This window comes from Zeugodacus cucurbitae, chromosome 5, assembly GCF_028554725.1.
Source record: "Zeugodacus cucurbitae isolate PBARC_wt_2022May chromosome 5, idZeuCucr1.2, whole genome shotgun sequence".
Classification (NCBI taxonomy): Eukaryota; Metazoa; Arthropoda; class Insecta; order Diptera; family Tephritidae; genus Zeugodacus; species Zeugodacus cucurbitae.
Genome location: NC_071670.1, coordinates 18,343,483 through 18,480,000, shown reverse-complemented (window position 1 = coordinate 18,480,000; position 136,518 = coordinate 18,343,483). Strand labels below are relative to the sequence as shown.

At 34.6% G+C, this 136,518-nt stretch overlaps 19 protein-coding genes and 1 pseudogene across 38 annotated transcripts in view; 10 read left to right on the top strand and 10 right to left on the bottom strand.

Moving 5' to 3' along the window:
* LOC105218954 (serine-rich adhesin for platelets) overlaps positions 1-8,843 on the top strand; it is a 75,139-nt gene extending 66,296 nt beyond the window's left edge. For 5 of the 6 annotated variants that reach the window (XM_054230557.1, XM_011194846.3, XM_054230556.1 and 2 more), the window contains 7 exons: positions 1-1,261; positions 1,325-1,963; positions 2,028-2,154; positions 2,582-2,821; positions 2,914-3,323; positions 3,536-3,702; positions 3,884-8,843. The exon at positions 1-1,261 is cut by the window's left edge and continues 1,882 nt beyond it. In XM_054230557.1, the coding sequence (XP_054086532.1) occupies positions 1-1,261; positions 1,325-1,963; positions 2,028-2,154; positions 2,582-2,821; positions 2,914-3,323; positions 3,536-3,702; positions 3,884-6,698 (5,659 nt within the window). In that variant the 3' untranslated portion in view covers positions 6,699-8,843. The remainder of the gene's footprint in view (positions 1,262-1,324; positions 1,964-2,027; positions 2,155-2,581; positions 2,822-2,913; positions 3,324-3,535; positions 3,703-3,883) is intronic. The other variant, XM_054230558.1, reaches the window with a different exon arrangement.
* Positions 8,844-26,563: 17,720 nt separating this feature from the next.
* Pbprp5_1 (general odorant-binding protein 28a) lies at positions 26,564-27,438 on the top strand. Its single transcript, XM_011194845.3, has 3 exons — positions 26,564-26,817; positions 26,882-26,970; positions 27,053-27,438. The coding sequence occupies exons 1-3, from the start codon at positions 26,679-26,681 to the stop codon at positions 27,266-27,268; spliced, it is 444 nt and encodes a 147-aa protein (XP_011193147.1). The 5' UTR covers positions 26,564-26,678; the 3' UTR covers positions 27,269-27,438.
* Positions 27,439-33,150: 5,712 nt separating this feature from the next.
* On the top strand, positions 33,151-33,968 carry LOC105218950 (DNA-directed RNA polymerases I, II, and III subunit RPABC1). The gene has a single exon (XM_011194838.3). It carries the CDS (start codon positions 33,271-33,273, stop codon positions 33,901-33,903), a length of 633 nt encoding a protein of 210 aa, XP_011193140.1. The 5' UTR covers positions 33,151-33,270; the 3' UTR covers positions 33,904-33,968.
* Positions 33,969-33,972: 4 nt separating this feature from the next.
* LOC105218951 (zinc finger protein 260) lies at positions 33,973-36,511 on the bottom strand. 6 transcript variants are annotated; one of them, XM_011194839.3, is made up of 6 exons: positions 36,077-36,511; positions 35,903-36,025; positions 35,731-35,823; positions 35,515-35,607; positions 35,130-35,462; positions 33,973-35,076 (listed from the first exon to the last, which is right to left on the bottom strand). In XM_011194839.3, the coding sequence occupies exons 1-6, from the start codon at positions 36,329-36,331 to the stop codon at positions 34,096-34,098; spliced, it is 1,878 nt and encodes a 625-aa protein (XP_011193141.3). In that variant the 5' UTR covers positions 36,332-36,511; the 3' UTR covers positions 33,973-34,095. The 6 variants fall into 6 exon arrangements, with proteins under 6 accessions (XP_011193141.3, XP_054088195.1, XP_054088196.1 ...); XM_054232223.1 differs by having other exon boundaries at positions 34,872-35,076; positions 35,210-35,462; XM_054232220.1 differs by lacking the exon at positions 35,515-35,607.
* Positions 36,512-37,364: 853 nt separating this feature from the next.
* LOC105218952 (zinc finger protein 37 homolog) lies at positions 37,365-42,663 on the top strand. 2 transcript variants are annotated; one of them, XM_011194843.3, is made up of 5 exons: positions 37,365-37,835; positions 37,895-38,035; positions 38,152-38,496; positions 38,771-38,890; positions 41,571-42,663. In XM_011194843.3, exons 1-5 carry the CDS (start codon positions 37,575-37,577, stop codon positions 42,546-42,548), a joined length of 1,845 nt encoding a protein of 614 aa, XP_011193145.1. In that variant the 5' UTR covers positions 37,365-37,574; the 3' UTR covers positions 42,549-42,663. The 2 variants fall into 2 exon arrangements, with proteins under 2 accessions (XP_011193145.1, XP_011193146.1); XM_011194844.3 differs by lacking the exon at positions 41,571-42,663 and adding an exon at positions 39,468-41,011.
* Positions 42,664-42,794: 131 nt separating this feature from the next.
* Positions 42,795-45,825, bottom strand: LOC128922283 (zinc finger protein 37-like). Its single transcript, XM_054232216.1, has 4 exons — positions 45,413-45,825; positions 45,211-45,351; positions 44,674-45,153; positions 42,795-44,479 (listed from the first exon to the last, which is right to left on the bottom strand). The coding sequence occupies exons 1-4, from the start codon at positions 45,692-45,694 to the stop codon at positions 43,427-43,429; spliced, it is 1,956 nt and encodes a 651-aa protein (XP_054088191.1). The 5' UTR covers positions 45,695-45,825; the 3' UTR covers positions 42,795-43,426.
* A 537-nt stretch (positions 45,826-46,362) lies between these two features.
* On the top strand, positions 46,363-48,165 carry LOC105218948 (putative nuclease HARBI1). Its single transcript, XM_011194836.3, has 3 exons — positions 46,363-46,588; positions 46,646-46,880; positions 46,945-48,165. The coding sequence occupies exons 1-3, from the start codon at positions 46,562-46,564 to the stop codon at positions 47,862-47,864; spliced, it is 1,182 nt and encodes a 393-aa protein (XP_011193138.1). The 5' UTR covers positions 46,363-46,561; the 3' UTR covers positions 47,865-48,165.
* A 506-nt stretch (positions 48,166-48,671) lies between these two features.
* On the bottom strand, positions 48,672-57,172 carry LOC105218947 (uncharacterized). 2 transcript variants are annotated; one of them, XM_011194835.3, is made up of 8 exons: positions 56,828-57,172; positions 56,627-56,764; positions 56,193-56,567; positions 55,639-56,100; positions 55,030-55,512; positions 54,455-54,877; positions 52,916-53,341; positions 48,672-49,703 (listed from the first exon to the last, which is right to left on the bottom strand). In XM_011194835.3, exons 1-8 carry the CDS (start codon positions 57,077-57,079, stop codon positions 48,765-48,767), a joined length of 3,498 nt encoding a protein of 1,165 aa, XP_011193137.2. In that variant the 5' UTR covers positions 57,080-57,172; the 3' UTR covers positions 48,672-48,764. The 2 variants fall into 2 exon arrangements, with proteins under 2 accessions (XP_011193137.2, XP_011193136.2); XM_011194834.3 differs by lacking the exon at positions 48,672-49,703 and adding an exon at positions 50,741-51,947.
* On the top strand, positions 57,147-58,700 carry LOC128921971 (uncharacterized; annotated as a pseudogene).
* A 10,501-nt stretch (positions 58,701-69,201) lies between these two features.
* Positions 69,202-71,869, bottom strand: LOC128922284 (zinc finger protein 431-like). Of its 2 annotated transcripts, none has more exons than XM_054232226.1 (2): positions 71,812-71,869; positions 69,202-70,466 (listed from the first exon to the last, which is right to left on the bottom strand). In XM_054232226.1, exon 2 carries the CDS (start codon positions 70,404-70,406, stop codon positions 69,450-69,452), a length of 957 nt encoding a protein of 318 aa, XP_054088201.1. In that variant the 5' UTR covers positions 70,407-70,466; positions 71,812-71,869; the 3' UTR covers positions 69,202-69,449. The 2 variants fall into 2 exon arrangements, with proteins under 2 accessions (XP_054088201.1, XP_054088200.1); XM_054232225.1 differs by lacking the exon at positions 71,812-71,869 and adding an exon at positions 70,553-70,686.
* On the bottom strand, positions 70,816-92,143 carry LOC105218945 (uncharacterized). Its single transcript, XM_011194829.3, has 14 exons — positions 91,069-92,143; positions 89,272-89,496; positions 89,053-89,184; positions 88,917-88,991; positions 88,536-88,856; positions 80,998-81,135; positions 80,859-80,936; positions 80,478-80,798; positions 77,963-78,976; positions 73,328-73,756; positions 73,051-73,197; positions 72,916-72,987; positions 72,537-72,860; positions 70,816-71,811 (listed from the first exon to the last, which is right to left on the bottom strand). Exons 1-14 carry the CDS (start codon positions 91,123-91,125, stop codon positions 70,816-70,818), a joined length of 4,329 nt encoding a protein of 1,442 aa, XP_011193131.2. The 5' UTR covers positions 91,126-92,143.
* Positions 92,144-96,247: 4,104 nt separating this feature from the next.
* Positions 96,248-99,474, bottom strand: LOC105218942 (uncharacterized). Its single transcript, XM_011194824.3, has 5 exons — positions 99,026-99,474; positions 97,993-98,970; positions 97,143-97,921; positions 96,421-97,090; positions 96,248-96,363 (listed from the first exon to the last, which is right to left on the bottom strand). Exons 1-5 carry the CDS (start codon positions 99,293-99,295, stop codon positions 96,289-96,291), a joined length of 2,772 nt encoding a protein of 923 aa, XP_011193126.2. The 5' UTR covers positions 99,296-99,474; the 3' UTR covers positions 96,248-96,288.
* Positions 99,475-99,623: 149 nt separating this feature from the next.
* Positions 99,624-100,680, top strand: LOC114804808 (uncharacterized). Its single transcript, XM_029044676.2, has 4 exons — positions 99,624-99,750; positions 100,040-100,132; positions 100,192-100,257; positions 100,347-100,680. Exons 2-4 carry the CDS (start codon positions 100,103-100,105, stop codon positions 100,536-100,538), a joined length of 288 nt encoding a protein of 95 aa, XP_028900509.1. The 5' UTR covers positions 99,624-99,750; positions 100,040-100,102; the 3' UTR covers positions 100,539-100,680.
* Positions 100,681-100,813: 133 nt separating this feature from the next.
* LOC105218943 (nucleic acid dioxygenase ALKBH1) lies at positions 100,814-102,262 on the bottom strand. The gene is made up of 4 exons (XM_011194826.3): positions 102,245-102,262; positions 102,029-102,170; positions 101,426-101,961; positions 100,814-101,373 (listed from the first exon to the last, which is right to left on the bottom strand). The coding sequence occupies exons 2-4, from the start codon at positions 102,128-102,130 to the stop codon at positions 100,917-100,919; spliced, it is 1,095 nt and encodes a 364-aa protein (XP_011193128.1). The 5' UTR covers positions 102,131-102,170; positions 102,245-102,262; the 3' UTR covers positions 100,814-100,916.
* A 444-nt stretch (positions 102,263-102,706) lies between these two features.
* LOC105218944 (KH domain-containing, RNA-binding, signal transduction-associated protein 3) lies at positions 102,707-106,121 on the bottom strand. Of its 2 annotated transcripts, none has more exons than XM_029044674.2 (6): positions 105,864-106,121; positions 105,682-105,803; positions 105,257-105,600; positions 105,117-105,200; positions 104,726-104,805; positions 102,707-103,068 (listed from the first exon to the last, which is right to left on the bottom strand). In XM_029044674.2, exons 1-6 carry the CDS (start codon positions 106,021-106,023, stop codon positions 103,043-103,045), a joined length of 816 nt encoding a protein of 271 aa, XP_028900507.1. In that variant the 5' UTR covers positions 106,024-106,121; the 3' UTR covers positions 102,707-103,042. The 2 variants fall into 2 exon arrangements, with proteins under 2 accessions (XP_028900507.1, XP_011193130.1); XM_011194828.3 differs by lacking the exon at positions 102,707-103,068 and adding an exon at positions 103,852-104,474 and having other exon boundaries at positions 105,864-106,118.
* A 1,451-nt stretch (positions 106,122-107,572) lies between these two features.
* On the top strand, positions 107,573-108,366 carry LOC105218941 (nuclear nucleic acid-binding protein C1D). Its single transcript, XM_011194822.3, has 2 exons — positions 107,573-107,923; positions 107,983-108,366. The coding sequence occupies exons 1-2, from the start codon at positions 107,699-107,701 to the stop codon at positions 108,208-108,210; spliced, it is 453 nt and encodes a 150-aa protein (XP_011193124.2). The 5' UTR covers positions 107,573-107,698; the 3' UTR covers positions 108,211-108,366.
* Positions 108,367-110,444: 2,078 nt separating this feature from the next.
* LOC105218940 (glyceraldehyde-3-phosphate dehydrogenase) lies at positions 110,445-111,876 on the bottom strand. Its single transcript, XM_011194821.3, has one exon. It carries the CDS (start codon positions 111,867-111,869, stop codon positions 110,871-110,873), a length of 999 nt encoding a protein of 332 aa, XP_011193123.1. The 5' UTR covers positions 111,870-111,876; the 3' UTR covers positions 110,445-110,870.
* Positions 111,770-126,614, bottom strand: LOC105218938 (leucine-rich repeat flightless-interacting protein 2). 6 transcript variants are annotated; one of them, XM_011194819.3, is made up of 7 exons: positions 126,458-126,614; positions 125,398-125,531; positions 117,871-118,170; positions 117,441-117,804; positions 117,212-117,367; positions 116,963-117,147; positions 111,770-115,352 (listed from the first exon to the last, which is right to left on the bottom strand). In XM_011194819.3, exons 2-7 carry the CDS (start codon positions 125,482-125,484, stop codon positions 115,242-115,244), a joined length of 1,203 nt encoding a protein of 400 aa, XP_011193121.1. In that variant the 5' UTR covers positions 125,485-125,531; positions 126,458-126,614; the 3' UTR covers positions 111,770-115,241. The 6 variants fall into 6 exon arrangements, with proteins under 6 accessions (XP_011193121.1, XP_011193122.1, XP_011193120.2 ...); XM_011194820.3 differs by having other exon boundaries at positions 126,376-126,509; XM_011194818.3 differs by lacking the exons at positions 125,398-125,531; positions 126,458-126,614 and adding an exon at positions 121,666-123,298.
* A 397-nt stretch (positions 126,615-127,011) lies between these two features.
* On the top strand, positions 127,012-131,319 carry LOC105218937 (probable ATP-dependent RNA helicase DDX46). The gene is made up of 5 exons (XM_011194817.3): positions 127,012-127,299; positions 127,352-127,627; positions 127,686-128,781; positions 129,106-130,106; positions 130,172-131,319. Exons 1-5 carry the CDS (start codon positions 127,280-127,282, stop codon positions 131,190-131,192), a joined length of 3,414 nt encoding a protein of 1,137 aa, XP_011193119.2. The 5' UTR covers positions 127,012-127,279; the 3' UTR covers positions 131,193-131,319.
* Positions 131,320-132,714: 1,395 nt separating this feature from the next.
* Positions 132,715-136,014, top strand: LOC105218936 (dystrophin). The gene is made up of 9 exons (XM_011194816.3): positions 132,715-133,030; positions 133,086-133,305; positions 133,363-133,612; positions 133,679-133,966; positions 134,034-134,247; positions 134,433-134,526; positions 134,669-134,786; positions 134,855-134,990; positions 135,075-136,014. The coding sequence occupies exons 1-9, from the start codon at positions 132,826-132,828 to the stop codon at positions 135,452-135,454; spliced, it is 1,905 nt and encodes a 634-aa protein (XP_011193118.2). The 5' UTR covers positions 132,715-132,825; the 3' UTR covers positions 135,455-136,014.
* Positions 136,015-136,518: the final 504 nt, after the last annotated feature.

The window sequence follows — 136,518 nt, the reverse complement described above, 5'->3', positions numbered from 1 at the left end:
TGAAATTAGTGTTAAACAGTTCTATAAGAAACCAAAATTCTTGGAAAATAATTTGGGAATCGAAGAAGATCCCAAATTAGGTGAAATTGTGCAGAAAGTGAGTACAGAAAAGGAAAAGGAACAAACCGTAGTCGAAGACAAGGAGGATGTAATGCATTCTGTTGAAAGTGAGGAAATATTGCTATCATCCATGGGTAAAATAGCTTCTGATGAGAGTGATGCAATATCGGTTGAAAGCGATGAAATGAAAGAGGGTGACCTACATGTTGAAGACATTACCAATGATAAGAAAAATGCATTCAATGATGATGCTAATAGTTTGAGTACGGAAATTTTGTCGCCGCTAATAATCGAGGAGGATGGTGATGCTGAAGTTTTAGATGAAGAGGTTGAAATAAAGGAATCTGCAAACAGTGAAATAAATGAAAGTATAATTAATTCTGTTGAAAAAGACGTCAAAAAATCTACAAACGAAATAGATGCTGAAGATGACGTCACAATGGAAGAGAGCGAGACCATATCCATGGATAACAATGCTTCAGTTCAAGAAGATATAATGGAAGTTTTGCACGTTGATGAAGATATGGAAAATGACACTGAAAATTTGGAAAATAAAACCGGTTTAAGTGTCTTAGATGAAAATGTTAAAGAAGTGAATGAAAAGACTAAAACTGCATGTGATAGTATACAAGCCAAGCTTAAAATTGAAAATGAAAATAAAACCTTAACAAAAAATGAAGTCATCGAGGATGAAAATGATATAAAAATAAAATGCTTAATTGAAGATGAAAGTGTTGATCCAAAATTTCCAGAAGACAAGCTTATCACAATGGATGTTGAAGGTGATGAATGTATAGATCTGGCAGAAGCTATGGATGAAGTTAATTCAGATGAAGAAGATGAGACAAAATTATGTATTGATATGCAGGAATCAAAGAGTCCAACTGCTGATATGGAGATTATTGAAAATATAGAGGACGATGAGGTTGTCGCCAAAATTGATGCAGAACTGAAGAAGTACGATGATTTAGAGAAGATTAAGATTCATGAAAAAGTTGCAAACGCCGATTTGGTTATCGCTGATAAAGATAACGTTTTAAAAGTTATCAAATTGTCCGAACCCTTAGTTGCCATTAAATCGGGTTGGACACTCAAAGACGTATTGGAAAATGTTAAAAAAACTGAAATTTCTGAAAAAATTGACACAGCACCGATTGCAGAGGTGACTACACTAGTAGCTGCAGACAATTTGGAAATTAAGGTATGTAAATATTATTTCTTTATTAATTTTTCAACTCATTTGCTATTTGTTTGCTATTTTTAGGAAACTAATAACTCTGAAGCTGCAGATAAAGTCACACCAGTTTCTTCGACAAACAATTCGCCTACCAAGCAAACAGCTGATCATAAAGAGGACGATGCTACATCCGTCAAATCAGGTCAGTCCACTGATGGCGGCTCCTGGGTGACACTTGAATTGGAGCACGATGAAGAAACCTTACGTCAGAAAGAACAACATTTGCAGAATTTAGGGCTCTTAACACACGAAGCCGCCGAAAAGCGTCGCCAAGAATTTATACAAAGTTCTGCCGCTGCTGAAGCTACACGTGCACAACAACAACACTCGAGCGGTAATGGCAGTAAACGCAATGGCAAGTCAGCGAATGCGGCGTTGACGCATGAATACACTGGCACGCTAAAGACCGTTATTAAAATAAACCGTAATACAAGTGGTGGAAGTCATACATCGACCACGGGCGGTAGTAATGGACGCAAGAGTAATGGTAATGGCACAGCATTGGCTGGCAGTTCTACATCGAAGGATGCGTCGAATGGCACTGTGCGTAGACAATCACTAAAGATTACATTCCAAAAGGGACGTGGACGTGGTCAAGGCAATACTGATCGTGCCGCTGATCAGCACAGCAATGGAGAGGACGCCTACTATACTATACAAAATGAGGTACAATTTGAGAAAAAATTTTTGTTTGTGAAGTTGACAGATTTTAAATCTTTTCTATTTCCAGAACGAAGGTGGGCAAAAAGCTGGCAACGCCGGTCCTACGGCGGACCATTCAAATGTTCAAACGCATGGTAGAAAATCATACAATCGATCTAACACTACTAGTCATTCTACAAATACCGCTACCATTGGTGTGTGTTTATAAATTAACCCAAATGCAAAACGCTTTTGCCGTAGCTCAAATTAATCAAACCTACTTTTGTTCGTAATTTTTTCCTATTATTATAAATATTAACCAGTCTTTATTATGATAATGTAAAAGTAGCAATATCCTTCTTGCTTTCAAAACTATGCACATACTTACGAGCAGAACTTAATATTTATATTTGAATGGTGTATGTACATCTTTTTTCATTTTCAATAATATTACTTATGTTTATTATCTACAGTATTTTATTTATGCTTATTTCAAATCTACACTTGCTTAAGTAATTTGTATATTTTTATTTCCATATAACTTGAGCTTGGTTTGCAATTGCTTGTTATATTTATTTCAATTAACTTAACTAAAGTGCATACATTTACATATTATCTTTAACAAATATTATAATTAAATAGATTCGTCACATTCGGAGGGTTATGACATAGCGCATCACAATACCATTGCAAGCGCTTCACATAAAAAGGACGAAAAAGAAGAAATACTCATACCAGAAAAAGCATCATCATTCAAATTTCATCCAGGTCGACTTTGTGATGACCAGTGCTTCTACTGTAGCGGTAAATTTGGTCTATATGATACACCCTGCCATGTGGGCCAAATCAAATCAGCTGAGCGGCAGCAGAAGATACTTGCAAGTAAGTTCAAGTTTAAGCTAAAACAGAAATAATATCACTAAAGTATATTTTTATAATTTTCACCTTTGAACCTTATTTCATTACCAAAACAGATGAAGAGAAACTAACAGTGGATAGTTGTTTGTGTGATGCTTGCTTCCGTCATGTGGACAGACGTGCAAATGTTCCCTCCTACAAGAAACGCATGTCTGTAACGGGACAAGTTGATAACGCTGCCACCTCAGCCGGCGCTGATGGAATCGACAATGCAACATTGGATGCCGAAGATGATCTCAGATCTCATAAATGTTTAATGCCAGATTGTACCAACCCAACGGCACACTCTCTGCGCCGTAAATGCATACGGAAGAGTGTGAAAAAGTTCTTACTAAACTTTGATATGCCCACCGGTTCGACTTGTGTATGGCTCTGTCAGGCGCATTACGATACTGTCATACAATGTTCGGGATGTGTATTGTGTAAACGACGTTTGGGCAAAAATCATATGTATCACATAACGTCGGTAAGCTCTAACTTCTATTATAATAAAAAAATCGGTCAAAATTTAGAAAAAGTGCGAAATTAAGTTAAGGATATTCTTTGGTATAATTCGAATAACCGTGCTAAAAATCAGTGATATTGAAATTTGGCATAGTTTTGACATATTTCTAAGCAATTTATTATTCAAAACATTATATTCGATCATACTATTTATTGTTACTTATTTATTTTTAGGACACTGATCGTCTGGAAAAAGCTCTTTCCGAGATGGGCATTCCAGTACAATTGGGCATTGGCACGGCTGTCTGCAAACTATGCCGTTATTTTGCAAATTTGTTAATGAAACCGCCAGATAGCACCAAATCACAAAAGGCAGAATTTGTCAAAAATTATCGTAAACGGTAAGTAACAATATTATCAGAAAGTAGCTCAAAGTTTAATAATTGATGATGCAAATAGCAATTTATATTTTTACAGTAACTGTGTAACTGTGGTTAAAATTAAATTGCTTAGTTAACATAACCTCAAATATTCGTGTACATTCATAAAGTTAATACAATTACTTACATTTCATGCTTTTAGGCTTCTACAATTTCACAATATTCACGACGGCAGTAACGATGCTTCAGAGGCGGATGATGAAGACGCTAATATCACCAATATAATGAGTGAGGCTGATAAATCTACCATGAGTAACAATAAAACGCCTCAAAAAGCGGATAAGACCGACACGTCCATAGTGCTTGAGGAGACCCCGGTCAAGAATTTACCCTCACCCGCTGATTCTAATGGTTCTTCAATTGAATGCTTGGGTGAGGCAATGCCTATGGAAATCAGTACCAGTGAGAATAACGACACTGCAAAGACACAACAAAAGCATATACTGCATGCGAGCGATATGCTCACCGACTACGATCCACCAACTACATTATCGACCGATTCCAATTCTTCTAGCGCACCAATGTCACCAACAAACAGCTGCGCTTCCGGAAAACAGCAAATGTCAAAGCTCAAGGCCATTTTGCAGAGCAGCAGTGGTAGCGCTAATGCCGGAAAAACAGCGTCGACGTCAGCAAACGCCGGTGCTGCAAGTGATATATCGAATGTATTGCGTGCAAATCCCAACATTTCCATGCGTGAACTCTTTCCCGGCGAAGAGGATCTCGGTCTGCATTTCAAAGTGCCTTTCGGCAGCAGCGCAAGTCAGCGCACGCCAGAAGGCTGGACACGTGTACAAACGTTTTTACAATACGATGAGGCAACACGACGTTTGTGGGAGGAGCTACAAAAGCCCTACGGCAATCAAAGTTCTTTCCTACGCCATCTCATACTCTTGGAGAAGTACTATCGCAATGGCGATCTGGTGCTTTCGCCAAACGCTTCTTCCAATGCTAGTGTTTACACACAGACGGTGCGCCAGCGACTCTCCTCGTACGATCAGGGGCACTGTGGTGGATTGTTAAGCGCTAAACCCAGCCCGTCCACCAGCAAGCGTAGCAGCACCGACATTCCCACTGTAGAAATCAATGAAGACGATGATGAACCGCAGCGTGTTGGTTCGAATGAAAGTAAAGGCCAAAAGTTGGATGTGGAGACTCCCAATGCAATGCGTGCTAAACGCGCACGCAGTGATTCTGTAGACAAACTAACTAAACAGTTAAACTCCAATGCTGTGACAATAACGGCGCGTTCGAAACCTCAGTCCCAATCAAGTGGTGATCCTTCGCCACAGAAGTCACTGCTGAAGGAGAAATCGAATGACAACAGTGCAATGCCCTCGACCACCTTAACTGTTTTGAGTGGCAACAGCGCCAGCGGTGCGGTCAGTGGTGGCAGCAACAGCGTTGCTAGCAGTAATACGTCCGGCAATAGTCGCAGTATTTTGAAAACAAATCTGCTTGGCATTAATAAAGCTGTTGAAATTTTGCCAATATCAGCGTCAAGCAACGCTCCCAGCACTAATGCAACAACGAGCGCTGGCAAAGCGCATGGCAGCACTGAAACTAAACAGCAAAAGATACTCGATTTAGCAAATAAGCTTTTGGACAATCGCAACGAGGCGGAGAAAACGAAAAACAGTGCGGGTGCTTCTTTATTAACATCACCGCCCGAATTAGTAAGTTTACAAAGGCGCTCTGTCGGTGCTGCCGCTGGCAGCAGTGGCTCAACAAGCGCCACTAGTACCGTGACAGCGCCCCCCACAAGTATTGCAAGTGTGTCTTCACTCACTGCCAGTCTTATCAATAACAAGCGTACTCCGGCTACTGCAAAGCCTGGCGCCGGTACTGCAAGTGAAAGTGGCGCGGCGTCGCATCGCCCGCCACCACCTAACGTGGTTATACTGCCCGATACGTTGACAGTCCGCGAGCGTCAACAGCGCAGCTGGCGCCCGACGCTTATGCCTGTAGAGGAGAATTTGCATTTAATCGACAAGGGTGGTCCGCTGTACCAGACTGCGGACGGTCGACGGCTGCCGGCGCTGGTGCAAGTACTTTCCGGTGGCAAACCGTTCCTCATCTCCATATTCGATTACAACCGTATGTGCATTTTGAGGCGTGAGAAATTGTTACGCGATCAGATGTTAAAGACTGGCAAGAATCCGCACGATGTCAAGCAACAGCATCAACAGCAACAGCAGCAGCAACAACACCAACAACAACATCAGCAACAACATCAGCAACCAACGAAAGTAGCAACGGCACCGAATCTGCAAGTGACAAACTTTAACAAACATGCCGCCAAACAACAACAACAACATCATTTACAACAACAACATCAGCAGCAACAGCAAGCGGCACAGCAACAATTGATGCAACTACAAATGATGCAATTGCAGAAACAACATGCGCTAAAAGCTCCCGGCCGCTATCCAACAATCGCTCCCAAACCCACCGCCACCGCTACACACAACGGTGGTAACGGCGCACCAACTTCACACGCAGCTGTCACCAACGTTAGCGTACCGAATTCAAATGCCAGCGTTTTCTCCTCACCCATAATGCCCCTGCTGACCAATGCCTTCTCAAATCCGAATTCAAATCCACTAGCAGTTGCTGCTGCTGCCGCCGCTGCCACAGCCAAGCTCAATAACAATGCCTGGATTTGGAATTTCCCGGAATCAACGCATATGCTGAACGGCGGCAATATGGTGGGTGCACAAGCTGCAGCCAAATTGCCGCAATTATTACACAAGGGCCCACAAATTGGCGGTGGTGTTGGCAACGTCACAGCAACTATGACATCCAAACAACAACAACAACAACAGCAGCAACAACACCAAATGCTGATTGACAACACATTGATGTCGAAAATACCGAAAACCCTCACTGTTATACCACAACACAAACTAATGGGCAACAGCGGCAACGCGACGGCCAACATGAGCCACAAAGAGTGATGACAACTTAATTGTTACGCGAGTGTGAAGGGCAGAAGAGAGCGACGGCAACGTCGTCTATACGGCGCTTGGTTGAGTAGTTGAACGTTGCAGTGACAGGCGACAATCGCGTAAGTTAGCATTAAACAGTTCAACTTGCAGCTAAAAAGTTGCTAACGGTCATACAGGGGTGCGAATAAGAAAGAAATACCGTATTTTTGCGGTTCAAGCTAAGCGGTTATCTGCATTGTTAGCTGGCTGGTGTATCTTTTTAAAAGTGAGTTGCATTAAATATCCGTGGTCATATCTAGCAGTTGAAAAAAGTGTATTTACAAAAAAATTTTAATGTTAGAGTGCTTAAATTAAATTTGACAAAAAATTTGCCTTAAAAACTTGGTCCAACCAGCAATATGTTGTTTAACGCTAAAACACCAACAACTACCACTTAAAATATCACGCATAATAACGGTTTCTGATTTATTGCAACACACTAATAAACAATAATTGACTGCTCTAACATGCAATTAAGATGCCAAATTGACAATCATCAATTATGAAATATTATGCCGATCTGCCAGTACACTATCTCAATTAAGCTTAGCTCCGAATTTTGTTCTATTATGTGTCTGATATGGCCAATAAATGTGCGTTGTTAGTAATTTGTTTGCTGAGAGTGTAAATATATAACAGAATTATTGTTAAACATACCGCATATGCAAGAAACTGTGTTGAAAATTGATAAACAATTGTTGAATATGTAGCGCTCAAACAATTGCACCCGTTCTACACAGTCACTAGCCTTACGTTTGTTTGCCAGCTAACACAATGTATTACGTTGTGTCAAATCTTGCGAAACTGCATATTAGACGATATTTTGCCGCAACAAATGCATGCGGCTATTTATCAGGGAGATTTTAACAATGTATAACAATTACATATTACATTAATCAACTAACTGTAATCTTATCGCCAATATGAAACCAAATTATTTACACGCCTAAACATAAGTACTATTTTGCGATATGAAACCATAAACCTACACACATGTATCATACAATTAAAACGTAATATTATCGTAGTGATAGAGCTATATTTATTAATAATATAAAAAAAAAACAATTCTAAAATAAGTACATTTAAAAATATATACATACAAATATATATATATTTTATTAGCGGCAAGTAAATGCAACCCTTTTAGGCAATAATTACAACAAAAAAAAAACAAAATTAATTCAGTAGTATGTAAAAGCAAAGCGTACATAACGCGCATGTAATGAAATCTAACCTCAAAATTGCCCTTACAGAATTATAACTTTAGACTAGTTAATAAATACAAAATACAAAACACAAAACTTTTATGAAAATGTTAAGGAAAACAGTGCCTAAAATACCGACAAAAATGCAAACGAAACAACAACAAAAAGAAGATGTAGAGTAGATGTAGTTGAAGCAAAAACATCACATGCAAAAATTCTGCAGGAATTAATGTTTAAATTTATTGTATCAAACAATAAAATTGATATTTATGTGCATAAACATTGAAAATGGTAGTAAGAAAATCACTTGAAGAGCAAGTGATAAACGTTGAATAAAGTAATGCCAATATGAAATGTAACTACGAGTTATTACAAAACATTCATTTATTGAAATTTGATTAATATTAATGAAAACAAAAGATTGTTGTTTATTATATACATACATACAAATATATAAAAATTATATACATACATATATGCGTAAACATTAAATTGAAAAATTTGCAAAAACAAGCACTCATAAATATATTTACATGAAAAATAATTACTGTTACGCAATGAAATGAAATGAATTTTACGGCAAATGAATTGCGAATTACATACACATCCATTTGCAAATATTATACTTTAATTGTATACTCTGTTTATTTGTTAATTAGTTTAAGCTAGACTACCACATACCTATTTACAATGCATATATGCACATCCATATATACATGTATGCATATATATGTATATATATATGCATATATGTGTGTGTGTGTGCAACTTAGTCGATAAGTTCCATATTAAATTATTTAATTTGACTTTGTTTAGTTTAATCATGTAATCTGCATATAATTACTCATACTTCAAATATTAAAAAAAATATATATATTTTAACAGCAGCATCAACTATTTACGTTTACTACAAGTAACGCTAACAATGTTAAGAAAACATAAACTTGTTACTGGTATGTAAAATACTTATAAGTTTCCTATAGCATTGTTTCTTTTTTGTCTGCTCATACATTTACTATTTATAATTACAGACATAAATACATATTTACATATGCACTATGTATGCATACGTATGCTGCGTGCTGTAATCACGTCAAGACGTTACGTATGCCGCAGTCTATTATGCAATTTCTTTATGCCCTTAGTATAGTAATAATTTTAATGAAATATCGTTTCCATGCTTTTACTTAAGTTTGAAAGGCAATCACATACATACATATATCCTGGAAATGTAATAAAATAATATCTAATATACATATATATGAACTCCTTATTTCTCCAAAAAAAATGATGGCATGTGTTTCATTTTCTTTGTTTTTGGTTAGCACAAGTTCAATCGAGAGCGTAAGTATTTTGAACTCGAAAAGCGTTCAGTAGATTCTAGAAAATTTCATTTTCTCAGCAATCAGCTGTATGTAACCCAAACTGTCAATATTATCTAAGAAATGTAATCGCTTCAATCGAGATGTCCATTCAATTCGTTCTGCTTCAACTACAACAAAATCGAAAAAGTGAGGAAAGAACCCTGTGTTGAATCGTCCTTTAGCATTTTTATAGCAAAGTTTCTCAAAACCTCTTACACCTTTCCAAAGAACTTTTATTGATGTTGAACTTGTATAAAAAGCTTTAATATTTTTATCTCAAAAAATCCAGTACAGTTCGTTAGAGAGATGCTTGCCAAGAACACTATCAAAACTCCCTTGGATTTCTACATGTACAGTACCTGGCCATCGAATTACGAACAATTACTAATTACAAAAAACTACGGTTACAATAATTGCCAGCCTATAACTATAAAATAGGCAAGCTTATTTGAATACTATACCGTTAATTATACAGTAGAAATATAGGCAAAGGATGCCACCCAGGTTGTAATTTTGTAACTTTCACCATAAATTAAAAACATTGTCAAAAAAATTCGTTCGTAATTCGATGGCCAGCAGCTGTATATGTATGTTTATATCATACGCAAAAGTTTAATATAAAATATTGAATATAAAAAATTAAATTATTAAACAATACAGTATTACACATGTACTCCATATAAAAAGTTACTCATACGCCCTGTATAACGGTAATATGATGGCGCACAAGTACAAGTGATTGTATTTTTGTTTTTAATTTTTAAATGATTAAATATTTATAAAATTTATTATAAAAAGGGTAATTATAAAGATGGTAAATTAAAATATTCAACTTATAGAATGACCTTTGCAAACTATAAATTTATTAACGCACGTGAAATGTTATGGTACATCAAATCAATTATGTATAAAATGCAATTGTAAAGCTGTTCCAGGGATGCTGGATTTTTCAAATTGTATGAGAGTCTTCTTAATTGAATTTCTGTAGTAGTTTATATTAGTTGCAATAAATGAGAGAGATTATTGAAAAAGAGAGAGAGAGTACTCTGCAGGGAGTTAAAATCATCAAAAAAATAGTTTCATACACGAAAAAGTAAACCATAATTTTTTTAATAAAAATAGAGCGGTATTATGGATATAGGGAAGTGATTGAAAAAAATAATCTAATGTATAAGTGAGTGATAATATGAGTTACCTAAACTTCAATAATACCTGAATAATCAATTGCTAAGCAAACCAATCGTTTAATAGAAGTTTGAATATAATTATTTTTTTTAGTATTCTTGAGACGATATGTGGGTTTCATATGTTGGAAACAAGGAATTTTTACAAATTTTTTTAAATATACAGTGGAACTGCTCTAACTCGAATCACCATAATCCACAAAAAAACTTCGAGTTAAATAGACTTCGAGTTATAGAAATTTTCAATAAAACATACATTTTTCAAAAAGCTGTAAAATATACATAGATATATACATAGTTTTAATTATATACTTCGCATAACGCTTTTTTAAATACGTGAAAACATGTATTCTGTAATTTTGTTTGTTGCACTTTGCTTTTGTTTGGCTCTTGAGAACTGTATCCCATGCTTTTGTTACATGATTTATGCAATCCTTAAGTGTAATATAATATTTTTTGTTCGCCTCCGTACGATATTGAGGGACTCTTTTAAAATTCTGCTTTGATAGTAAAATTTTAAATTTACTTATTATGCCCTGTTCGAAAAGTTCGATTTATGAAAGGAAATTTATATGAAAGTTGCCTTCTATTGCCACTTTAAGAGTTCGAGTTATAGAAATTCGAGTTATGGAAGTTCCACTGTATTTCTTTTAAACAAATCAGCATATCAAATATGCTTATTTAAACAAAAAAACCAAAAATATTTCGATAGCACATAGATAAATCGAGTTAATGAACGAAAGAAAAAAATTAAAAATTTAATTTTTTACTGAATTTTAAAGACAAAACTCACTTTTTTTTAAATTTCGCCCTATATTGGATCGGAAAAGTGATTGTTCTAAAAATAAAAATCGTCCATTAACTAGATAATGTTATTTCAACGATGTGTGCAAAATTTGAACAAAATCGCTTCATAACTTTTTGTGAAATCCTGTCCACTGACTTAAAAAATTGAGTTTTGAAATAAATGCGTATGTTTTCAATTGAATTTGACGTGGCGTGATGAGTGGAACTTCAAAAAGGCTTTTCTCTTAGAATTTTACTAGGACCGAGTTGACATTTTTTGGATAATATTTTAAACATATTGTGCTATTTAATAAAAAAAAATTTAAATTTTGAATTCACCGAAACACTGGAAAAACTATCGATGAACGTAATTCGGATATCTATATACTATCGTAAGATCAATCTACAAAATGTCTCATACAAAACTTTACAAAGCGAATGTTCGAATGGGGAACGACAAACTCGAATCGAATCCAAATTTAGAAATTTTATTTTCAATAGTACTAAATGATGCTATTTTTTTACACTATGCATTTAGTTTTCAAATCCTCTCTCTCGATGAATCAAACCAATGTCGTGAATATCTATAGCCTCTTAAGGTAGTTGAGAGAGAAGTGTTGCTATCTCCATCTCACATGGAAATATGTAAATGTTGACAGTCAGAGAATAGCGCAGAATAAACCTTTTTGTGAGAAAATATAAACGCTATCATATATTCTGTGTAGCATAAAAATTCACTGCTGAGAGTGTTTCACTTTTCCGCTACACAGTTCTCGGAGAGCTAAATTACCCACCAGGACTAAAAGGATTACGTGAGAGAGTGCATGTACCTTTCACACACCCTTCTTGAAAAATATAGAATGCATTATTTTTGGTTGTAATTTTAACTTTATTTATTTGGTTGATAAATTTGATTTGATATTCATGACATAAATATGTAAATGCGTAAATGTATAATTATCTGAAAAGAAAATTCCAAATTCTTCTCAAATACCTGCGTATGTTGCGTAAAGTTAAATATTTATAATAAAAATTGACAAAGAACAACATTTTAGCGCTTATTTCAGTCGAGAAATCTTGAAGGTATTTGTTTTTGTAATTAAAACACGTCGGTGCAACAGCAATTTATTAACAATATTTTGATCAGTGCCTCTATCTATTGTTCATTAAACTTTTGTTTTATCCGTACCACCGCTGTTGTGGAAACCAGAGATAATAGAATTTAGCTCTTTGAGTGTGAGCGAAATACTGATCTTATTTTCTTTCGATGGCTATATTTATATACATTCTCTTATATTTTATTTACTTACACAACATATGTCCTTGTGCTTATCCTGTGATAGGTCTTTAAATATGTTGTATGTATGTGTATGTAAGAGATTAACATATGTATGTTCCTGGGTTTGTAATTTTTAACTGCCTGTTGACTCTTATGCTACGATGCAACCTTTATAGAAGGCAGATAGTTCACATTATATATACGTGCATACATATGCATAAGTATATGTGGATGTTTCGTTGCTCTCTAAGAGACTCAGGTGCCTCTTTTCTAGGTGTGCTCAATTCTATGTATTCATTTCGGTAACACGTTATTGTTTGGAATTAAATTTCCCCGTTTTGCTTGGGTTTATGAAATGTTTCAATTCAAAAATATTATTTGTAATGCAAAAACATATATCATGAAATTAATCGAGGGTTTGAAAATAATACAATAAATGATTTGGTGCATGTTAGTAGCATTTTGTTTTCAAGTGTTTTCCTTCTTATCAATAATCACATTGAAATATATATTTTGACATTACAACTTCACTTTGAGAGAAATCGAACACAATTATTAAATTAGATCATTTACAAAGATAGATAAAAACAAGTAAAAACGTTAACTTCGGCTGTACCGAAGCTAATATACCCTTCACAGGTACCTTGCTTTTAGTAACTATGTGTTTAAGCAAATCTAAAGACGTAAGAAAAAGTAAGTAAAAACAAGCATTTGATTTCGATCTTTCAGTTTGTACGGCAGCTATATGCTATAGTTAACCGATCTGAACAATTTCTTCGGATATTATATTATTACCTTAAGCAGTAATCCATGTCAAATTTGGTGAAGATACCACGTCAAATGCGAAAATTTTCCATACAAGCCATTAATTCCGATCGTTCGGTTTATATGGCAGCTATATGCTATAGTGAACCGATCTGAACAATTTTTTCGGAGATTAAATTATTTCTATGAACAATAACTCACACCTAATTTCGTGAAGATATGTAGTAAAATGCGGAAGTTTTCCACACAAGCCCTTGATTCCGATCGTTCAGTTTATATGGCAGCTATATGATATAGTGGTCCAATATCGGCAATTCCGACAAATGAGCAGCTTCTTGAAGAGAAAATAACATCTGCAAAATTTCAAAACGATATCTTAAAAACTGAAGGACTAGTTCGTATATATACAGACAGACAGACGGACATGGCTAAATCGACTCAGTTCAACATATTGATCATTTATATATATACTTTATACGGCCTCCGACGCTTCCTTCTGAGTGTTACAAACTTCGTGACAAACTTGATATACCCTGTTCAGGGTATAACAATGGTTATGTTGAGAACACAGATTATCAGCTGATATGCCAAAATTATCACTATATAAAATTCGAAACTCTGCGGCATATGTACCAGTATGTATGTTCTCACCAACTAACTAACTAATCTACTTATGTATGTATGTATTAAGTCTAATGTTCCTTCAATCGCTGTCTACCTATGCTCTATCGTAACCAAGCTGTTTTTACTGCAACGCAACATGTTGCACACCGTACACACATCAACTAACCTTTGCAATAATAAAATGAAGAGGAGAGATTTAAGGGTTTAGGTGGGTTTCGGAGGCTAAAAACAACGGCATTTTTACATTTTTTTTTTAATATGTGCAATCATATATTTCATTTAAACAATTCAGTTTATCAAAGATAAATGGACAGCGCCAGTAGCTGTACACTCTTATAGAAGATTGTACCTTCTCTATTTAGCTCTGCAGCTCGTATTATTTTCTCCAGCATCAGGTTAAAGAAATCACACGAGATTGAGTCACCTTGTCTGAAACCTCGTTTGGTATCGAACGGCTCGGAGAGGTCCTTCCCGATCCTGGCGGAGCTTTTGGTGTTGCTCAACGTCAGCTTACACAGCCGTATAAGTTTTGCGGGGATACCAATTTCAGACATAGCGGCAAAGAGGCAGCTCCTTTTCGTGCTATCCAAAGCAGCTTTAAAATCGACGAAAAGGTGGTGTGTATATGACCCTCTTGTCACGGGCGCATGGTGAATATCTGGTCAGTTGTGGATTTTCCAGGTCAGAAAGCCACACTGATAAGGCCAGTTTGTTGACGGTGGGCTTTAGTCTTTCACACAGTACGATCGATAGAACCTTATACGCGATATTTAGGAGGTATTGCCAAACAAATAAAGTGCTGATCCATATGTCTTGATATATATATATTTAAAGATCCAGATGCATATGGACACAACTTTAAAGGGAGAAAAATAGCTCATTCGGATCATGAAATTGTTTGGATTGTCTTCAATTCTACTAAGACGGCATGTAAGATCAGGGATTTAGATGGAGCAAACGCAAGCCGTTCCGCCAATAATCAAGATAGATGGACCAATGGATTTTAATCATGTTTTCATTTAATGACGGACCGAATATATGACGTTTTTGCAAACAAAGGGAGCAGTTCACATGACTAAAAATATTATTAATTTTTCCTAATAAGTCTAATATTTACAATCACTAAAAACAAAAGTTCAAAGTAAGCTATTATTCTTCCAAAAATTAATTACTTTAAGTGAGTCTATTCTAATGGCCAAGAATATTTTGCCCTATTTTAAACTGCTCTAAGAAAATGTTTGAAAAACAAAACAATGTTATTTTTTTTTAAAGTTAATTGAATACTATCCTTGAAATATCATTGAATAACCAAGACTTTTGAATACCAAATGTTATTGCGACTTTTGAATACCAAATTGCGACAATATTAATAGCTCCCCTTTAAGTAAATGCTCGTATAATATCTTATTTTATATTGTTTCACATAAAAGTAATTTTAACCTAAAAAATGCTTATTTCCTCAAAGATTATTACAATTGTACCTAGTATACAATGATTAAATACTAACAACAACTCAATTCTAATAAGTTAAAAATAATAATTAAAAGCTAAATGTTAAAGGAATCCATTTGCTGGTACAGTTGCCTTGCTAAGTTTGAACGTCTCTTACGTTTCAGTCGGTTTTCTCGTTCAGCAGTTCCGATGAGTCTGGATGCCTCTTCATTTACATCAATCTACATTTACATCTTCATTTACACCAAGATCACGGTGAAAGTCAGCAGACCTAACATACCAAGGAGCATTAACTATACTTCTTAGTACCTTATTTTGGAAGCGCTGAATGCAGGCAATATAGTTTTGATTTGAGAAATCCCATATTTGAGCTCGATAGGCCCTAATTGGCTTTAGTACTTGATTATATATAAACAGATTGTTTTCGATTGAAATCGTGGATCTCCTACCGACTAGATGGTATAACTTAGCAAATTTTAAATCAAACTCACACCTTTTTTTCTTGACATGCTCTTTCCTGCGAAGCTTAGCATATAGGGTGATTCCTAGGTACTTAGCATTAATGTGATGTGGTATAGGAGTACCATTTATATAAATGGGATGGTATGTTGTTTTTTTAAGTAAAGTATACGTGCATTGATTTGGAATCGTTATATTTAATGCGCCACTTGGAAGCCCATTTAGTAATTGCAGTGACTGCTGTTTGCACTCGAAGGGTAGATACTAAGGTTGACTCTGCTGCTGCTAACAGGGCTGTGTCATCCGCCAATATCGCTGTCACCAAACTTGAGTAAGTGGGGATATCACTGGTATAAGGTGTTTTCAATCTATTATTGATTTCAGCCTCTTTATGAGAACATTTTTGAAGCCTTTCGATAGAGCTGGCAGCAGCGATATTGGACTTTAAGATGTGACATCATGTAGCGTTTTACCCGGCTTAGGTATCATAATAACTTCATATACTTTCCAAAACGATGGTACATATCTTAAGTATAATGCACTGTTTACAATGTTTACAATTTTTGTTATACAATTCTTTGATAGATTATTTCTCTGGTTATTAAATCAAACCCAGGAGCTTTTTTGAGCATTGCGTTCCTGATAGGACTTTTAATTTCTTTACTAGTAACTGGAGAAATGTTGACGTGTGGATCCAACCAACTATTATCACAGTTTAGCTCATGTCCATCGTTCGGTGTAAATATGTCTCTCAAATGATTTGCAAATAGTGAGTGAGCTTTTTGCGAATTCGTTTTGGCCCATTCAGTTTCTATTAATTTTATTGGTGCGACATGTTTTATTTATTTAATAATCGGCCCATTCCCGTTTTCGTTGTCGTTTAATAGTCGTTTCTAAGTCGTCGTCGTTCTTATCGTCGTTTCGTTCCTAAATTGGTATTCTTGAAGTATATCGTAACGCCTAACAAAACTTATCGAAATTTGCCTACATATTTTATATAGTATACTTTAAGGAGCTCTTTTCCCATATACAAATTTCTTTCTTATGTAACGAGACACATTTTTAAAGCAGTCCTTAATGGATTTTATGCTATTTTCTATTGACTCTAAACAACATTATCACTGTAATTATTGTACTTACGTCCAACAATGTTAGTCTTCCATCTTTATTTGATTTTTTAAAAGAAGTAGTGGTGACATCTGCGTCCTCCAAACTTTCTTCTAAAATATGTTATACTTCCAGCGTCTCATGCTCCTTGCTTCTGGCTAATCCGACTACTCTGCCTAGTGGTCCTGCCAAAGGAGACATGGGTATCTGTTTATTAACTTCTCGTCTTGTTGGAGTATTATTTTTTCTTCGTTTTGAATTTTAAACCTTTTCATATCTTAAATATACTCTTAGATATAAAAATGCCATTTTATTAATGCCAACAATATCCGACGCGAGTTGGCGGTGGAATGGATTTAGTTTTTTTTTTAGAAAAAAAAAATATCGTATCCCTCCCAAAAAAATCGAAATTTAAAGGATTTATATATCCTTGAAAAATACAGGATATTTTTTCATTTCAGAAATTAAAATTTCAAACTGTTTCCGATTTGGAATTTTCATCTTCACTTCAAATATTCCTTCAAACAACCGCGTTGTTTCTATGTCGCTCACAATTATATATATATATTTGGCGTAGGAACCGCTTTAAGCGATTATAGCCGAATCCACCAGAGCGCGCCACTCATTCCTCCTTTTTGCTTTTTGGCGCCAACTGGAAACACCAAGTGAAGCCAGGTCACTTTGCACTTGGTCTTTCCACCGGAGTGGAGGTCGTCCTCTTCCGCGGCTTCCTCCAGCGGGTACTGCATCGAATACTTTCAAAGCTGGAGTGTTTTCTTCCATCCGTACAACATGACCTAGCCAGCGTAGCCGCTATCTTTTTATTCGCTGAACTATGTCAATGTCGTCGTATAAATCGTACAGCTCATCGTTCCATCGTCTGCGGTATTCGCCGTTGCCAATGTTTAGAGGACCATAAATCTTGCGCAAAACCTTTCTCTCGAAAACCCCAAGAGTCGTCTCATCGGATGTTGTCATCGTCCACGCTTCAGCGCCATACATCAGGACGGGAATAATGAGCGTGGGAGCCAAGACGCGAGTGCGCTGACTGTTTGTTTGATGACAGGAGATATTTCGTCTTGTCCTCATTCACCACCAGACCCATGCGCTTCGCTTCTTTATCTAGTCTGGAAAACGCAGAACAAACGGCGCGGTTGTTGCTTCCGATGATATCAATATCATCGGCATACGCCAGGAGCTGTACACTCTTGTAGAAGATTGTACCCTCTCTATTTAGTTCTGCAGCTCGTATTATTTTTTCCAGCAATAGATTGAAGAAGTCGCACGATAGTGAGTCACCCTGCCTGAAGCCTCGTTTGGTATCGAACGGCTCGGAGAGGTCCTTCCCGATCCTGACGGAGCTTTTGGTGTTGCTCAACGTCAGCTTACATAGCCGTATTATTTTTGCAGGGATACCAAATTCAGACATAAAGTCAGCTCCTTTTCGTGCTATCGAATGCAGCTTTAAAATCGATAAAAAGATGGTGAGTATCGATTCTTCTCTCTCGGGTCTTTTCCAAGATTTGGCGCATGGTGAATATCTGGTCCATTGTGGATTTTCCAGGTCTAAAGCCACACTGATAAGGTCCAATCAGTTCGTTGACGGTGGGCTTTAGTCTTTCACACAATACGCTCGACAAAACCTTATATGCGATATTGAGGAGACTTATACCACGGTAGTTGACGCAGATTGTGGGGTCTCCCTTCTTATGGATTGGGCAGAGCACACTAAGATTCCAATCGTCAGGCATGCTTTCTTCCGACCATATTCTACAAAGAAGCTGATGCATGCACCTTATCAGTTCTTCGCCGCCGTATTTGAATAGCTCGGCCGGTAATCCATCGGCCCCCGCCGCTTTGTTGTTCTTCAAGCGGGTAATTGCTATTCGAATTTGTTCATGGTCGGGTAATGGAACATCTATTCCATCGTCATCGATTGGGGAATCGGGTTCGCCATCTCCTGGTGTTGTACTTTCACTGCCATTGAGCAGGTCGGAGAAGTGTTCCCTCCATAATCCCATTGTGCTCTGGACATCCGTTACCAGATTACCTTCTCGGTCCCTACATGATAATGCTCCGGTCTTGAAACCTTCTGTTAATCGCCTCATCTTTTCATAAAATTTTTGAGCATTACCCATGTCGGCCAGCTTTTCAAGCTTTTCATACTCACGCATTTCGGCCTCTTTCTTTTTACGTCTGCAAATGCGTCTCGCTTCCCTCTTCAGTTCTCGATATCTATCCCACCCCGAACGTGTTGTGGTCGATCGCAACGTTGCGAGGTAGGCAGTCTGTTTTCTCTCCACTGCGGAACAACCGCTCACAATTATAGCAACGACAAAAAACGACTGTTTCTATGTCGTTTCAAATTGGGGAGTCTCAATTTATTTTCGATATCGTCGTTAAAGCCAACAGGAATGCCAAATAGGCGTTCTTAAGTCGTTTTAAAACGATAACGACAACGGGAATAGGGGCGAATATTGCAGCTTTCCAGAGCGAATAATCGGTAGTTTTGTCAGTGAGTTTGGACAAATACGTTTTGAAGGAATAGTTTTTAAGCTGTCTAATTTTTGTTCTTAGTTCCGCTGTACATCTATTAAGCTCTGTTTTGAGAGCAGACGACCTAGTTTGCTGCCATCTTCGTCGAAGTTTGCGTTTTTTATGGATACCATCTAAGATGTATTTTGGGAGTTTGTTTCCACTTAGATTCACGCGAATATTCGGTGTACTGTTCCACGCAGCATTTTGAATTACTTTTGTGAAAGATTCAACTTCACAATCTAAGTCGGCATTTGTCGATATGCGCTTTAGCTTAAAATCGACTTTATTCAGTATAGTCTTAAATTTATACCAATCAGTATGTTTATTAGATAAAGAATACGTGCCGGACGAAATTACTGGTTTTCACATAAAGTTAGTAACACTGGCGAATGAGCAGAGCTTAAATCTGAGCTATCTTCAATACGTAAATTTAAATTTTCGATACTTTGTTGATGACAAAATAGTCAAGAAGATCTGGTAATTTCCTACTATCTGCAGGCCAATAAGTGGGTCCCCATGTCGAAATTACATTGCATCCAATAACTTGTATAGCTTTCAGAAGTTCGACTTTTGGTTGTAGTTAAACGAGATCCCCAATGAGTATGTTTTGCATTAAAGTCACCACCCATGATCCCTTCCCTTTCCTCATATTTTTTTAAACTCGTATAAGTATCAGTTTTGATATTATGCCTTAGCGGACGATATAAAGCAATTAAGTATAATGACTGACTGATGAATGGTTCGTAAAATGTGTTTCGGACATACATCAATATTTCTGTCGTTTAGAATAACTTCCAATTCATATTTACTTTTGGAAAGACCATTGGCGTTCCATATCATTATTTTCAAAGAGTTACTGTTCATCAATAAATTGTATATGGTATTCAAGAGCGCTGAGCCACTGATCTATGGACTTAAATAATTTTTCTTGTTCGTTTAGTTTATCCAGAATTTGAGATAACGCCATTTACGCAAATGTAAGCTTTGAAGTTGATGGGAGGGGTCTTACTTCCTTCCTTCCTTTGTCTGCAACGGAGTTTTTCAACTGAGCATTGACATTCTGCTCAACTGTATTACCATTATTTTTATACTCTCGCAACAAATGTTGCTAAAGAGAGTATTATAGTTTTGTTCACATAACGGTTGTTTGTAACACTTAAAACTAAAAGAGTTAGATATAGAATCATATATACCAAAGTGATCAGGATGACGAGTAGATTTGAAATCCGGATGTCTGTCCGTCCGTCCGTCTGTCCGTCCGTCCGTCTGTCCGTCTGTCCGTCTGTGCAAGCTGTAACTTGAGTAAAAATTAAGATATCTTGACGAAACTTGGCACAAATATTCCTTGGCATCATAAGAAGATCAAGTTCGAAAATGGGCAGAATCGGACCATTGCCACGCCCACAAAATGGCAAAAACCAAAAACACATAAAGTGTCATAACTAAGCCATAAATGAAGATATAAAAGTAAAATTTGGAATAAAGGATCGCACTAGGAAGGGGCATATTTGGATGTAATTTTTTTGGGAAAGTGGGCGTGGCACCGCCCACAAATCGGTTATTTGTTTTTAACTCGCAAACTAATAAAGCTTTATAAACCAAACTTTCTGCAGTCGGGTCTCTTACATACCCCACCACACACCATGAAAATAGTTGAAATCGGATAATAACCACGCCCACCTCCCATACAAAGGTTAGGTTGAAAATTACTAAAAGTGGGTTAACTAACTAACGAAAAACGTCAGAAACACTAAATTTTGCAGAAGAAATAGCAGAAGGGAGCTGTACTCAGATTTTTTTATAAAATAGAAAATGGGCGTGGCATCGCCCACTTATGGGTCAAAAACCATACCTCAGGAACTACTCGACCGATTCGAATGAAATTCGGTATATAATATTTTCTTGACACCCTGATAACACGGTCAAAAAATGGTTCACAACCACTACTACTTTCCTTATAACTCAATTTTAAAATCCATCTTATTCCTTCACTTTATAATGTAAACATAAGGAACCAATGAAGATAACGGAATAAAACTTTACACAAATAGTGCATATCATCTCTGGCTTCACTTGTGAAAAAATTGTCGAGAACGGACCATAACTTTTCAAGGCCCCAGATATCGAACATATTGAACTCAGCGCCTAAGGATAAATTTTAACCGAAAATATGGGTAAATCTCTCAGATATCTCAATTTAATTAAGAGGAAATTGTTTTCTTCTAATAGTTCCTCTCTGTTCCAAAAATTATTATAATCGGGTCATAAGATTTCCATATACCTCATTGTAGGTTTTTCAAAAGTATCTTCTCCCAGCTCCCATATACCTAATTATAGGTTTTTCAAAAATACGGTGAGCTTTATTCCGCATATATGTTTGTATTGGTTAAATTTCTTCAATAAATTGTGAGGGTATAAAATGTTCGGTTGCACCCGAACTTAGCCTTTCCTTACTTGTTGTCTCTAATTTTTTGCGGTTCTTTTGCGACACAACCACGGTAGCTTGCAGGATGAGAATCGGCGCAGTTGCAACATTTGGCAGGATCTTTTTCGGCTTTGGTGCATTCAGTTGTAAGATGTTTGCCTCCACATTTCACACATCTCGATGGCTTACCGCAGAAGTTTTTTGTATGTCCAAAAGCTTGACAGTTTTTGCACTGAGGGATGAATTTAGAAGTTTTGATACGCTCATTCATTTATACGCATTTGAATATTTACCATTTGTTTTTATCAATAAATATCGATTTGGCATCCAGCCTTGGTACACCACGTCGTATGATGCATGCCAACCGAAAATGAAAGTGCATAAATACAAGAATGAAAGTGCTCAGTCTACATGCACTTTTCCCATTCCAAAAAGGGAAAATCATTACAGCAACATGTGAGTATATAAATTCGAAGTGTCTTTTTGATAATATTTGATTTATATAGCAATTTAAATAAGTATGGAAGGGCTAAGTTCGGATGTAACTGAACATTTGATACTCTCGCAATTTATTTATTTAATTTTATTAATATAACACACAATTTGACTCACATATTCGGCGATTCTGGCGGTAAACTATTCTGATCTACTTCAAAACAAAACATTTCATTGGGAAGTTATGAACCGAATTTCATTTAAATTGGTGGAGTTGTATCGGACTTATGGTTTTAGACACATAAGTGAGCGGAGCCACGCCCATTTAAAATTGTGTATACTAATTTGAGTGCAGCCCTTCTGTACAATCTTAATAATGAAATTTAAGATTTCTGGTGGCTTTTCTTACTGAATTAAAGTATTTTTAGTAGTTTTCAACATAGTCACAGACGGACGGAAGGACAGACAGACATCCGGATTTTAACTCTACTCTTCACCCTCATCACTTTGGTATATATAACCATATATCTAACTCGTTTAGTTTTAGGACTTACAAACAACCGTTATTTGAACAAAACTATAATATTCTCTTTAGCAACTTTGTTGCGAGAGTATAAAAATTTAAGCAGGTGGCCACCCTCCTTAGGTAGCATTTTTTACTGAAAGTTTTACTGCTCTTTAGTCTTATTGAACCATATTGAACAAAAGCAAAAATGAACTGAGGGTAATCAGACACATTGTTTCCACTCTTCAATTGTAATAAACCCGAATTTTTGAGTCGATATATCACAATTGATGAAACGTCGGCCCACAATTTTATTCTGGAACCAATTGATAGTCATCCAGAGCGTTAAAAGACGTAACAACTTATATATTGGTACGCTAATTGAACAAAATTTTTCTATTGTCCTGAAAATTTTGCAACCAAGAAAAAGAAGAAGAACGTGTTGTTTCAACTACATATACAATGTACTGTGTTCAAAGTATATAGTATATATAATTTTTCCTATACGCTGCATATTTATATAGTATTCCGGCAAATTATGACGATGCTATCAGTCTTATTACTCCTGCTGCATAATTATAAGGTCATGGTAAAAATGCGATCTTGTTCTTTGTTAAATGATCTAAAGTAAGACTTTTCTCCAGTACGAACCAATCCGAACAGTGTATAGTCTACCGACGGTTTGATACGTTTATATTAAATATCATTTAATTCTTCTTTGGTGTGTAATTTGGTGATTAAAGTGTAATTTCCGATTGTATTTAAGATTTCTTTTGTGATGAGTAAAGGGTAAAGTAAACTTTGGAAGTAGGCATCTCGCTTCAATTATCTTTCCACTCTTCAATCTGATAATCCATAACTTGAATTCGTAAATTGGCAATAGAAGCCAAATTTCATACAAATTATTTTCCGTAACTCGCAAGTCTCTCTAACTCAATGTTTTTTTGTGGATTGTAGTGATACGAGTTAGGGTATATGTATTGTATACTAGTATATTGTACTATATGTATACATACTATGTATTTAACATGTAACATAGAATTTTTCAAAAAGCAAGTGAAAAGTTTGTAGTTTTATTTATTGCAGTTTGCTGTTGTATTGTTCTTTACGTCTGGTATCCCATGCCTTTGTTACATGATTTATGCAATATCAGTTTAGTTTAATATTATATGTTTTGTTCGCCTCCATGTGATATAGGGACTCTTATAAAATTCTGCCTCGATAATAAACTTTTTAATTTATATGCCCTAGTCGAAAAGTTCGAGTTATGAAGAACTTCGGTTTAAGGAAGTTTGAGTTATGTAAGGAAATTTGATTTCTAAACGCTATTGCCAATAAACATGTCTGTAAAACTATTCGTTTATATTAAAATTTTCTTTAATGAATATACAAAAATATCGAAAATAATTTCTAAATAAAACAAAACCGCAATTGAACATAACAAATATGTATATTTTCCTAAAAAAATATGGAAATTGAATATGTTATTTAAGTTTTTATACTCTCGCAACAAAAGTTGCTTAAGAGAGTATTATAGTTTTGTTCACATAACGGTTGTTTGTAACACCCAAAACTAAACGAGTTAGACATTGGGTTATATATACCAAAGTGATCAGGGTGAAGAGTGGAGTTCAAATCCGAATGTCTGTCTGTCCGTCCGTCCGTCTGTGCAAGCTGTAACTTGAGTAAAAATTAAGATATCTTGATGAAACTTGGCACCATAGGAAGGTTGCTTTCGAAAATGAGCAAAATCGGACCACTGCCACGCCCACAAAATGCCGAAAACTGAAAACACATAAAGTGCCATAACTAAGCCATAAATAAAGCTATGGAAATAAAATTTGGTATGAAGGATCCCACTATGAAGGGGAATATTTGGATGTAATTTTTTTGGGGAAGTGGGCGTGGCCCAGCCCCCAAATAGGTTTTTTGTACATATCTCGCAAACCAATAAAGCTATATAAACCAAACTTTCTGTAGTCGTTTTTTAGTCACTTCCTAATACAGTCCAAAAATTAAAGAAATCGGATAATAACCACGCCCACCTCCCATACAAAGTTTAGGTTGAAAATTACTAAAAGTATGTTAACTCACTAACGAAAAAGGTCAGAAACACTAAATTGCACATAAGAAATGGCAGATGGAAGCTGCACTCAGATTTTTTTACAAAATGAAAAATGGGCGTGGCGTCGCCCACTTATAGGTCAAAAACCATATCTCAGGAACTACTCGACCGATTTCAATGAAACTTGGTTTGTAATAGTTTCCTTGCATCCCAAAGATATCTTGTGAAAATAGGCCAAAACGCTTTACAACCACGCCTACTTTCTATATACCAGACCTTTGAAGACGATCTGAATCGTTTACTTTACAATATATAAAGTAAGCACTAGTGAAGATATCGATGCAGAACTTTGCACATTCTATAAATCGCCGAAATCGGACCATAGCTTTTTAAGGCCCCATATATCGAACACGAGGACCTCGATGCTTCTAACCTAATATTATGGTTTCCAACTTTCAATGGACTTTATACAATATATATGACGAATATGTTGGTCAAATTGTGTATTATTAATATAAATAAAGTTAAATAAATAAATTGCGAGAGTATTAAATGTTCGGTTACACCCGAACTTAGCCCTTTCTTACTTGTTAATTTTCTTTTTAATTTGAAAAATTAAAATTAGTCTCTTTTATTCCGCACTCACTAACACTAGACTATGGAGGTATTTATTATTGAACTACTTTTAGACGTATCTCGATATTACAGAGAAATAAAAAAATATGTAATTTTAAAAATTATGCTGTGGTGTATTGTATATTAAACAAGCATTAATGTTTAATATACCATTTTTTATACTTTATTAAACATTTATAAAAATTTTAACATTTTAATTATATGTTACATTTATTTTTTTTTATTTTAATTTTATATTAATTTATTTTATATTATTAATTTTTTTTTTATTTTTTTTTTGTTTCAATTTACGTTATTTATTTATTTAAAAGTTACTTGTTGTTACTATTAATTTGTTTTACAATTCTCCATTCATTCATTAAGTCATTAAAACGTTCATTTGATAATTTTGTCGAAAAATCACCGCTCGCACGTGTCTACGTATATTTGTAACTGGTAAGTGCATATATATTTATGTATCAAAGTACAGACAATTTCTTTTTTTTTTTGCTATAGAATATTTAATGCTTTGTGATTTTTAGAAAACTCTGCACTATTACTCAAGCAAACGTACGTGTAATTGAAATATGCATATACATACATATGTATCTATGTATGTATGTATGTTATCTATGTATTCGTGCAACGTCAACCCTCTACACAATTTTGCCACACAATAGACTGTGAAACAATTAGCGAGTCGATAGAGTCCAATATGTTTGTGTAGACGACAATATCTTTGTTGTACCGGTAACTTATAATTTCACAGCTGAGAGATTTAATTTCAACAACGAATAATTATAATAGATAGTCAATACTGGTATTAAATAAAACAAATCGAAAAACCAAAAACAAATACATACATTTGTATGTTTAATGGAGTTCCAACAAGTTAACAGTAATAATACTTACTCGGTACTTAATATACTCACATACACCCATACTTCAATGTGCATATGTAGATATGCAAAATGGGTACAATTGTTTGTATGTGAACAACTGGGATTCCCTTGTATAAATAGCAACTGCAACTCTAAATAAGCAGCAATACAACTTTCGTAACCATCCAGTTCAAATAAGCGCGATTTCAACTCATTTCCATTTTATTTCCGAAATATTTACCTCACTACTCAAGGGAAATGGCCAAATTCATTCTTATCGCTGCTTTGTGCATTTTGAGCGCCGCTGTCACCAAAGCCGCTTTCAACAAAGAGGAGGCCATCAAGACCTTTATGACCAGAGCGGAGGAGTGCCGCGGCGAAGTGGGCGCCGCCGACTGTGAGTACTCGAGTTTCTAGTCGTTTATAAACAAAAATTATATGTCCTATTGTTTAAACCGCAGCTGACATTCAGGACTTGATCGCAAAGGTGCCAGCGGCCGGCAAGGAAGGCAAATGCTTACGCTCCTGTCTGATGAAAAAATATGGCGCGGTAAGAATTTGTTTTTGTTAAAAAAAAAAAATAATAATTAATAAAAAAAAAACAATATTTATTTTGCATATTTATATGGCAGATGGATGGCAATGGCAAGTTTGTCAAGTCGGTTGCCGACGAGCATGCGCAAACCTACACTGACGGCGATGCGGACAAATTGAAGATAGCTCGTGAAATCATCGACGCTTGCGCCGATATTGCAGTGCCAGCTGATCATTGCGAGGCAACTGAAGTTTACGGCAAATGCTTCATGGAGCAAGCGAAGGCGCACGGTATTGAAAAATTTGAATTTTAAATAATCACCGTCAAGTATTGAAGACACCACGGAAGCAATTCTTTATTCGATCACCGACCTATTTATGTTTTAGTTGTTAAAATACTTTTAGATATGTGTACATGTGTGTATTTTGTGCTTATTTAATTTAATTTTCGTTTATTAAAGCAATTCAATACTCTGTAAAAGAACATGTTTGATTTTTATTGAAATAGTTTTTACAATAATATTATGGCCATCAAGTAAATGAAATAATTCTCAAATACCTCTTTCATTTGATACTCATCCCCAAAAATAATTAGAACTTACGCCGCCAGTTACAAAATGTCAAAAATATTTTGGCATAGACCTTCTAGTCTGAAAATCTTCATCGTTGCTAAACTTTATTCCTGAAAAATTTATTTGCAGTCCAACAACTTCATCCAGACTTCGGTAGCCCTATACTGCTGAAGATGAGCTATTGGAAAAAGGTAGGGTCTCGCGCCGAAAGTGGTTTTATGGCACATAAGAGGGCACATTCGCTAAGCAACTGGAGAATAAAAAGTGGCTCTCATTGGAATCAGCGGTGCGCTAAGGACTGACTACACCAACAATGGGACTAAATGCCATATTACATGTCGCACCTGTGCATATTTCCGGCAGAGAGAGGTGTGTTCACGCCGACAACAGAGCGACAATACTAGCATTGAAATTGATGGCAGTACGCTCTAGGCTAGTTAAGGAGTGTCTAATATCTTTATCAATAGATTTTAGCTATCTTGCTATCAGACTCGTGTGTTTGCCCGGTCACCGCAGAATCGTTGGTAACTGTAAAGTGGACAAGCTTGCAAAAGAGGCTACCCTAGTAACATTGACGTCGGAATGGGAGCTTGTTGGCAGTCCGTGGTCCACTTGCGCAAGAGCGCTGGGTATACAGACATCGCATGAGCTCCTTTTAGACAGCTTTGGAGCGTAACAGGTCTTCTGAACTGTTTTCTCTTAGCAAGGTCCATCTCGGACCTACTGGTGTGCTTACTGAACATTGTTCAATAGATACGCATACGATGATACTTGGGATCCTGGTTGAGATCCTGACAGATGCATGTTGCCAAAGGATTTATTCAATTAGATTGGAGCTAACGTTCATGGAACACGTACAAAACATCTTTTGGGGATGGGTATATGTATGTATGTACGAAATGTAATAAAATTGTATGTAGTGTGGCAAGATTCCTTTTTTTATCGTTTTTTAGTCACTCGAAATGCTGTATTACACGAATTAATTGTCCAACAGCTCTGAATTTTGTATACATATGAGGCTTTAGAAGGTATTTGTACTTTAAATTTTAGTGGCGCCTTCCCATGCGAAAGTATAAATGGAGAGACCGATAAAAGATTAATCCGACTACTAAGTTTTTTATTACAATTTGACATTGCCTGCGAAAGGTCGACTAGAAACTATAAAACTTGTTTATTTTATTACATACATATACTGGATTTAATTATACTCTCGCAACATAGTTGCTAAAGAGAGTATTATAGTTTTGTTCACATAACGGTTGTTTGTAACACCCAAAACTAAACGAGTTAGATATAGGGTTATATATACCAAAGTGATTAGGGTGAAGAGTGGAGTTCAAACCGGATATCTGTCTGTCCGTTCGTCCGTCCGTCTGTGCAAGCTGTAACTTGAGTAAAAATTGAGATATCTTGATGAAACTTGGAACACTTGTTTCTTGGCACCATAGGAAGGTTGCTTTCGAAGATGAGCAAAATCGGACAACTGCCACGCCCACAAAATGGCGAAAACCTAAAACACATAAAGTGTCATAACAAAGCCATAAATGAAGCTATGGAAATAAAATTAGGTACAAAGGATTGTTCTAGGAAGGGGCATATTTGGATGTAATTTTTTTGGGAAAGTGGGCATGGCCCCGCCCCTTACTAATTTTTTTTTTACATATCTCGTAAACTACTTAAGCTATATCAACGAAATTCTCAGGAGTCGTTTTTTTCAGGTATTTCCTTATATAGTCCTAAAATGGAGTATATCGTATTATAACCACGTCCACCTCCCATTCAATGATTATGTGTTGAAAACTTCTAAAAAATGCTTTAATTCAGTAAGGGAAAACACCATAAAACTTAAATTTCATTATAAAGAAGGTACAGAAGAGCTCCACCCAAATTCGTATACAAAATTTTAAGTGGGTGTGGCTCCGCCCACTTATGGGTCAAAAACCATATCTCCGAAACTACTCGACCAATATCAATGAAATTTGGTTTGTAACATTTTCCTTGCATCTCAATGATATATTGTGAAATTAGGCCAAATCGGTTCACAACCACGCCTACTTCTTATATACCAGTACTTTACTTTACAATATATATATTTGGTTTGTAATATTTTCCTTGCATCTCAATGATATGTTGTGAAATTAGGCCAAATCGGTTCACAACCACGCCTACTTCTTATATACCAGTACTTTACTTTACAATATATATAGTTAGCATTAGTGAAGATATCGGAACAGAACTTTGCATAAATACTGCATTTATAGTGTGGCAGCCCATTTCTAAAAATCGGACCATAGGTTTTCAAGACCCCATATATCGAACATGAGGACCTCGGTGCTTCTAACCTAATATTAGGGATTCAAACTTTCAATGGACTTAATACTTTACACATGACGAATATGTGGGTCAAATTGTTTTTTATCTTAATAAATTTAAATAAATCAATTGCAAATTGCCTTCCTTACTTGTTTTTACTTATTTTTGAATGACGCGACAAATATGAACTTTAGACATCCAGGTTTATTACACTTCTTCCATGCTAATACTAAAATGTAATTATTCTGATTAGAATCTTAATTGGCCAGCGTGCCGCGCTGAATGACTGGTCGGAAATAAAACTGGTTAAACACTCACATCGTCTGTTCTTTATTTTATTCTCACATTGTTTTATGTTGTTTTACTTTCTTAAGTTATAATATAAAAAATGTTTTGTAATTATATGCAACATTTCAAAAAAAAAAAAACGTTGAACGTAGACCATTAAAATTGAAAAAAAAATTAAATAACTATAATAACTATAAATAGGTTTACTATCTCCTTCAGAATAGAGTAAGAGAAATTTTAAACAGATGTTATTGAGAGTATTTTTTATTTTCCTAGATTAATAAACTCATAGGGCATTCAACTATTGCAGTGATAATTTCCTGATAAGCGCTCATTAATGAAGAAATTTGTAAACTAAAAGAGAGTTAATGTAGGTCAAGAGAAAGAATACGATCTACTTCAATGTGAATCAACTTTGCCCGCTTATGTCAAGCGGAGCTACTGCTCAATGAAATTGATCCGACTTCAAAGTACGTTCCGAAATAAAAGCTTTTGCAATGCGAAATTTATTCAACCAGAACTGCTGAAGATAACGTCATTAAGAGGTTAGATGGGTTTCAAACTTTGAAAAAACCTGTCTTATTAAGTAGTGCAATATGTTTGAAATATTATCCAAAAATATTAAATCAATCCGAGTAAAATTCTAAGAGATGAATGTATGAATTTTCAAGTCGGTGGAAACGATATCTCTAAAAATTGAAGCGATTTTGACACATCTTTGAAATAACATTATTTTTATATTTTTATATTAAAACTATTTAGCCAATACACAGTGGCTCCGCCCATAGGCCAAAAATCAAAAAATCTATCTCACGATTTTTTTACAAAATGTCTACAGATGTCCTCTTAGTTGTCCAAACTTCCTATTTGCAAACCGGGTTTTCCTAAAAATCGATCGGTACATTCTAAAAATAGAGTGAAATGCATGAAAACCTATATTTTTTTAAAGCACATCAAAATTTTTTTGAAAAATTTCGCAGCAACAACGAACTTCAATGTTCAGGTAAACGAATCAAGATTATTTTTATCGCCTATTTCTTTACCTTTTTTGTGCGTCTTCAATTTGTTTGCATAAAGTTTTAATTGCGTTCCCCCTTTAATTATATTTTATATTGTATTTAGCAAAGTCTTAAGGTAACAAAAGTGTTAAAGTTGGGTGCGGAAAATTGTGGATGTATTCGTCAAAAAACTAATCCCCTATGAATTAACTATCTTTAAGTTCAAACTCATTAATTGGGCTAAGAAAGCTTGGGAAGTGTAGTAGTGAGAAGTATTTTTGCGCTTCATTGCCATATAATGGCAATTAATGTTCTATGTGAGCTATATGACCTAGTAGTCCGATGGGGCCAATTTTTTTACTATATATTTAAAATAATTTATTTTTCCAGATTTTTGGTGAAAATTTGATAGCGATATCTCAACGGGAAATATTTATGACAAAGCGCCTTCATACAAGCCGAGCCACTGTACAATATATGCCTAAAATTTGGCCAAAACAGTGAGTTTTTTTGTTAAAAATATATGAAAAATTCAAATTTTAATACTTTCTTTTTTCCTTCTTTCAAAAACGATATTTATCCATGCATTCAAATTTGTATACAAAATTTTAAATGGGCATGGTTCCGCCCACTTATGGGACAAAAACCATAAATCCGAAACTACTGGACCAATTTCAATGAAACTCGGTTCGTAATATTTTCCTGGCATTCCAATGGTATGTTATGAAAATAGGCCAAATCGGTTCACTAATACTGCATTTATAGTGTGGCATAGCCCTTGGCCGCAATCGGATCATAAGTTTTCAAGGCCCAATATATCGAACATGAGGACCTCAGTGCTTCTAATAAATTGTTTACCGAAAATATAGGTAAGTCTCTCAGAATTTTCTTCTTATAATATGTCTCCGTCCAAAAATGAATGTCATAACTTCCTAATACCTAATAGTATGGATTTCAAACTTTTTACTTCATATGCGGAATATGGGGTTCAAATTGTGTGTTATATTAATAAAATTAAATAAATAAATTGTGAGAGTATAAAATGTTCTGTTACACCCGAAGTTAGCCCTTCCTTACTTGTCTTTAATAAATTATACTTTATTATAAGTAAGTAGTATTAAAGCATTTTTAAAATTGTTGTATTGTTATTTTTGGCCTACTTTCCAAATAATACTGTAACGAAAATGGCACCAGAACAAACTAGAATTAACTATCGAAATCGATAACTTGCCAGATGTATCTAGACATCGATACTCGTAGTTGCCAGAATGTTCGAGTGCCGATGTATCGCTTACAATCGACTATATAAGGGCTGCCGGACTGGCAGCAAGACACAGTTCTGATAAGAGAGTTGTCGAGTGAGGACAATTCTAAGGAGAGAGTTGTCGAGCAAAGTGTAAACAAGTTATAAGTTAGAGTTATAAAGTAGAGTATTGAGTACTAAAGTGTTAAGTTATAAGGAAATAGAAATAAAGATTAGTGTATAGCCATTAATGTGTGACTTTTATTTGACAATCCAGTGAACGAACTCAAGGTAGAGTTTTGGAGTAAACGACAGATTTTGGAAATCCGTTACAATACAATATTTAATTTCATCTGCCTACCACTTTACAATGTATAAATATAGAATAACTTCGTTGGACCAAAATAGTACCTTTAAGGTGTGGAACCTCTATCTAAAAAGAGTCTAAATGAAATCATAATTTAATAAGCAAAAAAGATAAAAATGGGTCGATACTTCCCCTAACTATACCTAATGAAAGATGTCTCATGCAAGAAAAGAAACTATTTAAGTATTTTAAATTATTAGAAAATGGTTCACCGACCAATTAACAAAAATTTTGATTTTATTATGAATGTGTGTTATGGATATTTTACTATAAATGTTTAACAAATATCTTTTAAAACAATTATAATAAATTTGTTGTAAAAATATTACCTATAAAAAATATCGATAAAATTAAATTATAATATCGATTAAATATTCAGTCTCGTCTTGAAATGCAGTTGGCAATTCTGCAAAGATTGCTGTCAAAGTGACAAACATTTCCATTTATTTCACATTCACATTTTAAATCAAATCGCATTGTGCTTGCTCCGTCAATAGTTTTATTTAATTTTTGTGTGTTTAATTAAAGTTAAAATATGGATGATGAAGCAGAGACTTACAAGCTTTGGCGCATTCGCAAAACAATAATGCAACTTAGTCACGACCGTGGATATCTAGTAACACAAGATGAATTGGATCAAACATTGGAACAGTTTAAAGAAATGTTTGGCGATAAACCCAGCGAAAAGCGGCCAGCACGTTCTGACCTTATAGTTTTAGTGGCGCATAATGATGATCCAACTGATCAGATGTTTGTTTTCTTCCCGGACGAACCGAAAATTGGCATAAAAACTATCAAAACATATTGTACAAGAATGCAAGAAGAGAATATACATCGTGCTATCGTAGTAGTTCAAGCAGGCATGACACCATCGGCCAAACAATCTCTAGTGGATATGGCGCCCAAATATATTCTAGAACAATTCCTTGAATCCGAACTTTTAATCAATATTACCGAACATGAACTGGTACCGGAGCATGTTGTAATGACACCCGAAGAAAAACAAGAGCTACTGGCACGTTACAAACTGAAAGAAAACATGTTAATGAGAATTCAAGCGGGAGACCCTGTTGCGCGTTACTTTGGACTTAAACGTGGACAAGTTGTTAAAATTATACGTTCATCGGAAACAGCTGGTCGTTATATATCTTACCGACTTGTATGCTGAGATCTAGTTTTGAATTAAGATGTAGAATTAAAAATAAATTTGATATAAACTATATATAAAAACGATTGTGTGGTTTGTTTATAATTGCGTTCAAATTTTCTTATTTTATTTATCGCACTCTAAAATCTAATGTATTTCCTTGCATTTTATTTCCATTATTAAGGTTACATTAAAATTCTCACTTAACTATTGTCAACTATTTATAGATTTTTCAGATTTTCTTACGTTAGCTAATGATGTTCCATGCGATTTCATATGCCCGCTAAGACCTGCATATTGGGCAAAACGCTTCGTGCAAATTTTGCAAACAAATTTTTTTTCTTTATCATGAATATATTTGTGCTGTCGTAATTGTTTATCACTTGGAAATCCTTTGTTGCATATATTACAAATTTTATCTCGAACTTTTACGTGTACATGCAAGTGCTCTCTTAATAAACCTTTTGTGTAGAAAGGTTTGTCACAAAACTCGCAACTGTATCGAGGACGGTTTTGATGGCGTTGCATGTGCGTACTAAATAAAGATGCGGTTCGTAGACTCTTCCCACATATATCACAAAAGTATGGTTTCTCACCTGTGTGGGAGCGAATATGTATTTTTAAATCGCTGGATGTTGCACAAGATTTATTACAAATTTCACAATTATGTGTGTAATCATGTACATGTCTACGCAAGTGTACGGTTAAATTAGCAACACACTTAAATTCATGATCACATATATGACATTTGTATGGTAAAGAACCATCGTGCGCCGATAGATGTATCTTAAATTGCCCTAAACTAGAAAGTATTTCGCCACATATTGAGCATTCATATGGCGCCACATTTACTTCGATGAAAGCTATGTGATCAGAGTATGAGTATGGCGATTTATAAACAGTTTTATTTCGTTTACATCTTAATTTTTGGTTCTTTTCGTTGGAACAGATTTTTCTCAATTTTGCTATTTCGCTTTCTAAATCCTTTTGTGTCATAGAAAATCCAGTTTTCAAATTAAAATCTCGGTGTATGCATTCTAACGCATCACGACGTCGATTATTAAACCTATATGTAATGTCACTTTCATCCCAAAGGCATGGATACTTTCTATAAATTTCTGCTAAAGCGATATATTGCCCATCAGTTAACAATGGCGGTGCCAAAGTTGGCTTTTTGATTTCTACAGTTTGGGTCTGGAAAAAAAATAATATAACAATCTAATTCCATTTTACAAAACTTTACATACTTTGTGGGGATATTTCTGTAAACTTGGTCTTTGTTTTAAAAATGATTTAAGATCTGTAAGCCAAGCCGGTGTGTACTCACGTCCTTTCTTTTCATAAATTCTTCTACGTATAAGTTCAGTATGAAGTTGAAACCGAAATTTCGCTATTAATTTCTGAATATTTTTCCATTCATCTGGCATATCTACATGTGAGGCTATATTTTTTAAAATCATCTCCTTTTCTTTTTTTGTTGGTTGTCTAAGTTTTTTATTCCATAACTCTGGGTGATCTGCATAACTTGAAAATATTGCTTGCATCTTAATATTATGGAATAACTTTTCAAGATCAACAGTCTGTAAAGAAATATTTATTATTTATTTTTACTTTATAAGCACGAATACACACTTGTTCACCCCTAGACATTTTTGCATTAGTAACTTTTTCAGGTGTGTTTTCTTTATAATCGATATCAAAGGTTTCCACAAAAATATTGTTATCCTATAAATATATTATTATTATTTTATTGTGGTGATAGAAAATAAAAACCAAATAATTGTGAGGAACACTACCATGATGACGGTGTTTTGTACTTAGACACTAAAGAATTAATGCAATACACACCTGTTCATCGATACGGATTTCTGCATTAGCAACTTTTCCAGAAGCATAATCTAAATGGTTTATATCAACGGATTCCACAATAATATTGTTATCCTAGAAAGTTAAAATTTGTTTATTATCACTTTTTTTCTCAATGTAATATTAGGTCTTTATATCTTATCATTTTATTTACATCACTGTAAACGTCTCCACATTCTTTTGGAATAACCACTTTTCGACTGTTTTTATCTTCAGATTGTAATTCAATTTCAACTCTCTCGAATCCTTTTAAATTACAATAATTTTCGTCTTCGCCCTATAAAACAGGATTAAACCAACAATTTGTAAACATACATACATAATTTACCTCCAAGTCCATTTTATCAGCCAGCTCGTCGATTTCATCAGGTTTTGCAAAAGAATCTTGATCGAATTCCTTTATATTTTTCTTATTGAATTTAGAAAGATGATCTTCGTACATATGATGTATAAATTTATCCAAATGTAGAAATGTATATTCACAAAATGTGCAATTTAGAAAGAATTGTTTTTCATTATGGCCTGATAATAGAGCAGTTATTTCTCCACATTTCATTTCCTCATTTTCATAATCCATAGCCATTAAAGTAAAGCTAAGTAAATTAGCACTCAACTCACTGTATTTGCATAAATGATATTTATATTAAGAGCCTTGAAATAAAATAATATTTTGAAATTATCTGTGTAATTATTCAATTAAAAATTCATTCACAAAATTTGTAAACAAACACCATGAACATGCTATGCAGTGTTGCCGTTCTTACATCCATTCATTACAACTATCATAATGTATGGGATATAATAAAAAAAAATTAGACAACTAGTAGTAAGTGTACCTTGAAATAACTCAAATTTGTTTTATTTTTGGTTTTTGTCAGTAAAATGAGTAAGTAAATTGGTAGAAAAGTTAAATTAAATACGTTACATATTTGTAAAAATTAGGTGTAAATTTTTAAAATTTGTCCTTTGAGTCGTTTTTACCATTGTGAATAGTCTTCATATGTAAAACAAAATTTGACAGCACACAGCAAGCGGCGATAGAACTTTGATGTTGCTTTCACGTTTAACATTTTTGACATGCGAGCAGCGCCCAAAGACAGCGAGCAGAGAAGTAAACAATCAATTACTGCTAAAGTTACCCAGTTCAATTCAACTGGTACAACCGCCGCTTGGATATGTGCTACCAAATTTAGTTTTACACCATTCACAATGGTAAAAACAATATTGCAACAGTATTGTGAATGCTTAACAGGGACATTTTGGTACAGGTTTTATGACAAGTGTTGCTTATTTGTTTAAATTTCTTGATAGTTTGTTCGTTCGATTCTCTCCAACACTTTGCCAATTGAAGACAGCTGTTATAGATTAAAATTATAAAGTGTATCGAAAATAGTTTTTTGTATTAAGAGTAGAAACTGAAAATATTGGCGAAGGTTCTGATATATATATATTTACAAATAATAATTTGTAAATTAACTAATAATAAAATAGGAATCGAATATATCCAACAAATTGAATCGTCTTACAAATTAAGCTAGGCAAATTAAAAGCAACCCTGAAAATAAGTTACAGTAGTTGAAAAACGTGCTTGCATCAACATTGTTAAGCTGTTGATTTCGCTGGTATACATTCGGCATGCTGTTGCACTTTCGGAATCGATTTATTTAAATATCTATCGAGTAATTTTCATAATAACCATATCTATATGGTGTTTACAATTGTTTTTTCAAAAATATTTGTTTACAATTCGGTCTAAGTTTACTATTTTGAATAAATAGGTGTAAAGTTTATATACAAATTTTGAATCGTAATTTAAATAAGGAAACATGGAGATTGAGAGAGATAATGCTAAAATTCAATGCACTGATTTCAAAAAATGCGGAGAAATAGCCACATTGCTGTCGATTGGAAAACCTGAGTTTTTTCTGAATTGCGGTTTTTGTGAATATACTTTTCTTCAATTAGATAATTTTATCCGACATATGTATGAAGACCATCAAAACGAATTCCCAGATTGTGAACTGAAACAGGAATTAGCAGAAATGGTTGAGGAAAAATATAGCTCGGATACCGAAGAAATTGAAGATGTAAGCTTTATATTGTTAAATTGCAAATACAAATCAATTAACAAATTCATTATTTTCAGCATAATAGTGTCAACGATTTCATGTTAAAAGGATTTGAGAAAGTAGAAATTGAAGTGGACACATCGGAAGAGCACATTTCAATCGATATTGGAGAGAACTTTAAAAAGGAATATTGGGATGAAGAGGATGAAGAGGATCTAGTAAGTTTTGGTACATATTTTTTATAACAAAAACAAAACAACTTTAGAGTTTTTAAGTTATTATATATTCCCACAGTTCATTGAAGGATTAATGTTTTGTATTCACCTGTTCACAGCTTGAAAATACTTTACCAGCAAGCGCACAAGAGGAGTGTCTAAAAGAAGATAAGAAAAAAATTACGGAAACCCAAAAATATAAAAACGAACTATTAGACGATGAGTTGTATAGTGAGGACACCCTTGATGACTTTACGATTACTGAGAGAATTACCAAAGTAGAAATCGAATCGACAAGTATTCGCAGGCGAAATGAAAAGAGAAAGAAAAATACCTCAAAAGATGGTAGAATGAGTGAAGAAACTGCTACTGACTCCGACATTCCAGAAGAAAATGAAAATTTGTCTTACATTGAAGAAAATAGACATATTCCTAAAAAGAGGCTTAAGTTAGAAGAAAAAGAGGTAAGATTACAAAATTATATTAATAACGTTTTCAGAACAAAATTTATCTTATTCTATATTGTCATTTTCATAAAAAAACTGAATTTTATGTTTTTATTTACATATTTTACGTATTTCAATCACACATCTTAAAACTTTTACAATGATCAGTATGAATTCATTTGCAATCCAATCGGAATTAAAATCTGATATTAATTTATGTTCAAAATACCAATAATTTCACACTTAAACTTAGATAAATTTACTCATCTTCTATTCATTTCTTTAATAACAGCTGGCTAATAATTCTGATGAATTTGATGATTCTAACGTGGGGAAAATATCAGAAGAAAATGAAGTTTCAGATTCTGGACATAGCGAAAATAAAAAGAAAGGAAGTCTATATGAAGCTCAAGTAAGTTTACTTATTTTTATTATAAATATTATTTATTAGCATAGTATAGGGTCTTGAGTATATTTAATTTAAAAATTAATAATAATTTGTGTATATTTTCAAAATTTATAAGGAAAATTCAAAATATGAACCTATGTAAAGTTTTACTTATTGCTTGTCTCAGGCTAAGATTTCTCGACATTTACGAATTTTTGTAAATTTTGCCAATTCTTTATAGCCTAAAAAAGAGGTGGAGATTATTCCGTCGTTTATAATGCTAGCAGTTACTTTAAATGTAATCCGAAAAGATGTTTAGCCATATTTTTAGATTCCACAATAATATGTTATTATATACACAATTACGTAATCTATAGTTGACTCCAATAAAATTATATGGCTTAGAAGCTTTGAATTATTGTTGAAGTACACATATGGCTATATATAACTACAAAAAATGTTTACTATTTAATAAAGATATATATATATATATATATATATATATATATTTGTGCATATAGGCTAAGTTTTTTGATTAAAGATTATGTTATGTAATATTCCAAAATGTATATTGGTAATTGTTACAAATGGTTTCTTTCAGACGAAAACAATACTGAAGCCTACAAAAGTAGCAATACCAAATATCATTTTAAATGATAAGCAATGCAAAGCTTTAGCTGATATTTACAAGACTCATGCTTGCCTTTGGGATGAAAAGGACATCACATATCGGTTTTGCAATAGGCGTGAAGAAGCGCTAAAATCTATACTTGAGAAATGCAATGAAACATTTGGTTTAAGCTTGACACAAAATGAATTGGAACGTGAAATTGTAAGAATGCGCAAAATAACTTCGATAGAAAAGAGACAAAAAATTCTTTCGAAAAGAAAAAACATTAAATTCAAACCGCTATTCTGTACATATTATAAGCACATTGAATATCTTGAGGTGGATGTGTCACCTTTCGAATGTACAATATGTGAAACATTGTTACCTGGTTTGGGTAAGCTTAAAGTGCATGTAGCATCTCATGATGGTTCGCTGCCATTTAAATGCCATCTCTGCGGGCATGGCTTTCAGCTGGCAAGTAATCTCACAATACATTTGCGTAGGCACGTACAAGACTACATATACGTTTGTGAAATTTGCAACAAGTCTTACGCCACAACCACAGATTTAAAAATACATATGCGAACACACACAGGCGAAAGGCCATATGTCTGCTCAATTTGTGGCCAAAGTCGTACAACTGCATCTCACCTATTTTTACACACTTTGCGACACCAGAATCGACGACGCCACCAGTGCAAGATCTGTTCAAAGGCTTTTATCTCAAAGGGAACTTTAAAAGATCACATGTTGGTGCATTCACAAGTCCGTGATAATATTTGCGATATATGCCAAAAAGGATTTAAAACGAAAAAACATCTTTATCAACATAAATTAATTCATTCTGCAGAAAAGAAATATGAGTGTAAATTTTGCGGCAAACGCTTTGCCCAATCGGCTGGTCTTAAAGGGCATATGAAAACGCATGGTACAAAGCTCTCAGCGACGTAACGTGGCATTCTATCCTATCGTTTGAAATACAAATATGTTTACAGCTTAACATAGTACGTTTATAAATTATTATTTCCAAAATAATAGTAAAAATATCGAAATCATAAGAAAGGCATTTCAATTTATGTAAACTCTTCTAGTGTTGTTTGATATATATGTTTTGCTTGAGTGGTGTGCAAATTGACAATATGAATTTGTTATTTTAATAAATGAAATTTAGTTCTAATAAAATAAACTTTACTCATTCACTTAAACTTAAGCTTTATATAATATAATATTCTATTTAAAATAATAGAATAACCATTGAATTTATAAAAAAAAATACTAATTACACAAATGCTATTTATAACAAAATATTATTTAGCTCAGTAGTATTTTTATATCTACGTATTGGTTGTATCGTATTTTAGTTGAAGTAAGATATATCCATATACAATTACATTTAGTGACTCAGGAAGATGTGTCAACAATATTTATTGGAATTTGAGAGTGCTATAAAAATTAGAGAAATTTCTCTCGAGTGTTGTTGATTATAAACGATTGTTATGATAAAACATTAATAAATTAACAAAGTAAAGGAATAATGCAATTAAAACTTTATTTTATTTATGGTTCGCTGAGTCATGAATATACGACGCTTTCTTTATTCCTAGTAATTTTATAGTCCGAGCATCCACCTCCGAGTACAACAACTATTTGAAGCCGGCTTTAAATTTGTAGGTCTCCCTATTTGTAAAGGAAAATGTGGTAATTAAAAAGTCAGTAAGAAATAAAGAAAAGAGAAAGCACTTTAACTATTCGCTTCAACATAATACTTTAAAAAGCATTTTCACTTTGTTCCAACCCTGCGAAATAACACTTTTCTGGGCCTACCGTTGGGCGACCTCGACGACAACTAGATTTATACTTTCCGTTTCAACACGGCTGGATAATCGCTAAAACAACAACAACTATTACTTTTAAGTACTTTGAGAGTTCTTACGCATTGTTCACAATAATTCTTTTTGTCCTTTCAACTGAATTATATTTCAAGTACCATATAGTTAAATACTGCATTTCTAATATTTGTGTGACTATAATATGACGTCACCGATTTTAATGCATACTATATGAAATACAATATAAATTTTTTTTTTATTTCAGCCCCAAACAAAGCCAGCGATTATGACGATAACAACAGATAATCAACTAGAAGATGAACACTACCAACTTTTGGCTACAATTTTGGAGGCGAATACTTGTCTGTGGAATGAAGAGGACATCGCATATCGGTTTAAGAATAGACGTGAGGAAGCATTACAAGGTGTACGCGAGAACTTCAATGAAAAATCTGGCCTAAACATGAGCATAAATGATTTGGAAAGTGAAATCGTACGGTTGCGAAAATCTTGCTCGATAGAAAAGAAACAAAAATTGTTTTGCAAAAGAAACAACTTAACATTTAGACCAAACTGTGCGTATTTTAAGCACATAGAATATCTGGAGGTTGATGTGCCACCTTTCGAATGCACAGTATGTGGCAAGTTATTGTCGGGTTTGGGTCAATACAAAGTGCATGTAGCATCTCATGATGGTTCGCTGCCATTTAAATGTCATCTCTGTGGACATGGCTTTCAGCTGGCATCTAATTTAACCGTGCACTTGCGGAGACACGTTCATGATTACACTTACACTTGTAAGGTGTGCAACAAACCCTGTGCCACGACTACTGAATTGAAAATCCATATGCGCTCACACACCGGAGAGAAACCATTTGTTTGTTATATTTGTGGACAAAAAGCTCGAACATCTTCACAACTTTTAGTGCATACGCTGCGTCACCAGAATCGACCACGTCACAAGTGCAAATTGTGTCCAAAAACTTTTTACGAAACTGGTACATTAAACGAACACATGAGTGTTCATAGAAATATCAGAGACAAAATATGCGAAACATGCGATAAAGGTTTCACTACTAATAAGCAATTACGCCAGCATCAGCTCATCCATAATGCCGTGAAGAAATATGCATGCAAACTTTGTGGAAAACGGTTTGCCCAATATGCGGGCCTTAGTGGCCATATGAAAACGCACGGCACAAAATTGTCTGCGAATGTTGTCGAAAATGTTTTATTTGATTAAACTGTGCTTCTGTTCTTAATCTTAAACTTTGTTAAATATGTATAAGTATTTATGTTAGATTTTTCAAAAACAACGTAAAATAATTAAAATCGTCCAAATATATCGAAACCTTTCTTTACAATTATTGTTTTTAATTGGAGTTATCTCGACAAAATCCCAGACAATCGGCGCAACTGAAACGACTCTGTTTAGTGATAATATATGAGTCATATTTTTCTCCGGTTAACTGGTGAAGTAGTTATTGTGATACCTAAATTGTGTGATTATTAGACAATTTATTTGAACATCTATTGAGAAGCTTTTGCAGATTTCCGTCTATATTCCGCAGCAATTTGTAACTTAATATTATACTCTCGCAACAAAGTTGCTAAAGAGAATATTATAGTTTTGTTCACATAACGGTTGTGTGTAACACCGATTATTTCAGAATTTCTATTCGATGGTGAATCCCAAATCCCAAAAAAAATCGAGTTAGAGAAACTTTGAGTTATGGAAGGTAATTCCTATGAAATTTGACTTCTATTGCCAATTTAAGAGTTCGATTTATGGAGAACTTCGAGTTATGGAAGTTTGACTGTATAATTAAAAAAGTACCTGCGAATGCATAAAAAGTTTATTTTTTCGCAGAGAAATTACATGCCTTTGTATTTTGTGAAAATAAAATGCTTACAAATAATTCTTAAATTAATTTTTTTAGAAAAAAACTATTCATACTTTCAATTAGCAAAACGCAAATTTTTGTTAACAAAATGTGAATGCTTAACAGTTTTGAAACAATATTTTCAATGTATGCCTGAATTATAGCTTATATTTCTTATGTATCGATTACATACTATTCTTTATGCACATGGGGCAGATAATCTAATAACTTTTTAGAATTATACATCATTAAGTCCGTACGTATCTTGACTCTTCGTACTGCCCGAATTTTCACCGAAGAAAACTTCTGAAAATTCATTTAATTCCTCTGGAGTTTTTTTCGCTGTTAACTTTGTGCCATGTGACTTCATATGCCCACTAAGGCCAGCATATTGGGCAAAGCGTTTTCCACAAATTTTACACAAGTATTTCTTTTCAGCGTCATGTATACGTTTGTGTTGTCGTAACTGCATGGGACTTTTGAATCCTTTGTTGCATATATCGCATATTTGGTCTCTTGTAGCTCGATGAACGGCCATGTGTTCTCTATATAAGCCTTTAGTGTAGAAACCTTTTGCGCATACTTCACACCTGTGACGCGGTCGGTTTTCATGACGTCGCATATGTGTATTGAACTTTGATGCTGTTTGGAATTTATTACCACATATGTCACAAACATAGGGTCTTTCACCGGTATGAAAACGCATGTGCACTTTTAATTCTGTGGTCGTTGCACAGGGCTTATTACATATTTGACAACTATAAGTGTAATCATGCACATGCCTTCGTAAATGTACAGTTAAATTTGTGGCTAACTTAAAACCATGTCCGCAAATATGACATTTAAATGGCAGCGAACCATCATGAGACGCTAAATGTACTTTGAATAGACCCGAACCGTTAAGTACTTTTCCACATATTGTACATTCAAATGGATTGACATCCACTTCAAGGAATGTAATGTGTTCGTAATAAGGACATATTGGCTTATACTCTATGTTCTTTTGTTTGCACATTATCTTTTCTTTCTTTTCAATGGAGCATGTTTTTCGTAACCGTAGAATTTCTCTTTCCAATTCCTGCTTTTCTATATCAAAACCAGTTTCACTCTTAAATTCATCATGAACAGCCTTTGAAGCTTCGCGACGTCGGTTACTGAATCGATACGCTATGTCATTTTCATCCCAAAGGCTAGGATATCTCTGGTATATTTTAGCAAGTGTAATAAATTGATCGTCATTCAAAAGGGTTTCTGGAGGTGGCGTCTTCTTGGTCATTTCTCTAAGATGAAGCTGCAAAAAGAAACAAGGTTTAAAAGTATTGCGAATACGCAGGTTTCTTACTTAATTGTAATTATCACTACTTGACACTTATACAACTTTATAATTTATAAAACTATGTTCTTTTGAAAGCAACATAAACACTATTATTAAATGTACGTTCCGTCTCATCCTTTCACATAGTCTGTTAACATATATTTCCTTACCTCTGATCTTTCTAAAGCTCTCCTTTCAAGATACTCCTTACGCTTTTCGTTGTCCAACAAAAATGCCATTGCATCAAAATAGTAAAGAGTTGATTTCTCAAAGGCCGATATTCGTTTTGATTCTCGTCGAAAAGTTGTACGCAATCTAAAGATCTTTTGCCTTACGTCATCTTTTGTAGCATTTGGATATTTTTCTTTATACTTTGCAAGTAAGATTTCATATTGTTGGCTGCGTACCAATCGGTCAGTATAATCTTCGCATTTTGAGTCCCACAGTGCTCTACATGAATGATATACTTCTATAAGTTCTATAATAAAGTTTCGTTTTTCTTCACAATTATTAGTTTTCATTTTTGTATTGTTCTCGTGCGTCTTGGTATCGCTTTCTTCGAAATTATAAGTTTCTTCATAATCTAATTCACTGCTAGTTTCATATTCATGCTCTGACATCTCACGACATTCATTAGTTTCAAAGTTATCCTATAATAAAGAATTTAAAAATTAATTTGTATCCCCCAAACATTAAATAGGTCTTACATTTTCCATACTGTCTTCGCTAATGAATTCTTTTGGAACTATTTCTTCTTTGATGTCAATAGAGCGCTTAATATCGGTTGTGTCCAGTTCTATTTCAACTCTCTCAAAGTCTCTCATATTATATTCATTTTCATCCGCATCCTGTAAAACAAACGTTCGTTTTTCATTTATCTCAATTTATATGTATACTTATGTCAGTTACCTCTGAATTTCTAGCCGAATTCATACTTGTTTCCAAGTCTTCGATTTCTTCATCGTAGTGATCAATTTCATTTTCCTCTTCCTCTAGTTTTGGTTGATTTATTTCGACTAAGTGATCTTCACAGATGTGTTGCATGAAATTCTCCAGTTGCAAAAAGGAATAATCACAAAATTCGCAGTTTAAGAAAAATTCTTTCTTTCCCACTGACAGCATTGTAGTTATTTCTCCACATTTCTTTAGTTTACTACATTCAATTATTTGCTTTTCAAAACCCAACGCCATTATGCACTTTTGATCCAACTTTTAAATACAATAGTGTCCAATATTTCTTATCCTACTATTTCTAAATAAAAACACGGATGTTATTATCATCCAAATCAAAACTCTTTGCTAGGAATATGAATAATAAATCGAATATATGCAACTATCGATATTTTTTAAGGCACACATGTAGAGCCATTTGTGTGACACATTTCGTCCAAAAGAGCTCGTGCAATCTATTACAATTTGAGCGATGCGCTCATGCGCTAAAATATCCTCTTAATCATACGCAAATTGCTGCACCATTTGTCTTTGGTGGGGAAATAATTAAATCTGCGCAGAAACAAAATGTTACCGCTTCATTTCTAGCTGCGTCCATGCCTTGCGTTTATTGAATCAATGTTTTTTATAGAAAGTTAAAAATATTTAACGAATATATTTGTATTGTACTTTTTGAAAATTATTTGTCCTTTGAGCCATTTTAGCCATTGTGAATTATCTAAATATATACAACAAAACTTGGTAGCACTAAGCAAGCGGCGGTAGAATTTTTATTGAGGTATCGGCTTACTTCCTTGTACAAATTCAATTGCATAACTTTATAAAATTTTTGACAAACGAGCAGCGCTCAAAGATAGCAAGCAAAGAAATTGTCAATGAAATAGCTCATCTCATAAGAACATGTGTATTCAACTCAACTGTCAAAAGTTCGCATTCGCGAGCTATGTAGTTTCTGCTTAACTATTCAAACGGTCTGGCAGCACTGAAAAAGCACAGTCGATAATTGTATCACTAGGTCGCACTGGATTCCTTGGCAGTTCAGAAACATAAACAAAACATTTTAAAAACAAATACAGGTAGAATACAGTTTTATATTAAAAAACGAAAATGGACGACAATGAGCGCGCTAATTTGGTAAGAAAGTATTTTTAATCAAAAATGTTGTGTTTATACTAATAAATTACCGTGAAGGTTTCTCGATATTTAAAACTTGAGGAAGAACTCATGATCGGAAGTGCTGGTATACTGTCATTTTTAGAAAATTTGCCATCTAGCTCCAGTTCGGAATCTTCATCAAGCTCTGAGGAATCGGAACGAGAGGAAACCAGCAAATGCCAAAACTTTTGCGAAGTCATTGAAGGCTATGACGAAACCGAATTCAAATCGCATATGGGATTGCGGCGTTCAACCGTGGAATTTTTGATTGGTATGTATGAAAATATAGTATTATTTTATTTAGAGTTACAATTATTTATATATTTTATTTTCAGAGGAATATGCAAAGAGCATTGAGCCCAAAACAAATACTGGTGGAAGGGAAACTGTACCACCAAGAAAAAAGGTGTATACTTATATTTGGTACATAAGTAATACCAACACATTTCGTGAACTTGCTTATTTATTTGGTGTTTCTTCTTCAACTGCTTGGGCTATAGTAGGCGGCGTATCAAGTTGGCTTATAAATATGGGCCAAGAGTACATAAAATGGCCGCAAGGTACAGACGCAATTGCGACAAAATGCAAATTTGAGACAAGATGTGGTTCTCCTGATGTAATCGGTTGCATAGACTGCACTCATATCCACATAAAAGCTCCTAAAGAAAATAAAGAAAATTATTTCAATAGAAACCATACATATAGCATAGTGCTTCAAGCAGTAGTGGATGCTGATAAAAAATTTACAGATGTAACTTGTGGCGAACCTGGTTCTCTTCATGACAGTGCAGTTCTTCTTAGATCGGGTCTTTTTGCAAGAGCTCAATCAGATTCAGAAAACATATTTCCAAATAATGCTTTTCTTTTGGGTGATTCAGCCTACCCTGCAACTAGTTGGTTAGTGCCACCTTTTAAGGATTATGGAAACTTGACTGCATCACAACGAAATTTCAACAAATTACACTCTTCTACACGAATAGTTGTAGAAGAGGCTTTTGGTTTATTAAAATCTAGATTTAGAAGATTGTTACATTTTAGCGAACAAACAAATATTTGTTTTGTGGTGAATATAATTGTTAGTGCTTGTGTTTTACATAATATATGCATAACTCTTGATGATTTAAACGTTGAAATTTACCAAGATGAAGATTTAGAAAATAGTTTACAAGATGAGTGTAATGAAGTCCATCCACAAACGAATAGTAATAGGCGAGATGAATTATTTCAATATTTGCAACAACAAAACTTAATATAGAGACATACATTTTACGAAATTTAAATAAAACCAAAGTGCATTATAATAATTTTACATAAAAGAAATATAAAAGCCAGGCATAAATACTTATGAATTTCATTTATATAAAACTATCAGTTATTTTTTTTTTAGTAATCAGTATTTAACACGACTCAGACTAGGAAACTTAGAACTCGATCAAATGAACCATTGTTGCTATTCGTTTTGGTCAGAAGTTTCGTCTAAAAATTAAAATATATTACTGCTAATAAAATGCTTAAAATAATAATGTTAATATTGGTATTACCATTACCATTTTAAATTTTCGTCCATTTCGAAATTTGTACAAAATGGGTAGCATATCGGCGAATGTCCACATTTCTTTGCAGACCATGTCAGCTGCGAAACAAATAAAAAGTATAGATTTCGTTCTTAGCTTAGCATTCATCATACTTTAGTGAAGAAGAATAGGGTTAAATTTTTTCATTCGCAATAATTTAACTTATAATCTTAAATTTTGGGCGATATATTCTGGAGCTGAGTGGGAAATTGATTAAAATGGCATAAACAAATACAGATAGAACACGTAAATCAGATATTTATCTATAGTAGATCAGGATCTATAGTTGTACTGATTTCAACTTTACAATTTTGTTTTGACAGAGAGGAGGTCTTAAGTCTAACCGAGCAGAGCTTAACTTAGTTATATTGCAAAAAAATGTATAAATAATCAACATTTATCATACATAATCATCAAATTAAGCACACTAGTGGGTTTCTATATTTTCCAGCAGAAGAAATACTCGCCCCAGTAATTAAACAACGTAATGATATTTCCAAGTTATTCGAACTTCAACCTACTAATTGAAGAGTTAAATTTTTATTTTAATGCAAATTCAGTCAATATGTTTTATTTGAAATTTAAGTTTCCGAAGCGTTTGTTGTTATTTTTGAGCCATGTGTTTTCATATGTCCACTGAGGCCGGCATATTGCGCAAAACGTTTTTCACAAATTTTGCACGAGTACTTCTTCTCGGCGTTATGGATCAGCTGATGCTGGTGTAGTTGTTTGTTGCTGGTGAAACCTTTATTGCATATCGCGCATATTTTATCTCTGATATTCCGGTGGATACTCATGTGTTCGTATAGTGAGCCAGTTTCGTAGAAGGTTTTGGGGCATAATTTACACTTGTGACGTGGTCGTTTCTGGTGTCGCAGTCTATGTGTTAAAAGATGGGATGATGTTCGTGTTCTGTAACCACAAAAATCACAAACGAATGGTTTCTCATCGGTGTGAGAACGCATGTGAATCTTCACTTCCGAAGTTGTTGCGCAGGGTTTATTGCATACGCCACAACTGAAGGTGTAGTCATGTACATGTCTGCGCAAGTGCACTGCTAAATTACACGCCAGCTGAAAACCATGCCCACAGATATCACATTTGAATGGCAGTGAGCCATCGTGTGTGGCAAAATGCACTTTAAAGGCATCTGGACCAAGTAGTATTTTTCGGCATATTGAGCATTCGAAAGGTGCAACATCTTTTTCGAGAAATTCTATATATTCGGAGTAGGCAAATTTTGGTCGATATTGTGACTTTTTCCTTGTGGCAATTAGTTTTCGATTCTTTTCGAAGGAACACGTTTTTCGTAGTCTTGTAACTTGTTTTTCTAATTCAGTTTGCGTCAAATTTAACCCAGTTTCATTGTTAAATTTTTCGCATACTAATTGTATAGCCTCCTCGCGCCTATTTTTGAATCTATATGTGATGTCCTTTTCATCCCAAAGGCACGTGTGCTCTTTGTAAATTTCAGCCAATATTATGAATTTCTCATCATCTAAAGCAACATTTGGTGTAGCCTGAAATCGTGACAAAAATAGCTGTTACTAAAAACCAATGGTCGAGTGAATGACGAATTGAGTGGATACCAGGAATTTAAGCATAAGAGAGCATATCATTTGTTAATTGTTTTGATTTGATAAAGTCAGTCCTTTACTATATATATTTACTCTCAGTCTTAGTAATCTGGACGTAGTAAGATCTTTTAGTATTTAGAATTTAAGCTAAGCAAAAAAGAGGTCTTGTGGAAGTACATTTTGAATGTCAAATTGTCAGCCCCCTAAAATAATGCCTTAAACTTGTTAGTTGCAACGACTCCTATAAAAAGTAACGAAATTAAAAAAAACCAAGTTGCTGTGTAGTTAGAACAATAAGTATGAAATTGGAAACCCACGATCAAGAGATCATTGGTCGGTCTCATTTCATTGATTGTGATGTATAGCCATTACATGGACAAGTCGATATCCTGAGCAGAATAAATACATAATTATTATTTCTTAGTTTGGAAAATTATGTTGTTGGAATAATGCCAAATGTTGAATAGCTCTATCTAAAGATATTGTCTTATTCTTTAGAAGAAATTAATTAATTTCTTTAAATATAATACGATTACACTTTATTTTTTGTACTGAATATACAGTTGAAATGCTATAACTCGAAGATCTTTTGAATTTACAATTTTGCAATAGCGTTTAGAAATCAAATTTTCTTCCATAACTCAAACTTCCTTAACTCGAAGTTCTCCATATCTCGAACTCTTGAATTGGCAATAGAAATGAAATTCTTTACAAATTTCTTCCCATAAATCGAACTTTTCGACAATAGAATATGAATTTATAGTAATAATATTTAATCAAAAAACTATATATTAAAACTATTAACCGTTACAGTTCTTAGAGACATATATGTATATACATACATACATATTTTAAAAGCAATGCTTTTACAAAAATGAAATAAATAGTGCGCCTCCATCTTTATTAAAGTTTCATATTTATTTTATCTAAAAATGCTAATATTAAATTAATAATTTTTTTTATTTAATTATTTTACATATAAACAATTTAGTTGCAATATAAATTTTTAATTCAGTTGCATTGACCACAAACAAAATGACTAATCCTAGGTATAAAAGACATTCAACTCCTAATATGTTTAAGCAAATATTTACTAGAAATTCAAAAGTTCTTTTATCATATAATTGAGTACTAAGCTTTCTCAAACGATTACTGTTTATTAACTGAACATTTAAAATTATATATTATATAAATTAACACTTCTTACGGCATGTCAGTGTTTTTCGTGGTGAGTTCCGTGAGTGTTGTGCCATGTGATTTCACATGCCCGCTAAGGCCAGCATATTGTGCAAAACGTTTGCCACAAATTCTACACACATATTTCTTTTCAGCGGCATGGATCTCTTTGTGTTGCCGCAGATGTTTTGTGCTTTTGAATGCTTTATTGCATATTGGACATATTTTGTCACGCACTTTTTGATGCACACACTTTATATGTTCTTCTCGTACAATTTTCTTATAGAACGCTTTATCGCAATGATCACATTTGAATTGCGGCTTGTCATCATGGCAATGCATGTGTGTACTGAATTGTGATGAGTTACGATAACTTTTGCCACAAATCTCACAAATAAATGGCTTTTCGCCCGTGTGACAACGCATATGCGCTTTTAAATCTGTTGTTGTGGGGAGCTGCTTATTGCAAATCTCACAACTATATGTGTAATCTTGTACGTGTCGCCGTAAATGAACCGTAAAATTTGTAGACGCCTGAAAACCGCGTTCGCATATAGGACATTTGAATGGAGCGGAACCGTCATGTGATGCCAAATGTATTTTATGTTTATCTAAACTTAATTCTATTTTTTCACATATCGGACATATAAAAGGGACCACATTGACCTCGAGAAATGCAAGATGTTCGTAATACACACATGTTGGTTTATAAATGATATTTTCTTGTTTACACAATAATCTCTGCTTCTTTTCATGACTACATATTTTGCGCAGTCGCGCAATTTCCTTTCTCAATTCATTTTGTGTGAGATTTTGTCCGCATCGATTATTGAATTCTTCGTGAAGAGCATCTAACGTTTCTTGGCGCCTATTATTGAATCTAAATGCTATATCTGTTTCATCCCAAAGACTTGGAAATCCTTTATACATATCAGCAAGTATCACGCATTGTGCAGCATTTAATTTGCTTTTTGGTGGAGTGAATTTAATTGTGTTCCGTTTTCGTTCCATCTGTAACAAAAGGGCATATGTATATAATTTTAGAAACGGCAACACTATAAGAGCCCATACAGAAATAATGTTCAGTGTCTGTTCTCTCTCCAATGTTCAGTATATGTTTGTACAGACGGTTACAGACGAGTGGACTGAGAGAAGAATCAACATCTCATTCTCTTATCCAGATTTGACGAACTTCCATACAGTATACAAATTATTTGACTTTATTGGTTTACTAAACATTAAGATATTCTAAATAAAATCTGTAAATATTATAAATAATATTTTTTGAACTAAGAGCTATAACGGTTATCATCTTTTAAATAAACACGTAAGGAAGGACTAAGTTTGGATGAAACCGAACATTTTAAACTCTAGAAATCGACTAGAATAACGAACATCCTTAAATGTATGCTAAATTATATCCAAGATTATACACTCACTTAATTTTGCTAAGTAATATCACATATTAAGCGATATACACGGGCTTTACACATCAAATTTGACAATCCTAATATACTGTATATGGGAGGTAGAGGAAGTAATAACCCGATTTTACCCATGTATGGAACAGAGGCGTAATATTAGAAAAAAATGGTATTTCTGAATTTCTATAAAATATCTGAGATAAATTTATACATTACATTTTCGTTAAAAAATTTAGGTCATCACTTTCGGTTGCTAACAAACCTAATAAGTTCAAAGCATTTCATTTATAAATGTGTGTATCTGAAGCCACAACTAGCAGTTTTGCGATTACAATGGTGTTTTAATTGTTTAGCTGTCCCGTGTGATTTGTCCCGAAACATAGCCTACAACGTCATAGTAATTTTTATGTATTATATTAAGTGATATTAGACCAATTTTTAATAAATAATATTGAAATAGTTTAAATGATTAGTTAGCTAAATTCAATTCTATTTAAAAACACATGAAAGCGCTCGGTCAACTACTAGTAAAAAATATTTTAAAAATAAACTTACCGTAACTTTCTGTACTTTTTCTAACGTCCTATTGGTACGTAAAAAGCTCAACGCATCAAAATAGTATCGATTTGATGAACCATTTGTACCAACACGTTTCAATTCCGTGTAATAATTGGTTCGGAGGCTATTTATTTTGCTCCTAACGTCTTTTTCTTCCGCATTTGGATACATTTCCCGGTATTTTGTTAGCAAAATTTCATATTGCTTCCTTTTCAACTCTCGATCGTGATATTGTTTATCTTTCTTTTTCCATAGTGCGGGAAGAGTGCGATACAGCTCGATCAATTCCAAGATGAATTTCTTTTCAATTGGATCTTGTGTGTCTTCATCAGTGTACAGTAAGATGTCTGTCTGATGTACAAATGACACAGAATCATCTTCCGAGTCGTTAATCTCATCCGATGAATCATCTACCAGGGCTGCCTATTATTTTTTTTGAGTTAGAAAACAAAGAATTTGTAAAATTATTTATTATATTAGAGTTAAAAAGTTAGGTGGGTTTAAAATTTTTAAAATTTGAAAAAAAAATTTATTGCCTTATTTAATAGTTTAATATGTTTAAAATATCATCCAAAAATAGCATGTCAATCCGAGTAATTTTCTAAGAGATATACCCTTTGGATGTTCCGCCTATCATACCACGTCAGTGAATGGAAAACTTTAAACGCCTTTATCTCAAAACACAAATTTCCAAGCGGTTGACACGATAACTCAAAAAGTTATGAAGCGATTTTGTTCAAATTTTGCATACATCTTTGGAATAACATCTAGTAACATCTAGTTAATGAACGAAGGATTTTTTTATATTGTTATTATAACTATTTTATGCGAACCAATATACGGCGAAATTTTTGTGAAAAAGTGAGTTTTTTTGGTTAAAACACTGTCAAAAATTCAAATTTCCGAAATATGAACCAAAAATGAGTTATGATGTCCACCGCAAGACCTTTTTTTGGACCCGTCATGGGAGATGAGCTACCAACGGCTGAGTTTTAGAAATTATTAAATGAACTTACACTAAATACTGTTTAAACATGTATATTTGATACGCTGAATTGTTTAAATGAAATATTTGATTGTATATAAAAAAAAGTAAAAATTCCATTGTTTTTAGCCTCTGAAACCAACCTAACCCTCTATGTTCGGAACTTGAGCCATTCCTTTTAATCGATTTTCGAATTATGATTTATAAATAAAGAAAAAAATGAATTTTCCAAAAATAATAATAATTTGCAAAGTTGTTTTTCTCTTTATTTTAAATTTCTGACTTTGCTTATTAACTTTTCTTGAATACCGCAAATTTGAATTTTATCTTTTTCTGTAATACCACAAAAGAAAGTGCTCTAAAAGAAGACTAGCAATGTACTGGATGCCTAAATAGCTTTATACATAGTTGTTTTTGAAACAATTAAATTATTTTCATCAGATTCTTGAGCCAAAACTACCGAATAATAAAAATCACGTTTTCAAAATGTTTTTTTCTTCTTTTATGAAAGATTGCTCTTACTAAAACGGTGTAATACTGCAATCACTTACCTCAGTTTCATTCACATCCTCTATGGGATCTTGGTCATCACATTCGGAGTTGTTATTACGTAGAAAATTCATTGCATCAAAGTAGTATAAAGTGGGCTCATCTAATTTGGACGTTCGTAATCGTTTCAGTTCGCGCTGGTAATTCGAACGCAGAGTGGCAATCTTTTTCTTAACATCCAATATATTGGCATTTGGCATTATTTCTCTGTATTTTGTACGCATAACTTCATAATATTTGTTTTTTATTTTTCGGTCATAATAAGACTCGTTGTTCAGATCCCACAGAGCAGGTAAAGTGCGATATAAGCTTATAAACTCAATGATAAATTTCTTTTCCGCTGTAAGTATAGTGCAGTCAGTATCACTTTCGTTCTCGTTAATAATTTTTGTGCTTTCAATGTTGTCAGCTTCCATAGAGACATCCTGTTAATATTAGTTTCAATTTGAAATATAATTAATTATGTAAAATTGTTTTTAGTTTTTATTGAAAATCACTTAAACCAGTTTCACATAATTATTGTTTGCGGTAAATTTTCGATAAATCTTCCTTCATATTATAATTAAAATGAACTTACCTCCATTTCATTCAAATCAGGCACTCTATCTTGCGAATCATACTCGCGGTCATTTTTACATAGAAAACTTATGGCATCATAGTAATATAGAGCGGGCTCTTTCAATTTAGATGTCTGCAACCGTTTTACTTCACGCTGGTAATTCGAACGCAGAGTAGCAATCTTTTTCTTTACATCTGATTTATCGGCATTTGGCATTATTTCTCTGTATTTTTCAAGCAGAATTTCATATTGTTTGTTTTTCATAGCTCGGTTCTGATAAGACGGAATGTTAATATCCCATAGTGCCGGTAGAGAGTGGTACAAATTAATAAATTCAATAATAAATTTTCTTTCAGCTGTAAGTTTTTTATTGTGTTCGCTATCCATAACATACATGGTATCAATTTGTCTATGTTTTGATATTCCGGTATATTCTGAATCACTTTCTAATTCGCTAAACTCTTCGACCGGTTCTACGCCATCTCCATCTATGGAAGTATCCTGTCAATATGAAAGGAATGATGATAAATAAAATTGGCAAAGCTTAACATTACATAAATATATCTTAATTCTAACTTATAACAACGTTTACGAAAACAAATATGCACTCAACAAATAAAAAAATACCTGTGTATCATCAAAGTCATATAACGAATTCTGTGTTTGATTTTGGGGTCCAATGTTACAGATAAAGCTCAATGCATTAAAATAGTATAGATTTGTTGTAGTAGGTCGTTTCTGCTCTCGACGCACACTTGATCGTAGATTACTCATTCTTTTTTTAATATCACTTTTAACAGCATCTGGATATCTTTCCTTATACTTTTCAAGTAAAATATTGTATTGTATGGCTTTGGATTCACGATCATTGTATTCAATACATTTTCTATCCCACAGTGCCGGTAACGTGCGGTACAATTCAATGAGTTCAATTATGAATTTTTGTTCCGATGAAAGCTCAGGTGGTTCTTCCTTAACAGCATTCTTACAATGAGTTTCATAATGATTTGACGGAGAAGGTTTAAAGCTATTGGCGAGCTCAGTATCTGTCTCAGTTTTCACAATAGCTTCGTCGACTTGAAAAGTTTTCTAGCATGGAAGAAAAAGAAAAATACGATTATTGAATACATATAAAATGAGGGTGATAACATTTTAAAATGTTGTTGCATACTTAAAAATACCTCTGTTTCATCTAAATAGGGTTGGTAATGGTTCCTCAAAAAATCCATGGCATCATAATAATGCGCAGTGGGTACTACCTTTGGAGAATTCTTTAATGCGCGGCGATATCCTGATCGGAGATTACTAATCTTTTTTATAACATCTGTTTTATCAGCATCGGGATATTTTTCTTTGTATTTTTCCAACAAAATATCATAGTGATATTGCCTTACTTTTTGGTTTTTATAATGTTTATGTTTAATGTTCCATAGTGAGGGTAATTTGCGGTATAAATTTATAAGCTCAATAATGAATTGTTTATCATTTGTATTTTTGTCGACTATTACGTTTTCCGAATCAGAATTATAATCAACTATCATCCCGGTGCTCTTGTCCTATAAATGTATGGGAAATAATTTATTCAGCTTTCTCAAAAACTTTATAACACACTTACAGCTTCCTTGTTATCACTTATAAATTCACTATGAATATCTTCTTCTTTCATATGTAACGTAGTATCCATTCCAGCTGAATCCAATTCTATTTCAACTCTTTCAAATCCTTTTAAAACACAATTTTTATCATCGATTTCCTATTAGCAAAGAATTATATATCATATTTACGTATCAACTTTTAAGAGAACACAATTCTATACCTCCATCGAATTTTCCAATGGCTCCTCGAAATCTACATCTTCTAACGTAGAACTTCTCTCAGAACCCAAGTGATTAAATCTCTGCATATGATTCTTACACATATGACGAATAAATTTATCTAATTGTAGAAATGTATAGTCACAAAATTTACAATTCAGAAAAAATTCTTCTCTTCCCATTGTCAATAGGGTTGTTATTTCGCCACATTTTGTTAAACCCCATGTATAATCTGTTTCAAGCTCTAGAGCCATTATAAAAATTTAAGCCACCAATTTCCAATACGGTAATAATCCTTCAATAAAATCAAAACAACTCTCAATGAATATAGTGAAAGAGGTATTAGTTTTTTATCGATATATCGAAGCAAACGATTATACAAATTATATAGGTTCTAGGTCTTACATTTTATTGTTAGCTACCCAGCAAGTCATGGGTACTGAAACTCCAAACATTCAAAGAAATTTTAATAACACCACTACATACACACATATGCAACAAAGGGCGAAATGTGCATAAACATTTACCTCAACTCTTCTTTCGTACAGCACCCTGAATGATAGAAAGAAACAACCAAAGTTCTCGTGTTTAAACAAGTTTTGTTTTAAGCTATATCATGGCTGCTTGTGAAGAATTATTTTGCGTGTTTTATTTAAATCAGTGATCTGTAGCCTAATTAAAGTTTAAATTATTGAAGCACGTAATTATTGATAACGTAAAATAAAAGTTTTCTAAAACCAAAATATGGAATTGAAGAGGGTGATACAGTAATACTTCATTGCACTGTCAATTCGAAGCACGCAATAGAAGCTACGCCAACAATGGTCAACATCACTGACGAAACCATTGAATATGTAAAGAATTGTTGAATATAATAATATTGTCTTACCTTAAATTCTAATTAATTTTCCATATAGATATTTCAAACCTCATACGGCGCGTTAAAGGTACGCAACGTAATTGGTGTCACTTATGGTAGCAGCGTAGAACTTTCGAATCGATGGAATAAGTGCTGCAAGCAAATCCAGAACTATGGATGCAAACGCTGCTACATCGAACACAAATCATTTACACACCAGATATTAGGTTTAATGTCACTATTTTACGTGCAATTATACCTTTTGCTCAACACAAGCACGAGAATTGGAAGGAAGCAAGGCACGAGGAATTTAGGTGATTTTGTAACCGTTTATCATCGCGACGTGTGTCAACTGGGTTTTGCCAATGAGCTAGAGGGCAAGGCAAATGCAGTATTTTTGGACTTACCAGCACCTCAGTTGGCTGTGCCATTAGCAGCTAAAACACAGAAATTTAAGGGTAAATTTAAGTGATTGTTTGTGATCATAAAAATTTAAAAACTTCTTGTATGTTTAATTAGGAGGACTTTTTTGATTAATTTTCACTTTGTATTGAGGAATCATAACGTTGTTGTATCGCTTTACAAGGACATGGATTCACCGAAATTAGTTCAATGGAAATATTACAGCAAGAGCATGGATGTTAAGACTAGAACGTTGCCCGTGCTATATTTAGAATTCCTGAAACATAAGGTAATTATTACCAACTTTAATGTTGTAAAAATTCTAATTTTATTTTATATTTTATAGAAACCCTCCTCCCGGAAATTGGATGAATCTAGTACTAGTGAAATTAATGAAAGAACAGATCTTACAAAAACTCCTAAAGAAACCAAAAGAGTCCCCACATAATGTGCGCAGCTTACACTTCCAGTCCGCTCAGGGTATTTGACATTTGCCACTCTTCCTCCAGCCTTTGTCAGATAGCAAAAGTTGTTCAACTATTCAATACATTTTACATATGTATATAGTGTAGTACAATAATACATGTATAAATTAAATATAATAATAAACACCTAAATGGCATGATATTTTCAATAAATATGAAATATAATTAATGATTTTGTTATTAAATTCTCATTTCGGATTTTGGTAGAACTAACCGAAAATAGCACATTACATTCATCATATATAAATTGTTAAATGATGAATGTAATGTGCAGGAAAGGGATGAAGGATCACACGTACACAATAGTTTCGGCTACTTTTGTCAATTCCCCCTTAGAATGGCATAGAAACTTTCATTGAAACTGCTAGTACCGCTTCCTGACATTTCACCGAAGAATTCGCCGGTACCTGTCTTGCAGGGTAACGAATATTTTATACGAAACTCGAATACATTTGACGATTCAATTCGAATTACATAGTTGCAAATTTTCTTAATTCGGATTCACTATTCGAAATAAGGATTGAAAATGCGAAAATAGAGAGTGAACAGAAAATCTATTGATGATTTCATTACTCTTGTTTGTACTCGTTTAGGTTTTAATGAGTTATTGGAAGAGTTGTTTGAGTTGGGTCTTAACCAAATTAATTTGATTACGAACAAATAAATTTGTTGTCCGGTCTGATCCTTTAGTTTTGCCAGAGGACTCTTGTCATCCTGCTTTGAAAATAATATCGAAATCATATCCGAATTATTTGTTTACAATAAACAAGACGCTTGTTCTCGGTTTAACTTTGCGATAGCTAACGTTAAGAATATTTATTTGGAACTTTCTAAATTGATTTGTACTGATTTGGGATGTAGAGCGGGTCGCCTCCTAGTGGTGCGTCATGGGTAACGCTAAATGACCTGCGGCCTCCACGTCCTTTTTGAAGCTCCTCACGGATATGATATGGACCGACACTTACTACGATTTTGAAACTTCTTATTGGATTTGGTTGTTACCTGGTCTGGTGGTCGTGGTATTCCGCTACCTGAGTATGTAGGGGGGAAACCCTACAGAAATGGCTGGTGGTTTAATGCCAAGTCTGCCTCCGTCCCGTTAAACCTTTGGCAGGCCTCGGAGTACGTTCCGCTCCCGTCATCATTAAGTTGATGTGGTTGGCCTCTGAACTGAGATAACCTTGGGACCATTTTTGAAGGCGACTACCTTCCGGGAGATGGATAGTGGCTCTGAATGGGGACCCTTTTAAATAATGAACAAGCTACAAACAACAAAAACGGAAGAGGGAGATGGAAAGTCGGAACCGTCTTTTAAAACGGACAGTGTCCCGGGAGGTTCACTGCCGGCGGCGACGGAACCGTCTACCGCGAAAGGCGGTGAAATAACAAAACCTTCGCAGGTGAGGATACCCCCGAAAAGGGCAAAAAGTTAGGCGCTGTCGGCGGAAGCCTGCCGAAAACAGCGGTTAGTATGGCGGGGGTGCGAGGCGAAGTCGCCAGCACTAGTAAAGGAGCCTCTGCTAAGCTCACAGGAGTTCCGGCGCCCTAATGCTAAGAGACAGGTGTCGGCGTCTAAAAAGTTGAAGTCGGACCGCCGCATGGCAGCCAAGATCTTGGAACGCTACGGTGGCGAGCATGCTGAGCAGAATCCTGCAGTTTAGCGAAATTGCCAAACTTGCGGGTTTATTGAGCTTGGGGTATGCGATCGGAGTAGGGAAGATGGAGCCATCTCCCACTATGAATGGAAGCGGGTCGCGGCGGCCATATCCTCGGTTTTTATGAAGGTGATCAGAGGAAACCCTGGTACCCCTCCAAGTTGCGAGAGCGCAGGCTGGCATTACGGCATCATGAAAAGCTTGTCAGGTGTGCTGATGAAAGATCAGCATTCTTGTACAAGGAAGTGGTGTCCCTGGTAGGAGAGGTCTGGAAAGGGGCTAAGCTCGAGACGGTGGCTAAGAAAGAACTTCCACTACGCCCTCGTGCTCGGGTGTGGCTCCCCGCCGAACCCTCCACTCCAGGAGAGATCGAGGAAATTTTGCGTTTTTGCAATCCTTCTCTTCCCGTTCAAGATTGGAAGGTCATTCGGCTAGAGAAAACCCAGGAGCCATATCGGCAAGCGCTGATACTTCTGAATAAGGAGTCCTTGGGTCCTCTCAGCGACGTAAAGGGGGTCATCAGCTATGGTTTCCAGAAGGTGGTCCTTCGGTTCCTCTCTACCGATGCCAAAGCCGATGTCCCACTACCTCCAGAAGCGGGAGAGGAGGGAATTGATGCCCAAACGGGCATGGATGTTGACTCATCCCACTCGGACACGGCGAGTATTGGAGATGGATCCGTCTTCAATCTCGGCAAACTGTTCGAAGAGGATCGAGCTGAATGTATGGAGAGTGCGGAACTGTTGGAGAGGAGTTTGCAGGATGAAGATCCTGCAAGTTAATCTCCTCTTTGGTGGACGTCGGAACTTTCGGAGCTCAGATCTTCAAGTCGAAGGTTCTTCAATAAAGCCCGTAGAAGTCTAGACTAGTTCTAGTTGACGAATGGGATTTGTATAAGGGCGGACTTGCCATTTTTAAGTCCGAAATAAAGAAGGCCAAACGATCTTCTTGGAGAGCCTACTGCGAAAGCGTCGAGGGCTGCCATTAGTCCTCGAGATTTAGGCGTATTCTGTCCAAGACGTGCGTTAATTGAGGAATGGTGCAGGTGAGTGGACCTCGAGCAGTGAGTAGTCATTAAAGCTACTTTTGGGTGCTCATTTCCCAAAAAACCAATCAGCGGAAAGAGCTTTCCTCGGAGAGCTTCAAGGGGACGAAAGCGCCTTCGAAAACCTTCGGGATGATCGCCACCTAACCTGGTCGTTGAACTCTTCAAAACCTTTCAAGTCCCCCGGACTAGATGGCATCATACCTGCGCAGCTACAGCGAGCGGCCAAGGTATCATGCAACTGGCTGGCACCGATCTACGCGAACTGCGTCAGACTGGGTCATATTCCGGAGGCTTGGAGGCAGGTTAAGGTGTCTTTCATCCCAAAAGCTCTCATGCTACTGCAAAAGATTTCAGGCCTATTAGCCTCTCCTCGTTCCTCTTGAAGACGCTGGAGAGGCTCATGGATCTGTACATAAGCTTATTAAAGCTCAACACGCCTACTGTATGGGTAGGTCGGTGGACACCGCCTTACAATCTGTAGTGTCGTGGATAGAAGAAGCCCTCTTAAATAATGATTACGCGGTAGGTACCTTCCTCGATATCGAAGGGCCTTTAACAATGTAAGACCGGAAGCGGTCATTAGTGCATTAGACGATTTTTGGGTAGAAGCGAACCTTAAGCATCTCATCTACAATCTGCTCAGCGACAGAACTGCCTTTGCAGAGTGGGGAAGCGCAAATGCGCTTCGGACTGTAAATAGGGGTACCCGCAAGGTGGCGTTCTCTCCCTTTTACTCTGGAACTTGAAAATCAAGGCTGTCGAGTGACGGCCTATGCTGATGATGTAGCCCTTTTGGTCAAAGGAAAATTCCTGAACACCGTATATGAGATGACAAAAGGTTACCTAGAAGTGGTAACCCGCTGGGCGCATAGAAGTGGCTTAGCCATAAACCCGAGTAAAACGGAACTCGTTTTATTCACAAGAAGATACAAAATTCCAAATGCCACTCTCCCCTCATTAGGAGGCTCCAGTCTGCAACTTGCGGACAAAGTGAAATATCTGGGGCTTATTTTTGATAGGAAGCTCTCATGGAAGCCGAACATTGAGGAGAGGGTAAGAAAGGTTTCGGTAGCTCTTTACTGCTGTAGAGGGGCTATTGAAAAAAGGTGAGGCCTCTAACCGAAAGTGGTTTTATGGTTGTATGAGACCATTATTTAACCTATAATGTTCTATGACGTTGTCGTCTGGTGGAGGGCACTCGAGAAAGTCACACTAGCTAAGCAGCTGGAGCGTGTCCAAAGAGCGGCTCTCATTGGAATCAGCGGAGCGCTAAGAACAACACCAACTATGGCTCTAAATGCCATCTTACACGTCGCACCTGTTGATATCGCCGGTAGATGCACTGCGGCAAAGGTCGCTGTCAGACTCAGAGACGCTGGGTACATGATCGGTCCCAAGCAGGGGCATTCTGAAATTCTCCGTCGGTTCGATTGCATCCCCGACTACTTGGACCACTGTCCCTTAGAGGTTTCTTCTCTGCACACGTACCTACGATGGATATGTGGGAAGGAAGAAGTCAATGGAGGAGAAGTGCAGTCATCCATCTCAGCGTCATCATGGGTGTACTTACTGGACATTGTCCAATGGGTACCCATGCAGTGCGACTTGGGATCGTGGCAGATGCATGAGGTTGAAACACCTCGGAAGGCCCTTTTTCGGCGATCCTAGCGAATTGGTTAGAATCGATATTAGCCGTCTTAAGAAACTTGTAACGGATTCCAAGAGTTTTGCTGAATCCTAAAGATCTTTGATCCACAGGGAGTTTTATTGGTACCACAATGGACAGCGCTAGGCTGTCTAAGTGAGATCTTCTGCTTTTTTTTTTACAGAGATCTGCCTACAAACCTAACCTGTACTGATTACAGAGGCAATATTGAATTAAATGTATTCCAATTTAATAAAAGTATTTTTAATATATTTAAAAGATTTGTTCCAAAATATTTTGTTACCCAAAGTAAAAGCTTAAATTTGTGGTTTTCGAAAGAACATAGTATGTATATTAAAAAAAAGAAAGGCTCGTGCGTTTAAACTTATAAAAAAAACTGGATTACTTGTTGACCATTTATCTCTTTAACAAGGTATTTTTCTGTCAATGTGCAAAAACTATTTTATAATACCTTTGTTAGATCATCCGTTGAGAACTATAGAGCGATAGCAAAAATGTCAGCTATACCCAAACCTTTTGAAGCTATTGTCACTAACCAAATAACTTTCTCGATTTCTCCTTTAATTTCATTTTCTCATCAGGGACTTTGTAAAGGGAAATCTACACTAAACAAGTAAGGAAAGGCTTAAATTCAGGTGCAACCGAACATTTTATACTCTCGCAATTTATTGAAGAAATTTTATTAAGATAAGACCCATAAATTTACCCATAAATTCGGCATAAAGTTTAATAGAATACCGAAAATCGTCATATACAGTTGATCTCCTTTTTACACGGTTTTTTTTACACGGTGTTTTTGAACACTTCCCAGTTACCATTTGTACACGGTTTTACTTTTTTTACACGGATTTTTTATTTTAATTGTATACTTTTTTGCAATAAAATCAAAATTCCATACGTCAATACGTCACAAATCCAATTCTGTTAATAGAATTTAATAAATTTTAAATTAGATTTAAACTAAAAAATACAAATTATAGATTCGAAAGCCAGTGAAAAGGTTGCAACAATTTCAATACATAAACAAATAAATGAAGCTGTATGAAGAAGTAAGAAAAAAGAAGACACAGCGATTAATGACGGAACTTTGAAATGTATTATTTTCTTACCATTCCCAGAATAGTTGTTGTTTGTTCCTTCTAACCGTAATATGTACATACATATAATACCAGAAAAGTCTATAACAACAACAACATTGTAAATACTTTGTACGAATAGATAGATTTTCATGTAAAATAAGATCTTTTTTACACGTTTTCTATTTTTTGCACGATTTTTTTCTTAAATTGGTCCCAATAGCGTGTTTTATATAAAAATTTGATTTTGCACGGTTTTTTTTACACGTGTAATTTACTGTCCCAGTTAACCGTGCAAAAAGGAGATCAACTGTATAGTATTTGAAGGCTGAGGTAATTCCTGAACCGATATCATTAATTTTCACTTGGAAGGTACACTATATCCAAGACTATCTTCTTCTTCTTGACTGCCGTAGACACCGCTTACGCGGTTAGAGCCGAGTCCAAAACAGCGCGCCACGTATCCCTCCTTCTGGCAGTTTGGCGCCAATTGGTTATTCCAAGCGAAGCCAGGTCCCTCTCCACCTGGTCCTTCCATCGGAGTGGAGGTCTCCCTCTTCCTCTGCTTCCACCAGCGAGTACTGCATCGAATACTTTCAGAGCTGGAGCACCTTCATCCATTCGAACAACATGTCCTAGCCAGCGTAGCCGCTGTTTTTTTATTCGCTGGACTATGTCTATGTCGTCGAATAACACATACAGCTCATCGTTCCATCGTCTGCGATATTCGCCGTTGCCAATTCTTAAGGGACCATAAATCTTCCGCAAAACCTTTCTCTCGAAAACTCCTAGTGCCGTCTCATCGGATGTTGACATCGTCCACGCTTCGGCACCGTAAAGTAGGACGGGAATGATGAGAGACTTGTAGAGTTTGGTTTTTGTTCGTCGAGAGAGGACTTTACTTTTCAATTGCCTACTTAGTCCATAGTAGCACCTGTTGGCAAGAGTGATTCTGCGTTGGATTTCCAGGCTGACATTGTTATTGCTGTTAATGCTGGTTCCCAGGTAGACAAAATTATCTACAACTTCAAAGTTATGACTGTCAACAGTGACGTGGGAGCCAAGACGCGAGTGCGCTGACTGTTTGTTTGATGACAGGAGATATTTCGTCTTGTCCTCATTCACCACCAGACCCATACGCTTCGCTTCTTTATCTAGTCTGGAAAACGCAGAACAAACGGCGCGGTTGTTGCTTCCGATGATATCAATATCATCGGCATACGCCAGGAGCTGTACACTCTTGTAGAAGATTGTACCCTCTCTATTTAGTTCTGCAGCTCGTATTATTTTTTCCAGCATCAGGTTAAAGAAATCACACGAGAGTGAGTCACCTTGTCTGAAACCTCGTCTGGTATCGAACGGCTCGGAGAGGTCCTTCCCGATCCTGACGGAGCTTTTGGTGTTGCTCAACGTTAGCTTACACAGCCGTATTAGTTTTGCGGAGATACCAAATTCAGACATCGCGGCATAAAGGCAGCTCCTTTTCGTGCTGTCGAAAGCAGCTTTAAAGTCGACAAAGAGATGGTGTGTGTCGATCCTATTTTCACGGGTCTTCTCAAAAATTTGGCGCATGGTGAATATCTGGTCTGTTGTTGATTTTCCAGGTCTAAAGCCACACTGATAATGCAATGGAACATCTGCTCCATCGTCGTCGATTGGGGAATCGGGTTCGCCATCTCCTGGTGTTGTACTTTCACTGCCATTCAGCAGGCTGGAGAAGTGTTCCCTCCACAAACTCAGTATACTCTGGTCATCAATAACTAGATCACCTCTGGGGGTCCTACAGGAGTGGGCTCCGGTCTTGAAACCTTCAGTTAGTCGTCGGATCTTATCGTAAAATTTTCGAGCATTACCCCTGTCGGCCAGCTTGTCAAGCTCTTCATACTCACGCATTTCGGCCTCATTTTTTTTTGTGTCTGCAAATGCGTCTCGCTTCCCTCTTCAGCTCTCGGTATCTTTCCCATCCCGCTCGTGTTGCGGTCGATCGCAACATTGCGAGGTAGGCAGTCTGTTTTCTCTCCACTGCGAGACGACAATCCTCATCATACCAGCTGTTTTTTTGACTTTTCCGAAAACCAATGGTTTAGGTTGCAGCTGTACGTAAGGAGTTTGATATGCCGTCCCACAGCTCCCTTATACCGAGATGCTGATGAGTGCTCTCAGAGAGCAGGAGTGCAAGTCGAGTAGAAAATCGTTCGGCTGTCGTTTATGATTGCAGCTTCTCGATGTCGAACCCTCCTTGTGTTTGTTGACGTGTGCGCTTTTCTACACAGAGGCGGGTGCGTATCATAGCTGCTACAAGATAGTGGTCCGAGTCGATGTTGGGACCACGAAGCGTACGCACATCAAAAATACTGGAGACATGTCGTCCATCTATCACAACATGATCGATCTGGTTGCGAGTGATTCGATCCGGGGACAGCCAAGTAGCTTGATGGATTTTCTTATGCTGGAATCTAGTACTACAGACGACCATATTTCGGGCCCCGGCGAAGTCGATCAGCCTCAGACCGTTTGGTGATGTTTCGTCATGGAGGCTGAATTTTCCGACGGTTGTGCCAATGACACCTTCTTTACCCACCCTAGCGTTGAAATCGCCAAGCACGATTTTGACATCGTAGCAGGGGCAACGCTCATAGGTACGTTCTAGGCGTTCATAGAAGGTATCTTTGATCACTTCGTTCTTCTCTTCCGTCGGGGCGTGGGCGCAAATCAGCGATATGTTGAAGAACCTCGCTTTGATGCGGATTGTGGCTAGACGTTCATCCATCGGAGTTAATGCCAGGACTCGACGACGGAGTCTCTCTCCCACCACGAATCCCACACCGAATTTGCGCTCCTTTATATGGCCGCTGTAGTAGATGTCACAAGGACCCACCTTCTTCCGTCCTTGTCCCGTCCATCGCATTTCTTGGATTGCGGTGATGTCAGCCTTTACCCTTACGAGGACATCAACCAGCTGGGCAGAGGCACCTTCCCAATTAAGGGTCCGGATATTCCAGGTGCATGCCCTTATTTCGTAGTCCTTTAAACGTTTGCAGTGGTCGTCATCAAAATTGCGGTCTCTCATCCGAGGCTGTTTTTTCTTTTTCATTGGGGGGTGTTTTTATGTGGTGGGTCCCAAACCCTACACACAACCGCATAGGCGGGTTTCGCCTTCTCACTTTAGCTCGCCTCCAAACGGATGTCTGTTGGCTACCCAGAGGATACTTGGTCTAAGACCGGAAGTCGTGAGCTGCTTGAGCCACATGTAAAAGAAGAATCGTTCCTGGCCACTCCCAAGTGAATGACAGTCAGAAACTTTCCTCACTTACGTGAACCTCGACATATGACTCCATCCTCCAGGACTATACGCTCACTTAATTTTTCTAAGATATCTCACATATTAACCAAAACATATACATATGTATGCGGAATAAAGCCCGACGTATTTTTGAAAAACCTATAAGTAGGTACATATATGGGAGCTAGGATATGATATTTTTGCAAAACCTATAATTAGGTACATGGGAGCTAGGAGATGTTATGACCCGATTTTAATAATTTTTGGAACAGAGACACACTATTAGAAGAAAACAATTTCCTCTGAATTACATTAAATTATCTGAGAGATTTACCCATTTTTCGGTTAAAATTTACCCTTAGGCGCTGAGTTCAACGTGTTCGATATCTGGGGCCTTAAAAAATTAAAGTCCGTTTTCGAAACATTTTTCACAAGTGAAGCCAGAGATGGTATGCACTATTTGTGTAAAGTTTTTTCCGCTATCTTCATTGGTTCCTTATGTATACATTATAAAGTGAAGGAATCAGATGGAATTCAAAATTTAGTTATAAGGAAAGTAGTCGTGGTAGTGAACCGATTTCGCCTATTTTTTATCCGTGTTATCAGGGTGTCAAGAAAATATTATATACCGAATTCACTTTCAGTAATTTTCAACCTAACCTTTGTATGGGAGGTGGTCGTGGTTATTATCCGAACTCTTTCATTTTTGGACTGTATAAGGAAATGGCTAAAATAAATGACTGCAGAAAATTTTAAAATTAATATAGCTTCATTGGTTTAAGATATATATACAAATAACTGATTTAGGGCGGAGCCACGCCCACTTCCCCAAAAAAATTACATCCAAATATGCCCCTTCCTAGTGTGATCCTTTGTTCCAAATTTTACTTTTATAACTTTATTTATGGCTTAGTTATGACAGTTTATGTTTTTTTGATTTTTGCCATTTTGTGGGCGTGGGGTGAAAAACTGTTGTTATACATATGTACTTTAATAAAGCATTCGATTCTTTTGCAAAAATTGGATCTTCTAGGTTTTCAACCAAGACTTCTTGAATGGGTATCTTCATATCTTAGTAAAAGAAAACAAGTTATATTTAATAATATTTTCCCAGATTCAATTAGTATTCCTTCAGGCGTTCCACAAGGTAGTAATCTCGGTCCTATTCTTTTCTTGTTGTTTATTAATGACCTTCCATAATTCAGTTTTCAATCATTTTATTTTATGTGGATGATGTAAAGCTTTTTAAAACCTATACTTCCAATTTAGTTACTTGGTGTCACAAAAATGATCTGCCACGGAATCTTAAAAAATCTAAACGATGTGCTTTTGCCGTGGAACAAGTATTTAACTTTGTTGATTTAGGAGTTACTATGGCCCATAAACTAATTCTAACTTAATTCTTATTTAAATTCAATAGTTTTAAAAGCTAAATATGCTCTTATCTTTTTTTTTCCTTTCCAAATATTCAAGAAGTCGCTGGAGGCACTGCACAGGACTTCAAAATATTTACACGACAAACAAAATGTTTTTGGTGGAGCCATGATTCTGTTGGGAGGTGATTTACGACAGACTCTTCCAATTATTCCTGGATAAACTGTTGCTGACGAACTAATCACAGGACTAAAATCATATAATTTGTGGCGACACGTAAAGAATCGCCAATTAACAACTAACATGTGAGTGTTTTTGCAGCAATGCACAGCCAAGAATAAAGACTAAATCGCGGTGTGTAAATACTTTTGACTTCTGCGAGTCTTCAGTTCAATTGCTTATTTCTCCGCCATATTGCTAGCTATTCTATCAAACTGACTTCATTCGCTCAGGAACAGAGCAAGGTTTACAACATAGCATTTTGTTACCCTGCGAAAAAAACAACAAAAAGCAAGCTTGTTTGTGTGAAATTTGTAAAAAAAAACGTTCGATGTGTAAATAATTTTGACTACCTCTGTATATCAATAATTTTAAAATTTACCGGATATAATGTTGCGTAAGATTTTTTTCACTATATTGAAAAATTTACAAATTTAATGTATACCTTAGCCACAAAAACGAGTGGTCGGGTCTGCTAGTTAAGTCATAATAAACAATATATGTTGTTAAATTTTATTAATTATATTAATAATTAAACACAATTTTTGTATTTTATTTTAAAGCACATTTTCAACTCCTTCCGAATTTGCTGCAACTTGTATTATACCATGTGATTTCATGTGACCATTCAGCCCAGCATTTTGAGCAAATCGTTTATCACAGATCTTGCAAACATACTTCTTTTCTGCAGCATGGATCTGTTTGTGCTGCCTTAGATGTTTAGCACTTGTAAAACCTTTATTGCATATGTTGCATATTTTATCACGCACATTTTGGTGCACATTCATGTGTTCCCTATAAAAGGATTTACTGAAGAAACCCTTATTGCATATTTCACACCTGTGGGTTGGTCTATTCTCATGCCGTCGCTTATGTGTATTAATCCTTGATGAAGTACGAAAGCTTTTACCGCAAATTTCGCAAACGAATGGCTTCTCGCCGGTATGAGAACGCATATGAATTTTTATTTCTGTGGTCGTTGCGCACGGCTTGCTGCATATCTCACACTTGTATAGGTAGTCCTGTACATGTCTCCGTAAATGTACCGCCAAATTTGTGGACAATTTAAAACCATGACCACAGACATGGCACTTAAATGGAAGCGAACCATCATGTGACGCCAAGTGTATTTTATATTGACATACACCCGAAATAATTTTTTCACATATTGAACATTCATAGGGAGTAACATCGACTTCGAGGTATGAAATATGTTCATAAAATGTGCAACTCGGCTTATGTTTTTTATTTTGCTGTTTGCATAAAATTTTTAATCTCTTTTCGTGTGAGCATATTTTTCGAAGCCGTGCAATTTCACATCCAATATCATATTCTGTTAGACTTAATCCCGATTTGTTTTTAAAATTTTCGTGAACAGCCTTCAAGGCTTCTCGTCGCCTGTTACTGAATCTGTATGTAATATCTGTTTCATCCCAAAGACCAGTATACTCTTTGTATATTTCTGCTAAAAGAACGGTTTGGGCATCATTTAAAAGGCTCTCAGACATTCCCATTTTTTGCGAGTTTGGTGTTATACCAAGTGTGGGTGCTTTAATCTCAGATTTGGATTTCACCTGTAATAAAATAAATGTGTGCAGCTTTAAATGGACGCGTTTAAATTTTACAATATAACAAGTCATAAAATCAAATTTAACACTACCGAAAGGATTATTACAGTTATCTATTGTTTGCAGTCACAGTAAATATCGACTCAATCTTCTAATTAACTTCAATTTTATTAAATCGCCAAAAATAGAAAATTCCGTAGTTTTCGGTTTCGAATAAATATATTTTGTTTATTCAATTTATTCGTACAAAACGTTTATTACTCATTGTCACTAGTGAACAAGTATAATTAGATTATAATATACATATATGAATACTGGATTCTTACGATATATGTATAGCTTTGTAACAAAATCATTATTCCTGCTCTTCTTGTTCTAAACTCACACTTTTAGAACTGATCTCAATTAATGTTGTCCCATGTGATTTCACATGTCCACTAAGTCCAGCATATTGAGCAAAGCGTTTACCACAAATTTTACACGCATATTTCTTTTCGGATGAGTGGATTAGCATGTGTTGTCGTAAATGTTTATTACTCGTAAATCCTTTTTCACATATGTTGCATACTTTGTCTCGGACTTCGGAATGCACATACATGTGTTCTGTCATCAGTGATCTCATGTAGAATGTTTTATTACAAATTTCACATTTGTACAGTGGCTTTTTATCGTGACGTAATTTATGTGGCCTTAATTCGGCTAACGACCGATATTTTTTGCCACAAATTTCACAAACATACGGTTTTTCGCCAGTATGACATCGCATGTGAGTTCTCAATTCGGTTGTTGTTGCACAGGGCTTGTCGCACACTTCACACTTATACAAGTAGTCCTGGGCATGTCTACGTAAATGTACTGTTAAATTAGTCACCAATTTAAAACCATGCCCACAGATATGACATTTAAATGGCAACGAACCATCATGTGAAGCTAAATGCACTTTGTATTGTTGTGTGCCGCTTAATACTTTTTCACATATAGAGCATTCGAAAGGTGAGACATCAGTCTCTAGGAATTTGATATGTTTGTAAAATGAGCACGAGGGCTTATAAATCTTATTTTGACGTTTACACGCCAATTTTAGTCTCTTTTCATTAGAACATAGCTTTCGAAGTCTTGAAATTTCGCACTCCAAATCATATTTTGTGATGGTTAAGCCAGTTTCTTCATTAAAATCTTCTAGTAGCTTTTGTAAAGCATCTCTTCTTCGATTACTGAATCTATATGTTATTTCTGTTTCATCCCAAAGAGTGGGCAGACTGTTATAAATTCTAGCTAGTATTATTGATTGTCTGTCGTCTAAAATGCTTTCTGGATTTGTAAATTTTCTCAATATTGGTTTTGGCCTTACCTGTAAAAAAAAAAAAATTGTGAAAAATTTGGTTTTAGAAATCTAATTATGAAAGTCAAAAATAAACCTTTGTGTGATAGAACTCACATTTTATTTAGAATAAATCACCCGCTTGACATAATGAACAGATGAAGTAAATAGACAGCTTTCCTTTTTCTATCAGCGGATAAATTTATTAATACACTTTGGTATTTCTAATAGTGGCGACCACTTTATTATTTATAATTTCTAATATTATCGCACGGAGGTCGTGATGTTTGTTATCTGAAATTCTACTCAAAATAATATTTCAAATGAATTAAATTTGGAATCTCCATTAATCCGGGCAGGAAATTTCTCACTGGTCCAAGGCACAAACATTGTACTTGTTAAAGTACTGAGACTGGACTCGACATTGTGAGGGCTGCCGAAACCTATTTTGGAATCTCGTTTCTATGTATTATAATTGGTTTCTAACACACTAAAGTGATATTTTGGAATAGTTTCCAACAAACGAAATAAATAAAATATGTACAAAAAAACCTTATAATTTAGGGTCGAGATATTTGCATTTAAGATGATATCACGAAATTTGACTCGTTTTATTATATGTTATTGTTACAGCACTTTATAACTTTTCGGTTAATGTTATTATGTGAGCGTGGCAATGACACAGTTTAGTTATTTTGTCCGAGTGATTAGTAAAAGAGTTTTCTTATATATTATATCCTTTATGTTAAACTCACCTGAGCGCTTTGTCGCTTCGGCTTTAAAAAAGCAGTTAAATCGTTATACCAAGCAGGTGTATATATTTTGCCTTTAGAAAGATAAATCTTTTTCCGCACCAATTCAGTCCGAAGTCTGCTGCTTAATTTCCCAAACATTTTACGAATTGACTCCCATTCATTTGGAATACCTACTTCCTCAGCAATATTTTTAATTTCCTTCTCTCTTTTCCTGTTATCTTTGGTTATTTGAATATCGTTATCCCACAATATAGGTCGATTTTCATAGCCTTTAAATATTGCGAGTATTATATTTTTATGAAAAAACTCGTTTAAGCCAAGTTTCTGTTAAAGTTATTTAGGTATTATTTTAAAATGAAGTTAATATAAATTATTAAACCTGTATATAAGAGGCAATTTCAGAGTTCCCTTCTTCATCACCATCATCATCATTTTTTTCTGTATCATTTTCCTGTAAAAAAAAACAAAGAAAACATAATATAACATGTACTAAATATTATACATTAAAGCATACACTAAGGCTATCTTCACCGTCTTCGCTTACGTATCCTTCCATTAGATTTAATTCTTTAAAATCTATCGAATCTTCAATTCGGTTGTTGTCCAACTTTATTTCAACTTTTTCAAAGTCGCGTAAATTCGCTTTACTGTCCTCGCTGTCCTGTAATGCATAGTATATTAAAATAAAATTTTCCATTAGCAATTTTGGAATTAAAAACTAAAGAAATGTATATAACTATTCATTGTTATTACTGATAAGTTTAATCTGAAATACATTTTCATAACATCACCTCATTCGAAGCTGTAGTTAAGATCTCTGCATCACCATCATCCATATCGTCATTCAATTCTAAGGAATAATCAACTTCTTCTTCTAATTTGGGATTTGTGAACTGATACATATGATCCTCACATATGTGTTGAATGAAATCTCCTAATTGAAGAAAAGTGTAGTCGCAAAAAATACAATTTAGGAAAAATTCTTTTTTGCCAACTGATAGCCGGGTAGTAATCTCTCCACATCTCTTTAAATCAGCACATTCAATTTTATGTTTCTCCATTTCCATTATTAAAGATATTTCACAGGCTTTATATGTTTGTTTAAGAATATTTGATATACGACGGCAATAAACAACAATTCTTTTAGTGATGATACTGACATGAATACAGACAATACTCGATATCATGTTCGAAAAATTATTACGCGAAGTGTGGCCACACTAAAGGAAAACAATAGAATGGCTAATATAAATCGTATTGTAAGGGATTTCCAAAAATCTGTCGTTTATGTGGCCACACTAAAGGAAAACAACAGAATGGCTAATATAAATCGTATTGTAAGGGATTTCCAAAAATCTGTCGTTTACTCTAAAACTCTACATTGAGTTCGATCACTGGATAGTCAAATAAAAGTCACTGTTTAATGGTTATACACTTATCTTTATTTCTAATTTAACAAACTTAACACTTTATTACTCTTTGTACAAGTTTACAACTTCTTACTTCTAATTTCTTGCACTTTACTCGGCAACTCTCTAATTAGAACTGTGTCATAGTCATGGCAACTACGAATATCGATGTCTAGATAGATCTGGCAAGTTATCGATTTCGATTATCAATTCTAGTTTGTTCTGGTGCCATTTCAAATTCGACTATATAAGGGATGTCGGACTGGCAGCAAGACAGTTCTGATAAGAGAGTTGTCGAGTGAGGACAATTCTAAGGAGAGAGTTGTCGAGCAAAGTGTAAACAAGTTATAAGTTAGAGTTGTAAAGTAGTGTATTGAGTAATAAAGTGTTAAGTTATAAGGAATTAGTAATAAAGATTAGTGTATAGCCATTAAAGGGTGACTTTTATTTGACAATCCAGTGATCGAACTCAGGGTAGAGTTTTAGAGTAAACGACAGATTTTGGAAATACGTTATAGTTTTTATATCTGCTAATTATGAAATGACAAAATATCGCATATGTTGTAAAATTTTGACACTCTGGGGACTAAAAGGTGAAAAGAAGATATTTTGTGTTTTTCTCTTAGAGTTTCAATATATGTACATATATCACCTTCAAATACTACGATATATATTTTTACCAAAATAATTTTGAACAGAAAAAGAAGCTTATGTAAGCTCCTATTGTTTACTAAAATTCTTTCGTGGTTAATTTTCATGCATTGAATAAATTACTTTTTCTTTTCACAACTGTGTTAGCACCCATCGTTAATTCGTAGCACGCTTTTGAAATGAAAAAAATATATTTCACCGCCATAATTCTGGTGTATATAAATTGTATGGGAATTATATATAAGCTGTCATCGATTGGCTAACTGCTATAGACAAGCCAATCGAACAAACTTTCCAATTTTCTATACAAATTGGCAGCACTGAAATCGAATTGTATATACTTGGTCGCACTGAACTCTTCAACCACCGTTTATGTCTAAAGCTGAAACTACATAGCTCGCGTATGCGAATGCGAAAAAATGCGCTTGACTGCCTATATATCGAGCAACCCCATAAATGCGCTTTTGAAATCGTTGACAGCTGTGTACAAGGTGATACACATACACACGTTTTATTTGCGAGTTTGAAAACGACCCAAAATAATATGGACGACGATTTTAAATTTTTATAAGCAGTGTATATAGAAAACCTCGAATTAAGCAACGGAAGGAAAATTTAAACTGTCTACCTTGTTTATTGAAACTTCATCACCCCTAATCTTTAAAAATTAATTTAAATATTTGATAAATATATTATTAATAAATTAATTAATATTTTATTTCACAAAATACTTATATTGTATCGAAGAAAACGAGCTTAAACAATTAAAACATACAAGATTGTAAGTAACATAACCTTGGTTGCTGTGTTAGCGCATGAAAGTTGAAAATTTTCAACTTCTGTGCGTCTTCGAATCCGAGTTCGAATTTCGGAGCATTGGTTGCGAAAACATGCGAAAGCTATGTAGCTCATCTCATAAGAACATGTGTATTCAACTCAACTGTCAAACGTTCGCATTCGCATTCGCGAGCTACATATGTAGTTTCTGCTTAACGTTTTCTGCAACAAATTTAATTTTTATTAAAGTTTTTTATTCAATAAATTCAATACAAAAATACTGACGATTTATCTTCGCCTGCCCTTTTCAATTTCAAATTTGTGTATAACAATTTTTATTATTTTGACAGTAATTTGTCCTTTGAACCGTTCACAATAGTAAAATGGTTCTAAAATGAGTAAAACAAAACTTGGTAGCACTCAGCAAGCGACGATTCGCATTTTAATGATTTAATGGTATTCGCATACTCTCCAGCACGAATTCAACTGGATATCTTTGTTGTTGCTTTCACATGTAAAATTTTTGACATGCGCCCAAAGATAGCGAGCAGAGAAGTGACCAATCGATGGCAGCTATATTCATTCTTGATTTTTGTAGAGTACTTCATTTTATATAGTTTTGCAAATAATTCTGCACAGACATATTTTTGTTTTTACACAATGTATCGCACTTCAAGTCCGATAGTTTCTCTTCTGCTTCCTGTTCACAGTGATAAATACCTTCCAGTTTGTTATTATGTATTACGAACAGATCCTGACGAGCGTATTTCAAAGCTTTGCGTTAATGGCAATTGAACAACACACATGTATCCAGGATATGTAGTTCTGAAGAAGTTAAATTGATAACAGATAACTAAAAGTTTTAAAGGTAACGCATTTACGGGTCAAGTCTATTGATAAAAAGGATAAGGTAGAAGGCATTTTTTTTTCAAAGAGCTAACTTTGTTGTTTGGTATTCATACTGATTCATACATATGTGCTATGTTTACGAGAATGATATTTGGCATTTATGAATTTAAAAAAACAAACACGATAAACATAAAAAATATTTTATTTACATAATACAGTACTTTTCGTTTAATTTACCTTATGGTTAATTGGTTTCCCCCGTTCAATTGAACGGTGTTACCGGTATTGTATAGAGGTTATCGGGGAAAAATATAGCATATGAAAGCACATGTAAATTTTCTCCGATAATTGGACTCGGTTAATTGATTTTCCCGCTTAGTTAGTTCAAAATATATGTTAAAAACAATTTTCCTTTTAAATCTCCCCGGTTAATTCCACCAAATATTTTTGAAAAAACGAATCTTCTAATCAACACTGTATATTTTTTTAATAATAAGTTTGAATAAAAAATATATATACATATCGCTCATTTACTTGAATAGTGTCATAACTCAAAAAACACGAGTATGCAGAAATGTGCGCAATTTCATCGTCCATATTGTATAAAAAATTTAATTCCGATGCGTAGGAAAATAAACTGTGATATAAGAATGTGCCGTTCTTAAACTTGTTATGTTGCATTCGTTTTTAACCACAATAACGACACTTCTCAGTTGTGCCAGAATTAGTTATATTTTTTTTAAGAAATAACGACATATTTTGATGTCCAACACATATTATGAAAGGGTGAATTTGATTTTCTTTTCTGAAAGAACGACATATTTTGTATTACAACGATATTGGTGAAAAATTAATTAAATTTTTCATATTGCTTTTTGCAGCAAAAACGACACATTTGACTTATGGCGGCGAAATTGATATATATTTTTCACAAATAACGACATAATTCAAAAGGGGTCACATTTATGCCAAGGAAAAGCATTAGTAAACTCTATTTGGTTAATTTATGCTCAACATTGTATTTAATATATTACAGGCCACTAGATTTGTCAATAAACTGATGGCATTTTTCTATATTTGCTAAATAAGATACAATGGAAAACTTTAAATCACTCTCCTGAAAAATCGACTTTTTAGAGTTGTGACACTATTCAAGTAAATGAGCGATATGTACATAAATAGATTCATAGTTGCCTATGTAAGTACATAAAATTGTTATTGCATTTTTTCCTATAATGGTAAAATATATTCAAATAATTGAAAAACATATGCATGTATGAAGTTCGCTTTAAGGTATGGGTTTAGGAGGTTGAAAACATGAGTATATTTTTTATATTTTTTTTTATTTATTCAATCATATATTTCATTCAGCATATTAAAGATACATATTTAAACAGTATTTTTTGGATTATATATAAAAAATTTCGAAAGCTTAGCCGTTGGTACCTCATCTTCCATGCAGTTGGTCCAAAAAAGGTTCTTGCCGTGGACATCATAACTCATTGTTGGTTCATCCAAATCAACAAACCCAAAATATTTGTTGTTAATGAACGAAGGAAAAAAGAAAATATTAAAAACTGAATTCTTCATAGATTTTGAACAAAAAAATTAACTTTTGTGGTAAAATTTTCGCCATATTACTATTTAATAAGACAAAAAACTTTAAAATTTTGATTCCCACGTAAATTTAAATTAAATTAATAACAAAACACCATTTTTTATTTTACAATAAAGCTTTTAAAGCACATCTTCAACGTCTATCGAACTTGCTGCAAATCGTATTATACCATGTGATTTCATATGAGCACACAGCCCAGCACTTTGAGCAAAGCGTTTATCACAAATCTTGCACGCAAACTTCTTTTCTGCAGCATGGATCTGTTTGTGTACTCGTAGACGCTTGGCATTTTTAAAACCTTTATTGCATATGTCGCAGATTTTATCACGCACATTTCGGTGCACTGCCATGTGTTCTCTATAATAAGATTTTTGGAAGAAACCCTTATTGCATATTTCACACCTGTGGGTTGGTCTATTCTCATGCTGTCGCTTATGCGTATTAATCATTGATGAAGTACTAAAGCTTTTACCGCAAATTTCGCAAACGTATGGCTTCTCGCCGGTGTGTGAACGCATATGAATTTTTATATCTGTGGACGTTGCGCACAGCTTGCTGCATATCTCACATTTATATAAGTAGTCGTTTGCATGTCTCCGTAAATGTACCGCAAAATTACTAGACAATTTAAAACCATGACCACAGACATTGCACTTAAATGGTAGCGAACCGTCATGGGATGCCACATGTATTTTGTATTGAGATCTGCCAGTTATTATTTTTTCACATATAGAACATTCAAAAGGAAGAACATCTACTTCGAGGTAAGAAATATGTTCATAAAATTTGAGACTTGGTTTATAGTTCTTATTTTGCTGTTTGCATAAAGTTTTTTGTCTCTTTTCGTGTGAGCATATTTTTCGAAGTCGCGTTATTTCACATCCAATACCGTATTCTGTTAGACTTAACCCTGATTTGTTATTAAATTTTTCGAGAACAGCCTTTAAAGCTTCTTGTCGTCTGTTATTGAAAAAATATTTAATATCGGTTTCATCCCAAAGACCGGTATACTCTTTGTATATTTCCGCTAACAAAATGCTTTGGTCATCATTTAAGAGGCTTTCAGGTATTGCTAGTTTTTTAGCTGTTGGTGTTGTATAAAGAGCAGGTGTTTTAATCTCGGTTTTACATTTGACCTGTTGTATGCAGAAATAAATATGTGTAGTTTTAAGTATACGCGTTTAAATTTTATTGTAGGTTAAAATTTTTGCATTAAATATAAATTCACAAAAATTACACATATATATATATATAAATATATATACGTATATTGTTTTAACTTCGACTACTTATATAAAGTCTATTAATGGGTCTAATCATTGAAACCGTTTCGAATTTTACGTCGGAATCATTAAAACCGTGTAGAAAATAAAATTTACGAACACATTGAACTCACTTAACGACTCGAAAAAATACATTCCGCGGCTAATAGATGTCGCTAATTACGAAATCATTGAATCTGCAAAATCGAAAATTTTGGTCGAAATCTAACCGTTGGTGAATGAGTTGGGGAAATGTAAAAAAAAAATAAACCATTTGGAAGTTTTTATGTTAATAAAAACTGATGACGGAGTAAATTATGTTTTATAAGGGTATTTTAGAGATAAGAGACAAAAATACTTTAACAAAATCTAATTTGAGGCGTTTAAAAGAGCCTCAGGTGAATTCAAAACTTTTTAGAAAGAAGTTTTACAAGAATTAAACTGTAAACTCCTATCCAGGCATCATGTGTATATATTATGGGTTGGTAAAGTATTTCTGTCCCGTTCGAAACTAAGCACTAAAATATTTAATTATTTTTAATTTAGTTTAGAGATTCTCCATTGTCTGCTCATTGTTTTAAGCAACAAACCTTGACGAAATAGTTCTAAAGAATTCTGGTGATATTAGTATCGAACTTTTTGTTTCTATAATTTCTAATTTTCTTGGCTGCAGTAGGCAAGCAGTATTATAATAATAATCAAGTAAAAATTTAAAGAAAAGTATGATCTAACGATCTAATTCTGTTTTGATCGGTAAGTATTTCTATCTTAAAATATTTTATTAAATTTGAAGTTAATAAGGTAGAAAGAGTTTCGAACAAACTATTAATTAAAAATATTTAAGAGATAATCAAACTGGTAGCTGTTCCGAGTGGTAGACTTATAAAGTTTCTTTAATAGATGCAAATAATTTTGAGCGGCTTGAAGAACAAAATATTAGAAATACACAATTTCGCACTATTACTCGAGCATTCCCAACGCATTCATATTCAGAGAGAAAGACAACGGAGACCAGATACTTGAGGTCGTAATCAAGTTTTAGCTCATTGCAATTATAATATCATTTCATGTACGAATTTTCCTCATTTTACTTTTTTAAAATGAACCCACGCAAGAAACGGGAAAGTACATATATATTTATGTGTAAAAACTTATAACTTTTGAAACATTTGTTAAAACCCGTGCGAAGCCGGAGCGGTCTACTAGTTCTATATACATTTTTATGTACATAATACCTTCAGTATGCCTTGAGCTATATAAATTTAACTTCAATTAAACACTTTTGCAACAGTAAAACATGTTAGTTATTTCATGTAAGGGACTGATTTGTAGTATCTTCTTCGTATGTGTATTCTATAATTTTGCTTAAACTCACCTGAGCAGATCTATTCGGTTGTAAGAAAGTAGTTAAATCGTTATACCAATCTGGTGTATATGTTTTGCCTTTTGAGAGAAAAATCTTTTTTCGTAACAATTCGGTCCGAAGCCGGCTGCTTAATTTTCCAATTATTTTACGGATTGACTCCCATTCATTCGGAATACCCACTTCCTCAGCAATATTTTTAATTTCCATTTCCCTTTTCTTATTATCTCTGGTTAATTGTGTATCGTTATCCCACAGGGCAGGGCGATTTTCATAGCCTTTAAATATTGCTACTATTAATTTTTTATTAAATCTTTCGCTTAAGCCAAGTTTCTGTGAAATCAATTTTGAAATTATTTATCTTAAAATGTAAATTATTATACTTTATCAAACCTGTCTATAAGCAGCAATCTCAGTGTTATCTGCATCATCATCATCATCATAATAATAATTTTTTGTTGGTTCATTTTCCTGAACAAAAAGAGGAAAATTATATATGATATGAACTTACTAAAATATGTTCAATACTCACATTAATGCTATCTTCCCTATCATCCATCGCGTATTCATCCATTAGATTCAAGACCTTAAGATCCATCGAATCTTCCATTTGCTTGTCGTCTAACTCTATATCAACTTTTTGAAATTCGCTCAATTTACTGTCGTTGGCCTGGAATACTTTAAATGCATAAATAAATTTTGCAATAAGAAATTTGTGATATACATATGTACATATATTTGATTTAATTGTTACTATTATGTTTAATACCTCATTTGTAACTTCCGCTGGGATCAGTGCATCACCTTCATTAATATCTTCATGCACTTCTAAGGAATAATCAATTTCATCCTCTAATTTTGGACATGTAAACTGACACATATGATTCTCGCATATGTGTTGAATGAAATCTCCCAATTGAAGAAAATTGTTGTCGCAAAAGCTACAATTTAGGAAAAAATCCTTTTTCCCAACTAATAACTGAGTAGTAATTTCTCCACATTTCATTAAATCAGCACATTCAATTTTATGTTTCTCCATTGTTAATGATTGTGGTTCTCAATATTTCACAGTATTTCTATCTCTTGCTTAAAAATGTTTGATATACGAGGACAGTAAATAACAATTGTTTTAGTGATGCTACAGACATTGCTCGATAACATGTACGAAAAATTGTTGTAACGAAAATGGATACCAGAACAAACTAGAATCGGCATTCGAAATCGATAACTTGCTATTGAGTAATAAAGTGTAACGGATTTCCAAAATAGCGGATATATGAGTATCCTCTGTACTTGTGGTGGTACCTATCTATTAGCTTCCCTAAATGCTCTTCCAAATTTCGGATGACTCTTTCTACGATGCTATTGAACTTTAGATGTAATGTAACTGCCATTGTTTTCCGGACACTCAGCCTCTGGCACATCTCCCAACTATTGTTGATGCACACATCCGCCATCTCGTTAGTCTCTTACTGAGTTACATGCCCGGTTGCGATTGGAAGTGAATGGGATGTCCTCACAATTGAAAGAGGAGGAGTCGATGGAGGTGACCTTACAAAGTGAAGAGGTGTCAAGAGAGAGTGTATACCATCACAGGTTTCGGCACAGTTGAAGGAACAGGAGGTACATATATCGACGCATATGATCCCAGAAGAGACAGTCGTGTCATAGACAAAAGATTGTGATATGAAGGAACAAGAACCTCAGGATGAAGCTCCAGTTGTGAAACGTCCAAATAAAGAAGAAATGTCTGCAGAATCTCTTGTCGCAAAGGCACAGTGGAACATATTTAAGTTGGTGGCTGGTTGTTTATATCGAGTATGGAAAAGTAAAGAAGGACAAAACTCCCGATATCTCATGATTGCTCGGAATAAACGATTACTTAAAATTTGCAACGAGATGTAAAAAGGTCCAAATCAAGGATACTTGAGAATCACGAAATCCTTGGAAAAAATGAAGAATCAATTTTATTGGGTTGGTTATCGTCAATCAATGAGAGAGTGCAATGTAGTTAAAGTGTCGAGTTCCAAGAGACATGGTCAGATGAAGGAGTACAGTACGAGAGCGCCATTTGACCAACTTGCCATGGTTGTAGCTGGTCCATTACCTACCAGCAAATCAGGAAGCAGGAGTGTTACGATGGTTAGAACGGAAGAATACTCAATTCCAAGCCAAGCGACCAACCAGATGGCTGATTTGTGCATCAACTATTTGGAAATAAGCAAGAAGCTGGGTGTCCGGAAAACACTTGTAGTTACATTACATTCACAGTCCGATAGCATGGTGGAACGATTTAGCCGAAATTTGGAAGAGCATTTAATGAAGCTGGTTGCCTGGTTGTAGTGGTAACATTATTGGCATTTTATTTGATTTGCGTTTTAATAAATTGAAATCGATCGCGAATTAGTACAATTATATTTTATATTACTGTCTCAATATAAAAACGTTTCGTTTTTTCTCTTTTTCATCATACGAACATTCTTGGCTGGCGACATTTTGAAAATGAAATATCAGCAATCAAATGCCCACATAAAATATTTGCTATCGGCCATAGCAATCGATTTGACAGTTCAGATGATAGAAATAATTAAAAAAGTTAATATGTAAAAGTATATAAATTGAAATTAATTAGTTTTTATTAAAGATGCAATATTTTTTATGTCCATTTATTTGTTGTGAACGATATTATCAAGGTAGAATCGATAAGCGGCATTTGAGAGACCACTCTAATCCTGCCTACACTGGATTCTAAGTGAGTTTTGCTAAAACGTTTCTAATTGTCGACTTGAGATTATTTCTTTTTGTTTCTGGTTTGTTTCCAGATGTCGGTTAAGTAAGCATGTATTTTCAGAAATGCCTAACGAAATTATTAATAAAATTGGAGGCACGTCTTAGGTTTTTCCCTGAAGGTTCATATCAACGTTCAGTTGGAAAGGATACCGCTGTTGCTATGGTAAGAAGCACAACATCCACAATTTTATCCGAAGTGATTAATGTTTTAGAAAAAATTTTGCGTCGGAAGTGGATTAAGCTTCAAATGTATGAAGTGGATTCCAGAAAACCAAAACTTTATTTTAGTTTGCATTTATTGAATATTATTAATTCTTGCGATTTTTTGGTTTGAAAACAGTGGTATCATAAATCGGAATTAAATAGTTACAGCAGAATTGAATGCAGATTGAACATTGCATCTTTAATACTTTATGTAGAGTCGTAGTTTGTTTGATGACAAATAACGAGCTCAATTAATAAATTGTATTCAAAGACGAGGTATATTTGATGACAAACCGAATTTATGCAATACAACTTATAATGTAGTTTAATAATAGATTAAAGTTAAGACATATTTTAGTTGATGCTAAAATATGGTCGACCTTTCAGTTTCAGCAGCAGTTGCTGACCACCAAAACACTATGTTTCTTGATTTACTGGTAGGTAATCAAATCGCTCAAATGGCTCTCTTAAATTATACTGTTTCATCTGGCCAAAATTGATTGATGAAAACCATACAGTAATTTTACCAATGCTTTCATGACTCTCATGTATCCTCGACTTGGACCCTTGTGCAACCCGTTGCGAACTTTAAAGGTTCTTTCTTTCCGAACAATCATGAGGGCTCTAGTTGGACCACTTCAAACTATAACCCTTTGCTCGTCAATTTAAAAATGCAATATTGGGTATTAGATATGAAAAAGGTAAAAATGAATCACCAACTAATTGACAAATTCATTGTAAATGTCATTACGAAGAATAAAAAACGGTAAAGTACGGTTAACTGTGCAACACGTGCTAAAAAAGTAAAAAAACGGAGTGTTTAAAGTTTTTCTTGACACTAACAAAATTGAATGATAATTGTTTTTGGTTTGTTTTTGCAGTTTTTTTCATCAATTCTCTTTAAATAGTGTATGTAACCATCCCTGCTTAAAAAAAATTGGCGAACTGAAGCAAAAAGGTATATATGTACATATTTATATTATATTAATACTGTAAAAAATTATAAAAAACTAAACCTTTGTTATAGAAATTTAATGTAAAAGTTGATTTTTTGTATCAATTTGCATTTTGCAAAGAATTAGTTGACAAACTCTATGTACATACATATGTAATATGTGTACGAATGACATTTAACATTTATGAATTTAACAAAACAGACACGATAAACTTAAAAAATATTTTATTTACATAACAAATCATTATTTTATTAGATTTTATTTATTAAATTAATAACAAAAAGTCATTTTTTATTTTACATTAAAGCTTTTAAAGCACATCTTCAACGTCTATCGAACTTGCTGCAACTTGTATTATACCATGTGATTTCATATGACCACACAGACCAGCACTTTGAGCAAATCGTTTATCACAGATCTTGCAAACGTACTTCTTTTCTGCAGCATGGATCTGTTTGTGTACTCGTAGACGCTTGGCATTTTTAAAACCTTTATTGCATATGTCGCAGAATTTATCACGCACATTTCGGTGCACTTCCATGTGTTCTCTATAATAGGATTTTTGGAAGAAAGCCTTATTGCATATTTCACACCTATGGGTTGGTCTATTCTCATGCTGTCGCATATGCGCACTAATCCTTGATGAAGTACGAAAGCTTTTACCGCAAATTTCGCAAACGTATGGCTTCTCGCCGGTGTGTGAACGCATATGAATTTTTATTTCTGTGGTTGTTGCGCACGGCTTGCTGCATATCTCACATTTATATATGTAGTCGTTTGCATGTCTCCGTAAATGTACCGCCAAATTATTAGACAATTTAAAACCATGACCACAGACATTGCACTTAAATGGAAGCGAACCGTCATGGGATGCCACATGTATTTTGTATTGAGATCTGCCAGAAATTATTTTTCCACATATCGAGCATTCAAAAGGAAGAACATCTACTTCGAGGTAAGAAATGTGTTCATAGAATTTGAAACTTGGCTTATAGTTCTTATTTTGCTGTTTGCATAAAGTTTTTTGTCTCTTTTCGTGTGTGCATATTTTTCGAAGTCGTGCAATTTCACATCCAATACCGTATTCTGTTAGACTTAACCCCGATTTGTTATTAAAATTTTCGAGAACAGCCTTTAAAGCTTCTCGTCGTCTGTTACTAAACAAATATTTAATATCTGTTTCATCCCAAAGACAGGCATACTCTTTGTATATTTCCGCTAACAAAATGCTTTGGTCATTATCTAAGAGGCTTTCAGGTATTGCTAGTTTTTTAGCTGTTGCTGTTGGTGTTGTATAAAGAGCAGGTGTTTTAATCTCGGTTTTACATTTGACCTGTTGTATGCAAAAATAAATATATGTAGTTTAAAAATATTATTTTGTACCATACATGCATATGTAGGATCGAATTTTTGCATAAAGTATAAATGGAGGATGGGATCATGTGTAGAAGTTCACGCAAGTGAGGAAAGTTTTTGATTGTCATTCACTTGGGAGTGGCCAGAAACGATTCTTCTCTACATGGTTCAAGCAGCTCACGACTTCCGGTTTTAGACCAAGTATCCTCTGGGTAGCCAACAGACATCCGTTTGAAGGCGAGCTAAAGTGAGAAGGCGAACCCGCAGGGTAGGGTTTGGGACCCACCACATAAAAACGAAGTACCATTGAACACTTCTCCGACCTGCTGAATGGCAGTGAAAGTACAACACCAGGAGATGGCGAACACGATCCACCAATCGATGACGATGGAACAGATGTTCCATTACCCGACCATGAAGAAATTCGAATAGCAAGTACCCGCTTGAAGAACAACAAAGCAGCGGGGGCCGATAGATTACCGGCAGAGCTAATCAAATACGGCGGCGAAGAACTGATTAGGTGCATGCATCAGCTTCTTAGCAGAATACGGTCGGAAGAAAGCATGCCTGACGATTGGAATCTCAGTGTGTTCTTCCCAATCCATAAAAAGGGAGATCCCACAATCTGCGCCAATTACCGTGGGATAAGCCTCCTAAATATCGCATACAAGGTTCTATCGTGCGTACTGTGTGAAAGACTAAAGCCCACCGTCAACAAACTGATTGGACCTTATCAGTGTGGCTTTAGACCTGGAAAATCGACAACTGACCAGGATCGACACACACCACCTTTTTGTCGATTTTAAAGCTGCTTTCGACAGCACGAAAATGAGCTGCCTTTACGTCGCGTTGTCTGAATTTGGTATCCCCGCAAAGCTAATACGGCTGTGTAAGTTGACGTTGAGCAACACTAAATATCCGTCATGATTGGGAAGGGCCTCTCCGAGCCGTTCGATACCAAACGAGGTTTCAGACAGGGTGACTTACTATCGTGCGACTTCTTTAACTTGATGCTGGAAAAAATTACAAGAGCTGCAGAGCTAAATAGAGAAGGTACAATCTTCTACAAGAGCGTACAGCTCCTGGCGTACGCCGATGATATTGATATCATCGGAAGCAACAACCGCGCCGTTAGTTCTGCTTTTTCCCGCCTGGATAAAGAAGCGAAGCGAATGGGTCTGGAGGTGAATGAGGACAAGACGAAATATCTCCTGTCAACATCAGATGAGACGACACTAGGAGTTTTCGAGAGGAAAATTTTGTGCAAGATTTATGGTCCTCAGAACACTGGCAACGGCGAATACCGCAGACGATGGAACGATGAGCTGTACGAGTTATACGACGACATTGACATTGTTCAGCGAATAAAAAGACAGCGGGTACGCTGGCTAGGTCATGTTGTCCGAATGGACGAAAACACTCCAGCCCTGAAAGTGTTCGATGCAGTACTGTAGTAGTCTGTCCCGTTCGAATCTAATCTCTAAAGAACTTAATTATTTTTTATTTAGGTTAGATATTCTCCATAGTGTGCTCATGGTCTTAAGCAACAAACCTTGGATTAGTTTCGAACTTTTTCTTTGTATATACATTTCTAAATTTTGGCATGCTTTTTAATATTGGCATACTGATTTTGAGATGAAACAAAAAAATGGATTCTACGATAAAAAGTTTCAAATACATAGAGAATACGGCCAAGTATAAACTTTGGATTTTTTTCATGAAATCTCTGTATAACGATTTTTGTCCAATTTATTTAACTTTTCACGTAAAGGCACTTCACTTTATACATATTTTATTTTCTTTTCGGAATGCTGGTGGACTTTGTTCAGTTCATTGAAGAAAATATTCTAAATTATGTTCTAACTGCATAATCATATCACGAGGATAAGTCTGAATGGTTTTTTTTATATTTAGTCCCCTTTTTGTCTTAAACGTTTTTGAATCAGTTACATATGTATATTGGTAGAGACGGATTCCCACTTTCTGTAGACAATTTGAACAATATTATCAGATTTGTGGAGATTTCCAAAAATATCCAAGAGTATGTTCCCGGTCTACATTTTTTGTCACATAATATCTTTTTCCGTCACATAACCTGGTATTAGAGTTAAAGGAAATTTATTATTTTATTCTTCGTTGCATCATAATTTGCTTTGGCTTTCGTTTTATTTTCTATTAATCGACTTTTCTCAAAGGTTATACATTTTTGTAGTTTCGTAGTACACCATATTTTTACACAAATTTCCCGCTTATTATTAGTTCAAAAATTATTTTTTCTTTTTCGTTTTGCAGAATCATTTTATTATTCTTTTTGATTAAGTACTCCTGCAAACAGCAGATTTTTCTTAACCGTGTCTGTGGCACTTGAAAAATTCATCAACTGATCTACTATGATGTTGGTTATAAGTTTTTAAGGCTCTAGGAGTCATTTGATCGACAGTTTTAATGATTCTTTCCTTCTTTCTTTTTAAATATTTTTCTTTTTGCTTTTGCAATTCATATTTTTCTTTTTCTTCTTAAAAAAATTATGTCGGATAAAAAGATGATGCAATTTTGGTTATGAATACCTCACTGATTTGTAAATATATGATAATTCTATATACATATTTATGTACACAATACCTTCGATAGGCCTTGAGCTATAGAAATCAGACTTCAATTAAACACTTTTGCAACAGTTGAAAAATGTTACGTTATTTCTTGTAAGGAACTGACCCGTAGGATTTTTTTCGTATATGTATTTTATAAATTTGTTTAAACTCACCTGAGCAGTTCGATTCGGTTCTAAGAAAGTAGTTAAATCGTTATACCAAGCAGGTGTATATGTTTTGCCTTTTGAGAGAAAAATCTTTTTTCGTAACAATTCGGTCCGAAGTCGGCTGCTTAATTTTCCAATTATTTTACGAATTGACTCCCATTCATTCGGAATACCCACTTCCTCAGAAATATTTTTAATTTCCATCTCCCTTTTCTTATTATCTCTGGTTAATTGTGTATCATAATCCCACAAAGCAGGTCGATTTTCATAGCCTTTAAATATTGCGACTATCATTTTTTTATTAAACATTTCGCTTAAGCCAAGTTTCTGTGAAATCCATTTTGAAATTATTTATCATAAAATATAAAATATTATACATTAGTAAACCTGTCTATAAGCAGCAATCTCAGTGTTATCGGCATCATCACCATCATCATCATCACTTTTTGCTGGCTCATTTTCCTGAACAAAAAGAAGAAAATTATACATAACATGAACTACCTAAAATTTATTAAAAGCTTACATTAATGCTATCTTCACTATCTTCGCTCACGCATTCATCCATTACATCCATCGAATTTTCTATTTGCTCGTCGTCCAACTCTATATCAACCTTTTCAAATTCGCGAAAATTCGATTCACTGTCATCACTATCCTGGAATACTTCATATGCTTAAATAAATTTCCCAATAAGAAATTTAATATATAATAATTTCATTGTTACTATTGTTATGTTTAATACCTCATTTGAAACTTCCGTCAGGATCTTTGCATCACCATCATCCATATCTTCATTCAGTTCTGAGGAATAATCAACTTCTTCCTCTAATTTGGGATTTGTGAACTGATACATATGATCCTCACATATGTGTTGAATGAAATCTCCTAATTGAAGAAAAGTGTAGTCGCAGAAGCTACAATTTAGGAAAAATTCTTTTATGCCAACTGATAGCTGAGTAGTAATTTCGGGAAAACTTTAGTATACCGTCCCACGATTTCGGGGTTAAAATAGATATGGGCGGATAGAGGGGGATCTCCAGATCACGAATATATATAATTATTGCCGCCGCAAACTTATAGTTTCTGAGTTATTTGCAATTTAAGATTTAAAATTAACAATTTTCAACACGTTATTTCTCACTGTATATTGAATTGTTCACATATATTTTGCACTTTAAATATATTTACACTTCATTAATTTGTTTCTACATATTTATTTTTAACAAATTATATCAAAATTTGCTGTAAATAAACATTTAATTTTATGCAGAATTCTGTTTATTTGTAAAATAACAAAACGGTTGCAAGATGACAGAACATAAGTGTTGCCACATGCATCGATTAAAAATAATCAAAATGAATAAAATTCCCAAAATGAAGAAAACAAATACCCAATAAATAGTTATTAAGTAAACATTCTAACTACAAAAAAATACCAAGGTTTCAAAATTTATAAGTGCTTCAAAAAAATAACCCTGGTCGAGCCAACACCGGGGATTATCAAAGAGGTGGAATAACAAGTTCTTCCGCGTAGAACTACTTTCTGCAGAGGCGGCCTTCGGCCGCGCTTCAAAAAAATAACCCTGGTCGAGCCAACACCGGGAGTTATCAAAGAGGTGGAATAACAAGTTCTTCCGCGTAGAACTACTTTCTGCAGAGGCGGCCTTCGGCCGCGCTTCAAAAAAATAACCCTGGTCGAGCCAATACCGGGAGTTATCAAAGAGGTGGAATAACAAGTTCTTCCGCGTAGAACTACTTTCTGCAGAGGCGGCCTTCGGCCGCGCTTCAAAAAAATAACCCTGGTCGAGCCAACACCGGGAGTTATCAAAGAGGTGGAATAACAAGTTCTTCCGCGTAGAACTACTTTCTGCAGAGGCGGCCTTCGGCCGCGCTTCAAAAAAATAACCCTGGTCGAGCCAACACCGGGAGTTATCAAAGAGAGGGAAATGGAAAGTTTTTTCGCGTACAACTACTTTCTGCACTGGCGGCCTTTGGCCGCGCTTCAAAAAAATAACCCTGGTCGAACCAACACCGGATATTATCAAAATATGGGAAATAATAAAATAATTTACATTACACATTACATGCATTATGTTTATTGTATTTGGGATATAATCTTTCTTTTTCATTATTGTGATTCTTATAATTCGTTTACAAAATATGTGATATGGTAACACCTATTTTGTGTCAGAATGCAACCCTTTTTTATTGTAAAAATAAACAAAATTGTGCAAAAAGTAAAATGCTTATTTACAGCATATTTTAATATAATTGGTTAAAAATAAATATTTATAAACAAATGTGTGAAGTGTAAATATATTTAAAGTGCAAAATATATGTGGAAAATTCAATATACAGTGAGAAATAACGAGTTAAAAATTATTAATTTTAAATCTTAAATTGCAAATAACTCAGAAACTATAAGTTTGCGGCGGCAATAATTATATATATTCGTGATCTGGAGATCCTCCTCTATCCGCCCATATCCATTTTAACCCCGAAATCGTGGGACGGTATACTAAAGCCGACCCGTAATTTCTCCACATATCTTTAAATCAGCACATTCGATTTTATGTTTCTCCATTTCATTTTCCATTATTAATGAGCGTGGTACTCAATATTTCACAGGATTTCTATTTGTTGCTAAAATACACTTGATATACGAAAACAGTAAACAATTGTTTTAGTGGTGCTACAGATATGAATTCGATAACATGTTCGAAAAATTATTGTTACGATAAGTGATACTAGAACAACCTAGAATAGACTATCGAAGTCGATAACTTGTCAGATTTATCCATACATCGATAATCGTAGTTTTCTCCTGCTAATGGCAGGCACCTTGTCGCGGTCGGGTCTTTGTGTCTGGTCGGGTGGTAGCTGTGGGAGTGCGATGACCAAGATCTGCCACCTCCTAATCCAGGGTGTTATGTGACTCCCGTGCCCATTGGATGGTTTGCAGCCAGTAGATAAAACAGGCTGTATTCGAACGGAGCCTTTCCAACACCAGGCCGCATTGGGAAGTAACTGTGGCGTGGCTGGAGCTATGGCGTGGCGGACCTACGCCTTCCCCACAGTCAACGTTGACCAGGAGGCTAACTTTATGCTAGTCAATTGGTCGTAAGAAACATAATGGCTAAACAAAACAACAACAAACAAAACCAGACAGTGGCAAGGGTACTCCTAGCTCTGGGTAATGACAATGCTTCCTTGATGCCCTAACGGCAGAGGAGCGTTCGCTGTTCGAGGAGTATGCGAGAGACGACGATGTACCCTCAACGAGCAGCGGCAGAGTAGGCAAGCCACTACTCCTGGCATCCCAGGCGGGAAAAAGCCCAAAGGAGGTTCGAGCGAGTACGAACCCCACAAATGTACCCTCTATCGCCGAAGATAGCAGAAGGAGCCGGCAAAGAAACAACCCAACACAGAGACCCACAAGAGACGGAGGCATAGGAGGCGTAATTACCCTCCGCTACCTGAGGCAGGCTGCCCAGGTGGTCCTGGCGATCCCCGCAGGGTGAGTGGGGCCGCTGTAAAGTGGTACCTTCGACATTTGGATGAGGGAAAATCGCCTGAAGTAGCCAAGGAACTTGCCCTAGGCAGAATGCGAGGTTCTAAGCGGCGCAGACCAGCCACGGCTCTGGAGTCGAGCGTGCAAGCTAGAACCTAAGAAGCATCTAAGGTAGTAGACAGCCAGCGCAGGTATGCTGATACTCTTAGGAGCGTACGCTTTGCAATACTGCCACTAAACTACCCAGAGAGCTCTGGTCCCGGCCCAACTCTTCGTCCTCCAAAACCGGATAATGAACAAAGTAGCCAGAGTATGGAGGCACGCTCTATCCTTAAATGGTGTCTATTTCCGATCAGGCATGCTACTGGTTGACCGCAGGGACGAAGAGACCGCTGCCTGGCTTACGGAGGTTGCTACCAAGCTTGAAGGATGTGATGGTCCAGTTCTCTGCGCCAAACGAGGCGAAGAAATACCGCCTTTACACAGCATGAGGGTATTAACACCTCAGCTTGGCGAATTATAGACATTAAAAAGGGGCAGACTGCGGAATAAGACTCTACGTCGGGATAGACGACGTGTCTTACAAAACGCTCCGGAAGGCGGGCTTTCGTCTAAACTTTAGGTTTAGCGCCGTCCATATGCGCCCTTGGTGGCCAAAGCCCGTGGTTGATAAGGCAAATAAGGGCGCTGAAGTGCAAGGTGGAGCGGACACAAAGGCCAAAACCGCCTCTGGAAGTGCAAGGTGGAGCGGACAGAAATGCCAAAACCGGACCCTTGGGTCCCGCCGTGCAGGGCTCAACTGCCGGTATCATGGACATCACGGAAGCGCTTCCCAAGGAGGCAGTAGAGGAGGCATCTTTTACTCAGGAACTTTTGCAGGGGATGGAGGAGCTAGTTGATGGAGGTGAAAAAGCTAGCGACTCGGAGGAACTCTCCCTTCTGGAGTCCATACTGTGAAGGACTCCCACATAGAAGTTGCTCAGTGTCAGCCTACTTCCCAGGAGAGACACCGTTGTGCCCTCCTCAACGGTAGAGAAGTTAACAGACTACTGCAGGATACATAAGCTCCCACTTATTTTAGGGTGCGACGCTAATGCGCACCATTTGGAATTGGGTAGCACAGACTGCAACTCAAAGGATGAGTCTCTTTTAGAATTTATTATTAGTAATAATATGAACGTGGAAAATGTAGGATGCAGGCCCACCTTCATTACCATGGCCAGGGAGAAAGTCTTGGACGTCACTCTGAGTAACGACCTTGCGACTAACCTGATCTCTCAATGAAGGATTTCCTCGGAACCATCCATGTCAGATCATAGGATCATTAGGTTTGTACTCGGAGTCGAAACCAAGATTATTCCACCAAAACGTAACCCAAGGAAGACAAATTGGGTAACCTACAGGAAAGCACTTAATCTAAATCTACAAAGGGTTGACCAGCATGTTAGGGGAGATCTGTATGGTCACTGGAAAGCAGGGTTACTGCAATTACCCAGTACGTCATTGACGCTTACCATAACAGCTGCCCTCTTAGTAAGACCACCGACAGGCAATCGTGCAAATGGTGGAACAGCAAACTCTCGAAACTCAGAACCAAGCTTTTTAACAAAGCGAAATGCACAGGGTGCTGGACGGAGTATAAGACAAGTCTGACCAACTACAACAAAGAGATCAGACAGGCAAAGAGAGACAGCTTCAGAAATGTCTGTGAAAGCGTCTCCTCGACGCCAGAGGCTGCAAGACTGCATAAGGGCTTAGTCAGGGGGGAAAGCGATACTACGTTAGCTATCAAATTCCCAAACGGATCTTATACAACAAGCGCAGAAGACAGAATAAGAGTGCTGCTGAGTGCGCACTTCCCGGAGTCGATCCCGAGAAATCAAGTTGTGAAGAAAGGCACTTACAACCCACACCGCACTGATTGAGCACTCGCGAGAACGCTATTCATAGTGGACTCAGTGAAATGGTCTTTGGGATCTTTTAAGAAGATCAAGACCCCAGGAGCGGACGGGATCTTCCCGGGTCTACTGCAGCGTGGAGAAGAATCCTTACTAACACACCTGGTGGGGTTGATGAGAGTGAGCCTTGCATTACCATACATCTCGCTCTCATGGAGGATAGCTAGGGTTATCTTACTACACAAAATAGGTAGGAAGGATTACTCCTTGGCCAAATCTTTTAGGCCGATTAAAATAACGTCCTTCATGCTGAAAAGCATGGAGAAAATAGTCGATAATGAGATTAGGACAAAGGCACTCAAAGTGCAACCTTTGCACGGAAATCAGCTGGTACCAGCTAACGACTGAGATCCGGAAATCTCTGGAGGACGGAGAAGTGGCATTATGTGCTTTCCTAGACATCGAGGGAGCATTCGATAATGACTCACACACTAGCATCATCAATGCAATGAAAAAGAGGTAAATTTTCGATCCAATCTGCAGATGCACGGAAGCGCTGCTAGCTCGAGAATCGCTGAGACTATCTCAGGGGAAAACACAATTCAGATCGGGCTGCCCTCAAGGGGGGTTCTATCCCGTCTGCTATGGAGCCCCCTAGTGGACGATCTCCTAGTGCTACTAACAGAGAACGGAATCCGCTGTCAAGGATATGTGGACAACATAGCGATACTAGCGAAAGGCAAATTTGAAAGTACCCTCTGTGATATTATTCAGAGAGGATTAAGTTTAGCAAAACGCAGGTGCGACAAGGTCAGACTAGGCATTAACCCTGCCAAAACAACCATCGTCCCTTTTATTAGACGGAGAACCCTGTCGGCTCTAAGGACCATTAAGCTTAGCGGCAGTGATATTGAGTTCTCCATAGTAGTTAAATACCTAGGAATCACCTTGGGCACTTCTCTTCGCTGGAATACACATGTGGATAATAAGTGGATAAGGCACTCATGGTGTGCAAACGTCTGGCTGGCAGGACTTGGGGCTGCAGCCCACACATTATTAGATGGATGAACACCATTAAAGTAAGACCAATAATCACATATGGAGCAGTGGCATGGGCTGATAAGGCTTCCCTTGCTGTAGTGAAGCTAAAGCTGGCCAAACTGCAAAGGTTAGCCTGTGTATGCGTATGCGGAGCGATAAGGACATGTCCCACAGCGATGGAGGCAATCCTAAACCTCACCCTACTGCACATAGTGATTAAACACTGCGCCAATCAAACCATTCTGCAAATGGCAGCGGAGGGTTATGGAAAGGGCAAAATAATATTATCTAGGAACATGAAGGAGAGTGTAAACAAGTTTCATGTTAGAGTTGCAAAGTAGTGTATTAAGTAATAACATGTTAAGTTATAACGATTTAAAACTAAAAAATAGTGTGACTTTTATTTGACAATCCAATGATTGAACTGAGGGTAGAGTTCCAGCGTAAAAGTGAGATTTTGGAAATCCGTTACATTATTATGCAAAGTGTGGCCACTAAGGGCAAATAGGAAATCGGTCAACAAAAATTAGCGGCTCGAAACAAAAAGCTCGGGCAAATAAATTTTTCAAACTTATAGAATTTGTCGACTTAGCAGTTTAACTTTATCACTTTGTAGTAAAGCAGGTTATCAACGGAATCAATATCTGCGAAATAATGATTAGATCCATTATTGTTTGTATTTACTAAATTCTGACGGTTTTTATTTGCAAAAATTAGTCATCACACTGAACCATGCATTATTTTTTCTTTTCATACTTATGTCAGCACCCAACGTTAAGTCGTAACGCACTTTTGAAATTGAAAATTGAATTGAAGTTCTTAATGATTTTGCGTTCAAATGTCATGAGTGATATTATTACATTTGAGGGTAATTTGTTTCTTAAACTTCAGAATTGCTGATTGCAACTAATATTGTTAGATCTTTTTATTTTTATGGATTTAGAAATTGATCAAATGGTTCTACACAGTTTTTGTTCATATAAATAATGTTTAAGTTTTTGAAACTATATTTAATATATAATATATTTAAATGGGCGGATGTGTTGTGTTAAATGTTGTATTATTAATTATAGTAGAAAATTTTGTAAATAAAAGAATTAATAATAAATTATACATATAACTTACATAAAAAAGTGTTGGTAAGCAACATTATTAAACATATTCTAATTATCAAACTGACACACAGTAGCGAATCCTTCACAATGAATCAGCTAAATAACAATTTTTACAGATATCTTAGATTATTTCGCTATATATTAGAGAATTGATAAAAAACACGTGCAAACAGAAAACGTAAGTGTTTGAATATTTAAGGCTTTTTATTTTCCTTATTGGTAGAAGCAGATCCTGCACAGATTGATGAACGTGTGCTTAATCGCGTGCTCTAAAACAACAAAATGTAAAATATTTCCAGGATGATTATTTATTTATAAAAACTTACCAATCGCGATGTTGTCTGTTTTGTAACGATCTGTTGTTTCGCCAACGACTGTCTACCTCTCACTGCTGGTACAGATATCCCGCTCATACTATTTCGCGGGCGCACCGGTGACTTGGGCTTGGCCAACTCAGGTAAAGCGCGTTTCTTAATTCCGCTAGTATTTGCAAGTGGCTGCTGTAATTTGGATGGTGTAGAAAGTGAAAAACGAGGATTTTTCTTAGTTATCGTGCCATTGGGTCTTTTAGCAACGCTTGTAATTGCCGGCGTGGAACATGCGTTTGGAAACCCTGATAATTGTTCACCACAACGGGTTGGTGGCATTGGTGTGCTTGTATGCGATAGTTTGCCCGTTGTGGTGAGTAAATTCATTGATGTTTCCATGTTAGCGGTTTGCGGAGGTAGCAGTGAATTTACATCAGGCCCTTCTGGTGTTGTGATTGTGGTTGTTAGCATGGGTGCTACTTTTTTAATGGGTATTACCGCTTTGAGCGGACCATTTGATGCCATCACCGAAGTTTTCGTCGTCTGAGTTTTGGTCCTTTTCTTTAAATCAGGTTTGAAAACATTCAAATTGGATCGTGTAATAGTATGCATAACGGCTTGTTGTTGTGATTCATGCTCTTGTAGTTTAGAAGGACCAAGGGAATAGCGTGACTGGATAGTTGAAGTGCTAACAAAAAAAGTTAAAAAGTTAAAATGCATATTAAGGAGTTTAATCTTACCTTTGTAAACGTCGAGAATTTGCCGTTCCGTGATTTAGTGAGCTGAGAGGCGTATGTGGTGTGCCACTGGAAAATGAATTCCGCCGTAGAGTAGAACGTATTGGTGTCTTCATTTCCACTGCGGTGTTATTTATTTGAGGAGCACCTTCAATAACAGGAGATGGTGCTTCTTCCGTAATATATGGGGCTACTTGGGAGCGTAGTGGCAATTGAACAATTTTAACTTTATCATGTATTGATAACGATTGTGCACGACGTCGAGGAACAATATTACTATCCATATCGTCCAATACATCATTACAATTGACGTTGTTAATATCTTGACCATTAGTTGGTTGTACAGAGTTTGTTGGCATGACAACAATAAATGTTGGGTTACACATTGCCGATTGTTGTAATGGATTGTTTCCTGACGAATTGTTGCCTTTCGTGGTATCAATATTGGAAGCTTGGGTCGCGATTTGGTGTTGTTCTAGCAGTTTACCAATTTGTTCGATGATATCATTCACATCAGGATTTGTTGCGGCAGTATTTTGCATGGTTGGCTTTAAATTAGGAGAGGTTATTGGTGAAAAAGACTCCACATGCGGTAATAGTAGATTCTCCCTTTCTGATATGGGTTCACCATCATATGTACCAGAGGATTTTAGCATCACTTCTGGTATATCTTTTGTGGGTGACAAAGATTGTGTAGACTGTATGGAATGTGTCATTTGAGAGTTGTTTCCAGTAGACACCGAATTTACACTATTTTTATCACAACCATTACTTGCTTTCAACTTGAAAAAAAAAAAATAGATTCTTTACACATTTTAATGATCATATATATATACTATTTAACTTTACATACCTGTAATTCCAAATCAAAAGTTCCTTGCCGCACAATGGTTTGAGGCCCTTGTATTGATGGTTCACTATCATCGGAGTTTTTCTTTTGACTATCGTTATTATTATCCTCAATTTTATCAGTATTTAAAGCAGAGCTCAATTTTTTTAATAAACAGTTCGCTTGCTCCTTTTTATTGTCATCCACAATTTCATTCTCGCATAACAAAGATTTCAAATTATCTATTAATGCTACAACATCTTGACCCTTACAAGCCTGCATTCGCTTTGCCCGTAATTTTTCCCTTATCGCCGATAAATCGGGAGGTGTCACATTTTGCGGCACTGGCATTGCATCTTCTGCTTCTTTTGTCAATAACGAAGTCTCTTCAGGAACTGGTGAGGGCAATTTTCTCAGCATGGGTATGCTCAGCATTTCTAGGTCGGCTTCGAAATCATTTTCGGCGTCTGATAATTTAGGTGGTCCTTCCGTCATAAGATCGTCATCCACTAATTTCAAAGGCGACTCCGTAGCTAGAATATAATCGCTAAACTGAGCAGCAGCCGAAAATACAGTAGAAAATCCACTATCTGTCTGTCGTGATCGACAGCTTAATGGTGAATTGAACGTTGAATTTGCAATGCTTAGTTTCAGAAGACGTTTGCGATTTTCTATAGCTTTTCGTATTTTTGCTGAATAGCCATCAGCACTATTTGCGGAACTGTCTGTGTCTATCGCTGAGCTACAGGTATCTGGTGTAGATTTAATGGACATGGAAATTGGAGGACTCTCACTATCTAACTCGTGTACTAAAGCAGAATGATAAATTGATAAACTGCAGTGTGAGGCATTTATGTCACTGTGATATTTGGTATCACTTTTCTCCAAAGTAGCTGATTCCTTAGCATGCCATGTATCAGCGTTATCTAGTATATTGTCATCGCTTAGGGATAAAAGCTTTCCTTCTTTAACTTCATTTTGGGGCTGCATAGAATAACGTGCCTGTGAGAAAATTTATGTGTTATATATTTGGAATTTTGATATATATTGTGCCCACCTTTACACAAGCCTCTTTTTCAACTATATCGAAAGGATCCGCAGGGCGCGTTGATAACTTCTGCGCCAAATCAAAAGGATTGTTATCAAGACTTTCACGACCTTCCTGCTTTTCTACTATGAGAAAATCTGGCAATGTGCACTCCAATATTGATTGGTCGTCATTGGATCGACTATTTGGCGATGCATTGATTTGAGCCGACGGCGGCATTTGTTTATCTTCATCCTCAATGCTAAGGTCGATTAAGTTCGCAATTTCAATACGGTTCATTTGATTAATTTCTTAATTTTATCGTTTTTATCACAAAATAAGTGACTTGAATAAACAAATTTCAGCTAAACTTCACAAATTATTCATCCTTCCAAAATGGCAGCTGTTTTCCTTTTGAACTTAACTGTTTGATCTGTCAATTTTTTTCCTTTAGGCCAGGTAAAATCAAAGTGTATTCATATTTGAATACACTTTGGGTAAAATTACCTGGCGACAGTGCTACCAAATCAAGTTATTTAAAATCATACAAAATTTGTTTGAGATAACAAATGATATAATTTGAACAATCATTTATCATAGATATATTAACCAGCAAATTCAACACAAAAGCATGTAAAACTCAGAGTAAAAATTAAAACACTTTCTGAAATAATTTTACATTAATATGACCATTTACACATTACATTAATTTAATCCAAGTTTTGAATTTCGCAACAGTCGTGATCAAAATAAGAGTAGGTAAAAATTATCATTATCATAAATTTATAAAGATATTTCATATTTGTGTACGAAAATATTTTTATATAATTAAAATTTAGGTTATTCGGCATGTTTCACAGTTGCTCTAAATACTCAAAATGAAAATTACTTTCACAATTATTTCGAAAATAATTATGAACACTTCACAACCAATGACAAATATTAAGAAAGAATTGTTATTTGGTTGGATGACAAATTAAAATTTTTTAGTGTAAAGTTCAATTTTTTACGTACAAATTTGTTTCATTCCATTTTATATTTTAGTATAATAAAAGCATATATTTGTCAAAAGATTAATAACAACGATACAATATTGAAGAACAACACATGGATTATTATATTTACGATCCGAAAACGGTATTTAATGAGCTGAACAAAAATAAAATATCAAACTAATTTATTTTTTTGATTATTAGGACGATTTTACCAATAAGTCAGTTATAATGACTCGCAGTTCGCATAACAAAGCTTTATTAGCACAGGCAAGTTCTGAATTTACTTGTATCGTAGAAATGTGCCACAAATCAACGAATGTATCATCTAAATATCTCATTGTTTTCACTTTCAACAGAATTCAAAACAACGTATCCCGGTGAAGAAAATTCGATATTATTTGTGGCCTTTTGTTTTCGGCGTAAATCTGTATGATTTTCTGGGTCTATGTCATCTAGTGCCAACACATAGTCTTCATCTTTCACGTCCGTTTTTAATGAGCACCTCCCCCTTCCAAGTTTTCCATAAAAAAGCAAACACAGGAATATGACTTGCCAATGATTTCAAATTGATAGGGAACATCCTTTTATTTATAAATTGATATTCCTGTTACTTTTTGTTTGTGACACACTCAATTAACTGTAATTAACAATTTTGAATTAAAATATATTAAACTGACGTTGGTTACTGTATCTTTTGTATTTATGAGTATAGTTGAAGATATTTTTTGCTCGCAATTTAACTTACTGTTGTGATTATTTTTTGCAATAACCAATCTATTTTCAGTGTCCTGAATGAAAATCAATAAAAAAAAAGACATTTCCATTCTTCTCTTAATGTGACATATATTATATACAATATACATTTATACTTGTAACGTGCACGTATCGTCTTAAATAATTAAAATAATAATACTTATAATAAAAAATCAATTATTATTTGCATTATTCTTTTTTAAATCTTCAGTATTACTATTCAAATCTTGTTCCAAACTTGGTAGTTTGGTTTCACCAGCGTTTAATACTTGTCGCACATTAATATTAATCCGAGCATAATTAAGGTAGTTTTTAAACGGTAACCAAAAGGTTTCGTCAATTACTTGTTGATATAACGTTGTATCTATACCAAATGTATTAACCTTATCAATAACCACTGGTTCGATTCGGGCCCTTTTACAGCTGGGTGATTCTGTGGATATGGCACTTTCTGTGTGAACAAGATTATTCCATGGTTCATCGCTAGCTTTCATTACACGTGGAACAGCATGATAGCATAAACGAGATTCACCCGACATGACGAGCACATCTCCACTACGTAAGTATACAGCCAATGGCGAAACATCTTTTGTTCTTCCACCGATTAAAAATATCGCAGTTTGTCCAAAACTTAAATAATAAAATCATTAAATAAAAAATGATAAATTCTATTAAATTTTACCTAAACGAGAACAAAGGAGCTGTCCGATTAGGTTCGGAATGATCTGTATGGGCAGAAAGTGTTGTACCGATGGGATAAAAATTTACAATCGCTGCCTGGCTTTCATAGAACTTGAAACCTAAAGCCGAAGCAAAGTATGCACTTAATGAGGCAAGATCATTGGGAAACACGCCACGTTTTTCGTCAGAGTACAATTTAGAATCCCAATCGTGATGATAACCAAGAGTAGCCCACCTCATTGAGATGTTCATACGGCGAATTTCATCCATGTCATTACTTGTTTGCAAAGATCGCCACCAATCATCAAGTACTTCTGCGGGAAAGAGATGTGGGCTTAGATTATTTACGTTTGGACTTCGCGAATAGTCTTGTAAACACCGAGCCATCCAGTAACGTTGACCCTGCACAGTGAAAGGATTTCGTATTACAATAACGCCCGAGGTGTTTAGACTATAACAGAGCCATTTGTTTACAGGTTCCAGACCTGGAAAATCCTCAGTTACATGTTGAGGCGCGTTTAAGTTCACTTGTTGTATCTGAAGTAAATAATTTAGTTAGTTTTTAATCCCTTAAGTTTCACGCATGAAGTAAAAATGAATTTACCTGTGCGGCAAATTCGTGTACGCTTTTATCGAGATCGATAACAGAACTAAAATCTGGAACTGGTAACTTCCTTTTGTAATATTTAAACCTTTCTTTAAACATTTTAAAACTCACATAAAACGCTAGTTATTTCTGAAAAATACTAAAAAGAAAATAAGAAACATATTAATACAAACTGTTCAGCTGTTTTCGTCAGATTTATATGTATGTACATACATTAGTTTATTTAATTTGGCAGCACTTCCCTCAGGTTTAAATGTATGTATGTATCAGAGACAAAAAGGCGACAATACAAATTGTATTAAAAACAAATGAATTTGATATTTACGAGTATATCCGCTATAAATGTTTTGCTTACTGTTTTCTTTTGATTTTTTGGGAACATATCTGTTTTCCTTCAATGCTGTCAAAACAAGTAAATCAGGTTTACATTCGCGAAAATAGGCTATTTATCGAAACCTAAAATGCGCTATAGATGTACATGAATATTAACCTTTTTTGTAACCTGAACATGACATATGTAGTATTTTCCCACACGGTTAAGTCAAGTTGCCAATGTTAGTTGTTACATACGCTCAAATCTTTCATGTTACGGTTGAGTTTGAAAATACAAAGTATCAGAATAGACAAATACTGTAATAGCCTAAATAATAAGTATAAATTAATTAACAACGAATATAAATATTTAGAAAACTTAAATGTCTTTATTAATTAATATTATTATTATTTGTATATAATAGTTTGTTCCACAACACGGATTCAAAACTGAGTAGGTTCAGTAACCAATAGTACGAAACATGGAAAGATCCACCATAACCCAAGCTCAAGATGCAAATAAATACATACATTTGTACATATTGATAAACTCATTAAGCATTTGTAATAGTGCCTGAAATTTATCTTTGTTAACTTTTTATCCGCATGAGATTATCCTCAATTGTATGGATTACTTCGAAATTGCTGACACCTTTCCATAGGGATTCAGCTGGAGGTACATTCAATAATATACCATCATCAAGGGTGTATAGTTGCTCCGAATCCTAATTTAAATTAGAGAAAAATATGATATATGTAAATGTGTTTTTGACTTTTAAAATAGTAGCAACGGAATAAAATACAAATTTAAAATATTACATTTAAATTTTTTGAAATATTATATTTTATTAACTTGAAAACGTCTAACTAATGGATGGAATTTTTTTATCTTTAAATTTGCATAATCCATAGTCCAGTTGAAAATAATACGTGCAGATGCAACTTCAAAACTGTTTCTAACTAATATGAAACAGTTCAGTCAGAATTTGTTAGATTTTGATTTAGAGATAAACAAACTTGGTTCTTCTAGTGTGTGACGTTCTGTATTTAAACCAGGACTTACTGCAAATTTTCAACACAAAGAAATTGTTGTGATATAAACAATTTTTTGTAATTATCGCAAACAAACATAATTTAAAGAACATTACCGTTCAGTGATTTGTTGAGGAAATATTACGTACTTTACCATCCTGGCTCAGCATAAAAATTAATCGAATATCGTTTTTAAGACTATTGCGCGTGTCAGCCTATCGCGATTCAAATCTTTTTTGTGTTATTTTTGATCATCGATAGAGTTAGATGAGGCGAACCAATTAGTAAAACGTTTTGATGACTTAAGATCTCTCTCAGCTCGTTATTAAATCCTGTGTTGAATTAGTTGCATCCATTACCATTTTAAATATATAAATGCCTTACTATCATGCTATAAACCTGGTTGATTTTTTCATAAATTTTTTTTAAGTAGAAAAGAAAATTCAATATATAAAAATATATAGTTATACTAGCTCTTATGTTACTGAATTATAGAATTTTTATTGAAACATATTGGTTTATGAGACAGACTGTTTCGTACAAATTATTTGTTTTAAAATATTATCAGTTTATAATTTCGCCAATTATAAGTTTTATAATTTTTTATACATATGTATGTGTCTAAAGGTTTATGAAATTCGAAAGTTATTACAATTTGTTGTTTTATTGCAGTAACACACATAACATGATTCGAGAAAGAGTTTTGTATATTATAAATATATTATTTCTTTTAATATTATAACATTTGTTAAGTTATTCAGATAAAGAGTAAACTATTATTAATTGTATTGTTCTTTATTATTATTTGCACACGAATTCTAGAGGACCTACATTTACATTAACATCATTCAGTATTCAGTTTATTACGAAAATTGAGTGATTAATATAATATTATTATTATGTTTAAATTTTTTTATTATTTTTGTGTAGTAGTTAGTTATGATTACAATATTTGATTCAGAAAGGTTTATACCAGCATCAATTTATTTGTATTTCCGTATAATACTTTGATATATTGGTTTATAAGGTTTAACTGCTGTCTCGCGTGTACGCTTAAATCCAGATCCAATTACCGTAGTTGGTGGTCGTTTAATAGGCACTGTTGATGGGATAACTTTTACTTAATTATTTCTAATTTATTATTTTATAATTTATATTAAAACAAAGTTATAAAAAATTTAAAAATATTTTTTATATTTGATTTTTCACTAAATAATATTGTGTTATTTATAATGCCCACGCCATTTATATATATATATATATATATATATGTATATATTATATTATATTATTTTTTTATTTAATACTCTGTGCGAATAATTTTAAAATGTACATTTAAAGACAACATACCTTTTATATATGGTGCTGGAATTGTACGCTTTGGAATTCGAGGTTGATATTCAATTATTTCTTCATATTGCTCCTCTAAACTGAAATATGAAAAAATTAAGGGGATTTATAATAACCAATAATATTATCACAAAAAATGTGTATTTAAATAGATAAATGAAAGATTTTTATATTTGCATTTTTCTGTTTTTGATAGCAACTTTGAGATTAATTTCCTGATTTCAAATGACTATTTGCATATGAATTAAAAAAAAACTCATTTTATTTTCACCAATGACTTTAAAGGATGAGCCCATTGAAGAAGAAAAAATCATTATTATTTTAAAATATATCCATAAAGAGTATTTATTTCAATAAATTTTAAATTTTATAAGTTGTCAATTACACTTACCTCTCTTGCGGAACACCGTGATGTTTGATTAAATTTAAAAATTTAGATGCACCTTCTCCAGTAGAGAACTTATTAAGTACCGTTCTGAAATATTTATATTTTTAATATTACCGTATTAAAATTATTGCAATGAAACTTACTTCGAATAAGATTCGGCAGATTTCGGATCTATTTCCATAAGTTCACGCAGTTGTTCCTGCGAAACTTCGTCGTTTTTATCTGGTACAAGATATTTACGTATTTCAGCTAAAGCATAAGCAATTCGAGCATGTGCCTCGGCTGGAGTTGCTACAGTGCTTATTTCAATGAAGAGATCTCTATTTAAATGCGCATGTTGAGGATCACCGGATTGTCTCAGTTCTTCTTCCTTATTGCGGTCGCGCATTGAACCACGACCTTTTATAATTATTTTACACTGTGTCTCTTCGTGTAAGCGCCGTAAAGAATTACCTTTTGGGCCCAATAGTTTTCCTGTAAAGTTGAACTGGAACAAAAATAGTTCACATATATTTGTATACATTACATAGGAAATATTAGTTACTTAATTTAAGGTAATATTAGTTACCTTGGGATATTGCTTAACTGGAACAAAGACTTTTTGCGTAATTTTCATTGGTTTTTGTTTATATACGTCAGCTAGGTATTCTGTGCCTGGTATTCGGCCGGTGGTATACACCCGTTCAATTGCTGAAATTATAAGTTTTGTCAGTTAAATTGGTCGCATATAACCCTACTTAGATTTGATACCTTCATCAATGACCTGAACGCACAATGGAAATTCGCTACCTAAGCGTTCGCGTTCCTCGTTCAAGTCTGCAAGAAATTTCTGAGCAACTCCATTAATACGTGGGCCTTCATATTCTTCATTTTTTCGTGTAGCACCTTCTTCATTAAAATTGCTGGCCATTTTTATATTTTTAACAAAACTTTTTCTTCAAGCTATTACACACACAAGAGAATGTCATATACAACAAACTTCTGTAGATAAAACTACCAGTGTTGCCTAACAATTTTCTGTTACATTAAGTACTTATGGGCTGATAGATACTCACGTACGTATCTAAGTAAAGTGCTGAACACAAAGACGACGACACGACACGACGTAGCGACGGCTGATCACAAATGTCGCTTTGAAGACGCGTCTTGAACATTTTGAAGACGGCAGCGACATATCAAACAGCAATTTCATTGTTGCCGTATTAAAATCTTTCACTTCAATAAAATTTACATATTTAGGTTAAAGTGAAATTATTTGTGCAAAAAATGTAAAAATGGTCGATTTATTTGTTTTAAATAATCGATTGTTATTATAAATGATATATCAAAGTTATTTTAGGTTTCTGCTGGCAAAATAACGTCATACTTATTAGAACTTTGAATAATTTTACATTTCACTTATTAGTGGCAGCTCTACAGCGGCCATTGCCGTCGGCAAAATTAGAAACATTTCTAATTTGGCGACAGCGAAGACTTCAACCCTTTTGTCGTGAAGTCGTGCTGTTGTCAAAAAATCTGTGCCCATAAGAACGCTTGTATTTTAATATTTGACAGATGTCGCTCGTCGCTTGTCGTCTTCTATGTGTTCAGCACATAATGGTTACGTAAACTTATTAATTATTTTATTTGAGTAGTGCAGTTTACATAAGCTGTATTCGATTGGTCACTTTTCTGTTGACGCTACTCACTTACCAAATATTTTACTTGTTATTCAGTTGAATTCGTACAAGAGATAATGCAGATAGCTCAATAAAAATTATTTAGACGCCTTTCACACGGGCAATTTTTGTCGCTGCAATTCTTAGTTTTATAGGAGAGGGGGCGACGAGGAGAGGAGAATCCCGCCGAGTCTGCTGTGTTCAGGAAACACGCTTTGTGTTCTTATTCGTAACAGTTCGCTGCTACGTAACAGTGTTGTATTTGCGCACATTTTAAAATTAATGTATACAATATATTTGAAAATTTGACTTTAATCACTCAATTTTGTATGTAATTTGCAAATACATATAGAAATATACATAATATAATTAAAATGTTTTAGAAAATTAAGAATAGCGATAAAAATTAGTTAATGAAATATATTTTTTTGCTTGGAAACGATGCGTACAAGAAGTTGAGAAAATTATATGAAAGAGTATGACAGAAAAACACGAACAGAGTTGTCGAACAAGAATTGCTCGTGTGAACGCAAGGGGCGACAGCAAAAGAGAATCGCCCGAGAATTAGCAACAAAAGTTGCCCGTGTGAAAGTGGACTTTCATGCTATGTCAATCCAATATAGCTATTATTTCTAAAATACTTATTTGGCTTTATTCATTATATAACTATATGAATTGTTAATTATAAATACAAATTATATTTATGTTTGTGCTGGCTTTTGTATAAATCAGAATATAAAATATATTTTGATATACATTCTTCGCCTTATATTAATACCATTTTGGTAATTGTGGGTTAAGTTGGAAGTTAGGACAACACTGTTGAGATAACGAAATATCTGCAAATTTTAGGTTAATTTTGGTGGAAGTTGTTTTGAATTACATATTTTGTGGGTATTTTATATTTTAGAGGTTTTAAAGAAAATCATGGATTTTGGTGAGCTGAGGAATGATGAAAAGTTTACGAAGACAGTAAACAACTTTTCAAATGCCTTAGATAAAATAGAAAAAAGTATTAGCACAGCTGTCGAATTAAAGGATTTCGAAGAACTTTCAACACAAGAAAAAGTTAAACTGGATAATTATCTTGCATATGCAATAAACTCGCTATATTGGATGCATGTTAAATTACGTGGAGATGATCCTAATGAGGTAGTTTTAAATTTGTTATTATTAAAACAACTATACATTTTTTTGTTTACCCTAAACAGCATGGGATAAAAAATGAACTTTCCCGCGTGCGTCAAACTATTGTACGCGATAAACAAATATATGAACGCAATACCATACGACCGGTGATAGACAAAGCCGCTGCTGGACGTTTTATTAAGCATGGACTGCATGTAAGGTTTGATGAAAATGGAGATCGGCTTAATGAAAACTCCACAAATAATAAGATGGACCAAGATGAAGACATAACATCCACTGCAAATTCTTAGTCAATAGTAATGAATTATCATATTAAATGTATGATATATTTTTAATTATAGGAAATCAATGATAATTAAAATGTGTGTAAATCTGCTTTTTTATAAGTTTAAATCGTTTTATCTTAATTATAATAAATTTATTGTGAAAAATATGTAAAAAGATAAGTGTATCATGTAAGTTTTTAAAAAGAAAGTTTACAATTAAGCATTCATTATTTTAATAATGTTGCTATAATCATTGAAAAAGTTGACTAACACTTATAGAAATTGATATAGTATACATTGTGCATTGTAATATCAAATAACAGCAATAATAGTTCACCATTCCAATTGTATGTCTAACTAGTTGCACACAGATGAAGCCTGTAATATGACAGAATAATATTACTCTAGAGTTTAGACCATACAATAATGTTCCTTGATTTGTGCTGAAAAGCAGTAATATATGTACATGCCTCGCTGCGGCTACATGCACCAAATGAAATTGTATATCATACCGAATCCTTTCCAAACAGTTTTTGCTAGGGAACGATTCAACATTTTGCCGAGGAAACTTTACATTTACCGTAGAAACACAAAGAAATGTACATATAAATACGTAGTTAAATATGTGAAGGTGAGTCATTAGAGAAATCCAAACAAGTAATGATGAAATATTCTTATTATTCTCACACATATGACCATATTTATGTGAACAACAGTAAATTTCCTGGAAATTTGTATAAAAGGCGTGCCTAAATATTCATACTTACATATATTTACCACGTATGCAAATTCGTAAAAAATTAAATTGGGCAATAGGAATAACTTCAAATAAAAATATTATTCTTTTTAATTTGGTATGATTATATAGGTATTTATGGTAAATATTTAAAAAATTGCTTGTGAATTTGACCTATTTGATCTTGCGACAAATACACGTCACAAAACATGTGTAGATTTTTATATTATTTAAGCGTGTGACAAAATCAATGTCACACAAATAATAAGCACGAGTATTTAATATATGTACATATGTATATACATGCCGGCATTTTGCTCTTAATTTATTTGTTTATTTGCCAAGTGTACGCACAACTTTTATTTTATTGATATTTTTTCACTTGCGCTTTCATCTGACAAACAGGTATTTAATAAGGATATGTATATGTTCTTATATATGTATGTATATAACATAATACGATACAAGTATACACTAAATGTACCTATGACCTCTGTTTTGACCCTAACTTTGTATGTACAATCATATAATGTTATATGGAAATATTAGTCAACCATATGCATACTATGTATTGTATATACATACATATATTGAAACACAATTATTTGTATATACGAACAGTCATAATGTCAAATACACTTCTATATACCTACTTTTCTAGATACATTTCTAGATCAACTGAATTCCCTTTCAATCTATCGACGATTACATACATACATATGTATGTACCTGTATAAACTATTTGTCTTACATATATAAAAAAGTCGATTTCATAACATTTTTTTATATATGCATATGCACATATGTAGCAATATTGTGATAGCATCTAAACAAATATTTACATATTTAGAAAAATATATTTGTTTAAATATGATTGCTTGATCTTTTGCTCTATCAATTGATAAGTAACCGGAGGCTTGTCTATATTGTTGCCGTAAACAAATTAATAAAATTTATGTTATTTTTTATTTTGGAGATAAGCTAAATTTTTGAGCTTTGTAACCAATGAAACCAACGATTGACCTATACCTGCACATTTTCACGTCCGCCTGGAACACATTTTTGTGCATAGACAAGTATTCCTTGTACATATGTACTTATTTGCTTACCAACAAAGCTTCATTGCAATCTTTGACCATTATTTAAGTAAAAACAACAGAAGTTTTAATATTTCAATTGTAACATTTATATTATTTTATATATAACAAGAATTACAACATATCATCATATAATTTGCACATACAAATATTTTAATATAGCTTTAGAAAGCAGTAAATTTGCAATTATAACAATCTACAGATTCAAGATACAAATGAATAATAACTTCACATTTGTTGCGACACAACTTTCTCTCTATAATTCTAATCCATATACTTGTTCCTTTTATATGCAGAATTTCTCTCGCCAAAATACAATTTCAAGAGCTTTATTGCTGCTACAATGAATCGCTCTCTATAGGTTCACTACTTTTCTCTATACTATCTCGTTTACTTCCTCTGCTACATACATATGTATGTATGTGCGCATACCATAAATATATATGATTTTATAGCCAATGCATTACATAATATCAACTACGTGCTAAAATAATATAAGCCGAACAATATGTGTTAAATGTAACATTATCTTTGATATTTGTTATAATGCTCGCTTTTAGTCCTGTCCCCTCTATTTTTCATTTGTATGTTTCACAATTTTCGAAGGAAAAAAATCATATTTGGTTCTTTTTACTTAACATGTCATTTATTAGAGATAAATTAATTTCAGTTGGATTATCTGATAATTAGTTGTAAACATATTCATACTAATTTATTTTCATTTTGTACAGAAGCAATGAGGATTTTAACTCGCTTATCGGGATTAAATGCTGTTCATCTATTGTATGTATACGTTTTTTAAACCCATAAAAGCTGCAATACTTCTGTTTTACATTGTTCTCGTATCCACTTTAGTCCTTGCTTTGCATGTATTTGATCAGATCGATGACACGGTTGGAGTAGCCGAATTCGTTATCGTACCATGAGATCAACTTCACGAATTGATCATTCAGGGGAATACCAGCCTTAGCGTCGAAAACTGACGAGTGTGTGTCACTGACGAAATCGGTAGATACTACCTCTTCATCGGTGTAGTCCAAGATTCCCTTCATTGGGCCTTCTGAAGCTTCTTTAACCTTTTGCTTGATTTGGTCATAAGTAGCTGGCTTGCTGAGACGTACAGTCAAGTCAACAACAGAGACATTTGGTGTTGGCACACGGAAAGCCATACCAGTCAGCTTGCCGTTCAATTCAGGGATAACCTTGCCAACGGCCTTAGCGGCACCAGTTGAAGCGGGAATGATGTTCTGGGCAGCACCACGTCCATCACGCCACAGTTTGCCGGAGGGACCATCAACGGTCTTTTGGGTGGCAGTAGTAGCATGTACTGTGGTCATCAAACCTTCTACAATACCGAAGTTGTCGTTGATAACTTTAGCCAAAGGTGCCAAACAGTTGGTGGTGCAAGAGGCATTAGATACGACCTTCATGTCAGGGCTGTAGGCGTCCAAGTTGACACCGCAAACGAACATTGGTGCATCGGCAGATGGTGCCGAAATAATGACCTTCTTGGCACCACCCTTGAAGTGAGCAGAAGCCTTGTCGATTGTGGTGAAGACACCAGTCGATTCTACAACGTAGTCAGCACCAGCGCTAGCCCAGTTGATGTTGGCTGGATCGCGTTCGCTGAAGACAACGATTTTCTGGCCATTGACAACCAGAGCTCCGTTATCAGCGGCAACGGTGCCCTTGAAACGACCATGGGTCGAATCGAATTTGAACAAGTAAACCATGTAGTTTACATCGATGAAGGGATCGTTGACGGCAACAACTTGGGCACCTTTCTCGACAGCGGCACGTAGTACCAGACGACCGATGCGACCGAATCCGTTAATACCGATTTTGGACATCTTCACTTTTTTTCACTTGGCTTATTGACTTCAATTGGATAAGTTATGAAAAGAACTACCGTTCAATTCACCAGCAGAGAAACAACTGAGAACTGTAATTCACCCGTTGCAAAGCAATGCCAGAGAAATAGCATACCGGCTATCCCCAATGTCACTTGAAGGGCATTCGAATTCATCCACCAAGTTTTGCAAATTGCTGCGCTGGTATTTTCCAACCCATTAAAACTTTACGTTTGTTGGAGCAGGACAGCTAGTTGAAATGTTTTCTGCGTAAGCTTTTAAAGTATTGCCAGCTACGTAAAAATCAAAGCCGATAGCCACCTTCTAAAACAATTCATTTTTTAATTTGTATTTGAATCTGTAAATGTCTAAACTTGCATTTAAATACGATGTTTAATAAAATATGTTTATTTGCTTTTAATTAATCTTTCTAAATATAATAATAATATCTATAATTATATAAAATTGCATTTACATAGATAATTAACCATCTGTTACTTTTGTATTTTTATATTTTTCGTTTTTACAATTTTATAAATCTAATACGTATTACAAAAAAAAAATTAAAGAAAAATAGATACATACATTTCAGCTTCTTCCATTTTGAGCAATCTATTCGTTTGATATAAGAAACCTCCACAATGTTTTTGCTATATATTAATCGAAATATTAAAATAAGAACAAAAAATAAGGTGGAGAAAATCTTTTGCCAAGTCAAACAATGTGACCAATTCCATCAGTTCTTTTAAAATTATAGGAAAGCTTTAGATACATTTTTATATATTAAATTATAAATAAATAATTTATTTATTGACTTTAAGGAATTGACTATTAATCTTGGCTGCAGGGAAGTCAAATAGTGTTACTTTTCTTTCGGCTATAGATGAAGAATGGTGGTAGGTACCACAGTACTCGCATTATCCTTCGCTGAATGACACCGTTTCTCTGAATTCTCATTGGCTGCCCCTACATTACGTAATTTCTCCGCACTACCACCCACTGTAAAATGACTTTTATTCCACCCTTTAGGATGATAAAAGAAATAAGTATCGTTAAGGAAGAAAGTTCAATTTGACATTTCCTTAAAGTTTGTGAATTCCAATTTGAAATTCCACTATGCTTGATTTTTAGTCCTGTCGACAAGTTAAGCGATGCTATAATAGTTCTATCGGGTATTTATGGCGTTAGTAATGTAGATCACATGCGGAAGCCACGTTAGCCACGTGAGGGCTTGGTATGTGGTGTGCGGAAATCCGGAGTAGTAAGACATCGTTTGAATTTATAATTTCGAGCGTTTTTACTACTATGTTGTTACAGCAAAGTAAAATCCTTGGTGATTAAGTACGTTATTAGAAATTTGTAGCATAGTTGCACATTAATAAAAATACTTACCTACAAAACGCTATTTGAAAATAAATTAACAATGATTTTGAAGATGTGTATTAAAATTAGTTTATTTTTTAATTAAATAATATTTTAGTAACTTTTTTTTTACAAATTTCCAATTAAATTACGTAGAACCATATTAATTAATCTCTTTATGCCTTTATGCACATCTCTTTAAATGTGGACGAAGCATAATCAATATCAATTTATTAACAATGTGCAGTGTATTTGTAATAAAAGTAAATGGAGTAGCCGGGCTCTTATGTGTCTGATGTCGTGTCTATGTAAATATTTACGCTTGGCAAGATGTTTTTTAACATTTTATTATTTATTTTTTTTTTTTACTTTTATTTTGAAACGACTTCTCAAAAACTAATTATACTAGTATTATTTCACTTTTGTAATATACGAAATTTAAGTACTCTAAATTTTATATTTTTAGTCTTAATTTTTTTCACAAATTTTTGAATTATTTTTTGTTGTCAACAGACAACTTTAACTGATAAAAATAAATATGTATGTAGTTGAAGACACAACTGAATTTCGCAATTAAGAATCATACTTAACTAAAAGTTAACGAAAATTATTAGTAAACAAAGCGTGTATTAAATTTACTGATCATGGCTTTAACGTTGTTAATGAAAACATATTATATTATTTTAATTATTATACAAATGCAAATACATGAAGAGCATGTATACAGATGTGCAAAACTCGTGTACTACTAATCGAATTTGCGAACAATAATGACCACCAGCCTATTAACGTTAATTTTTTATATATACTTTGCGAAAAGTTTTTTAAAACCAAATAGTTAACTGCTTTTAATTAAATTATATAAAAACAATAATAAAAAGGTTTCATTCGAAAAATCTTGTGGTTATTTTTTTAATCACAGAAACAAATATTTCACTTAAGTTCCTTTTAAGAAAACCATAACAATATTTGTTGTGGCTAATTAATTTCTGCTTGCTTGTTTGAGTTGAATTTAAATTATATCTCAAAATGACTAAAGTGGTCGAAGTAGGTATCTAAGTCCACAGATATGGTTATTCATAATGGTAAAACAAAATAAAATATAATTTCTAAAACACATTAAAAAATTTAAATAAGTTGTTTATGCGTCCCCCCGGCACATTTACAATGCATTTGTACAGAAATATGCATTTATACGCCTTTATAGTTAAACCGATTGTGTATTTCAGTTTGATATTTTTTCCTTTTCCGTGTAAATTTTGAAATTTTAAGCAACATAATTTATGCCCGTATAATTCTCGTATGTGTATTTATATACGTCTTTATGCACATTTATGCGTAAGTCCATCGATTTAGAATATCTATGCGCAGGCAATTTATTTGTATTAGTTCAGTTGTCATGTTTTTGTTGTTGTCATAATGGCATACAATGTTGTTGTGTTTTATATTATTTTGTTTTAAATTGTGATATTCAATATTAGTTAGTATTATATTTTAGCAAACTTAAGAACTTTTTACATTTTGCCTTGTTATTAACTACTGACAGTATGCTCCTAATAAATATGTATGTAAATGTACATACATACATACTTACATACTACGGGGTAAATATTGTATGCTTTATGCACTTAACTTCTATTTATGTATGTTAATAAATATTAAATTGATTATGCTGTTACTTTTAGGCGACATATGTAAGTATGTAATTGTTTTTAAATTTTCTGACTATCCATGTTGCAATGCTAAGTGACAATCAACGATTTGGTTCAAATCGCACGTGTCATTAACACTCTCATTTACGCATTTTCGATTTAAGCACACATTCCCCGACACATGGTTAATTTTAGCTGCTGAATAAGGTGTCTGTGTTCGTATGTTTGTATAATGACGTCACTAAGTCAATGTATGTAAGCTGGTTTATGGTTCACAAATTTCGCAAGTTTCGCCATTATGTTTGCATTTATCTATGCTGTAAGTGTTTCTGGTCGTTGTGGCATGTATTGATTTCGGTCAGAGATCCTTAAGCAATGCGCTTTTAGCATTCTTTAGTTTGTCTAGGCGCTTCAGCAGGTGATTATTTGAAGTTTCCAATTCCTCCATACGTTCCATGGCCTCGCGATTCTACAGAGAATTGCAATTTAGTTTTTGTCAATAATTCCACATTATATAAAATAATTTAATAAATATGCAACACTTTGAGGTTAGTCAAGTACATAACTTATAACAGAAAATGCATTGTTATCAAAAATTAACACAAATCAAAGGAACTTAATTTAAATGAATTCGTATTAGGTGAATTCTGCCTACAAACGGATATATGTTATGTATATTATTTAACTATATTTTATTTAGACAAATCAGAAGACATGTAAATCATATGCTTGCAAACTTATTCGAAATTAACAAATAAACAAATGACAAGTAACAATTTATTATATTTAGAATAATAAAAAATTGTTAGAATAAATAAAAAAATAATAAAACATAAACTAATTCACGAGTAATTCTTGACCTTTACTGAACTTTAATAGTTGCTTATGTATTTTAAAGCAGAATTTTATAATTTTAATAATAAATGAAAAATTTCGATTTTTTTCACTTTCATATAAGAGAGTTATGAAGTAGGACAATATAACATTTTTAATAAAACTTCTAAAAAGGTTACATTGTCAATTGTGAATTATAATTATTATATATAATTAATTGTATTAACTTTAAAAGTGATTGACAAATATATATTGTCTTTCTTTGATAGTTTCCTCGAGAGGGCAAAAAATTTTGATTTTTATTATTTCTTTCTTTTTTAATAATAACATTCCAACACTTAATGAAAGGTGAAGTGAGAGTTTTGGTCTAAAATATACTACAGTAGAATTCCGATTATCCGAAGGCATTCCTCTCGGCTCTATTTGCTATTTTAAAATTTAAAACTGTTTATTCTGGCGAAGAAATCATTGAGTATTTGAACAGAGATAATGAGAGAAGATAATGAAGAGACTAAAACTGGAGATGTATGTCAAGTACCATCTCACGCAGACGATTTTGAAGCTCTAGATGTTGCTTTTAAATGGTTTAAAGAGAGGATGAATCGAATCCCGGATTACAGTTGTTACAATTGAAATGCATCAGCGACTAGGCCGTAATGAAAATATGTGAATCAAAGTTCAATCACAAGTTATTTTCAACCAATATTTTAATTTATATATATATATTATATATATCGTATTATCTAAACGATGCATGTAAAACCCATTACAAAAAAACAATTTGTTTAAATTAAAATATTGTTTAATTTGCTTTAAAATTGATTATCCGGATATTCAATTATCAGGAATCCCTTTAGTTTTATTTGATCCCTATAATCAGGATTCTACTGCACTTGAAAAACTCTTTTGGGTACGCAGCTTTCGGCATGCTACAGTTAGAACTTTTATTAATTAGGAAACTGGGAGAACAAAGTACATGTATATACATATATATTATGAAATGTATAACTGTACCGTAAGCTATATTGGTTTGTAATGAATTATTTTTTTATGTTTAGTTTAAAGCACTTAGGTTTTGGCTTTTGTTAACTATAAAAACAATTTACTCATATCTATTGGCAATGACATTCATCCCAAAAATGTATAACTAATAATTCCTAAATTAAATTAGAAAAATATGTATTTTAATAGATATATTAATATAAAACTATTGGAGAACATAAAATTTTGTAAATGTGTTCTTACTTCTCTTTGTAGCTTTCTCCGTTCGATTTTGAGTTCAGCTTCAGCCTTTTCTGCCGCTTCCGCTGTGCTTTTATAACGTATAACTTGCGTTTCTGAACGTGCCAAGCTCGCTTGTAAACTGGCGATTTCTTGTTCAGCCTTTTGCAGTTTATACTTGTAGTCCGATATTATTTTATTCGCCTCTCCTAAACATAAAAAAATAAATATATTTAACAACTTTAATAATATAAACAGAGCTTTGTTATTTACTTTGCGCTTCATAGTCCTCGTCAGAACCTGATGGTCCGTTAAGCGAATTGGAACGCCCCTTGCCTTGGCTCTTGTAATTTTCTAATGTCTCCTGCAGCTTTTGCACTTCTGCTAAAAGTTGTTGTTTCTCCTCGCTGAACTTTTTCAGTCGCACATCTGGTAGCATAAATGCATGTAAATATAGATTTTGAAAATACATAGATGTACAATGAATAATAATGTTACAAACCTAATGAGCCTTGCACTGAACCTAACAGCTGAGCATTTTCCACACTGACTAGAGCACGTTTTGCATCGGTACCCTCTTCATTCTCTACGGCCACAATAACTAAGCCCTGATCGGCGATTAGTTTATCCCGTTCAGTTAGTTGACCTTGCACCAATTTAAGTTCTTCACTTAATTTATCCAGATTCCTTTTTAGCGCATTGCAATCACGTGACTTATCCTTAAATTCACGTTGTAGCTGGGCATAAGATTCCTCCACCTCTTCTAGTTTATCCTTCAACAGTTGTATTTGATACGTTTGCGAAGCTCGTTCGTTATCCAACTGTGCATTGGCTATCATGGCCTTACGAAATCTCTCCTCGACGTCCTGCATTTGAATAGACAAAACATTTCTTAAATTTCACCACACATTTGCTTAGTTTCGTACACTCACCTTGAGCTCATGTCGTATATCGCGCAGACTGCGCCCTTCTTCTTCCAGTGAATCTTCACTGCTGCGTCGTGATGACATTGAGTTGGCTCGTGTGCTGTTGAGCACTGCGCCCAGTGGTGAGCTGCCGACGCCGGTTGCGAGCCGTGACCGCGATAACGGGTCGATGCCGCTCGAGGTGTGCATGTCAAAAACACGATCTGCATTTTGCTCTTGCTCCTTTTGTTGGCGTTCCAACTCTCGCATTCGTATTTCACGTGCTTCAGCGCGCGCTTGTCGGCGAGCAGCCAAACGGGCCTCGGCCTGTAAAATAAATGTGAAGATTATAAATATGAATAAAAATTATTTGGATTTCTCTAATGAGATATGCTGAGTTAAATGTGTAATTTTAAATGAAATTATGTGATTTAAATGAGTTTACAGTGGTGAGATTATAATTAGAAGCGGGGCCCTGGGGACCGCATTTTATGTCTTCATAACATTCAAGTTATTTTGTTACTTGTTTATTATTTTTAATTTCAAATAGTTTCTAACTATAACGCCACCACTGTATGTAATCCCAACACTAGACTGAGCAGGGGAATATCAAACATCAACTCTTTTAAATAGAAAATGTTTCAACTTTACTCCCTTCTAAACTTCTCAATATTCTCTTTAAATATCAAATCTACGGCAAAAAAATAATTGAAATTTGAGGACCAATTGACAGAAATAGAAATTTTAATTACACACACTTTCAAAGCTAAATAAAGACACAAAAAGATTAGATAGAAACAAAATACGAAACTGCTAAGTGACCACTAAACGACAATCATAAAAATCCTTAAATTAAGCAGGTTTCAATTTTGAGAAAAAAAATTGAGTTTTTTCTTTAATTTAATCTTTTTTATTTAAGTGGTTAGGTGGGTTTCAAAAATGAAAATTTTAATTGAAAATTTAAAAGTTTTATCTAATTAAATAGAATTATATGTTTAAAATATTATCCAAAAATATCAAATAAATCCGAATATTTTAAGAGATATACCCTTTACAAGTTTCGCCCGTATGTATGAATGTAAAGTTTTAAACGCGTTTATCTCAATGCTCAATTTTTCAAGTCGGTGAACACCATTTCGTTCAAATTTTGCACACATCTTTAAAATATTATTATCTAGTTAATGAACGAAGGATTTTTTTGTATTTTTATAGCAACTATTATTTTGTAGCCAATATATACCGAAAATTTGATAAGCGAGTTTTTGGTTAAAATTCTGTCAAAAATACAAATTTTAATATTTTCCTTCATTCATTAACTAGATTTATCCATTTACTATCGTAATATTTTTGGTTTATTGATTTTAGATCAACCAATAATGACAAGAGCTTTGATTCGGACACATCATAGGAGATGAGGTACCAATACTATTTAAATACCTATCTTTGATATGCTGAATTGTTTAAATGAAATACATATATGATTGTATAACAAAAAAATTTTAAAATACCTTCTGAAACCCACCTAACCCATTAAAGCAAAAGTCAAATCGTACTGCAGTAATCGTAATCATATGAAATAGTTTGATTATCACTATAAATCTTGACACGCTCACGATGGAACTATTTTGACTAATAAAATCGAAATTTGTAGACAATTAATTTCAGGTATGGGCATGTTGGCAATTTATTGCGAACTTATTAGAAAGTATACATAAATACATAAATAAAATAGCTTAAGATTTACTTTCTTTGTTTAAACAGAAAATGTAATAAATCGATACAAATTTAACACTCTGAAAAAAAATATTGCAATAGCTGTGAGTCACTACAAGATTGGCGCCTTATCGCATCCGTTAAATGAATGCTAGATTATTTAAAAAAAGTATACTACGTAAAATGCAAGTTATTTCTATACATTTATATACATATGTATGTATATATACATTTCGTTTCATATTGAAGTCTTAAGTAGATATTTATCAAGTTTTATACTAAATGTATTTACTGTAAATGCATTGCGACAACTATTTATTTGCACCTTTTTCAATTAAAGCACGGACATGTACATATATATGTACATATATACATTTGTTTGTATGTTTATACAATTCAACGATGGCGATACGTTAAGCAAACGCACTCACTTGAAGATTACGTCATCACTAGCTTAACAATTTGTCGAAAATGTTGGAGAAAAAACAAACGACGAAGTTTTGAATATTATAGCTTGAAAATTGTCTGTTGACTTTCGTAATAAAGGCATAATCAAGAAGCAATCATGAACAGTTGATATACACAGAATACATATGTATATACAAATCTACATATGTAAATATATAGACAACCATGAACGTTAATAAGTAAATCTAACATATAGCTTAAAATAATTTGTCATATAGCAGCATATGTGGATCTAATGAATCACATACAATTATTCCATTTCAATTGCTGATGATTTGAATTCGCATACAAAAAAGTTTAACGTCCAAAAAGATTTAAAGTCAATAGTTAAGATCACTTTTTATTGCTGGCTAACATGGTGTCTTGCGCGTTCTAGTTACGACTTCGGAGATTCTTGATTCCTACGACAGACGGGTCTACGTAACCATAACAGTCCCGAATTTGAATGCAGCTAAGAACTGTTACCTTTGAGGTTACAACGATAATTAACTACTTGAAAATTGTGTTATGAAATTGAAATTTTAACACGTTCGCTGGTTTCTCCAATTTATAAACAACATTTTCATAATTAAAATTAACACATTACTAAGCTGTGAAGTGTAAACGGTTGTTAAACAATACATGACGCGTCGAGAATTAGGAAAAGGAGAAAAAAATGAAATGGGCAATTCCACAAGTTTTTAAGCGTTTATTTGATACGAAATAAATACTCGAATTTTCATTTTGATCATATAATATAATTTCTTGACAAATCTTTAATATCCCTAAACTTAAAAAGCACACAAAGCACAAGCAAGAGTTATTCATATCCAGATTTAGGTGTTAAATGATAGAAAAATCATTACAAGATTTTCTAAACTTTGGGCATGGTAAAAATAAGAATTTAAATAAATCAATGTGGTTCCCATTTATATTCAACATTAAATGAAAACGAAGCAGTAACCGTTGATTTGAATAAATAATACTTAACTTTTTAAAAGCGAATCGAAAACTTAAATCGCTCTTCCAAAATGCTCATATTGCCTCATTTAATTTAAAAAAACAAATTTACATTACAAGCTACTATAAAAATTAAGAAAAATCATCGCTCCTCATTGGAGCAGCTTAAACCACAATAAATATAGCTAATCAGCATTTACTTGTATGTACTCATACAAATGTACGAGGTTTGTATATAAGAATTAAAAAGTGCGTGAATTGTATACATATTGTATAGAGCGATGAATTAATACTGTTATATAATTACATTCTAAATGAATGTGCTATTAATACCTAATTTGAAAAAAAAAAATTGAGGGATGAAAAAATGTAAAACCTTTTAAATAGGAATTTTTATAAAATTCGTAAAGTTTTTGATTATGTTTTTGTTTTTGATCAAAAAATTTAATTATTTAATAATATAAAAGATGGTATTCGGCAAAAAAAATATATGGAAAAAACAATAATTCAAGAATATCTTCTAAACTGTGAGACTAGCTGTCATCTAAACAAACTACCAACAGATATTTTTGTGTTCTACACATAACCTTCAATGTTGACGAAATTAATAATACAATTTGTGTGCACACAACAAGAAAGTCTTACCCTAAATGAGTAATCACAAGAATGTGTGTGCACTAATCAATGCAAATATTTGCTTACAATACGATTGGCTTCTCCCAGGAACTGTACAATTAATTCATCTTCGGGCTCATCAGAATAATAATAACCTTCATCACCATGATCATTGTTATTGCCAACAACTGCGGCATCATCAACAACATTTTCATTATTGCTTTCTATGCGTGCTGTGGAACTACATTTTAACAATGGATTAGGCTCTGCTTCAACATCAACAATACGGCGTGGTGTTATGGGACAGTATGAATCAACGCCATCTACTCGCGCAGTTGGATCGTCGTTGTCGGCACTCAACACTAAGTTAGTCGGTGTAAGTTTTTGCTTATCACTTGCATTGGTTGGCGCATTATCAGTGCTCACAATTGGCACACAATCACTGTCGACGACGCTCGCAACATTCGACGATCTTGTGTTAATGTCATGAGCATGTGTGTCGCTTATTTGGTCATTAAGAGAAAATGTACCGGTAATATTTGCACGTTCTCCAACTTCACCCTTCTTGTCCGCAACTTGTGTGTTGGGAAGATGATGAGTGTTATATTTTTGAATGTTCGCATTTCTTTCGACATTGTCGTCAACGTCGTCGTTTGCTATGCCGCCGTCATCGTCGTCGGCGTCGCCGTCGCTAGCGTTTAACTCGTCTAACAGGTCGGCTTCGCAATAGTCGAATCCCTCCTCGATGAGTTCATCATTACTATTCGTACTAATACTTGTTGTGTACTTTTTATTTAATTCACAATCGTTGTTGTTTTGTTGTGTCTCCTTATTAGAAGAATCTGTGGCAATGCATTTATCATAATTTTTCGTACAATCACCAACACGGGACAGGTCGTTATTGTTTAGAGCATCTGACATATTGTGACAATTTCCTTTATTTTTTTATTTTTTGTTTTTACTAACACATCTAATACGTTTTTAAATAAGCTTCTTAACACATTGAAACTGGTTAACCCTTGAGCTAATTTTTTTATTATTTAACTTTTGTTTTTGTATTTTTGGTATATCTTGCCAGCTTGCGCGCCGAACTGGCTGAATTAGTTACTGTTGTTGTCAAATACAGCTGTATAGCCCCGACTTATATAATATTTTAAAATTTATCACAAAAACCACAAAAAGTTTTTACGTTCTTTTCGCTCAACTTTTCCATTTTTTTATTAATTTTTTGCCACTTGGAATGTGATAAGTAAATGTTTGTTGATTCTTTTACGATTATTTATACGAAGACTAACCGCATGTACGTACTCATTGCACGAACGTCTAGAAACTGACTGAAGAGTCGCTTGATTGGCTCGCTAGAGAGTGCGAACTTCCAGCGCGTAGAAGTGATATGTGGACGGGGATTAGCGTTAAAGCTCAAACTTAAACAAATATCGGTGACAACAACGATATCCAAAACGGCAAATGGCAAAGCAAGTTGGATGTGAAGCCGAAGTTTTGAAATTGGTAAAAATTATAATTGAATGAAATATAAGGTTTGAGAAAAGAGCATTGCATTCGTTTGTTGGGTTGATCGATTGCTTGGGTTGAATCACCGATATTGCTAGCGAGGAAGAGAGAACGTAAAAGAGCGTCAAAGGTAAAAAGAGTGGCAAATAGCGAAGTGGAGTGGAGTGGAGTGCTGAGTAACTTCAGTTTCATATGCATGTTTGTAAGAATGTTGATATGATCATTAGGGTGGATCAGAACGAATGGTGTCTTTGCATGCATGATCAGAATTGCAGATCTCCAGAAAATGTAATAATTAAAAGATTTTTCATATTAATTACAATTATATAAAAACGACGATTTCAATCCTATATAGTTGTTCAAGATGAAACCCCTATATATGACTTTTATTGTATATCATGAATTGAAGATAATTAAAACCTATTGCAGATTTTAATTATAAAATTTTGTAGTTTGAAGATATAACAAATCGAATAAAATAATATAAAAATGAAATTTCAAGTCAAAATAACAATTTCTTTAAAACAAGCAAATAAATCCACAACATTTGGAACTACACTAATAGTCAGACAAGCAATTTTGTACAATCCGTATACCTGTATAATTTTAGTGCGTACCCACAGTTATATACTCACATATTTATTTTATATGGTTGTATGTTAGACAGATATGAAAATTACTCAAGAGATCTAACGTTTAATGCCTAACTGTCTTTGTTGCAGTTGCCTTCAGTTAAGTATCAAGAAAATGCTTAAACATTTGTGGAGACATTAAAAGACAAGCAAAAAATTAAACAGTTTCGAGCATAACTGGCAGTTCATTTTTTGCTGAATTAAAAATAAATTCAATTCAGTTAACCATCGCAAAATATCTAATTTATAAAATATCTAATAAAATACAGAATAAAAAAAATACAAATGCAAACAAATGTCTATATTATATAAAAAATTATTCGAATTTAAGAAACGGTATTTAAAATGTGTTTTTTGTACTAAAATACGTATCAATGATCACCTATGTATATGATTGTCGCTTGAAGAAGAATTAATTAATATATGGAAATATTAGTATCTAATACAAATCATTATTCTGTAGTAGAAGAAGCTAACGAAGAAGCTTGCTCTGAGTACTAGTTGTAATGCTAAATGTACTGTTAATATTTACTTTATTTTTATCTAATTCATTATTTAATATGACAATAATTGAGCGGTATGTTGGATTAAACTGTATTAAGCATGACTATGTATGTGCTGAAATCTGTTGTTTAGCTTTAGATGTAGAAGTTGTGGAGGTATCCACTGTGACTTTTGGTCTATTATGTCGTCCTGATATCGTGTGGTCCCACCGATAAAAATGGTTTTGGCTTTATTGTCACTTCCGTGGTGCAGATTTGACAGTGCTTGGTCGATAAAAATCCTAGAGCGTTCCGGTTACGTAGAACCGATTTTTGTGGGAACGGTTGTTCATTACAGATAAGGTGTACTCTGTTTGCCTCTTTAACAACGCTCTTGTACTGATAGAAGTGACATACTTTCTCAGCGTATACATGGTTATGATAACCTAACTCCTGCTTCTTGTAATTTTAAGCAATCCAGGAGTAAATGACTCGGTGCACCGAAACAAAGTTTCAGATCGGACAATAATCTAATTTCCCCAAAGTCTCCATTTAGAGCATGTGACACCTTAATCTGCAGTGATCAGTATACATACAACGGTTCAAACCATAGTTTGTGACTGGGGAGGATAATGATATGTAAAGGTTTACTTGCTCTATTGTCCTGGTGTAATTTTATATTAAAAGCGATTATAATTGAATTCAACGTGACCTTCGATTTAATTTGATACTTCTTTTTACATTAAAACATCAGACCTATTTATTATAGTGTCCTTTGTCGGATATAAATATGACTCCGTTTCTTTAAGACATCTTAGAAATTAGAAATCTGGAAAGTAAATGCAGCAAATGACGACTATTAAAAAATTTCGATCAGCTGCCATATATTCACATAATAAAATACCATGTGCTTCGTAATCAATTGAATTTTTTTTAATTTCAGTCATCCTATTTTCTGTTGTTACATTTATAAAAACAAGTATTAATTCTTAAATATCTCAAACACTCATGTAACTCTCAGCAGCTCTGCAGCTAAGCGGTGTTCCGAAATATTTAGACAGTATCAGGCAGGTTGTTTGATTAAGAATACATGAATTCAATATGATCTAATTAGATTCTTACTTGTTATTTTAATGTGGTGAAGCAGTGCCACGAATTATGCACTACTTTGTTAGTCTAGTAAATGTACTCACTTCTTTTGCTATTTGATCCAATGCTTGATCTTCAGCATTTATGCGTGAATTGCATCGACGTCTGCCAACAGCTCCACTGCTGTCCATATCTTCAAAAACCTGGTATTTTATTATATACCAGTAGAGACTTTAACCTACGAAAATATAGAATGTTATTAATATAAAGAACATGTGAAGAACATGCATAAGTATATACTTAAATATTTGCGGTGCAAATGCATATATAGCGAAAAAATGGAACTGACTATAATGGTGTTGTTTTGCACATTGCCGTATAGTTAATCGAATTGGAAGTTAGTCGCACCTAGTTGCAGTTTACATACTATCAATGCTCATTCTAATTTGAAGCCTTTTAGGGGTTTTAATGTGAATAAGCGCAGTGACATATTTTATTTATATGTTCATATATAAGCGCACACGTTTATCAAGTTAACTAAAACAATAGTCAAGGATATACACCGACCAATCGGGGTGTTTTAGAGAACTCACAAAATGTATAATACAGCATAAGATTACATACATATAAACTACTAATTCGTTTAATATTATTTTAAACTCAAGCTTATTGATTGATTTCCAACGATTTGTTTTTAAGGATAAATAAGTTATATCATTGACTGACACATGAGTTTTTCTTCGACAAAGAGCAATAAAAACGAGATTGAAAAAACAGAATATTGCTTTCTTAAGTAGCGGCCAACACCTTATACTTTTGTACGTCACTCTAATAGGACATTAATAGGCAGATCATATAAACATGAAGTCTTGTTGGTAAAAAATATATGAGATGATAATAAAGTTTCTAATTGAAAGTGGAATATGTTTCACTTTTTATAAATGCAATGCTTTAACTTGCTCCCCATCTATATTCGTTTGAAACTATAATCTTCACTACCGCCCCCTCCAAGTAATCTTTTATTACTTTTCTCCTCTTACACTGCCCGTACATTCGAAATCTATCACATCAACGTCACTCACTCGGTCAATTTCTACCATCAAGCACCGCCGGCAATGAGTCTAAAAGTCCGTTCTGTAACAAGAAAACACACATTTAACTTACAAACCAAGGCTGCTGCTGCTAAATTTAAAGTTTTAAGTATTTCGCTTTATTTTTGTGTTTTCTTTCCGGAATTTGTCGGTCGGGTTTTAAGATTTTGGCACACACACACTCTGACAGAAATACAAAAGCTGATTTCCAGTGTTGCAGATGCATCTCATAGATAGACAGAGCTGCCAAGCCACTTTAATGCAAAATGTGATGCCATTTTCATTTTGAATTTTTATTTTATAAATAATGTTAAATTTGTTGTTTATTAAATACAAATTGGCTGTTAATTAAGTGGTTAACACAAAATATTATGGGTTCGGTACTCAACACAGTTTCCCATAGTCACTAACAAAATAATTTCAACATATGTTATTATATTTACATATAATTTTTGTTTACTAAACTTGCTTTATAAAGTAATGCAATACTTTAAATATAATTGTATCCAAATTTTTTTATGTTATTTTAATTTGAATATTAAGTTCTATTGGTTAGTAACAAGTAGATACAACGCTGGTTTTCGGAACTCCCAAAATGTACATTCCTGGCACACCGCTATCTGCAATTCACAATAAACTGTCACTTGAGTGAAGGCAATATATCGTGGTATTCTGCTGTTGGTTTGTTAAAATTGTTTTTATACGTTTATACTTTTTTTGGGAAAACTAATTACTAAAAATGAGAAATACGGACACATGCAGATTAGATACAAAGCAGTGAAGTAATTGATTACATTGAAACCAAAGTTGCTATTATAATTTGGTTTTTGCCGGGAAATACTAACTGCCGAAAAGTCAACTAGTTGAAAGTAAACCATAGTGTTTTTTCATCACAATGTCCAAATCCTATTCGGGGTGAGTAACTTTCTATGTCAAAATTGAAAGAAAATTTAAAGTAATATTTCAGGAGAGATCGTGATAGGGAACGCGACCGCGAACGTGAACGAGACCGTGACCGAGAACGAGATAAGGAAAGGGAGCGTGAAAAACGCCGGTATTCTAGAAGCAGATCAAGATCTCCAAAAGAAAGTAAATCTTTCCGAAACGACAATGGTAACGGTAGAGGTCGTGATGAACGCAAAAAAGACAGAGAACGAGATATTGAGCGTAGTAGACGTGAGGATAAACGCCGAAAGCGTTCTAGGTCAAAATCAATTCCTAAAGATTATGAACGAGAGAAATCGTAAGTAATATATTACAGCCAAATTATGATAATAATACTAATTTTATTGCATGATCAGGAGATTCATAGATCGTGACAGGGATAACGCAAGAGAACGTGAACGAGATAGAGATCGAGAACGTGAACGGGATCGAGAGCAACGTGAACGGGAAAGGGAGCGGGAAAGAGATAGAGATCGTGGTCGAGACCGGGAACGTGAACGCGAGCGCGACCGCGACCGTGATCGGGAACGGGAACGAGATCAGGATCGAGAAGTGGATATGGAAAGTAGGCGTAGTACTGTACAACCCATTGTAAAAACAGTCGTTGAAGATCCCAGTAGTTCTTCAGAGGAAGAGCTCGACAAAGAAGAGGAACAACGCCGTCTTGAGCAAGAGATGATAAAACGAAGAGAACGCATTGAACGTTGGCGGGCGGAACGTAAACTAAAAGAATTAGAAATTAATAAGAAAGATTTGAAACCTCTGCCAATACCAATACCATCCAGCACAACTAAAAAATGGAGTTTGGAAGATGAATCTGAAGAAGAAGATAATAACGGAAACCAAACAGCTCCAGTAACTGATATCAAAAAAGAACCGGATTCCCCGCCACCAAAATTCCAACGTTTGAAAAAATTGCAAGAGGATGACGAAGATGAAAATGAAGAGAAACCTAAAATTAAAAAGCTATCCAAACTTGACGATGACGATAATGAAGATGAGAAGGCAAACAAAAGTGAAATTGATGAAAATGATGACATTGATCCCTTAGATGCTTATATGCAAGAAGTTGACAAAGAAGTGCGAAACGTAAATCACATTGTGACACAACCGAAAAAACAGCAAGGCGTTGTCATTCTCACGGGTGTAGCTAAAAAAAGCACAGAAAAGCCAAATAAAGGTGAGCTTATTGAACAAAACATGGATAGTCTGGAATATTCCAGTGAGGAGGAGCTGGAAGACATTAAAGACACTGCCGCCAATTTAGCCAACAAGCATCGAAAAGAATTAGCTAAAATCGATCATTCGGGCGTAAATTATGCACCATTTCGTAAGAATTTTTACGTTGAAGTACCAGAGTTGTCGCGCATGACACAACAAGAGGTTGATAAATATCGTGCCGATCTGGAGGGCATACAAGTAAAAGGCAAAGGTTGTCCTAAACCAATTAAGGTAAAAATATTCAAAACATATTTATATATGCACAGAACATAAATTTCTCGTACAAATTAAGTTTTAAATTGATATTTTTGCATTGTTGCTTTGTCTAAATTGTATGCAGTTAAATTCGAAAAGCGACTTTTTGCCATTGGTTGACTGAAATATGAGGAGTTTAGTACCCATACATATATGTACTTGTATATACAAAATATTGTTCATGGTAATTTAAGTGTTTTAAATGACCGTACTGTATTATAATTTGTTTTCTTTAACGGTATATGTATATAATTAGCACATATGTATGTATATAATTTGTTTCGGTTGTCTTTTACATAGACCTGGGCACAGTGTGGCGTGAGCAAGAAAGAAATGGATATTTTGCGCAAACTAGGGTTTGAAAAACCAACACCCATCCAATGTCAGGCGATTCCGGCTATTATGTCTGGACGAGATTTAATAGGTATTGCTAAAACTGGCAGTGGCAAAACGCTCGCATTCATTTTACCAATGTTTAGGCATATACTGGATCAGCCGCCATTAGAGGATGGTGATGGAGCTATCGCTATTATCATGGCGCCCACACGTGAGCTCTGTATGCAAATCGGCAAGGACATACGCAAATTCTCGAAAAGTATTGGACTGCGGCCGGTCTGCGTCTACGGTGGCACTGGCATATCCGAACAGATAGCTGAATTGAAACGTGGCGCAGAGATCATTGTCTGCACACCCGGTCGCATGATCGACATGCTGGCGGCTAATTCTGGACGTGTCACAAATTTACGTAGGGTAACGTACATTGTGCTGGACGAAGCTGATCGCATGTTTGATATGGGTTTTGAGCCGCAAGTGATGCGCATCATCGATAATGTGCGGCCGGATAGACAAACGGTGATGTTTAGCGCAACATTCCCACGTCAAATGGAGGCACTGGCGCGACGCATACTTAAAAAGCCCATTGAGGTAATTGTCGGTGGACGTTCGGTGGTGTGTAAAGATGTCGAACAAAATGTGGCTATACTAGAGGACGAGGCGAAATTCTTCAAGCTTCTCGAGTTGCTCGGTGTATACCAGGAACATGGTAGTATAATTGTGTTTGTGGATAAGCAAGAGAATGCCGATATATTACTGAGAGATCTTATGAAGGCGTCGTATCCGTGTATGAGTTTGCACGGCGGCATTGATCAGTTCGATCGTGATTCTACCATACTTGACTTTAAGTCAGGAAAAGTGCGTTTGTTAATTGCAACATCTGTGGCTGCACGCGGTTTGGATGTGAAGGATTTGATACTTGTGGTAAACTATGACGTACCAAATCACTATGAGGACTATGTTCACAGGTGAAAATTACGAATTATATATGTAATATTCAAATACGTATTAATAATAAAATTTATTTGTATAGATGTGGACGCACCGGACGTGCCGGAAAAAAGGGTTGCGCTTGGACTTTCCTCACCGCCGAACAGGCGCGTTATGGTGGTGATATCATACGTGCGCTTGAATTATCCGAAGCAAAAGTTCCTGAAGATTTACAAAAGTTATGGACTGAGTACAAAACTGCACAAGAAGCCGAAGGCAAAAAGGTTCATACTGGTGGTGGCTTCAGTGGCAAAGGCTTCAAATTTGATGAACAAGAAGCTAACGCTGCCAAGGAAAGTAAAAAGTTACAGAAAGCAGCACTTGGTCTGGCCGATTCCGATGATGAGGAAGATATTGAACAGGATATTGATCAACAAATTGAACAAATATTCGCAGCGAAACGTACAGTCAAAGATACTTCGGTACCAACACCAGCTGTTACATTGACGGCAACCACAGGTACCACTACTTCTACTGTAAGCAACGTTACAGTTGCCATTTCTGGTTCAGATAAGTTAGAATTGGCTAAACGTCTCGCCTCGAAGATAAGTACAACAAAGAATTTAATGACAGACGGCAAACCACAGGTGTCCGCGGAAACTATACTAAAGGGCGGCAACACAGGACAACCAATGATAACGGCACGTTCCGTAGTCGAACAATTAGCTGCTAAATTAAATAACAAATTGAATTATCAGCCAAAGGACGATGAAGATGGTGCAAATCCGTTGCTACCAAATCAACCTAATTCATTCACAAAGTATGAAGAAGAGCTGGAAATTAATGATTTTCCTCAACAAGCTCGTTGGAAGGTCACATCCAAAGAAGCATTAGCGCAAATATCGGAATATTCCGAAGCAGGGCTGACCGTACGTGGTACTTATGTACCACCAGGTAAAAATCCACCTGAAGGTGAGCGTAAGTTATACTTGGCCATCGAAAGCTGTAGTGAATTGGCAGTTCAAAAGGCAAAACGCGAAATAACACGTCTTATCAAGGAAGAACTACTGAAGTTAAGTTCAGCGCATCACGTTTTTAATAAAGGCAGATATAAGGTGCTCTAGTCGTTCATAATAATAAGCAACCATCATATTATTTTGTAGAACCTAAACATTAAAGATAATGTATTAATAAATTGGGGTGTCCTTTAAGGATAAATAAATCTTGTAGAGCCCCTTTACATTTAATAAAGATGTTTTATTATTTATTTTGGATATTTCTATAGAAAAGGATTCTTTATAAAATCCCTCATTGTTTGAAAGTGTATTAATATGTGCTTATGGAATTTGCATTTGTTGTTTTTGTTTCAAAAATAATTTTGAGAAATGCTGATTTGACAGTCCTTGGCCGCATAAAAATCCGGGTCCGTTCTGCTTCTGGTATGTTAGATAGTAGCAGTGACGTGCTTGGCCATTAGGGGTATAACTTTTTGAATTTTTTTTGACAAAAAAAATTTACATGGCATAACACGATGAGGAATAGTAAAAAAATGATAACTGCGTTTTTAGTTTTTCGATTTATTTCAAAAACTTCACGCAGAATTTAAATTGAAAATTCGTATGAAAATTTCATACATATGCCAAGAAAAAACACCATATGAGATTATGTTCTTTTCTTTGTGTCTGTTTTGTTTTGCTCCTCTTCCGTTATTCGTCGTATTTTTGCAAATAACAAAAATAGATAACGGTAATAACTACAAACAAAACGAAGAAAAGTTGATCTTAAGATCTATTAAATGGCGTGATGACATGCAATTTTTATATGAACTAGGGCAATATTTTAAATATTATGAAGTAAACAAGAAGTTCCCATACATAAAATTTAGAGTTTTACCAGCGCTCAGCAACGTTCGATGGAATTCTAGAGCTATATGAGCGATTTTAATACTAATACCGGAACATAGAATACAACTTTTGCCAATTGCCAATTCATATGCAGCCAATTTTGAAATATTGGAAAAATCCGCCAATCAATTCGAAACTGCGCATAAGTGTTTTCTTAAACACTGGGTAAAGGAAGATTCTGCCATTCTGAATTTAAAAAGATTTAATATTTGCGCTGAAGAGCCATCAAAGTTATTCAGGAAATTTACCCTTTTTGTAAATCTGAATATAGTTTAAATCTTAAGTTTATCTCAAATAATATCAAAATGAATTAAATAATGAACTAAAACGTATATTTACTATAAAAATGTATTTGTCTTGTACTTAAATTAGTCTTATTGCTTCTGAATCAAAATTTGTCTTCTTCTTCTTCGCATAAAACATATGAATTTTTTCAATTTAAATTCTGCGTGAAGTTTTTGAAATAAATCGAAAAACTAAAAACGCAGTTATCATTTTTTTACTATTCCTCATCGTGTTATGGCATGTAAAGTAGGTGTTACAAAAATAGACTACCCCTAATGGCCATATTTAAACAATATTGAACATTTTTCTTAATTTGTCTAGTTAATATTTTGTTTAAATTTTTTTTCGGACTCAATAACGATAGCACACAGGATGCACAATATGCATTTAAATAAAATAAATACTAATATTGTGGCAACTTTCAAATTGAACCTGTTGCATTGTTGCCAACATTTTCAATATAAATATTTAAATTTTGACAAGTTCAAACCGTCCACTAACCGCGGTGAAAATAATTCAATTGGATTATAAAATTTATTGAAATATAATAGTACAGATATTTACAAATATGGACGCTGCAGTTTTATTTGTGCAGCCGCAAATGGTAAACGATTTACTGAGTGGACGTTCCAAAGACCAAAAGCGAAGTGGTCCTTGTGATTGTACAAAAATTTCAGGAATTATGACATTCGTGCAGGAGGAGCATGCCGCTTACAAATACACCGTTTATCGCTGCGCCTCTAAAATTATAAGCCTCCAAAATCTTTTGTTCAGTAAGTTTGTTCAATTATATTGTACATAGCTTAATAACAATTCTGTGTTCGTTAGCTTCAAATATACCATACAAACTTGTGCAAGCGTTAATGGGTCGATATAATATACTTGATGTAGACGCCAATTTTATGGTACCGCCGTTTCTGTTGACTACATTTATACATGATCTCTACTATGCTTGTGAAACATTAGGACATTTCAATAAATCCGCAACATATCGTATAGAGACTGCAACAAGTGTGTTGGCGACATTCTTTTGGAATTTATTTGATCCGTAAGTACATAGTGTATTTTTTATTACATATATATAGTTATTTAATTCCGTTTTCAGGAATCGACGTCATTCCATTTCAGTTTTGGAAATAAAAGTTATGCTTTTGTTACTTTGCAAACATATTGGTTTACTAGATTGGAGCGAGGAATTCTATAAATTGCTTCATGACCCCAAAACAAAGTGTGTTTCAAAGAAAAACTTTGAGTATTTAGTGAATATTTTGACGAAAACTTTCAGCTATATTGGGGAGGAAATTTCTTATGGTGCACAAAATAAAACCCTGATAATGGAACAATGTTTTGCAAAGGTAAGATGCAAATAAAATTGTTGTTTGTAATTAATATGAAAAAATTAATTTGTTTGTAATTTGTAGTCGCACAATGCGTATGGATTAACTGAGCTTCAATTCAAAAATGTATGGAGTGATAATCGCACACGGTTTAGCATTTTTGCAAACCTTATAAATTTAATCAAACGTATGCAAGATACTGAAAAAATTATACATAATAAAAATTGTGCTGCTTGCAACACACAAATCATTGGTATACGTTTCAAATGCAGAACATGCCACGATTTGTCCCTTTGCTTCTGCTGTTTCGCAAAGGGTTACGTAAAAGGTAAACATGAGGCAAAACACCGCATGACCGAAGTGTTCAAAGAGGTAAGGCACAATAGTTATTTATTTTAATAAATATCTTTTTATAGATAATATATTTTTTTATGCCTAGGATGAACAGCCCAAGCGTATAGCACATTTCTTTGCTTCAATTTGCAATTTTTTCCAAATGAAGAAAGAAAGCAATGAAGAATCGAAAGGGTTTTGCAATACAGATGAATCTACCAGTGTTGATGAAACGGAACTGGAAATCATAGCACCGGACCATACGGCAAATAGCGATACAATGACCACAGTTATTGAGGTCAAAACGGATGCGATTGAAAGTAATTATTAACAGTTTATTTAACATATATACATATATTTACAATATGTTTTTGAAACCATCTAGACCACATAATGTTGTCGTTGTAGCGACATTAGACATTCCCGTAATAGTTATGTGGAATGCTGCCGAGCACGACTGCCTTAATTATTTACTTTAAAACTGTTTTTTTTTCTATATGTTTAGCTTCGATAGCTGGACTCTCTACTAGCGCTTCAACTGCTTCAAATGTGTCGGAGCATCTGCAATCTATTATCGATAGGCTCTTGCACCAGAACTCGTAAGTATACACCTATAGATTTGCATTAAAATTTTACTTTCTATGTTTTTATGCTCATTAGCTTCCAAACTATTTGACGAATTTTAAATAACTAGTATGCAATAAATAATACATAAAAGCAATTCATTTTTTGTTATTTCAGTAAACTTGAAAAACAAATTAAATTCGTCAAAACTGCAACGAATGAGGAAATTTCAGATTTTCTGCAATCGCATCAACACTTTCTGATTGGAATCATTAATGAAATGCGAAGGTTTTCGGTAAGAAAAAACGTTTTTCACTTTCTTCTATAACTTCCAAATAAATGTGTGTAATAATAATTTTCCAGCAAATATCAAAGTCGTTGAGCTCATATCCCACGTCGAGCACACCGAATCGTTCCCATTCTGACAAAGCGCATACGCAAAACATAGCCGCGGCTGTGGACAACTTTAGCGTTATGGGCAGCACTCTAACGCATTCGAGTAAGCAAATTTACTATTAGAAAAAATTATACATATATATATTAATATTATAAGTATTAACTTTTAATGCCACTCTTTCCACAGTTAATGGCGCCGACTTGAATCGCAGTTATTTGGAAGCAAACAAATCGGATGCTTCAGTCAACGACGTGAGTACGTGGTTTAATCAGCGTAGATCTTCGGCGTTAATGCCTATACCGCACACAACAAACACAGATTGTGGCGTGGAAACTGTGCAAGAAAATAGCACAAAAGCTAGTGAAACCGAAATTGATGAAGAATTTGAAATTGTTGATTTGCGTGACACTGACATGATTAATTTCAAGCTCCTATTGCATAAAGTCAAGGAAATTGTCGAGGACTCTTTTAGTGATAATACTGAATTAGCAGCAGCAACACAAAATTTGGAAAATGTGCTAGATAATATCGTAAAGAATGAGGAGAAACGTAGAAGCAGCACTTAATATATTAGGCGCTGTGAAGACAGCCGTATTTTATCAATTGCGGCTATATATTTACGTGACAAATAAGTTAACAGTAGTTTTACACAAATTTATAAAATTTAATAAGTGTTGAATGCAGTATGATGTCGAGTGTGTATATTTACATACATATGTATTTACTAAACCTAACCTGAAATTCGCCAAAATCAAAAGTAAATTTAATATATACAGTTATATTATCATATTTAGATAAGTATGTGTAGTAATAGCGTTCATAATTGTACATTTAAATTTTAAAATTAATTATTTAAAAGACGTCACAAACAAGTTTGGTTGTGTGAAAATATGTAAAAAATTAAAGACATTGGCTTTAACAAAAAATATTGTTATACTATATATATACATATAAGCAATACAATTAATTTGATTATTTCGGTACACCAGAATAAGAGACTCGCTACGCGATAAAGGGCGTTATATACTTACAACTTATATATGTAGATTTTAATTAGAGATAATGAAAAATATATACTGTGTTTTTATACGTCATAATATGCGCAAATAAAGTAATTTTAACTTGATTTTGTTTCCAACAGTCTTAATCATTACTCACATCCCTATAGGGAAACTATCCAATCAGTTAAAAACTAAACCTAAAACTTAGTGATCCAAACCGGGTATGACCGTCGAAATAACAGCGCTTGGTCAGATAAAATCCGGGTCAATTCCGGTAACGCGTAATTTCCTAGAGTTCAGCACTTTCAACCGTTATTCCCTGCACTAAACGTTAGAATTAAAAAAATTAAACAATGGGCCTAATTGAATCCGTTTCGATCGAAAAATGGTTCGATTCGGATTTTACGTCGGAATCCTTGAATCCGTATCGAAAATAAAATTTACGATCACATTGAACTCACTTACCGACTCGTATAAATACATTCCGCGGCTAATTGATGTCGCTAATTACGAAATCATTGAATCCGCAAAATCGAAAATTTTTGTCGAAATCTATCCGTTGGTGAATGAGTTGCGGAAATGTAAAAGAAATAAACCATTTGGACGTTTTTAAGTAAACAATTACTAAT

Coding starts and splice junctions, on each gene's coding strand:
- Pbprp5_1 (XM_011194845.3), top strand. CDS start 26,679: ATGGCCAAATTCATTCTTATCGCTGCTTTGTGCATTTTGAGCGCCGCT. Junction 26,818..26,881: donor CGAAGTGGGCGCCGCCGACT/GTGAGTACTCGA, acceptor TTTAAACCGCAG/CTGACATTCAGGACTTGATC. Junction 26,971..27,052: donor TGATGAAAAAATATGGCGCG/GTAAGAATTTGT, acceptor TTTATATGGCAG/ATGGATGGCAATGGCAAGTT.
- LOC105218950 (XM_011194838.3), top strand. CDS start 33,271: ATGGATGATGAAGCAGAGACTTACAAGCTTTGGCGCATTCGCAAAACA.
- LOC105218951 (XM_011194839.3), bottom strand. CDS start 36,331: ATGGCTATGGATTATGAAAATGAGGAAATGAAATGTGGAGAAATAACT. Junction 35,824..35,902: donor GTGGAGACGTTTACAGTGAT/GTAAATAAAATG, acceptor TTAACTTTCTAG/GATAACAATATTATTGTGGA. Junction 35,608..35,730: donor AAATCCGTATCGATGAACAG/GTGTGTATTGCA, acceptor ATATATTTATAG/GATAACAATATTTTTGTGGA.
- LOC105218952 (XM_011194843.3), top strand. CDS start 37,575: ATGGAGATTGAGAGAGATAATGCTAAAATTCAATGCACTGATTTCAAA. Junction 38,036..38,151: donor AAGAGGATGAAGAGGATCTA/GTAAGTTTTGGT, acceptor ACCTGTTCACAG/CTTGAAAATACTTTACCAGC. Junction 38,891..41,570: donor GAAGTCTATATGAAGCTCAA/GTAAGTTTACTT, acceptor TTTTTATTTCAG/CCCCAAACAAAGCCAGCGAT.
- LOC128922283 (XM_054232216.1), bottom strand. CDS start 45,694: ATGGCGTTGGGTTTTGAAAAGCAAATAATTGAATGTAGTAAACTAAAG. Junction 45,352..45,412: donor ATTCGGCTAGAAATTCAGAG/GTAACTGACATA, acceptor TTTGTTTTACAG/GATGCGGATGAAAATGAATA. Junction 45,154..45,210: donor GCGAAGACAGTATGGAAAAT/GTAAGACCTATT, acceptor TCTTTATTATAG/GATAACTTTGAAACTAATGA.
- LOC105218948 (XM_011194836.3), top strand. CDS start 46,562: ATGGACGACAATGAGCGCGCTAATTTG. Junction 46,589..46,645: donor ACAATGAGCGCGCTAATTTG/GTAAGAAAGTAT, acceptor ATTACCGTGAAG/GTTTCTCGATATTTAAAACT. Junction 46,881..46,944: donor AACCGTGGAATTTTTGATTG/GTATGTATGAAA, acceptor TTTTATTTTCAG/AGGAATATGCAAAGAGCATT.
- LOC105218947 (XM_011194834.3), bottom strand. CDS start 57,079: ATGGCTCTAGAGCTTGAAACAGATTATACATGGGGTTTAACAAAATGT. Junction 54,878..55,029: donor CTGATTTGAATGAAATGGAG/GTAAGTTCATTT, acceptor TAATATTAACAG/GATGTCTCTATGGAAGCTGA. Junction 53,342..54,454: donor AGGATGTGAATGAAACTGAG/GTAAGTGATTGC, acceptor AAAAAATAATAG/GCAGCCCTGGTAGATGATTC.
- LOC128922284 (XM_054232226.1), bottom strand. CDS start 70,406: ATGGGAATGTCTGAGAGCCTTTTAAATGATGCCCAAACCGTTCTTTTA.
- LOC105218945 (XM_011194829.3), bottom strand. CDS start 91,125: ATGGAAAATGAAATGGAGAAACATAAAATCGAATGTGCTGATTTAAAG. Junction 89,497..91,068: donor CTGATTTAAAGATATGTGGA/GAAATTACGGGT, acceptor TAAAGTTTTCCC/GAAATTACTACTCAGCTATC. Junction 71,812..72,536: donor CGAAGCGACAAAGCGCTCAG/GTGAGTTTAACA, acceptor TTTTTTTTACAG/GTAAGGCCAAAACCAATATT.
- LOC105218942 (XM_011194824.3), bottom strand. CDS start 99,295: ATGAACCGTATTGAAATTGCGAACTTAATCGACCTTAGCATTGAGGAT. Junction 98,971..99,025: donor AAAAAGAGGCTTGTGTAAAG/GTGGGCACAATA, acceptor ATTTTCTCACAG/GCACGTTATTCTATGCAGCC. Junction 97,091..97,142: donor AATTCTCGACGTTTACAAAG/GTAAGATTAAAC, acceptor TTTTTTTGTTAG/CACTTCAACTATCCAGTCAC.
- LOC114804808 (XM_029044676.2), top strand. CDS start 100,103: ATGGATTATTATATTTACGATCCGAAAACG. Junction 100,133..100,191: donor ATATTTACGATCCGAAAACG/GTATTTAATGAG, acceptor TTTGATTATTAG/GACGATTTTACCAATAAGTC. Junction 100,258..100,346: donor ACAAAGCTTTATTAGCACAG/GCAAGTTCTGAA, acceptor CACTTTCAACAG/AATTCAAAACAACGTATCCC.
- LOC105218943 (XM_011194826.3), bottom strand. CDS start 102,130: ATGTTTAAAGAAAGGTTTAAATATTACAAAAGGAAGTTACCAGTTCCA. Junction 101,962..102,028: donor TACACGAATTTGCCGCACAG/GTAAATTCATTT, acceptor TATTTACTTCAG/ATACAACAAGTGAACTTAAA. Junction 101,374..101,425: donor GCTCCTTTGTTCTCGTTTAG/GTAAAATTTAAT, acceptor TTATTATTTAAG/TTTTGGACAAACTGCGATAT.
- LOC105218944 (XM_011194828.3), bottom strand. CDS start 106,023: ATGGCCAGCAATTTTAATGAAGAAGGTGCTACACGAAAAAATGAAGAA. Junction 105,201..105,256: donor TCTGCCGAATCTTATTCGAA/GTAAGTTTCATT, acceptor TAAATATTTCAG/AACGGTACTTAATAAGTTCT. Junction 104,475..104,725: donor TCCAGCACCATATATAAAAG/GTATGTTGTCTT, acceptor TCCCATCAACAG/TGCCTATTAAACGACCACCA.
- LOC105218941 (XM_011194822.3), top strand. CDS start 107,699: ATGGATTTTGGTGAGCTGAGGAATGATGAAAAGTTTACGAAGACAGTA. Junction 107,924..107,982: donor GTGGAGATGATCCTAATGAG/GTAGTTTTAAAT, acceptor TACCCTAAACAG/CATGGGATAAAAAATGAACT.
- LOC105218940 (XM_011194821.3), bottom strand. CDS start 111,869: ATGTCCAAAATCGGTATTAACGGATTCGGTCGCATCGGTCGTCTGGTA.
- LOC105218938 (XM_011194818.3), bottom strand. CDS start 122,499: ATGTCAGATGCTCTAAACAATAACGACCTGTCCCGTGTTGGTGATTGT. Junction 117,148..117,211: donor CGAGGACTATGAAGCGCAAA/GTAAATAACAAA, acceptor TTTTATGTTTAG/GAGAGGCGAATAAAATAATA. Junction 115,353..116,962: donor GGAGAAAGCTACAAAGAGAA/GTAAGAACACAT, acceptor AATTCTCTGTAG/AATCGCGAGGCCATGGAACG.
- LOC105218937 (XM_011194817.3), top strand. CDS start 127,280: ATGTCCAAATCCTATTCGGG. Junction 127,300..127,351: donor ATGTCCAAATCCTATTCGGG/GTGAGTAACTTT, acceptor GTAATATTTCAG/GAGAGATCGTGATAGGGAAC. Junction 128,782..129,105: donor GTTGTCCTAAACCAATTAAG/GTAAAAATATTC, acceptor TCTTTTACATAG/ACCTGGGCACAGTGTGGCGT.
- LOC105218936 (XM_011194816.3), top strand. CDS start 132,826: ATGGACGCTGCAGTTTTATTTGTGCAGCCGCAAATGGTAAACGATTTA. Junction 133,306..133,362: donor TTTTGGAATTTATTTGATCC/GTAAGTACATAG, acceptor TTCCGTTTTCAG/GAATCGACGTCATTCCATTT. Junction 134,248..134,432: donor CAAAACGGATGCGATTGAAA/GTAATTATTAAC, acceptor CTATATGTTTAG/CTTCGATAGCTGGACTCTCT.